This window comes from Hemicordylus capensis, chromosome 13 (assembly GCF_027244095.1).
Source record: "Hemicordylus capensis ecotype Gifberg chromosome 13, rHemCap1.1.pri, whole genome shotgun sequence".
NCBI lineage: Eukaryota > Metazoa > Chordata > Lepidosauria > Squamata > Cordylidae > Hemicordylus > Hemicordylus capensis.
In genome coordinates, this window is record NC_069669.1 from 23,164,084 (window position 1) to 23,271,911 (window position 107,828).

General features: G+C 48.2%; 3 protein-coding genes across 3 annotated transcripts; all 3 read left to right on the forward strand.

The window, feature by feature from the left end:
* Positions 1 to 316: 316 nt before the first annotated feature.
* On the forward strand, positions 317 to 77,367 carry SMG1 (SMG1 nonsense mediated mRNA decay associated PI3K related kinase). The gene is made up of 63 exons (XM_053276198.1): positions 317 to 774; positions 11,436 to 11,599; positions 12,284 to 12,439; positions 13,202 to 13,338; positions 16,397 to 16,455; positions 17,236 to 17,449; positions 19,630 to 19,755; positions 19,854 to 19,926; positions 20,066 to 20,163; positions 20,833 to 21,006; positions 22,764 to 22,988; positions 23,572 to 23,673; positions 24,282 to 24,551; positions 25,858 to 25,988; positions 26,441 to 26,602; positions 27,110 to 27,228; positions 27,866 to 27,953; positions 28,049 to 28,150; positions 28,779 to 28,919; positions 29,671 to 29,870; positions 30,178 to 30,374; positions 30,755 to 30,919; positions 31,609 to 31,763; positions 32,196 to 32,341; positions 32,512 to 32,713; positions 34,183 to 34,292; positions 34,846 to 34,993; positions 35,773 to 35,932; positions 40,718 to 40,838; positions 41,557 to 41,805; positions 42,565 to 42,849; positions 43,684 to 43,828; positions 44,599 to 44,734; positions 44,870 to 45,100; positions 45,185 to 45,362; positions 46,587 to 46,748; positions 49,091 to 49,308; positions 49,851 to 50,005; positions 50,165 to 50,387; positions 50,809 to 51,055; positions 51,535 to 51,764; positions 52,373 to 52,621; positions 56,027 to 56,165; positions 56,255 to 56,364; positions 57,441 to 57,659; positions 58,052 to 58,242; positions 59,921 to 60,093; positions 60,911 to 61,190; positions 62,578 to 62,850; positions 63,336 to 63,570; positions 64,449 to 64,672; positions 65,252 to 65,402; positions 65,486 to 65,675; positions 66,562 to 67,031; positions 68,637 to 68,774; positions 70,255 to 70,407; positions 71,261 to 71,440; positions 72,171 to 72,398; positions 72,666 to 72,877; positions 73,255 to 73,364; positions 73,835 to 74,014; positions 74,105 to 74,211; positions 74,969 to 77,367. The coding sequence occupies exons 1-63, from the start codon at positions 605 to 607 to the stop codon at positions 75,044 to 75,046; spliced, it is 11,064 nt and encodes a 3,687-aa protein (XP_053132173.1). The 5' UTR covers positions 317 to 604; the 3' UTR covers positions 75,047 to 77,367.
* A 7,121-nt stretch (positions 77,368 to 84,488) lies between these two features.
* ARL6IP1 (ADP ribosylation factor like GTPase 6 interacting protein 1) lies at positions 84,489 to 93,920 on the forward strand. The gene is made up of 6 exons (XM_053276714.1): positions 84,489 to 84,629; positions 88,897 to 89,030; positions 90,227 to 90,346; positions 91,229 to 91,346; positions 92,017 to 92,101; positions 92,952 to 93,920. The coding sequence occupies exons 1-6, from the start codon at positions 84,594 to 84,596 to the stop codon at positions 93,068 to 93,070; spliced, it is 612 nt and encodes a 203-aa protein (XP_053132689.1). The 5' UTR covers positions 84,489 to 84,593; the 3' UTR covers positions 93,071 to 93,920.
* A 2,423-nt stretch (positions 93,921 to 96,343) lies between these two features.
* Positions 96,344 to 106,193, forward strand: RPS15A (ribosomal protein S15a). The gene is made up of 5 exons (XM_053276703.1): positions 96,344 to 96,490; positions 99,317 to 99,454; positions 101,191 to 101,270; positions 105,209 to 105,294; positions 106,059 to 106,193. Exons 2-5 carry the CDS (start codon positions 99,322 to 99,324, stop codon positions 106,150 to 106,152), a joined length of 393 nt encoding a protein of 130 aa, XP_053132678.1. The 5' UTR covers positions 96,344 to 96,490; positions 99,317 to 99,321; the 3' UTR covers positions 106,153 to 106,193.
* The last annotated feature ends 1,635 nt before the right edge of the window (positions 106,194 to 107,828 follow it).

Consider the following 107,828-nt stretch of genomic DNA (forward strand, 5'->3'; position numbering starts at 1 on the left):
GGCAAAGGCGTGCCACGTCCTCTCCCGGCCCTCTGCACATGCTCGCAGGCGGCGCCTTGCTGGAGGCGCCATCCATCCTTCGGTCTGGCGTCCAGGAGGCAGGCCTGCTCGGCAGGCCCAGGAGGGGGCGGGGGAGGCCACGAGGGCGAAGGGAAAGAGAAAAGCGGCGCCGCGGGGAGACGCGTCACGCAGGCTCCGCCCTCCCCTCCCGTCATGCTCCGCGGCAGCAACAGCAGCCGCCGCCGCCGCCGCGGGGGTCCCCTCAGCCCCGCCTCGCCCGCTTTCCCGGCGTGCCACGCGCCCTGCCGCGCCTGCGCCTCCCGCTGCTGCCGCCTCGCCTCAGCCTGACGCGGAGCGGGCGGGGCTGCCTCCCTCCCGCCTCCCTCCCTGCCCTTCCGTGTGAGGAGGAGGCAGCAGCAGCCGCCGCCGCCGCCGAAGGAGCGCCGCCACCGCCCGAGGAGAGGCCCCCCCGCCTGCCGCCGCCGCGACCAGCGGAGCCCCCCCGCCCCGCCCGCCGCATCATCGCCTCCCTGTCCCGCCCCGCCCCCATCTCGCCCCCCCCCCCCGCGGCTCCCCGGCCGGCCATGCCGTCTCGGGCAAGGTAATGAGCCGCAGAGCCCCGGCTGGGTCTCGGCTGAGCGGCACCGCCTCCGCCTCCTCCTCCTCCTCCTCCGCCTTCTCCCGCCAGCACCACCACCACCACCACCAGCCCTCCTCCTCCTCCTCCTCCTCCTCCTCCTCGCACCCGCGGAGCTGGCATGACTGGCAACCCAGGTGGGCCTGGCGCCGGGGCTGCGGGGCGGGCTGGGCCTAGGCGCGGGGCGGGCGGGCGGGCGGGAGTCCGGGCCCGCAGGGGGAGAGGGCTGGCCCGGCCCGCTTCCCCGCCGGGGCAGCCACAGCGGCCGCCTCCTCCTCCGCAGGCTTGCCCGGCTTCGGCGCAGGGGGGCCTCGGCGGGGCGGGCAGCCGCCTGCCTGCCTGCCTCCCCCGCCCGCTGCGGCCTACTCCGGCGGGGGAGGACCAGGCTGGGCCCGCCATCACCGCCCCTTCCGGGGCTCCTCCGGCTGAGGCGGGGCGCGGGTGGGGGAGGCCTTCGCCCGCCCGCCCTGGGATTCCCCCGGGGGTGCGGGGCCAGTGGCGGCCCTCCTCTCTCCCTGCGAGGGCGGGCCGGGGCGGAGGCGCCCGCAGGAGCAGAAGCAGCCGCTGCTCGCTCGGGCGCCGCTTCTCCCAGGCGTGGGCCGGGGCTCGCCTGCTCCCCCCGCCGCCCCCCAGCAGGTGCCCTGCCTGCTTGCCGCTGCCCTGTTCCCTTCGGGAGGATCCGGACCGAGGAGAGCCCAGCCCAGGGGCCCGTCCCTGCTCGGCTTTCCTTCTGTGGCACTTGCCGCCCCCCCCCCCGCGCCAAGAAAAAGCGAAGTGCGGAGGTGCTGCTGCTCCTGAAGCTCGCCCTGCCCTGCTGGGGGGGGGGGAGGCCCGGCTTCCTGAGCTTGCCCCCCCTCCACTCTGCCCAGTGCGGGGAGGATAGGAAACCCGGGGCACGAGGAGGGGAGAGCACCCCACGTGGCCGCCTGGATGGCCCCGGGCCTTTCCCCACCCGAAGAGGCTTTGGTGACTGGCTGGGTGGGTCGGGACCGAGGCGCCTGCCGGGACTAGCCCTTCCTTCCCACCTGGGAGAGCCGCTGCCAGTCAGTGTGGACAGGCCTGCCTGAGCTAGGTGGGCCGGGGGTCGGACTGGGCATGGCAGCTTCCTGTGGTGCTGTCCTGATGCCGCCCTTTCCACATCCTGCGATGCTCTTATGGGCTCCTCCTGTCTCTGGCAGGTGCCTTTAGGTTCTGCCTTCCCTTGCAATACTGATGTCCCTTGGGAGTTTTTGGATTGATTTCACTTCAGCTCTTTGGGTACATTGATCCTCTAGGACGGTTTCACAGGACTTTGGAATGGCCACTTTGTTGCATAGCTGGTGACTTAACACTTTCTTTTTTCTAGAAGGACGCCTAGGTGTCTTATGTTGATGTCAAATCCCAAAGGCCTGTTAACTAGTATCAAGTTCATATTTGCATTTTTAGTGGGTAGTTAGCTGAACGAGTGAGCTTGGAAGCATGGGCTTGTGTATCTGATACTTTTGGAATGTGTAAGATGTTAAATGTTGCGTTGAATAGTCTAGTTCTTCAGGTTAGTAATGAAACATAACTGTTTTGTGGGATATTTTCCTCTTCTCTTGTTATCCTTTTTTTTGTGTACTCTTGAGTGATTAAAACAGATCTCAGTGGGTGTGAATGTGTATACTGGTCCTTTAGGTTTGTGGTGGTGCTGAAGAAATTGACATATAGTGTGTTTAGTTTCATGCCTGTGGGTGTATTAGTTTAAGATCTTCTTGTGATAAAATTCAACCTTCCGTGTTGCTCGACGGTACCTGGCATTTCCCCTCCATAGAAGCATCTTCAGTGAAGGACAAATAGTGCTTAAACTATCTGGTTTGGGACCCCGGGAATTACTTTAGGCATGCCTAAGGGCTTGGGCATGGCCATTGGAATTTGTGAGTCTGTTCTTTGAAAGGTAGATTCCTGTGTCTGACCACAATCTGCTTTGGAAAGTTCCCTCAGTTGGCATGCAGAGCCGTTGCTTAGGACAAAACTAGTTGCATGGTATGGTTTGTTTATGATCTGGTTCTTTTCTCCCTCTGTTTTTATATTCTGTGATTCGCATTTATTTATCACCAACAGCCTTTAAATTGCCTAAGTATATGGACCAAAACATATTCCTTGGGATATAACCTTTGAGACGGAAATTTAAAGTAAAGCTGCTGTGGATTGTTAAGGAACATGTTTCTCTTCTGGGACCTAACCCTAACCCAAGCAGCTGCTTTAGGCATGTCTGCCCAGTAGGATTTGGGACTTCTTTCAACAGCAGACCCCCAAATCAAATCACAAGCTATTCTTCTAAGAGTCAAACTACTTGTGATGTGAAATGCATTCTTGCATTTCTTGCACATTAAAAAAAAAAAAGCCAAGGGGGAGGAACCGTCTTCCTTCTAACAGAGATTCCCAGATGTTGTTCACTACAACTCCCAGCATTGGTTGGGGATTATGGGAGTTGTAGTCAACCATCTCTGGGAATCTCTGTTAGAGGGAACACTGGGGAAGAATCTGGATTGGGAGCACAGTGCAGGGAAGGGAGTTAGGGTTAGCGATCCTTCCCACCAAGCTGTTTTCTTGATGACACCCCCCCCACACACACACACGTGCGCTCCTGGGGCAAATTGCACATTTGGGAGAAGATTCGTGTTGGAAAATGGCATGAGGAAAGGTTAACTGGATCAGATCCCCCTCTATTGCTATTTTTTTAAATATAAAAGACATAAACGAGATGACATTTCACACCATGCCTACTGTGATCCCCAAACCCCTCCAAGCAGTGTGTCATGCAGCAGTGGGGATGGTGTTTCAGGCACGCAAGCTCAACACCACTTTGGACCTGCAGACACTAGTCATGCAATTCTTTAGATCCTGGAGATTGTTTTGAGCTTTGGCATAGGTTCCAGAAATTATCTGTGAAGCTTGGTAAAAGTTTTACTCTTTAAAGCAAGAACTGCATTTTGTTGCCCATTCCAGGAAGAATGGGCAACAGAATTGTAGTGAGATTTTACTCATATTGTTTATCAATGTGGATGATTTTCCACTTATCAATATTTTTGTCCCTTTCTGCATGTGTTAATTTAAAAAAAAATTCCATCTTAATTCTGCAACTGGATGTGAAGGTAAAAGTAAAAAGGTGTTCAGTGTTTGTGTATATTTGCATTATTCATATATACAGTAGATTACAGTGGTGCAGTCAGAGTGTCAGACTAGGATTTGAGAGATCCAGTGTATGCTTGTCTGAGTGAGTTCCTTGGAAGTAGGGTGGGATAAAACGGAAGATTCCACCCCGCCACACCAGAACCTTTAACTAACTTGACTATTTTTTTAATTAGCCTAAGTCTCTCTTTGTTACTGTTCTACTAATGGTACAGTGCTGAAGACGTACCAAATATTTGACCTCCCCTATGTTTTTGGCTGGTCAAATGATCCATGCTAGTCGAGGAAAGGCTGTTGATTGTTAATCAAGGAAGCCTTGATTAATCAAAGCAGCCTTGATCTCATTGTCTTGTCACCCCCCCTTTGCTTTCTGCACCTGTTTTGACATATTTCCTGGGCATCTGTGCGATTAGGCTTCTCTGTTTCCTTATCTTGCTTTTTGAAACAAAACTTTGCATGTTTCACTGGTGCTGTATTGTACTCATTAAGTTCCAGTTCTTTTAAACTAACAGGATATGTGGCATATTGGGCTGGTAGTGAGCAACATTGTGCCAGGTTAGCAAGCAGATTCTTCCAAGTGCGGCAGAATAGTTGAATTGGAGCAGAAAAATGAGAGGAAAGTGTTAATGAGCTTAATAGGTTTCCATAGAGAGAGCCGGTGTGGTCTAGTGGTTAAGAGTGTAGGTTGGACTAGGACCGGAGAGACCAGAGTTCAAATCCCTGTTCAGCCATGAGAGCTAATGTGGTGTAGTGGTTAGAATGCTAAACCAAAGACTAGGGAGACCTGTGTTCAAATCTCCACTTGGCCAGGAAACTTACTGGGTGATTCTGGGCCATTCACTTAATCTGCCATACGTCACAGGATTGTTGTGAGGATAAACATACGTCACAGGATTGTTGTGAGGATAAACATGTACACTGTTGTGGGCTGCTTAGAGGAAGAGTGGGATAGAAATGTAGTAAGTAAATAAGTATATTTTATGACTGTGAATTATTTCTTTGTATTCTGAAATGAATTTTTAAATTTATCACCTGTACAGTAGGCTCTGTCTCTTATAATGGATTTCTCTTCAGTGCTTCCTTGAAGGCCTTTTCATAGACCTGCAAACCTTTGGTTTTTGCATTAGTTTTGGATTTGGACTGGCACATGTGCAACCAACTAAAATACCTTAAAAAAAATTTTTTTTGGTTATTTGTGCTCAGTCTATTCTGCTTTGGTTTAGGGTGGCCATTTCAAATCAGTGGGCACACTTAATTTTGCATAGGATTGAACTGTTAGTAACATAATCTGAGAGCCTCTCTGGTCATCACACTTCCCTCTGCAGAATTGGGTGATTCTCACAGTTGCTGTCTGTGTCCTAGCTATTAGGAAACTGCTTGACAGTTGTGTGCATGTTGATTCCCTGTCTGCAGTCAATTGGACATACGCAAGATTAGGTTCCTTACTGGTCAGATTCTCTGTTCTGATGCATCCAACTTATCATCTTATGCAATTTATAGATCTTGTCAGGATAAAGGTGTGATGAATGTTTTCAAATTCTTACAAAATCTAGATTCCTATGAAATTCCTGTTCAGGTGTTGGCTTCTGTTCATATAGTGAGTGTGCAGTGTGCTAGAGATGTAAAATTTCTTGAAATGTTAAAGCGATGGAGTGGGAAACACTTTTTTTGTCATGGAAATATAGGCAATAGTTTGTTTTTATTTATTACATTTATATAAACCCACCTAATGGCTCTAGACTCCTTTAAGAACACAAATGTATTGGGCAGGATCCTAACGGATCACTTGTGAAAGCTCCTTCCAGGATGGAAGGCAGGCATTTGTGCTCCATGATGAGCACGGGGGCACAGAGCCCCATTCATTCATTCATGGAAGGCACTTCTGTCACTCGTGGTCAATTTGGGTTCCATGCACTCCATGAGTGCATGGGATCACACTACTTAGTAGGTGGTATGGAATTTCAAATAGAAGTTGGGTTAGGGTTCTTTCTAACCCTAACCCCAGTCAACATTATTCTGTGGTTTGTATTTAAAGAGCCTTACATATGGGTAGTGCTATATGAAGGATGGCACCCTGCCCCGTGGAGCTTGCTGTTTCAAGGTCTTGCATTTCTCCAGTTTAAAAGAGAAACAGTTCAGCTGATTTTGAAAACATAAAAGCAGCTTTCACATTGCAAGAGCTAGTGTGGTGTAGTGGTTACAGTCTTGGGCTGGCCCTTTGAGGCCCTGAATTCACATCCTCACTCAGCCATGAAGTTTACTTACTGGGTGACTGTGGGCCGGTCACTCAAACCCACCCCTCAGGCTGGTTATGAAGATAAAATGGGTGAGGTATGATGTGTACGGTGATATGGACTGGAAAAAATTCCAGTGCTATATATCTATGTCTAGAGAGAGAGAGGCTTTCATGGGAAACTTCGAAATGGCATTGTATCATAAATTGAGTACCATAATGAACTGATAAATAGCAGGCAAATCAGTTTCAAAGTTGTGATGTGCTTTTTTTCAGACGACAGTAACCCTCTTCTCATGTCTTGTCCATACCTAATCAAAAAGTGGAAGGGGAGCCTCTGACCTCCCTAGGTATACTGGTCCTGCTTCCCGATCTTTGTGCATGTGGGTGGGTATACAAATACTTATATGCTGCTTTTCAACCAAAGTTCCCAAAGCGGCTGACATACAGAAATTTAATTAATTAAATTATAGGGAATTATAGGCTGTATAGGAACCCTTAATGAAAGGCACGAAAGTGTGCCTGAGTGGGGAGTGTAAACCTTGTGTTTGGTCATATCTTTTTTAATCGCTTGTACATGTTTCCGTCTAGACATTGCACATTTGTCTCACTTGATAAGCAGCCTGCAGTTTCCCCACACTGAAATGCTGGTGTAGCTGTGCAAATTTGTGGTGTGTATATGCATGCATGTGTGTGCATGCGTGCACACACACATTACACATGTGTATATTCACCCACATGCTCATGGGTGCAAGTCGCTTCACGAGTATTACACCCATGCTGTGTCAGCTTCATTGGCTACTGTCCACATCTGGGCTAGATTCAAGGTGTTGGTATTGACCTTCAAGCCCTACATGGCTTGGGCCCGGGGTACCTGTCAGACTGCATTTGCCCATATGAATCTCTCAGGGCCCTCCACTCATCATCTCAGGCCCTGCTCGTGACCCCACCACTAACAGGGATCCGGTTGGCAGGAACTAGAGACAGGGCCTTTTTGGTTGTGGCCCCTCGACTTTGGAACATCCTCCCTGAAGAGCTTCACCATGCTTCGTACCTTGGTGGGTTTAAAAAAAAAATAAAAAAATCTTAAAATGCACTTTTTAAAGGAGGCTTTTTAATGCTCCATTATTGCTTGACAACTTGAATAAACTTGTTTGGCCTAGCTTTCCAAGGTTTTTAAACTGTTCTTAAATGTTTTTAACTGGTTTTAAACTGTTTTTATATTGTGTTTATTGTTTTAAATGGTGGTTTTGTTGTTATAACAACCACTAGAAATGTCAGTGACGTTTGTCTGCACAAATCTGTGTGTGTTTCTGGTGACATAAGTTAGAAAACCATCTTTTCTGTTGACTGCACCCACCATGTGAGCAAGAGAGCAGGAGAACAAAAACTGGCATGGCTCTTCCTTGGGAACACACGACTAGGTTTTTGTTATCCTATTACTTTGCTCACATGGAGTCAGCAGAAAAGATGGTTCCTTAAGCACCTTGAAACAGTGGAATTTGGCATATGTCTTTGTGGAGTAGTCACCTTCAGTAGCGCAGCGGGGAAGTGCTTGACTAACAAGCAGAAGGTTGCGGTTTGAATCCCCGCTGGTATGTTTCCCAGACTACGGGAAATACTTATATCCAGCAGCAGCGATATAGGAAGATGCTGAAAGGCATCATCTCATACTGTGTGGGAGGAGGCAATGGTCAGCCCCTCCTGTATTCTACCAAAGAAAAACCACAGGGCTTTGTGGGCGCCAGGAGTCGAAATCAACTTGACGGCACACTTGAGCGTTAACTTTGTGGAGGAACCGCCCTCTATTCCTCCTAAGCTTTTTCCGCTGCAACCAAGCACTCTCTTTGTATGGCTGAGTCCACTGCAACAGCCCTTCAAAAATGACCCAAACCCAAAACTCTAGTAGAGTGGAAAGGTTTATAGGCATGGGGTGGAGAAAAATCAACATGCTTCTAATCTTTTTATAACAAGAAAGTTTATTTTTAGAAAAATTGGTTGAATTAAAACATTACTTTTGCAACAACAAAACCCCCCAATTCAAAACTGTTATTTAGCAGAGCAGGTCAGAGAAAAATAAAAACTGGAAAAATACAGTCATTACCTGACTCAGAGTCCTCTGTGCTTTCTGTTCAGCTTCTGGCTTGCTGGGTAATCTCTTGTCCTAATTAGAGCACCGTTCTGGGGCTCAATCCAGCCCGGCTCTTTCCTTCTAGTGATTCCAGCTTGGCTGCTCACTTGCTGCTTTCCTGGACTGCCTCTCGCAGACTTCCAGACTTGCTTCCTCCTCCTGCCACCTCCAGCTCTGACTCTCTCCAGCAGACTTGACTTGACCCTGACTTCCAGGACTCTTTCCAGCAGGCAGCTTCTTCGGCAACCTCCAGCTCGGACTTGCTCCAGCACACCCTCTTGACTTCTCAGCCCTCCCTCTCAAAACACTCGCAATATATACAGTTTCTCTGGCCCATCAGTTCCTCACCCCAGCCAATCGGAACAAGCAAAAAATTCCCTCATTTAAAAAAAATAAAAGAATATCTCCCCCGCCAAAAAAACCCCCAACTGTCAAAATGCTAAACCAAATGTGAAACAAGATGAACTTTTGACTCCGCACAGAGACCAGTCAACACTCTCTACATACTTACAATGGAGAAGAGGTTTGTGCCTCCTTCCTTCAGTTTTCCTTTGCATTGCATCAGTGCTGCTGAGGTGTGGTGTTCTGAGGCTGCTTCTCTGGGCTGGTGAAGAGATGGTGCCAGTATGAACACTTGTAGAGCATTGAACCAGGATTTGGCATATCATCCAAGGAAGTCCTTTAGGTAGCCTGTGCTGGTGACATCTGTCCATCCCTGCATTATACTGTGCGATGATGTGCTTGGAGCTCTTTGTCCTCCTCTGTTCACCACTTGCTGCACTCTGGTGCCCTGTATGGCTCCAATGCGGTTCTTTTGGGTTTGTATTTTGGACTTTAGTGTAGAAACTCTTGAGGTCCTGTGGCTACTTCATTGACCTCTGTTGTGTGTCATCTGCAGCATGTTTCTCCTGAACCAACCTCTGTAATATATCAATGGGGAGGAAGGTGGTGGAAATGTTAGGTTGCACTTTAATAATTGCTTTTGGAGAGGGCTTGCAGGAGGAGGCTAATCATGAGGTGTCATACAATGAAGAAAGAATTTCCTAAAAGATGTTGGAAGTTTTTCGGTCCAACTGTGTGGTGTCTTGGACTCCCATTTAAAGTGTTTCGACTCCTGGCGCCCACAGAGCCCTGTAGTTTACTTTGGTGGAATACAGGAGGGGTTGGCCATTGCCATCTCCTGCACAGTATGAGATGATGCCTTTGAGCATCTTTCCTATATCGCTGCTGCCCGATAGAAGTGTTTCCCATATTCTGGGAAACATACCAGCAGGGATTCGTACTGGCAACCTCTGGCTTGCTAATCAAGTTATTTCCCTGCTGCGCCATTAAGTGGCTGGACTTCCATTTAGGGCTGGAAAAGTCCTAGGAACCTCCTCACTTGAACATCTGGAAATTGCAAAAATACTCAGTTTGGCAACACTTTTCTAGCTCTTTTCAGGGGTTACCATTCCATGATTTAGCATTTGCACCAGCATGCGTTGCTGTAATTCTAGTATTGGTATGGTCACATTATTGGAGCTTTTCTGAGTATATTTGAATACTATGCATGGGAGTTAGGTAATCTTGCATTTAGCTCATGCTAACCTCTTTACATGAAGATGCCCTTGAGAATTAGACAGTGATGTATGGTTAGGCTAAAATTAGTAAGAAATTCAACAATAGGATGAAATATAAAACAGCAACCCAGTAGGATAAAGATTTGACTGGATGTTTCAAATCAGTATGTGAACTTTCTCACAACTGCAGCTTCTTCCACAAATCTCTCCCCTTCCGTCTCCTTGTCTTGCTCTCATCTTAGGCTCCCATGTTCTAAGCCTCCTTTCCTAGGGCCCCCCCCCACTTTTTTTAGACATTCTGGCCATCTTTGTTTAGACCTTTTGGCCTGTCCAGCATTTCTCCAATCTGAGCAGCTCATGCAAAGGCAGACAGAGACTCTTGGTGTGAGAACAGCTCAACCGATTGGCAGCCTGGGCCCTTGGGAAGAGAGAGCGGAGCCAAAGGCCCTTCTGACTGGCCAGACGACTGAGCTACTTGCTGGCAAAGGCTTGGCTGCTGCACAGAATCGCCCTGCGTGGCAATAGAGAGAGATTTTGCAGCTGGACTAATACCGCCTCCCCCTTCCGTGGCCGTTGTCAGTGCACTTCCTGGAGCCGGGAACTTCACTACTTCTCAAGCGGGGCCCACTTGGGCAGCAGAACTTCCGTGCGAGAGCTGACCTCCGCCCAGTCCTGCGTGTGTCTTGATGCTGGGCGGCCCATTTAACAGAGGCACAGCCCTTGCTTCAGGACTTGGGGAGGAAAGCCCTGGGAAGGACTCGAGTGTAGGGGCTCAAGAGGGTGTTGTTCCCCTCAAAGGAGTCCTCTGGCACTGGGCACAGTGCAGCACTGCAGGTGGGGTCTTCGCGGAGTCTTCAGCTTTGGCTGAAGCTTCACACAGGACCACTAACCCGTTGGTCAGGGAGCCGTGCTTGGTGGGGGCTGCCCCGGGGTCTTGCCCTGAAGGATATTGCACTAGCAAGTAAGCCCCCTTGAATTTGCTGAGAATGACTTCTGAGTAAACATACTTGGGATCCTGGCCGTTTGTGTCATGGCATCATCTAGGCGTGTGTAAAATAAATCACTTCGTTTAAAGAGCATTTGGTTTTGGATATATTTTGATAGTACGCATCATGTTTGCTATTATGAGGGAAATTTTGGCACAGATGCTGAGTTTTGTTGTGTTTTTGTTGTCTAGATGGAGCCCAAAGCACTCTTAAAACCTTTAAATAGAATCTTTCTGCACACGTTTCATAGTGGCACATGCACCTTTTCAAAACCTTTGTTTTACACTCTATATTCTGAAGTGAAACCCAGATAGTTGAATTAGGATAAAAATTTGCATCCAGTCCGGTTTTGCAGTGCTCCTTCTGACATTTCTTGGACAGTGCAGGCTGCACGGGGGTAGAAGAACAAGCCATTTTTGGTTTGGTTTTTGTTACCAGGATGAACCATAGTGCAACTTGGGTCTCTGTGCGCCTTTCACGCTTTCTCTCTTCCTTTGCTCTTGAGGGGAGGAGTTCAGGAGCTTCTGCCTCCAGTTTGCAGCAAAGCACACTTGGTCATTTATGAGGCTTGGTGCCAACGGAGCTTGTTGGCAGACAGGACCTGAACATTTGCCATTGCTCTAACCGTTCAACTTTTTCCTATCTAGAGAGCAGATATTATGGGGACTTGGTGGTGGGAAGGACCAAATGTGACTAGTTTGAGGGGAGTCTCTAAAACGTGTTCCACTTTCCGCAGAACTGACAGTGCATCAGCTGACCAAGAGAATTTAAAATACTCCTCGTCCAGAGACCGGAGTGGTTCTTCCTCCTATGGATTGCAACCCTCAAATTCAGCGGTGGTGTCTCGGCATAGACATGATGATATCAGAGGCACCGCTGACATACAGAATGAAGAAAAAGGTACTTGGATGGTTTTGGTGTTTGAGGGGTGCTGACTGTTGTAAACAGATCTACTAATAGCTTAGCTCTAATGTGGCAATCCTGCAGCATGTCTCCACAGTTTTATAATACAGGTATAGTTGGGCATCCAGTCAGTGTTGAAGGCTCTGCTTTGCTTGTCTCTTTATAAAAGAGAAACTGGAAAACAAGTATGAAACGAAACATATCTATACAACTGTGATGTATTCAAGATTTTACCTGACTTGTTTTATGGTGCTGTAGTTGACAGGAAGGTATTTCATGGTCAAGAAAGCACTTCACATATGCTGCTAAATGGATCTGCTCAGTGGTTGGTGCCTGGCACGAATCTCTGTTTCGGCACTCCTGAAAGTACACAAACCAGGGTCTTATTTTTGTAAAAACATAACTATTATATATAATATAATAATATAATATAATATAATATAATATAATATAATATAATATAATATAATATAATATATACCCTGCCTCTCAGGTGCACTCGGGACGGCTCACAACAGTAAGATAGAAACAGATACAATAAAAGTAAGACAATTAACTAAATGTTTTAAAAAGTCAGATTAAAAACCACAATTATTAGGTTCAAATAATGAAGTGGAAAGTAGGAGGGCACGTGCCTAGAAGAGGAACTAATAAACATGACATGAATGCCTTTGTCTCTAGGTGGCTACAGTGTCAATGGAGGATCTGGGGAAAATACTTATGGTCGGAAGTCGTTGGGGCAAGAGCTGAGAGTTAACCATGTGACCAACTCTGATTTTACCAGTGTTCAGCATGGGAATCGTGCTTTAGTCGCAAAAGACATGAGGAAAACACAGGGTAAGAATTGTGTGGATCTGCAGATATATTACAATCCTTCTGTGATGGGAGTGATTGTATTAGTACCCAGAGACCGCAACCAAAATTGGAGCTCTGTTGTCTTCAGCAGTCTAAAAATATTTGGTAGGAAGACAAGATGGTAACAGGCGAACATCTCTTGCTGCCTCCTTCTAGTTCTCCTAGGAGAATGTGCTCTAGTCAAGAAATTGGCTTGTTTGCCCTGTTCCCTTAAGCGTAGCTCAGTGGTAGAGCATCTGCCTTGAATGCAGAAGTTCCCAGCTTCTATCCCAGCCTGAAACCTTGGAAAGCCGCTGGAAGTTAGTGCAGACAATCCTGAGCGAGGTGGACCAGTGGTCTGACTCGGTAGAAGGCAGCTCCCTGTGTAGCTTGCAAAACACCCCTTCCCTGGTATGTGTTTGCTGGTGTAGCCGTTGAGCTACTGCTTCTTTTACGAAAACAAGCAGAGCACTGGTTAAAAGAATCGATCCCTATGTGCTGCTGTGTAAGCATGCAGGAACTTTATGCAGTCTCAGAACAGCACAGTAAAAGGCTTCCACAGTAGAGAAGGGGCTGTTACAGTGGGAGCATTGGTGACAGAGACCTAGGCTGTGGTGAGGGACCCATTCTGCTGTAGGCTTCCTGTCGTAGGCCTGGCCTTCCCTTCTGTCTCCAAGTCGGCCCCTCATGTTAATGCTTGGCTCTACTTGGATTTAAACGGTATTTGAATCGAGAGATACACATGCCTTCCATCCCCATTTCTAGAGCGATCATTGTCTTACTCTGATGAGTCTCGACTGTCAAATCTTCTTCGGAGGATTACTCGGGAAGACGACAGAGACCGAAGACTGGCTACTGTAAAGCAACTGAAAGAATTCATTCAGCAACCAGAGAACAAACTGGTTAGTAACCTACATGTATGGGTCTGTGGAGGAACAGCTCTCTCTTACACCTAACCTATTTAGCACTGCCACCAAGGCTACTTTTTTTGAATGGCTGAGTCCACAGCAACATCCCTTCAATAATTACCAAAACTCCAGTAGTGTGGAAAGTATTATAGGTGTGGGGTGGGGACAGAAGCTTCTGATTTTTTTAAATAACAAAGTTTACTTTTAGGGGGAGAAATTGGTTCAATTAAATCATTACTTTTGCAGCAAAAAATCCAATTTCAAAACAGTTATTAACAGAGATCAGGTTAAGGAAAAATTTGAACTGGAAAAGCACACTCACTACCTGGCTCTATACTAGTCCTTACTCAGAGTCCTCTGTGCTTCCTTTCTTCTTAGCTTCCGGTGGGCTAGGTAGTCGCTTGTCCTAATTAGAGCACCGTTCTGGGGCTCAATCCAGCCCGGCTCTTTTCTTCTAGTGATTCCAGCTCGGCTTCTCACTGTCTGCTTTCCTGGACTCCCTCTCGCAGACTTCCAGACTCGCTTCTTCCTCCTGCCACCTCCAGCTCTGACTTGCTCCAGCAGACTCTCTTGGCTTCTCAGTCCTCCCTCTCTTGGACTCCTCCATCTCTCCAAAACTCTCAATATACATACATTTTTGTCCCAACAGTTTCTCAGCCCAGCCAGTTGGAACAAACAAATTCCTTCTATTTTCAAAACCTCTTTCCCCTCTATAAATCAGCTGTCAAAATGCTAAACCAAAAGTGAAACACGAATGAACTTTTGGCCCTGCCAGCCTTCTCCATGCACAGGGATTTGCAACCACAGAATCCTATTTACAATAATGCACTTTTGGGCATATAATACAATTTATTATTCATAATACAAGGGCTATTTACAAAAAAGTATGGAAATATTAACAATATAGGGGCTTATTTACCGAAACCCAAGAGGTCTAAGTCTTGTCCCTCCACAGGGTCTTATGTTAATAGAGTGCCACTCTAACTGTGGGACTAGCTCCTTTTGAGGGAAGACTCTTGAAGAATAGAGGAAGCCTTGCCAACCTGGCCATCAGTGGTTGAGCAATTGTTGCTTCCCATGGCCAAGTGGCTAGAGGGGGCACCCCAGGGCAGAATGTCAAAGGGGAGTGGAGAATTTCCCTTGTCTATTTCAGGCCTGGCCTGTTTGCTTCCTTTGCTGCTCTCTGACTGCCTTTCCTTTGCCCCAACAAAAGTTCCCAAAGCGGTACACAATTCACTGAATAAATAAATAAAATAACTGCCTGTCTCCAAAGGGCTCACAGTCTAAAAAAGAAACATAAGAGAGACACCAACAACAGTCACTGGAGGGATGCTGTGCTGGGGATGGAGAGGGCCAGTTGCTCTTTTCCTGCTTAAAAAAAGAGGAGAATCACTTTTAAAAGTGCCTCTTTGCTCAGTTAGCAGGGGACTACAATGGGAAATACTTGATGGTGAATTTAAAGAGATGTTATGGATGAATTCAAACAGATTTGCCGTGTAACGTAAACTGGACGGCTGTTGCATCTGGTTGCTTTAGATTTATTGATTAAGTGCCGTCAAGTTGGTGTCGACTCTTAGCGACCACAGAGAGAGATTCTCTCCAGGATGATCTGTCTTCAGCTTGGCCTTTATGGTCTCTTAGTGGTGCATTCATTGCTGTTGTGATAGAGTCCATCCACCTTGCTGCTGGTCGTCCTGTTCTTCTCTTTCCTTCCACTTTCCCCAGCTTCTCAAGGGTGCTGGGTCTTCGCATAATGTGTCTGAAGTATGATAGTTTGAGCCTGGTCATTTGTGCCTCAAGTGAAAATTCTGGATTGATTTGTTCTATGATCCATTTCTTTGTTTTCCTGGCTGTCCATGGTCTCCTCAAAAGTCTTCTCCAGCACCAAAGTTCAAAAGCGGCAATGCTTTTTCTATCTTCTTCAAAGTCCAGCTTTCACATCCATAGAGTGTCATGGGGAAAAACCATTGTCTGAACGATTCTAACCTTTGTAGGTGTAGACACGTCACGGCATCTAAATATCCTTTTCAAGGCCTTCATTGCAACCCTACCAAGTGCTAGTCTGTGGTCTGTTTCTTGACTGCTGGATCCTTGACTGTTGATGGTTGATCCTAAAAGGCAGAAGCTATCCACCACTTCAGTGTCTTCATCACTGTCAGTTCTGAGGCTGGTTGCTGTACTCGTTGTCATTAGTTTAGTCTTCTTTACGTTTAGTCATAATCCCGTTTTTTCACTGTGCTCCTTGACTTTCATTACAAGAGCTTGCAGATCATCCGCATTCTCAGCTATCAGAGTGGTGCCATCAGTGTAGAGCAGGTTATTGATGTTTCTTCCTCCAGCTTCTTCCAATCCAGCTTCTCTCAGTATATGTTCATCATATAAATTAAATAAAGGAGAAAGTATACAGCCTTGTCTTACTCCTTTGCCGATCTGGAACCAGTCTGTTTCACCATGTTCTGTCTTGACTGTGGCTTCCTGACCTGTGTATAGGTTTGAAATGTTCTGGGATGCCCATTTTCCTAAGGATATTCCACAACTTGACATGGTCGATGCAATCAAAGGCTTTTCTGTGGTCAATAAAGCACATATTGACTTCTTTCTGGTATTCTTTGGCTTTCTCAATTATCCACCGTGCATCAGCAATGATGTCTCTTGTTCCTCAGCCTTTTCTGAAACCAGCTTGAACATCCAGCATTTCCCTTTCCACGTAGGGCTCTAATCTGTGTTGGATGATCCTGAGCATTATTTTGCTAGCATGTGAAATTAAGGATATTGTGCAATGGATTTATATTAATACAAGATATAAAGACTGCAAATGGTTAAGTCTATTAGCCACTAGCATCACATTTCCATCCAAACATTCATGGATTTCACAGCTTGGAAAGGATGTGTAAATGCTCACTGTATGCAACTCAGAATGGCATGCAGCTTTGGTCACTGGAGTAGAAACACGCCGTAGCACATGCTTGTAAAATCAGCAAAGCAGTGTTAACCTTTATTATAAAGTTGGCTGAACTGAAATGGCACTCGCTGTATTTGTCTACTGTTGCAGGTGCTGGTTAAACAACTGGATAATATCTTGACTGCCATACACGATGTGCTTAATGAAAGGTAAGTTGGGCTAAGAGAAATGGAGGCTCTAAGCAGGTCAGAAGGTGTGTGTGGGGGGGTGAGTGTGTGGAGTTGCCAAACTGCTGGGAAAGGTCTCGCAAACAGGAAGCTGAGACCAGCATTCTGGTTGCCAGAGGGAGCAGAAAGTGCTGTTTGGGCAGAGAGGAAGCAGTTAACAGAAAAGATGTGAGCAGCAGGCTAGCACAAGTTGATCATTTGGGGAACTGAAGTGTGCTGAGGACACTCAGCCATCCTCTGTCCCTCCAAACAATTGCTGCAGATTGGCTTGACTTTGGAGTAGGGATGTGCACGAACCAGTTTGGCAGTCTCTTCACAGACTGCTGAACCGGTTCCAGAGATGGGCATTTGAACCGGTTTGGAGGTGGGGAGGGGGCCGCGTTCCCCCCGCTGGCGCTGCTGTCATAATTGCTCCACTTCTGGTAACATGCTGTGCGGCAGGCAAGAGGGTATATAGCCAGCCTGCTCCAGCGATTTTGACAGCAGCACCAGCGGGGGGAAGGCAGCAGGGGAGGTGAGGACACCCTCCCTGTGCCTTCAAGCAACCCTCACGGGAGTGCACGAAACCGGCTCTGTGCACAGCTCTACCTTGGAGGGTTGCGGGGAAGGGAGGAGAATGCCTTAGAAGGCGGCTGCTCTGAGGCTCGGCTAGTCTTGAGGAACTGCTTTGGGAACCAAGCACACCCAACCGCATTCTTGGAGAAGAGTCTGATTTCCATGCCTGGAAGTTCTTAATATGACTTTGTTTTTGTATCCATGCAGTAGCAAACTGCTTCAAGAACTGAGACAGGAGGGCGCTTGCTGCCTTGGCCTTCTTTGTGCTTCTCTAAGCTATGAAGCTGAGAAGATCTTTAAATGGATTTTTAGCAAATTTGGCTCATCCACTAAAGATGAAGTTAAACTTCTTTATTTGTGTGCAACGTACAAAGCCCTGGAGACTGTGGGAGAGAAGAAAGCTTTTTCATCTGTAATGCAAGTAAGAATAAAAATTAAATTGGTGCACCAGATATTGAATGATTTCCTGAAATGTAAGCAGCCTCGCACATTATGACACTTTAAACATTAGGCATTATATATATAGCTTTCTGAAACGCACTTTATGCTATGCCTGCTTTAGCTAAGGTGTAGTGCAGGGCTGATAATTATTGTGTTGTGGTGATGGTGGTGGTTGTTGTTGTTATTACATTTATATCCCGTTCTTCCTCCAAGGAGCCCAGAGCAGTGTACTACATACTTGAGTTTTTCCTCACAACAACCCTGTGAAGTAGGTGAGGCTGAGAGAGAAGCGACTGGCCCAGAGTCACCCAGCTAGCTTCATGGCTGAATGGGGATTTGAACTCGGGTCTCCCCGGTCCTAGTCCAGCTCTCTAACCATGCACTCTAACCACTACACCACATATCAATACTAGATTCCCTGTGTGGTGACTGCGGTCTCTATGCCTGGATTCTGTGTTGTAGTTCTGTGGTCCGTCTTACATACTTTAAAACTAGAATCTCTGTGTCCCACCAGTGTGTGTTAAATTTATAAAGCAGGAGTATACGCTCGGGATCCAGTTAAGACTTCTCATCCTAGATATACACTCTTTCTTAAGAATGTAAGAAATCCCATACTTACTCAGATCAAGGCACCTAAGATGCACAAGTAATCCTACATCTGAGCAGGGCATGCTTCTCCATAACAAGACTTGAGTTCTTTTGGCAATACACACACATGTGTGAGAGATGAGTGTTGTTTGGAAAGGGTAGCAGATGAGGGGAGAAAGAGGAGAGCTGGTCTGGTGGTCGCAAGCATGACTTGTCCCCTTAGCTAAGCAGGGTCCACCCTGGCTGCATAGGAATGGGAGACTAGAAGTGTGAGCACTGCAAGAGATTCCCCTTCTTAGGGGATGGAGCCGCTCTGGGAAGAGCATCTAGCTTCCAAATTCCCTCCCTGGCAGCATCTCCAAGATAGGGCTGGGAGAGACTCCTGCCTGCAGCCTTGGAGAAGCCGCTGCCAGTCTGTGAAGACAATACTGAGTTAGATAGACCAATGGGCTGACTCAGTTTATGGCGGCTTCCTATGTTCCTATGAGGGTGGCGTCATGGACAGGAACACTCCAACAGTGGAGGCTGAGTGCTAGTACTGGAATAAAATGAAGGCCAAGTGGACAAGCTTCATAAAGCAGGGCTGCACAGTACAACTCCCATCATCCCTGACTATTGGCCACTGGCTAGGGATGATGGGAGTTGTAGTCCAACAGCAGCTGCAAGGCCGAGGTTGTGCAGCCCTGATATAAAAAGAAGGGGTAAGTTGGTAGATAGTGGCAACTTGCTTTGTTTTGGTGGGTCTGTGATAGTTTAGAAACAGTGCCTGTACTGTTCACCTCAGGAGGCCTCAGAAGACTTTCCATGCATGTAAATAAAGTATGTGCCTGCAGTCTATCACACATAGTTGCTGAGGAGGTTGCATAGGAAGCTGCCTTCTACTGAGTCAGACCCTTGGTCCATCTAGCTCAGTATTGTCTACACAGACTGGCAGCGGCTTCTCCCAGGTTGCAGGCAGAAATCTCACTCAGCCCTACCTTGGAGATGCTGCCGCCAGGGTGGGAACTTGGGACCTTCTGCATGCAAATGTTCTTCCCAGAGCTGCCCCATCCCCTAAGGGCATATTAGTGCTCACTCGTGCAGTCTCCCATTCAAATGCCAGCTAGGGTGGTTCTTGCTTAGCAGAGAGGGACCATTCATTCTTGCTACCAGAAGTCTAGCTCTCCTCCCCTCCTTTGGTTCTTTGTTGAGCATCAAAACAGTTCTGGCAGGAGCAGCCTTTTATTTCTCAGCAAGCGTCTGGAAAGTTGTAAATGTAAAACTTTATTTCGGTTGTAGACGAGCAATACAACAATATTAAAATAATAATGATAATAACAATAATAAGATGATAATATAAAATCAGACTACATTTATACGCATTTGGCATATTATATAACAATATTTGGCCACGATATGAATAACATCCGGATTAGGATTAGTGAGCAAATAGTTTAAATAGAAATCTGGAAAGTTATTGCTTTGACAATGTATTTAATTAGTCATTCTTGTACTCTGAGCATGTGTAAATAGCTTTTTGAAAAAGCTGAATAATTTTTGGTGGGTGTCTCTTTTCCCCCATTCTCCTTAAAGCTTGTAATGACGAGCCTGCAGTCCATTCTAGAAAATGTGGACACACCAGAATTGCTGTGTAAATGTGTCAAATGCATCCTCCTCGTGTCCCGATGTTACCCTCACATTTTCAGCACTAACTTTAGGGTAAGAACTTCCATTATTCTTCTTATATAATTATAGGCCCATCATGTTTTGCAGGCGGATTGATTTTTTTCTTTTTTTCTTTTGTATTTCTTTCCAAGGACACGGTTGACATATTAGTTGGGTGGCATATTGATCACACTCAGAAACCTTCCCTGACACAGCAGGTGTCTGGTAAGTCTCTAAAAAAAATTAGTTGCATGCAATTATACGTGTTCTAGTTTTTCTTTCTGAATCTGCAATGTTTAAATTTCACCTATGATTTATGAGATAAATTTACAAGATTTCCTTATTGGGTTGACATGTACTACAGGATGGTTACAGAGCCTGGAACCGTTTTGGGTAGCTGACCTTGCATTTTCCACCACACTCTTGGGTCAGTTCCTAGAAGATATGGAAGCATATGCTGAGGTACGAGCACCTCTTGTTTTCAAGTATTCCAAAAGCAGCTGGAAATTGTCTTGTCAGATATTGAATCTCCTCTCGTATATATGTAAACTGTTTTGGCAACTTTGTGGAAAAGGTGTCTATACATATGACTACTAGTATGTTGGTCTGTGACCGTAATAAAGATTGAATGATTGGACTACTAGTAGTAGTAGACTTGTAGTACAGATGTCCACTAACCTGATACTTGCTGTGTTTCTAACCATCTTGTCTACTAGACACTGACATAGCTTTTTGAAAGCATGGTGGAAAGTGAAGCTGATTTTTAGGAGCCTAAGGCAGGGCTGCCCAATTCCTGCAGATGTTGGACTAGAATGCCCACCCTTCCTGGCTCTTGGCCGCTGCAGCAGCTGGGGATGGTGGGTGCTCGAGTCCAAAAAGACCTGGAGGGCAAAGTTGGGCAGCCCAGGCCGAAGGCAAGCTAGCGTCTCCCAACGTGCTGGGAAGGAGCTTATGCAAGTTGAAAGAACAGCCCACAGATTGACATGGAGAAGTCCTGCACTATCATGTTAAAATGCAACTATAGTGAAGTACAAATTGAAATGAAGAATTTTTCATTAAAAGCAAACTAACATGCCAAACTGCAAAGGCCTGTGTGTGGATTTGTACCGAAGAATATGCTTCTTTCCATAGGACCTCAGCCATGTGGCTTCTGGAGAATCCGTGGATGAAGATATCCCCCCTCCTTCGGTCTCGCTGCCCAAACTGGCAGCTCTCCTCCGGGTTTTCAGTACGGTTGTGAGGAGTATTGGCGAACGATTCAGTCCCATTCGAGGGCCACCCATAACTGAAGCCTATGTCACTGATGTAAGAGTTGCCTATTTTGTGCTGCTTGCCAGTTTGGTTGATAAATCAGTGGAAACTTAATAGAAGCCTTGTAGTAACAGTGAGTCCAAGACTTGACAGGAGGCTGGTATGTTTGTTGCTATGTTATGCTTTGTTTGGTAATGAAACCTCATTGCTGTTCCAGCTTCCTAATGATTAATGCATTGTCTGCTTGCTTCGATTAGAATGAGATGTAATGGAGCACTTTTGGTTTGTCTGAGCGTCTCTCAAGCAGCAAGTTAGGTGAAAACCGAAGCACGTCCGCACCACAGAGCAGGCCTCGGGGGACTGTGTGAAGTCCTCAGATGATGGCCAATGTTCTACACAGCAGAGTGTTGGCATGAAGGAGGCGGCTTGCGGTGTGCAGAGCAGCCCCTATGGCCTGGCACGGTCGGGCAACTGTGGAAGGACTTCTGACAGCTTCTGGGCGGTTGTGCAGCACCCCTTCTGGGAGGAGCCAGGGGATCGATGCTGCCCAGCTGTCTGGAACTGGTTTGAGGTGGTTCCACAGCTGTCCTTTCATGCAGTACCATTGGGGGTCCCTTTCATGTTGTGCAGCAGGCCCGGTGGGTCCCGGATGCTGACGTTCTGCTGCACGGACTGTCAGCCCTTGATTCTTATTGCGGGCGTAGGAAGCTGCCTTCGACTGAGTCCGTCTCTTGGTCCACCTGGCTCAGTATTGTCTACACTCACTGGCAGAGGCGCTCCAAGGTTTCATGCAGGGCACTTTCCCAGCCCTACCTGGAGATGCTGCCAGGGGCTGAACCGGGACCCTTCTGCATGCCAAGATGCTCTTCCACTGAGCTACAGTCCCAACCCCTAAGGAGAATATCTTGCAGTGCTCGTGTGTAGCCTCCCATCCAAGTTTAGCAAAGGGGACAATTCATGCTTGCCACCACAAGGCCAGCTCTCCTCCACAAGACAGCCCGCCTTGAGACATATGTGTTATGCATATGCACTAAATAAATAAGAAAAACCACTGGGCTCCTCTGTTCAAATAAGAATAGTACCGACACACAGTGCCACGAAAGTGATAGTTTCAAGGGCCATTGATTCAAACAAAAGTAAGCATGTGCTTAAATCTTTCCCACTCAAATAAAATGGGATCTAGAACAGCTCAACTTGGGCTGGATTATACCCTGTATGTGCTCTGCACTTGTGCTTCCAGAATTTGAACCCTTTCCCCAGTTGACATATACTGACCCTTTAGATCAGTGTTCTTCATTGCAAGGCCCGGGGCAGCCCCCATATTGGGCCTGTGTGAAGCTTTGGCCCAAGTGGAGTCCTCTGCACGCCCCCCCCCCCGGCACCATGGGGAGACGGCCATTCTCCCTGTGCAGTGCGGCGCTGGTCCCAGCCCCAAGGGCAGGAGCTCCTGTGAGGGAGGCGGAGCCCTCCTGGCACCAGCACCACCTTGGAGGGCGTGCCTGTCGGGCTGGGCAGTGTCGCCCCTGGCAGCGCCTTCCCCCTAGAGCTCTGAAGCGAGGGCTGCGTCTCCCCCAGAGGGCCCTCCCAGCCCTGAGGAAGGTGCCGTACTCTGTGGAGCTCAGCCCAGGGAGAAATGGCTCTCGTGTGGAAGTCGCCCCTGCTTGGAAAATAGGGGAAACTGTTGCTTCATGTAGTTGTCACCGTAGTAGAGTGTTTAAGGTTGAGCGAGTGTGATCGGGGCACCTTTACATGGGTGAACTTGGGAAAAGGCAGCCATGCTGCTGACTCTCTCGCTTTCTCCTTGGTTCCAGGTTCTGTACAGAGTCATGCGATGTGTCACAGCCGCTAATCAAGTCTTCTTTTCTGAGGCTGTCTTGACGGCTGCCAACGAGTGTGTCGGTGTCTTGCTGGGCAGTCTGGATCCTAGCATGACCATCCACTGTGACATGGTCATCACCTATGGATTAGATCAACTGGAGAATTGTCAGACTTGTGGTACTGATTATATCATCTCGGTGTTGAACTTATTAATGCTGGTACATACAACCCTCCTCATATCTGGATTTACTGATAAATCACAGGTTTATGCGCTCATTTTAAAGACCTGAGTGTAGAGCTTACTTGAGAAGGGTGGGCTTGGGAGGCCTGGGATAATAGCCTAGCTGTGCTTTGGGGGAGGGCTTTATTTTGAGCAAAGCGCTGTGTTCCAGTTCCAGATCCAGTTCCCCTCCTATAAAACCACCGACCTCATGAAGTTGTTTTGGGGGAAATCGAAGCTTGAATAGCATTTTAAGGATAGAAAGAATGTTGTTCTGACCTTCTGATAATGGGATCTGTTTTTATATAACTTCTGAAAAATAGTTGAAATTTTCATGCCAAAAAGTAAATAGGACTTGTACTGAAAAGCGTCTTGCTAAAAAGCTGTGATGGTGGTAGCTCTCATGTCCATTGCCCTTGTGTGGTTCTCTGCTCAGGCTCAATAGCCTGCTTCTTAATGTTTCTAGACTGCCAGTAAGTCAAGCAGAACTCCTTCGTTGCTGTGGGTTAAAATTTAGCTTAAGGGGGCAGCTATGTTTTTAAAAAAAGAAAAGATTTGATGTGTGTTTGTTTTTTGTCTAGATTGTTGAACAAATAAATACAAAGCTCCCATCATCATTTATAGAGAAATTGTTTATACCAGCGTCTAAGTTGCTTATACTCCGCTACCACAAGGAAAAAGAGGCAAGTAGTAAGTGGTTAAGCAGTGGCTTTGATGCCCTTCTTAGAGCATGCATATGTTAATGTTAGCCTCCCCAGTTTTTTGGGGGGGTGGGGGTGGGGGACTTCTCATGCCTCTTAGATTGGCCAGTTCCTCATGATTTGCGGCTATGAATTTTACCCAGGAGATGGGACTCTGCAGATTAGCAGCTTTCCCAGAATGCCCTGGGAAGTGGCTGCTCTCCCATTCCAGTCCCTTCTAAGAACATCAGGAAAGCCAGGAATCTGAAGACTATCCAGGCTAGTCACCATTCGGTTGATAGACCAGTCCTCCATGGATTTGTCTAATCCTGTTTTAAAACTGTCTAGATAGGGGGCCATTACCTCATCTGGCAGCAGCCAGTTCCATAGTTTAACTAAACAGGTTGTGTAAAGAGGTACATCCTTTTGTCTGTCCTGAATCTCCCAGCATTTAGCCCCAATGCATGACCCTGGGTTCTTATATTATGAGAGGGAGAAAAACTTCTCTCTAACCACTTGATCCATACCATGCACGATGGACTATTAAAATTGTGTAGCAACTTTGAACCAGTTCCTACCTGAGTGATGTGTTGACTGTTTCTGCTTTCCAGGTGGTTTCAGCAGCGCAGGCTGTTTACCAAGCAGTCCTGAGCTTGAAGAACATTCCTGTCTTAGAAACTGCCTACAAGTTGATTCTTGGAGAGATGGCCTGTGCCTTGAACAGTCTTCTTTGCAGTCTGCAGCTTCCGGAGACTTGTTCTGAAATTCAACATGATGCTTTCAAGAACCATACTTTCAATGTGGCTAACGCAAAGTTTGTTGTTATATTTGACCTTAGTGCTCTGACTACCATTGGAAATGCAAAGAACTCATTGATTGGAGTGAGTATCTCTGCAACTTACATTTGGGTGTCTCTCATAGTTTCCCCTGTTCAGAAGATTAAAAAAACAAACCTTGATTGTGTTTTTGAAAACATGTAGGCAGTTGTCACATCATACATATTTTCACTGGTGCAGCCGTCTGCAAGGACTGCTGTGCACATTTTGTGCAGAAAACTTTTCTGAATTGGTACACTTCAGTAATGAACTCAAATTATCGCAATTTGACTCGAAAAATAATGGCCAGCATCCTCAGTAACCATGCAGAGACAATGCTTGCAAACCACCCCTACAGCATCTAGTAATCCTCTGTGAGTAGCAGGAGGGTGATTTTTCACTGATCTCCTTGCAGGCAAACTACTTCCGCGGGGTTTAGTAATCCAGAGTTGTGCTTTGATCATGGGAGTAGATTTTTGCCAATCTCTCCCTCCCCTGGAAGTACTCTTTAACTCACAAATATATGTCCCTGAGGGTTGTGCAGCCATCAGGGACATATTTCTGGGGGAGAGGGCGAGTGGCAAAAATCTCCCCCCATGATCAGGGCATGACTCTGGGTTACTAAACTCTGCAGAGGCAGTTTGCATGCACTGTCCTTCTGTGGATCTCTGTAGGGATCCATGTTCACTCACAGCTGGGGTTTTCTGCACCTACGCAGAAAGCCATGGAAGAATCTTTAGCTCCATTTAGGTGTATGCTGGCCCTTTAAGGTGTAGTGATCTCGGAGCCTTGAAAGGGTGCCTATAGTACTAGCAGTAGAGTACCTCCCTTTCCAGTTCCTTCTCGTCCACTGCTTGCCCTGCCTTGGGAGGAAGCTGCAGATGTTGGCCAATACCTTAAATTTGACTGACATGCAGACTTGATTTAAGGCAGAGTAAGTTATTTCAGTTTCTTGTTGGGTCCCTCTTGTGGATAGAGTTTGTGTTCTCCTTCTTATATTAAGGCAGAGGGGAGACTGCCCAGTTGCATTGCTGTCTGTTTGCATATGAACTCTCCTCTCTCTGGCTGGTTGTTGGGTGCCCTTTTGTAGGTGGTGGTGGTGCTGCTGGTGGTGCTGCTGTGTGTAGCAATTGCAGGAAAAACAGAAAAGCGGCGTGGAAGCGCTGTTCCAAACGAGTCCCTTGCCCCACCCCTGTCTTTGCATCCCACTTTGTAGGAATTGTCACATTAGTGGCTAAGATTGGGACAACTCTTTTCTGGTCTCTGCATTTGGTGGCAGTAGTGGGAAGTCACAATATTTTTCTAATGTAATGCGGAGAGGACTGATAGCAACATAATTGGCACATATGTTTGCTCTTAATTGCTTTGGCAGATGTGGGCTCTGTCTCCAACGGTGTTTGCATTGCTGAGCAAGAATTTGATGGTGGCACACGGTGACATTGCCGTTCACTTTCCTGCAGTCCAGTATGCAGTGCTCTACACTCTCTATTCACATTGCACCAGGTACGAAGGCATTCATTCCCCAGTGCTTGGCTTGACGGGGTAGGGGCCTGTGGCTTACATCATTGGGGGAAATGCACCTTTTACGTGGGGTGGGGGGCACTGAGTGAAATAACACGGCAGGATGTGGTGTTGCCTCTCCATCCACAATCCTAGGAAACATAGGAGATGGTGGGCATCTGTGTCTTCTGGCTCCCTTGTGTTAGGGATGTGTGGATTTCTGAGTGCGCCTCTCCCATATGGCTTCTGTCTTGGGCGTGTATTTTCTTGTCCCTGGTACTTGATTTTCTCAGAGGTCCTGGGCTCTTGTCTGCCGCTGGGTTTAGTAGTTTAAAGCCCTTGTGGGGTGTGTGAGGTTGCTGCCAAATACATCCTCTCCCCCGCCCCCCGGTTGTGTGTTGTGTATGGTCATCTTTATGGCCTGATTAAAGATAGATTTTTAAATTGCTCTCCAGGCATGACCACTTCATATCCAGCAGCCTCAGTTCCTCTTCTCCTTCCTTGTTTGATGGGGCTGTCATTAGCACAGTAACCACAGCTACCAAGAAGCATTTCTCTATCATGCTAAATCTCCTAGGGCTTCTGCTTAAGAAGGACAACCTTACCCATGATACCAGGTAACGAGTGTTTGCTTCCTGTCAAAGGATGATGTGTGCCTGGGAGAAGGATCAGTACTAACTTACAATATATTTACATATGGCAGCTTTACAGTTTTACAGATTTATGTTGCTCATAAAATTCTGTGGCATTAGTTGTCTCACAGGGAGGCAGCATGTAAACATAGTTTGTGTTTATGTAATTCCAAAGCAGTTCCAGAACAGCCCGTCCAATCTAGACCATTCAGGCCATGCAGCTCAGTCCTGCATGTGTTTACTTAGGACCAAGCCTTTTGCTTCTGTGTTCAGTGGGGCTTACTCTGCAGTAAATGTGCATTGAATTGCAGCCTTAATTCGTACACACCACACAGACTACTGGTAGTTTCCTACATCTATGTGTGTGTCTTTTGCTTTACTGGATAAAGTGGTCAGACTCTTGGATATTTCTAATGTCATGTCAAATTTTTTCTGCTATACATTAACTTTGAAGGTTGGGCAACATGTATAACTTAAATTATACATTTCTAGGAAACTACTAATGACCTGGGCTTTAGAAGTGGCTGTCCTAATGAAAAAATCTGAGACATATGCACCACTGTTCTCTCTCCCATCTTTTCACAAGTTCTGCAAAGGACTTCTAGCAAACAGTAAGAGACTTCTTGTTCTTATTTTTTAGTATTGAGATATATAAATCTCCTTCCTATCCAGTTACCATACTTGTCTTAAGGGACACTTTAACCACACCCATAACCGCTCCTCCTTCCAGCTCAACCTCAGAGTCCATTTCCACATGAAAACAAATGTCCTTGTATGAAGTGGTTCAAATAGTAGATTCGGCTTTTTAAAGGTCTTCATCCACCACCATCATTGCTGCTGCCACAACCACCCCCTTTTTTCCTGCTGCATGACAAATTGCTTTTGAAACTTCCCTCCATTTGAGGGAACTGATTGCGATATGTTACACAAGCTACTTGCATGACTTGAGAAGCTCTTTGCATAGTTTGTCCTTTCATTATTTTAACAATCTGCATCATGAGCTTGCTTTTACATTGGTTTACCATTTCAAACTGAGGTGCTGTGAATGGCGTAAGCTGCTAATAGGGTCTGCACTGTGGTGTGCATGTGGTGTTTCTGGTGAACAGAAGGGTAGAGGGGAGGAAGTGGAGTGCAATCTCTGGTCTTTAAGGAAGAGAACCCTCAATATTAGAAGCCCTTAAGTAACAGCATCTCTGCTACATGATTCTGGTGGAGAAATAACACTGTTGTCTCTTTGTCCATGTGCAGCTCTTCTAGAGGATGTTAATATATGTCTTCAGGCATGCAGTAGCCTCCATGCTTTGTCACCTTCTCTGCCAGATGACCTGTTGCAGAGGTACTTGGTTAGCTTGGTCTGTTTCCAAAGCAAAAACCATGTTCAGGCTCTTTATGTGCGGCTTATGTGTTCTTGTTTTTTCTTTGGCCACACAGATGCGTTGATGTATGCCGTGTGCAGCTAGTCCACAGTGGTGCTCGTATACGACAAGCTTTTGGAAAACTCTTAAAGTCTGTCCCTCTAGATGTAGTGCTAAGGTAAGGAGCTGCAGTATATTTGGATTAGTAAAGCAAATGTTGGGATGAAGGATAACGCAGGAAAAGCAGAGGAGTGGATGATGGGAGGCAGAAAAATAGTAGAGGGTTAAATGGCTTCTTTTGCTGAAAAAAGCCCAAGTGATCCCTGGTCCTAGTGCCTGCACACTACCTGTGGAGTGGGGGAATTGATGGCTCCTCCATCCCCTTTTGGCTCTGCGTCACACATTCTGCCCTGCTCTCTCCTGCCGGTAAGCTCTATTCAGCTGGTGGATAAGATGACATCAGAAAAAATGGTATATTTTGTTAGCAAAAGCACACCTCAGTTTAGTTCTGTGTAGTGTATTCTGTGTGTTGCTACTTGTTCAGAGTCCTTTGTGTCCTGAATGAAGTAAGGTTTTTTTATCCCAGAAGATGAGCTCCTCCTTCAGGTCACAAAGAAGAGACTTCTTACCTCTGAGTGTCTGCATTTGAAGCGTGTCAGGTGTCACAGCTGTACACTGGAGTTATTTGTGAATAATGTGCCTCCTTCAGCACCTGTTGAGGTTCATTTTCTCATTTTGGGGGGCGGAAAAGGACACACCAAAAGTCTCAAAGTAACGGAGAAAAATTCATGTATTTTGGTTTGCAGTAACAACCACCACACAGAAATACAAGAAATCTCGTTGGCTATCAGAGGTCATATGAGCAAAGCACCAAGCAATACCTTTCACCCACAAGACTTTTCCGATATAATCAGTTTCATCTTGTATGGGAGCTCCCACAGAACAGGGTAAGGACTTAAGAGTTAAGTAGCAGTGTGCTAGAAATTGTTGTGCTTTGTACAGTGTGTGCAAAGATGACTATTATGGAGTCCGTTGCTGAGACTTACTTAAGGGAGTGTCATTTAGTTACTGCTTGCAGTACATTGACTTGGTGCACAGTCTGCAGTGTATTTATTGGGGGACTGCTAATGGAGGTAGTGCTTTTCATTAAAGCGTAACTGACGTTACTTTCTTCTGCAGCTTTTAGTTTGCTTTAAACTTGAATCAATGTAAGCACACTTAAATGCCTTGCCCTTGGGTATAGTGAAGAAGGCAGCTTTGTATGTTAGGGTATTGTATACATTCACTTTTGAAACATGCCGACCCTTTTCTCTCTCTCTCTCAAAAGCTGCTTTTCAGTCCCTGTACTCATGAGCACGTATAATCAGTGATAAGAAAACAGTAACAAATTGGTTAAATTTTTCAAACCAGAAGAAACATAGCATCTTTTAATGACCCTTCTTTTGGAGGCAGTAAAGAATTTGGTTCTTGCTCTGTTTTATGTATCCATTGCAGGTAGTGATTAAGTTTCTCGCAGTGTGGTGATGATCCTCCCTAAGTTCTGAGAAGGCAGACTTTGTGGTGTAGATAAGATTATTGCACACTTTACATAGATGCTGCTTAAAAATCTTCCCCTTGTTCTCAGTGAAATGTATCACTCCAATATACATCTATATTGTCTGCTGTATAGCAGTCTTGATATCTGATTTTCCCCTCCAGGAAAGAGAGCTGGTTAGAAAGGTTATTTTACAGTTGCCAAAGACTGGATAAACGTGACCAATCAAGTATTCCCCGCAATTTATTGAAAACGGAAGCTGTTCTTTGGCAGTGGGCCGTCTGGGAGGCAGCACAATTTACTGTCTTGTCGAAGTTAAGGACACCACTAGGCAGAGCTCAGGATACATTCCAGACAATTGAAGGTAACCTTAGATGTATTTTTGAAAGGGGGTTTCTCTTTAAAAATCTATTAAAAATAAAATCATGGTGTAAAACTCCCCCCCCCCTTTGCTGTGTGTGTTAAACGGTGAAAATGCACATTGATAGCAATATTTATTTTTTATTAAATATAGTATTGTAATTATGGTTCATTAGTGCTGAATGGACATTGTGAATAGAGAATGGGTGCATTTGTTATGATGCAAGTTAAAAGGATCAGTGCCCGTATCTTGAAATTCTTGTTGGAACTTTGCTTTAAGGTGTTTAAATGTTCCAAATGTATGTCTGTAGGCATCATTAGGAGCCTTGCAGCCCACACACTGAACCCAGATCAAGATGTCAGCCAGTGGACGACAGCAGACAACGATGAAGGGCACAGTAGCAACCAGCTTCGGCTGGTTTTGCTTCTTCAGTACTTGGAGAACTTGGAGAAACTGATGTACAATGCTTATGAGGGATGTGCGAATGCACTCACATCTCCACCCAAGGTTGGTCCACCACAAGAATCACAGTAGCTAGAAGTATTTTAAATGGTTTTGTTTTTTAATTGTTTTTATATTGTTTTATATTTATATTGTGTGTTTATGTCTTTTTAAAGTTGTTGTACACCGCCCCAGAGCCTTTGGATGGGGCAGTTTATAAATGTAAGAAAGAAAGAAAGAAAGAAAGAAAGGCAAAGTACATTGACCATACAAAACAGAACTGACAGCAGAAAACGCAGTACTTGATACATAAGCTCAGAGGGCCTCAGATGCCCTCTGAAAATAAAATAGTCTTCCTCCTGTTAAGCTAGTAGCTTTGGTTTGCTGAAAAATTAAGAGTCAACACCAAGAACCTCCTGTTCTTCTTTTCTTCCTCAACTACCTAGGTTATCAGGATGTTTTTCTATACTAATCGACAGACTTGTCAGGATTGGTTAACTCGAATTAGGCTTTCCATCATGCGGGTTGGATTGTTGGCTGGACAGCCGGCTGTGACGGTCAGGCATGGCTTTGATTTGCTGACAGAAATGAAGACCAATAATGTGTCTCAGGTAGTACACTTCTGTGACTGAACCCTGTGAAAATGTTTGTTTCTGAGTAAACTTAATGGCCCACATGCAGAGGAGAATTATTGAAAATAGTCGCAATGAAACTAGGCATTGCCTCCTAACTTATTCTTTTAATTTCAGTGGGAGGACCTAGAGTAGTTTTCCTCATCATTAGCCAGTGAATATATTTTCCTTATCTCTTCCCGGCTTGTGTCCATTGTGAGGAAATGGCCGAGAATGGGGATCTTGTGCATTCTGAGGACTTAGTTGCTGTGGCTGTGTCGGTTCTGAAGAAACGGAATTGTCATTCTTCCCCAGTGAAGTGGGGCATTGTGAGATGGGCTACTCCTCATTTGCTCCAGAGGTTGGGCCCTGTCAGTCATTGCAGCCATTTGACTTCCTGTAGAAGGAGGCCCTGTATAGATTCAGAACTCCGTAAAGCCAAGAGCAGAGCCCATGCAAAGTGAGAGGAATGGCCCAATCTGGATAGTGAGTGCCTGCCCCAGGCTCATGTGGGGCTTGTAGTATCAGCTGTTGGGGTGGGGATGTGGTGGCTGCATTTCAGGAATGTTTGCTGAAAGCCTTGCTGAGCAGGGACAAATGTTGGCATGTCAAAGGATTATGTGGGTTGCAGTCGTCTGGTTTTACTCTAGGCTGAGAACTGAAGTCTCCGATTTTCCTTCCACATTCAGGGAAATGAGTTAGAAGTAACCATCATGATGGTGGTCGAAGCCCTCTGTGAGCTTCATTGTCCCGAAGCAATCCAAGGAATAGCTGTCTGGTCGTCTTCTGTAGTTGGAAGGAGTCTGACCTGGATTAATTCTGTAGCTCTGCAGGCAGAAGGACGGTACGTTGGCCATGCTTGGGCTTTCTCTTAGAAGAAATGTTTGTTCTCGTGAAATGGAATGCAAGTGTGGGTATTTTGCATGGTCTCTATGCAGTCCCACAATTGGTTTTGGCGCCTGCCCAGAGCATCTGCGAAGCTTCCTAGAGATCCTGTCCCTCTCCTCACGTTTTCTCAGAGCACGTCAGAAGCATAGAAACCAGCTGATGGTGCTCCTGTGTAATCACCCATCCAAATGCAAACCTGCTTAGCAAAGGGGAGAACTCACGTTGGCAACCACAAGAGTAGCTCTGCTCATGTTCATCTATCAGTCGTCTCTCTCCCCCCCCCCCCGACTTTCTGGCTTGGAAAGAGATGGAGAAGAGTGCACCTTTTAGCTCTTCCATTTGCTGGGGTGAAAGGCATTGCTAACCACTGACCCTTCAATCATTTAAGGTTTGAAAAAGCAGCTGTCGAATACCAGGAGCATCTTTGTGCCATGACTGGAGTCGATTGTTGTGTCACAGGTTTTGATAAATCTGTTCTCAAGCTGGCCAATTCCAACAGTGGTAACAACGCCAGCCCCAAGCACTCTCTGAATGGTGAGTATTCCTCCAGATAGGCTGGCTTGATTGGACCTCAGATGGCGAGCCGTGCGGCCCCTGCTCCAGATTGGGGGGGGGGGTGCGTGCCAGTGTGGTTGGCCTAGGAGCCGGGAGAGCCACTCTGAAGTTTGCTGGCGGTGCTGATGCTTTGGAACCTTGTTTCCCAGGGGATGCGCGGAAAACAGTCCTGGCGAAGCCCAGCGACTCGTCGCCTGAAGTTGTCAACTACTTGGGCAACAAAGCTTGCGAGTGCTACACCTCCATTGCTGATTGGTCGGCGGTGCAGGAATGGCAGAATGCGGTCCATGACCTGAAGAAAAATGCCAGCAGTGCCCTGGTCAGTCTGAAAGCAGACTTTAACTACATAAAGTAAGCATCGTTGACTTCTACAGTAGACCTTTCAGCCTGCCAGTTGCTCCTGAAGCAGAATCAAAGGGAAGCAAGGAAGGCAGACACACAGAGCTGGGATGAAAATGGGCCACAGTTCTGTTGAGCACCCAGCAGTTTGGCCATCCAAGGGCAGGAAGCCCCAATTAGCCCAAGTGCTGCTGGGCCGAATCTTGCGGGAGTGATGGTATCAGGAAGATGCTGCTGAAGGTTGGGCGTTGCTGCTCTTGGCCAGCCCCGGGGTGTTGCTGCTTTCCCCTCTCCTGGTTGCAAGACCCCCAAGAGATGCCTTTCAAAGAGGCGGTGCTCTTAGCCTGGGCATGGGGAGAGCAACCGCCTTGATCCATCGCCAGCACAGCAGCCTCCCTCCCGTGGCCGTGCCCGCTGTCTGCCTTGTCTTTCTTTTTAGATTGTGAGCCCTTTGGGGACAGGGAGCCATCTTTATTTATTTTTCTATGTAAACTGCTTTGGGAACTTTGGTTGAGGAGTGAGATATACATATTTGTAGTAGTAGTAGTGTTTGGCCCCTGAGGTCTCCTGGAGCAGGGATTCTCAGCGTTGGGTCCCCAGATGTTATTGGACTTCAACTCCCATCATCCCCAACTAAAGGCCACTGGGGCTAGGAATTATGGGGGTTGAAATCCAATAACATCTGGGGACCCAATGTTGAGAATCCCTGTCCTGGAGGATCACAGGCCCAGAGTCTCTGCCAAATGCAAAGTACCTGTACCATTCTGGGTTCTTCCTAGTGTGGGAGGGCCTCCGTTGTATGGGTTGTCCTTGCTGCGTACTCCAACCAGACAGGGCCTGTTAAAAGGAGAAGTCTTCCCATGATCCCTGGCGGTGGGCCACTCCCCATTCTGGTCCTGTCTTGCCCCACAGAGCACAGTTTCCCTTCCCACTCCTTGGGTCTGAGTCAATTTCTAAGGCTGTTTTTAAATAGGGTAGTTCTTACAACTACCCTAAAATGTGTCCCTGGACCTCTATGGTTAGCCCCAGCTTCTGTTGCTTTGTAGCAGTAACGTGGGGTAGAGAGGGTGATGGAGTGGTGCTTCAGCTGGGTCTGGCTGGCTGCATTGCTCACTTGCCGTTGGGAGTTGGTTGGTCCTGCTGTTAGGGGCCACCAAACTCTGCTTCCTGGCCCTGCCTGGGTACCAGAATTTTTAAAATTCAAAGCTGGCAATCCTCCCATAAGACAGACATCTAGTCCCATGAAACACATGCACTTTGGGGGACCTTTCTCTTAGCAGTTGATAGAGCTATTCCTTCTGGAATGATGCTAAAATTGCAATATTGGGCTGTGCAAACTCTCACTGTACAAATGCATATTTACATCTTGCCAAAAAGGCTTTAGTCAAAGTTGCAGACAAGTTACGTTTCTTTGGCTGCTTCTGGTTTTGATTTACGTGGCCATCAAAATAAGAAATGCTGAATTTAAAACTTTGTTGCAGATCTCTAAGCAACTTTGGATCTGGAGAACTCACAGCATGCACAGAGCAACTAGAATTGCTTCCAGGTGAAGACATCAATCTTCTAATTGGAGGATCCAAAGAAAAAATAGGTATATCTTTAAAGCTCTGCTAGATCATGAATATTCTCCAGTTCAGTGGACCTTATTTTATTTAACAAATTTATGTACTGCTCCAAACCTATCTGGGCAGTTTACAATAAAAACAAAACAAATTAAAACAAAATAAAATTTAACACCATGTTTAAACTGTTTAAAACTATTTGAAAACTATAGATCTCATTAAAAGCCTGGATGAACAAATGTGTCTTAACTGCCTTTTTAAAAGCTGCCAGAGATGGGGAGGCTCTTATTTCATCAGGGAGCGCACGCCAAAGCCTTGGGGCAGTAACAGAGAAGGCCTGTCCCTGAGTAGCCACCAGATGAGCTGGTGGCAACTGCAAACAAACTTCTGTTGATGGATCTCAGTGGGCAGTGGGGGTCATAATGGAGAAGACGTTCTCTTAAATACCCTTCACCTTGAGTCTTTTTTCCTTCTTCAAATGTTCATGCTTGAATATTGGTGTTTCCTGCTGGGGGGGAAAGAGCAACAAGAAAAAGAATGGATGTTGACAAACACTGTTCTGTTGATATGTTAACCTTTTAGATATGAAGAAGCTTCTCCCGAACATGCTATCTCCTGATCCGAGAGAACTTCAGAAAGCAATTGAGGTTCAGTTATTGAGAAGTTCAGTGTGTCTGTCAACAGCGATTAACCAAGCGGAACAGGATCAAAAATGGCAGCCCATTACAGAGTGAGTTCTTCATACTCATGCAGCAGTTGGAACTTAGATGTGAATGCAGGAGCTGGCAGGATGCTAGGGGCCACTGCTGAAGGTCAGCGGTCTCTCCCTCACCCCCGCGTCTTCCCCCAAAGAGCCAGGTGACTGGGACAGCCATGCACCAAAGCTTTGGCCCGGAATGCAAGGGGATTTCCCCAGTCACCTTCCTAGCCACACGCCAAGTGGGCGAGCCGCACAGAAGCACCTGTTTGACTTCAGTGAGTCAGTCTGCCGGAATCACTGGCATAATTCTTTAAATGGTGTGTAAATAGCTGTGTAATGAACTTAAAGGTGTTGAACTGTTTCCCTGGCTCCTCTTGTTCTGAGAGCTCAAATGAACAGCAATCTTTGTAGAGATGATGATGATGATGATGATTGATTTATTCGATTTCTATACTGCCCTTCCAAAAATGGCTCAGGGCAGTTTACATAGAGAAATAAATAAATAAATAAATAAGATGGCTCCCTGTCCACAAAGGGCTCACAATCTAAAAAAGAAACACGAGATAGACCCCAGCAACAGTCGCTGGAGGGATGCTGTGCTGGGGGTGGATGGGGCCAGTTGCTCTCCCCCTGCTAAATAAAGAGAATCACTGCTTCAAAAAGGTGCCTCTTTGCCCAGTTAGCAGGGGATGTGTGCTTTTAGTAAGTGTTCCATGGGATGGCATAGTGGATTGGTACTTAGCTGTCGGTGTGTGACTAAAGCATAACCACGTGAATCATTCTCATCTCCTGTAACCCTTGTGTTTCAGAAACCTTGTAAAATACCTAAAGCAGACATCCCGGATTGCGATTGGACCTTTAAGACTGGCCACTCTGACGGTCTCTCAGTCTTTGCCAGTCCTGAGTACTCTGCAGCTGTACTGTTCCTCTGCTCTGGAAAATACCGTGTCAAACAGGCTCTCCTCCGAGGTATTTTTGTGTTCTCTACCAAAGCCTTTTGCAAGGTTGCCCATTGACACATGCCAACACATATTCACATGAGGCTTTCTCTGGCATGTGATGGAAATGGACAAATGGTGGTCAAGGTCTCTATCTGCTACGGACTCTTAAACGGCTGCTTGAGAGTGGTTGTATGGTGAGGTGAGGCCCAGACCCTCAGCACGGTCTCCCTGTAGGTGTGAAGGCAGGAGGCAAAGCGTTGCCCAGGGCAGCCTAGGCATCCCTCCTTCTGAATATCTTTGCTTGTAGTCTTTGAGCTAACCTTTATAACTGCTTTGCATAATTCTTGTGGAGGATGATGATGCAGATTATTATAGCGTGAGAATTCAGTAACAGTATCGGTGTTTGTTCAAAAGAGAGCCAGCATGGTGTAGTGGTTAGAGTGCTGGACTAGGACCGGGGAGACTCGAGTTCAAATCCCCATTCAGCCATGAGACTTGCTGGGTGACTCTGGGCCAGTCACAGGGTTGTTGTGAGGAGAAACTTAAGTATGTAGAACACCACTCTGGGCTCCTTGGAGGAAGAGCAGGATATAAAATGTAAAATAAAAAAAAATGGTCATGCCAAGACATGAAAAGCTCTAAACAGATTATTAGAAGCAAAAAACTGGTCATTAACAGACTTTTCTATCCTGCTTCTTGCTGCTTTTACTATGGCCAAGATGTCAAGGAGACAGTTTTGGGAGTCTCGAGGGGCTCTAGACGACTTGTTCTCTGATGCTGGAGGCGTCTCACGTGTGGCTTACGCGCCCCCATGTGACTCTTGAAAGGCAGGACTATGCTAATCAGGCCGAGCTTTTTACGGATGGGAGGAGCCACCCCCCCCATTCTTCTAGCCCTGTGAGGCGGCTCCGAGGCGGCTCTGGTTCTTCCTCCACTTTCTTTGTCAACTTCCTTGTCTGTCTCTTCTCTTTCCCTCCCTGCACCTCCACCCTCTGCCTCCGCCTCCTTTGGGGAGCCCACCGAGGGGTTTCCTTGTGCGCAGCCATCGCCAGTCAGCGGTTGGGTGGCTTTCCAGAGCAAGCAGAGCCTCCAGCCACTGCTAGGGAGGGCGGGGAAGTGGCCCAGGCACCAACTGCTTTGCTGCTTCCTGACAGTTTCCCCCGCATGCCCATCGAAGCCTCGCGGGGTGTGTGGAAGGCCGAATGGGATTGATCCTGCCGGCAATGGCGTCCTCTGGCCAGAAGGCCCCAAAGAGAACAACACAATGGCAAAGATGGGGGTGACTGCAGAGGGAAAAGGCAAAGGCTCAGCAGCCTCCAAACAAACCGTAGTTCCTCGCACAGTGGTGACCAGAAGCTCAGCTACAGGGGTGCCTGCTGACCCGGTGAGCTCGGCCCAAGTTGGGCCTACTGAATCTTCTACCCCCTCCTGCCCCCAGTCCTTCGAGGTCATCCAGTCTGACCCAAAACGTTCCCACAAGCCAGGCTTTAGTGCAGTTACCGGGGGACATGCCACTTACCTGGGGTTCATGGTTCAAGGACTTGTTGGCAAGTTCCTTTTGAGAGATATGATCAACTAAAATCGCAAAAGAGAAACCAAACCAAATGGACATCCTCTTCCAGTGCGGCGGCTTCCACTTCTGAGGCTCCGGCCCATAAAAAAAGCAAAGAAAACACATGAAGTCTAAAAAGGGGGGATCTAGACAGAGAACAGAGTGTGCTCTCATCTGAACTCTGAACAAGGCTCCCCCAGCCCCTGGATCCCAACTCCTAGAGGGACAGGCCCTTGCCAGCCAGTGTGCTCTCTAATCTTTTCCCTCATCTGTGTGCGGAATGAGTTTTGTTCTGGGCAGGAGTATCAAGGCAGTGTGTGCGCACCATGTGCATTCAGAATGAAGCCTTCCTGATTCAACCTGAGCAAGATCTAAAATGAACTGAGCGGACATCAGAAAACGTGTGAGCGCAGGCATGTGTGCACGCCTTAGAGAGAACACTGTTGCCTGCTGAACCTCCGTAGAGGCCTCCACAAGGACCTCCAGTCAACCTCATACCTATTATTCCTCTAGAAGACGACCCCGTGGCGCCTGCCACCCTGGGCCTACCTGCTGACCCACTGGGAGGCTGGGATCCAGAACAGCCAAGTTCTGAAGGCAAATGGTCTGACAGCCGGGAAGCTGAACCTTCAGAGGCACCTCTGAGACTTGTTCAGGCCATAGATTTGCCACCCTTCATGACCCAAACAGTGGCAAATAGATATTAACCTCCCCTCTCCCAAGAGGCACAACCAGCTAGTAAAAGTGCTGCTCTGGTGTTCCCAGGTTCGAGACCTAATAGCATATCCCTTCTGTTCCCCAAACAGTTCATGGAAGCGGCAAAGAGCAAATGGACTGTGTCCACTCTGTCAAAAAGGGCGAATGTGGTGGCAAATAAGCTTTAAGCTTTCCGAGCCAAATCAAGGGTGTGCTTGCCACTATAGAGGCTGCTGCAGATGCCCTCATTGACAGTGCAGTTTCTAGCCACTGTCCCCGATACTGCCTGAGTTCCCCAGACTGTTCCACAAGCAGTCTCAGCAGCCTCAAGGTTGCCATTACAATGACATCATCGGTGCTCTGTTCCGAAATGTTCCTGAGGTGCAGCCTGGGGTCGTCTTCATCCAGAGGAACCTGCACTGTAAAGAAACAACTCAGCTCACCGCCTCACTTCTCCCGCAGCTCGCTGGCATTCCTAATCAAGACAGACAGCCTACCTGACCAGCTCTGAGCTTGAGGAAAGTAAAATAGGCACTGCACGAGAGCTTGTAGAGGCTGAAGATCCTGTCCACAACTTTCCGCCACACTTTGATGAGCCCCTCCGTAGGCCCAGGGCACATATTATGGGTTCACATGTAAACAAGAATAAGAAAATCCTTATCTTCTAAAAACAAAAATAATGATCAGCATTCGTCTGGTCTGGATTCTGAGGACCCAAACATGTAGAAACCTAGTCCTACGGCTCCTGATAAGCGTAAGATCATAATGACACCCGTGACTGATTTAGAGGCTGACCTGAGAGGTAGCCAGATGGGGAAGAGGGAGGAAACCAAGACCCTGACATGGTACCATATAAGGATGAGAGTGACTGGTCTGAAGAGGAGGATCCAGAACCTGGAAAAGTCTCCCAACATCTTTTTATCTTAGAGGACTTTAACACATTCGCTCAGTTATGACAAGGGTTATAACTGAGAGGATGTGCAAGCAAGATGTGCTGGTGGTGGTTGGAGACTGGAATGCCAACGTTGGAAATGGTAAGCAGGAAAACACAGTCGGACTGTATATGGCCTAGGAAACAGAAATGAAGCAGCAGAACGACTCATTTGTTTCTGCCAAGCCAATGATCTCTTCATTCTTCGGACAACCAAAGCAGCGCCTGTACACATGGACATCACCAGATGGAGTACACCGAAATAAAATTGATTACATTATTAGTGCAAGGAGGTGGAAGAGCTCGGCTATAACAGCAAAAACGTGGCCGGGGGCTGATTGTGGAACAGATCACGAACTGCTCATGTGCCAGTTCCAAGTCAAGCTAAAGTGGAAAAGCAAAGCTTTCCAGTTTCCACGATATGATCTTGAGAATGTACCCACCATTTTCAAGGAGAACATCAGGAACCGCTTTGAAGTTCCAAACCTCATTGATAGGAAACCAGAGGAACTGTGGAATGAAATCGAAGAAGTTGTTAGGACGAATGTGAAAAGAGACTGCCAGAGACCAAGAAACAGAAGAAAGCAAAATGGATGTCAGAACAGATAGTGGAAATTGCCAAGAAAAAGAGAGAAGTCAAAGTCAAGAAAGATAAAGGCACCAGGAAGGAATGTAATAGGAAATTTCAGAAAGCTGTTAGAAGAGACAAGGAGCAGTACTACAATGACATCTGTAAAGACCTTGAAGATGGAAATAGACATGGAAAAACAAGGAAGGTTTTCCAAAAGATTTCTGAACTCAGAGGGAGGTTCCAACCTCAAATTAAGGGATGCCAAAGGACAGATAGTAACTGATTCAGAGAAGTACACTCGGCCCTGGGTTGCCACCAAACGAGCCGGTGGCATCCGTAACAGGTGACAGGGTTTATGACCAAGGAGGTGCTCTCTCAAATAGCCTGGACCTAAGCCATTAAGGGCTTTATAGGTAATAACCAGCACTTTGTATTTCACCTGGAAACATTTTGGCAGCCAGTGCAGTTCTTTTAAAACCAGTGGTTTATATGGTCCCTTCGTGTTGTCCCAGAGACCAGTCTGGCTGCTGCATTCTGTATCAGTTGTAGTTTCCGAACTATGTACAAAGGCAGCCCCATGTAGAGCGCATTACAGTACTCAAGCCTGGAGGTTGCCAGCATATGTACCACTGTTTTAAGGTCATTCACCTCTAGAAATTGCCACCAGCTTGTTTGGTGACAACCTAGGACCGGGCTTTCTCTGTGGCTGCCCCAGGGCTTTGGAATATGCTCCCTGCTGAAATAAGAGTTTCTCCTTCACTGTTTGTTTTCAGGAAGAACCTCTTCTGAACTTCAAGATTCTCCTGTTCTTGCAGGCTTTTAACAACAATAACGTTGGTCAGGGTACCTGTTTGTAACTCAGCCTGGAAGAACTGGGGCGGGGCTCCCCCCCCCAGGCTCTTGTAGGCATCTGTTTCTTTTAGCTGATTAACATAGTCCTGCTTAGGAGCATGGGAGGAGCATAACTCCTAGAGCTGTCCTTGACTCCAGCAGCCAGAAGAAGCCTTCATGGTAAGGGAACCAATGCACCATTCCAAGCACTCAGATCCTGTGCTTTTTCCAGGATTGCCTCATCCCTCTCTTCAGTGAAGCATTGCGTTCATGCAAGCAACACGATGTGAGACCCTGGATGCATGCCCTCCGATACACCATGTATCAGAATCATTTGCTGGAGAAACTTAAAGGTATGTCTATTAAAAGAGAAGCATCTGTCCTTTATAGGTTTAACAAATAATTGACTTCCATTAGTGTTTGCTTATGTTGATATCTACTTTAGCTTGTCTGCTTATGTCAGTTCTCTTGGGAGGATATAAACTCATTTGTTGCCCAGATGTTGTTCAGAAGAAAAGCCTCCTCTTAATCTAATTTTCCGCCTTTAAAAAATTCCATCGGATAAGAAAGGTTGGAAGGACATATTTTATCAGAATCTAATACTTTTAGATCAGCAAAATATTTCAGGATATTGTTTTACTTAAATAGGAAAGGATCCATATATGTAGACTCGGTCCAGGAGTCTCTGATTGTAAAATATGGTTGAAGTGGGCACAGGGCACACGTGTGCCTAAGCCTCTGAGGGGGCGGGGGGGGGAGCTTGCTGGGTGGGAAGCAGCCTGCTCTTCTCCTCCTCCACGCCCCGCCAGCCTCTCCTCAGAAGCAGTGGGGGGGGGGGCCCTCTTGCCGTTTTGTCCCAGTATCTTACAGCACTCGCATGTGGTCACCCATCCAAATGCAGACCAAGGCAGATGCTGCTTAGCAAAGGGGACAGCTCATGCTTGCTACCACGCAAGGCCAGCTCTCCTCCTTAGTAACCTCATACAATTATATGTGTATGCCATTGTTCAAAAGGAATGTGTATAGCTTGCCACAAGTGACTTGCTTTAAAAAAGCTTGTGTACTTTTCAGAGCAAAGTGTTCCGGTGAGAAGCCATTTAATGGAACTGGGTCTGACTGCTGCAAAATTTGCACGCAAGCGTGGGAATGTTGCGCTGGCGACACGCCTGCTTGCTCAGTGCAGTGAAGTTCAGCTCGGGAAAACGACTACTGCCCAAGATCTAGTCCAGCACTTTAAGAAGCTGTCCACACCCATTCAGATGGATGAAAAGTGGGGTCCTGAGCTGGAAATTGAAAAAACCAAATTGTTATACACAGCAGGTAAGTGTCATTTTGAATTCCTGAGGCTTCTAGAACAGCTCTCCCTCCTCCCGGGGGCCCCTTCATGGTTATCTGAGAAACCTCTTTGAAATTCAGACATGCTTCGCCTTTGGTGTAGCTTTTGGGACCAAAGAATTAAACCTCTCTGTGTTGGACTAATTTCTTTTTAAAAGTTCACATACATGCGAAGGTTCTAAAGTGTGGAGGCTTGGACCCAGATGAAAACACTAGGGGAAGCATGCCCAAGAGCTGTGTGTACCAAGAAGCATTGCTTTTTAAAAAAAAACACACCACAGTTGGCTTTCCTGCCATGTCATAAGATACTTTCAAACTCCCCTCAGTTTTAAACATGGCATATGCCATGGCGGCATCTGGACTGCTGTTGAGACATGCAAGCCCATTATCTTTGCGATGCACCGATCTAGTACTCTGATTCTTTGGCCTTGCGCTTCATAATTAACTCTCCAAGTATGATTTTTTTGGAACATAAGAAGCCTCCTTATCCCCAGTCAGAGTGCTGGTCCGACTAGCTCAGTAGGGTCTACTTGGAGCAGCAGCAGCTTCTTCAGAGTTCCAGGCAGGAGTTTTCCCCAGTCCTACTTGGGGATTGAACCCAGGACCCTCTGCACGCAAAGCAGGTGCTCTGCCATGGAGCTTTGTCCCTACCCAAGTGACGGTAGTGGACTCGGGAAGGGAGCATTCTTGACAGACACTGAAATGGAAGTTCTCCAATACTAAAACGTCGTCACTGTTTTCCAGGCCAGTCTACCCATGCAATGGAAATGTTGAGTTCCTGTGCCTTATGCTTCTGCAAATCTGCCAAAGCCGAATATGCTGTAGCCAAGTCCATTCTCACACTAGCCAAATGGATCCAAGCTGAATGGAAAGAGATTTCAGGGCAGCTGAAGCAAGTCTACAGAGCACGGCAGCAACAAAATCTAACTGGCCTTTCCACATTATCTAAAAACATCTATACTTTGATTGACTTGCCCTCTGTTAATACCGGTGAGGAGGACTATCCCAGGATTGAAAGTGAATCCACAGGTAAAGATCCCGTTGGCATATGCGGTTGATCGTTTTCCCTTGCAGATCAGTATGAGGAAAAATTAATCCCACAAAAGATAGTTGATATTGTACAACAATATTACTGATATAATGTGTGTCATGTGGAAATATGGTTTGAGTTTGAGGAAATTTCCCAGGCAACTGTGATCTTACTCCTAATGATAGAAAAGCCTTGACCATTGGAGAGAGAGTGTGGCCACCTACCTGCCCCTAGCGGGATAGGCCAATTGATGCCTAATAGGGGCTGCAAACACTATTCAAACTGTTGGGCCGTTAGTTTAGTCCAGGAAGTGCTAAATTGAATTGCAGACGTACTTCGGGGTAGGATGGCAAAAGCTGGAGAAGTCCCTGCATGGCACTCAAGGGTTACTTAAGGATGCTTTAAGAGGAACTGGTCAACTTTTAATCGCGTTACAAAACCATGATGGGGGGAGTGATGGAATGTTGTGGAGAAGACAGATACTCACTTGAAACTGGTTGCAATTAGACTGAAGTACTGCTTCACTTATCGCACATCTTGTGGCACCAAATTCCATACATTACGATGACCATTAGCTGAGACTGCTTTAAATGGTGTTAAGACAAATCCATGGAAGTGGGGGTGGAGGAAAGCATAAGGGGGGGTTCTCATGCAATCGAGGAGGATTGCACATTAAGATGTCCACATTGTTTATAGCATAGCATTATTTTCCTGATAAAAGTAACAAAACTACTCCTTAAATGGTGTTTAGTCACTTCAGGCAGATCTCATGCCAAGCCTAGGGCAATCCTACCCTGGAAGTAATCAGTTCATGTTAAATTCTGCCGCTGCAGTAAACATTGGAGTTGGAGAGCCAGACTTCATCCTGGGGCAGCTCTACCGCCTGTCTTCAGCACAAGCGCCCGAAGTTGCCAAGTCATGGGCTTCGCTTGCTAGCTGGGCTTACCGATGGGGCCGAAAAGTGGTTGACAATGCCAGGTAAATCTTCCTTTGAGTGCACTTGGTTTTTAGAAGGAGCTTACAACAGACGACTTGCAGATGACAGCTCTGTGCACTGTCCCCCTTCACCTCTGAGCCTCTGCAATGCTGGCGAACAAGATTTGGGGGTTCGCTGAGGTCTGAATTTCCTACTGCCTAAAATCATTTTTTAAATGCCCGTTGCCCATTAGGCAGATGCATATTAGGGTGCAATCCTAGAACCTCCTTGTCTAAGGAGGGAGAACCCATCCCTGAGTACATTGCTTTCTGATTGTGGCCAGGTCCCTAATGTATATTGGCAAAGTACTATGGTTTCTTCTCTGTGGGTGTTGCACTTTCCCCATATATTCTCCAAGTGTATTTTGTATACCATAGAAAATTGCCTTAACGTACAATAAGATAGACTATAGCCAACATCCAAAGATTTTATTCTTGCTTTAGCTGAAGTAGTGTTTAAGAACTGTTGTGCCTTTCGAAGTGATATTTTTGACAAGTAAAAGGAGTTGCGAGGGGATTTTCTGTTGGCTCAGAAAACAGTAGACTTGCATTGGGGGCATGTAGAGGAACTGCTCCCTTGAGCTTTGCAGAAGGTTAGTTGGCAGTAACCCCATGTCCACTGAGGGCTGTGCCATCCTGAAGCTTTTCTTTTCAGTTGTTAGGTTTTTTGCGGAGGAGGTACCTTTCAGGGTTAAAACTCTATTCAGTGTGGCAAAGATATGTTAGCATCATGCCTATTGCTTTAGAAGGTGATACAGTGTGTAATATTACAGCCAAGGAGGTGTCCGTCTACTACCAAGAGAGAAATCTGAAGTTCAAAACTTGCTTCCTGAAAATATTACAGAAGAAGACAGAGAGAAAATCTATGGCATTCTTGGACAGGCAGTGTGCCGACCAGCTGGGATTCAGGTTAGTATAGATACAGGTTGCATTTCCTGTTAATGTTATGCTTGATAATATTGACTGAGGTTTCATCTATTTATCTGCTTTGTCAGTTTGAAAGCTACAGAGGAAAATGGGGTACCGTTTTTTGTTTTGTTCTAGGACGAAGACATGACCCTTCAGATTGCCGAGAGCGAAGATAATGAAGAAGATGATATGGTTGATGTCATCTGGCGCCAGTTGTTGACCAGCTGTCCCTGGCTTTCAGACCTTGATGAAAATTCAACGGAGGGGCTCATCAAAGTGTGGCGGAAAGTTGTGGACAGGATCTTCAGCCTCTACAAGCTCTCGTGCAGTGCCTATTTTACTTTCCTCAAGCTCAATGCTGGTCAGGTAGGCGGTCTGTCTTGATTAGGAATGCCAGCGAGCTGCGGGAGAAGTGAGGCGGTGAGCTGAGTTGGTTTTTTTACGGCGCAGGTTCCTCTGGATGAAGACGACCCCAGGCTGCACCTCAGGAACATTTCGGAACAGAGCACCGATGATGTCATTGTAATGGCAACCTTGAGGCTGCTGAGACTGCTTGTGAAACATGCTGGAGAACTCAGGCAGTATCTGGAACATGGGCTAGAAACCACCCCAACAGCTCCGTGGCGAGGTATGGAAGTCCTCGGCAGTCTGTTGTTCCTGTTTCTTCTCACACACCCAGCCCTAAACTTGCATGCAGTTGAAGAGAAATAAAACACATTTCACTAAAGAGCAGTTAAGAAGCCTTGGTTGTCTTGCTGTTGTTGAACTACGACTCCCATCATCCCCAGCCCAAATAAATGGTGTTGGAGGTTGTAGGCAACAGCAGCTGAACAGCCAGAGTTCCCTGCCCTGCTGTGGAGGCTAGGATCCAAAGAACCATGGACTTTGGTTCCACATCAGGGGTTTTTTGGTAATCGGAACCCATTTCCTGCTCTTTGTTGGTTTTGATGTATATGTCTGTGCAGAGCCTTGAATCCCAGCTGTATGAATTTGTCCTACCTGTTACTTAAGAAAACCAAAGAGAAGTGTAGGTTGGAGGAGGACTCGTCAGTAGCTCTTGGCTTGCGTTTCCAATGCATTGTGGGCAGTCGGTATGTGGAGACTTGGCCAGAATGCTCAGCTGGCTCTTACTGTAAGATTTCAAGTCTAATCATGGATTGTATTTCTATACTGCCCCATCTGTCAGCTTTGGGCAGTTCACAATAAAACAATCGAAAGCCAAAACCCCATGAACAGTTTAAAACAATTTTTAAAACCCTGGAAGCAGAGCTAGTTACATTGACCTAGATTCAAAGAGCTCCCTGAGTGGGCAGTTTGTGGGTTCCCCCTTTCCAGCTGCAGCCCCCAACGCCAAGTAGCACATCATTTTAGAGCAGGGCTGCTCAGCTTGGGCCCTCCTGCTGATGTTGGCCTACAATTCCCATCATCCCTAGCTATGGGCCACTGTGGCTGGGGTTTATGGGTATTGTAGTCCAGAAACAGCTGGGGGGGGCCCTGAGTGGAGCAGGCCTGTCCCAGAGGGTTCCTTGAAGAGCAGCTTATGTGGGAGGAAGGGAAGCCCCACAGCTTTAGTGGAACATATCCTGTAGTTCTTCACTCGTTCCAAACCAGTGAATTTGTAGTAGAATCCTTGGGTGGTGAATATGTGGGCATCTTGGCCCTTGAGGGGTGGAAAAATAAGTTCTGGTATTCTATCAAGTACTAACCTTTAGTGCTTGACAGCATTAGTTAAACTGCAATGTTCTGTTGATATATTCTACATAAGTTTTCAAACATAACAATGACAGTTGTGTTCTGTGGTTGCAATGGATACACGTAATTCTGTGCACCGTCAACTTTTCTCTTCCTAAAGGTATTATTCCTCAGCTCTTTTCACGCCTCAATCACCCCGAAGTGTATGTTCGCCAGAGCATTTGTAACCTCCTCTGCCGAGTTGCCCAGGATTCTCCTCATCTAATACTGTACCCGGCCATTGTGGGCACCATTTCCCTTAGTAGCGAATCTCAAGCTTCAGGTATGGTTTGAAAGACACCTGGAGGTGTGGCTTGCTCTTCATTGATGATCGGTTCATTCATAGTGATGTACCTCTTTTGCTGCTCAATGCTGCACCTTGCATAGAGCAATTAAGGACTGGGCTGGTTCAGACATGGTGTGGGTCCGTGGCTACAGGCGAGCTCCGTGCAGTGCCCCTGAATCTCGGAAGCCCGTGCTCTCCGCTCCTGTGCAAGCGTGAGCATCTCCTTCTGATCCAGGTGAAAATGAACCATGATCAGTGGTGATGTCCCAGCCAGCCAATCTCCGCTTGTTTTAGTTTGAAATAAACTGCAAACTGTAACTCACTTCAGACCTTAGGGATAGGTTTCCCTAATGACCTCTGCAGGCAGTTTCATGTAGCAGTTGAGCAGTGCGGGGGACAAAATGTTCAGGAACCCCAAGATGTAATTGCTGTGGGGCCGGACCCCAGCCCCCCCCCCCAGCACTGCCTTCCTGAAACTCCCTGCTAGGTAGGAGCAGAGCTGTAGACTGCAGTGCTCAACAGGGCATGTGTCCCTGCTGTCTCTCTTCCCCAAGTGCAGCTCATCCACTGCCATTTCTGTCCACAACTGGGCCGGAAGCCAGGGGCCCAGGAAATCCGTTCCACCCTGAAATGCCTGGTGCTCACTACTTGGCGTTGTCAGTTGAAAGGATGCATCTGTGGTCAGAGAACGTTACCATATATACCTTTTACTAGAATATAGGAAGCTGCCTTCTACTGAGTCAGACCCTCAGTCTGTCTGGCTCGGTGTCGTCTACACTGACCGGCCGCGACTCTTCCAGGCTCGGGGTCCCTCCCAGCCCGACCTGGAGATGCTGCCAGGGATTGAACTGGAGACCGTCCGCATGCGGAGCAGGGTGCTTGTCCACCCTAAGGCAGGGATGAGTCTCGTTCTGGGCAGTGAGCACGCACCCTCTGCTTTCAGAGGGGGGCCTTCCTGATTCTACCCGCGCGGGATCTGCAATGAACTAGGAGGAAACGTGTGAGCGTTTGTGCTTGCCTTAGAGGGAACACTTGGGCAGACGCTGCTTAGCAAAGCAAGGAGCCCTGCTGCTGCTTGTGGGTGCTTCTGCCTCTGCTGCGCCTTCCACATCCGTAACAGCGGCGCTCCCCCTTGCACTGTGCCGGCATGCGCTGGTGTCATGTGGGAGCAGCTGGGGGAGAATGCCGCTGGCACGCGCTGATCACTGGGCGGAGTGCTGGGGTTCAGGGCAAGGAGCAGCTCTGGACCTGCTCTCCTCCATGTTAAAGGGGATGTGTATTCCCTCTGTTTTAAAGGGAGGTGCTGGGGTTTGGAGTGCGAATCGCGTTTCGTGCACAGCCCTCCTTGATATTCTCTGTTCAGAACTGGGTGGAGTTATCCTGCCCAGGCCTATTTAAGCTTTCGGAGTTAATTTGCATAGTCCTGCCTCTGGAGCAGCGGAGGAAAGATAACCCACAAGCTCTCCTCTTATCCAGCAGCAGAAAGAAGCCTTCACGGCAAGTAACCAGGGCTCCTATTCATGCTCACTACCGCAAGACCCTCTCCCCTCCCGCACTGGGGTGTCCTGGCTGAGATCCAACAGAAAGGCACTGCTGCTTGTGCAAGGGGACGTCCCCATTCGGAGTCTCTTCCCTCTCCTGGCTGCTGCCCTCCATGCCCCACCCTGTGCCATTTTGGAGAGCACCCCAGAGCTCAGCAGCAGTTTTCCAGAGAGTGCAGCAGGTGGGAAGCTCTCTCCTGCCAATGGGACTCCTCTAGTGGCTGGTTAGAGCCAAGCCATTGAGAAACGAGTTGCAGGAAATGTTACGTCAGGATGAAATATCACTGTGAAACAGATTGTGACATACTTGCCTTCAAGCTGTTAGTTGAGTGTCGTTAAGCATTGCATTTTCCTGTGTCTCATATTTTTTAAAATGTAGAATTACTAGTAGCTGCTGCTGAGCTGCTTAAACCAAGGATGGGCACTTCACTGATGCCTGCATGGCCATGCCTGGATTTAGCTTCCATAGATAAAACCAGCTTCACAAATCTGAGGCTCCCAGACCCCATATTCGGCATAACTCACCAGTCTGTGCCATACAGGAGGAGGTCACTGGTGTGGCCTGCAGAAATGTGCGCCATTTTGAGAGTTGCATCCTCCCTCCATGAGCACACAGTGCCGTTCTTTGAACAACGTGATGATTTCTCAGTTCCTAGGTCTTGTACTTAAGGGCAAACGGTTGTCATTCTGATCAAGGTGACGGTGGCTTAGCAGCATCTGGGAGGCCTTTGGAAGGTGGGCTAATTGAAGTAAATATCTCTCTTCTCCCCACCCCCCGCCCCGCCCCCCCCAACCCAGGAAGCAAATTCCCCTCTGCAATCCCAACCTTCTTGGGCAACATTCAAGGTGAAGAACTATTGGGTGGTGAGTGTGATGGAGGCAGCCCTCCGGCTTCTCAAGAGAGCATCAAAGATGAGCCCAAGATGGGCTTAAATGAAGACCAGGCGATGATGCAAGACTGCTACAGCAAAATTGTAGAGAAGTTGTCGACTGCAAATCCAACCATGGTCTTGCAGGTATGAATTGATTTGCAGCTCCCTCTGTTTTGGCTTGTAGTCAAAGACCACTCAGGCAAGGTCTTCATGTAGTGTTAAATGTTTCATAGAAATGGCAAATTCTGTTTTTATATTGTCATTCCTAATTTGACTTGACTCATGTTTAATCCTTTATAGAAAACACAACACATACTTATGGCTTTACTATATACTGTACACGGAACTTTCCTATTTCTTCAGAGTTTTTTAATGAATGATGTTTCAGATGAGCCATATCAACAAGCATGCATTAAGCCAAAGAAACAAAAACCATTTCTACTGTTCTATTTTAGGAGTATCCTTAATTTTCCATTTTGGAAGCGTAAGGCGTTCAGCCAGAATTAACCGTCGCCCTTTGCCTCTAGATAAATTCCAGTCAAGGGTACATGGGGTAAACCTCCTGGGCAGGAGGAAATCTGTTTGACTTCTTCTGAAGAGCTGCTGCTTGCAGCATTCAAAGCGGCGGCTGCTGTACAGTTAAAAGAAATGGCACCATGAGTATTGTTTTGTGGGTGTCGCTTCAGGTCCAGATGCTTGTCGCAGAGCTCCGCAGAGTGACGGTCCTCTGGGATGAGCTTTGGCTGGGAGTCCTCTTGCAGCAACACATGTATGTCCTTAGACGGATTCAGCAGCTGGAAGACGAAGTGAAGAGAGTCCAGAACAACAACACTCTACGCAAGTAAGTTTTCCTGAGCAGTGACACAGCGGGAGAACTGCAGAGGGCTTGTGGTGGAATGCTGGCCGTAGTCTGCCTTGCGCCCTGTTGTAGCCAGACTGGTGCTGAGCATGCCATCGTTCCTAAAATGTGAGTGGTGACCTGCTCTCTCTGGTTTTTTAGAGAGGAAAAAATAGCCATCATGCGTGAAAAGCACACGGCCCTAATGAAGCCCATCGTGTTTGCTCTGGAGCACGTGTGGAGCATCACTGCAGCTCCTGCCGAAACGCCCCATGAGAAGTGGTTTCAGGACAGTTACGGAGATGCCATTGAAAGTGCCTTGGAGAAACTGAAGAACCCATCCAACCCTGCAAAGCCGGGAAGCAGCTGGATCCCTTTCAAAGAGGTAGCTCCCTTATTGGCATCGCTCAGTGGCAGAGCGTCCGCTTGGTATGCAGAAGGTCCCCGGTTCAGGATCTCCAGGTGGGGCCGGGCGAGACTCCTGCCTGAACGTCCAGCTTCCTTTGCAGTGTGTCAGGTTGCCCTTCTCATACCAATGTGTCATCAGTCAGGGTAGGCCTGATGTAGCCTTGACTACGCTTCTCAGTTGAAACTCCAGCAGTGTGAGTCTGTGGCTTATCTCCTAAGCCTATTGCCAGGATCCGGGGGGGGGGGGGGATCTCCTCCTCCTCCTCCCTAAAAGTGAACCTAAGTGAGTTGTCTTCTAATATAGCTTCTGTTAATTACTGTAAAACTAGTCTGCTGACAGAGTGGAACCACAGCAGGGGTTGGGACCTCAACTACTTAAACCTTCTGTTCCGAAACAGGTGATGCTCAACCTCCAGCAGAGAGCTCAGAAGCGGGCCAGTTACATTCTGCGCCTCGAGGAAATCAGCCCCTGGCTGGCTGCCATGACCAACACGGAAATAGCTCTCCCGGGAGAAGTGTCTGCCAGGGACACCGTCACCATCCACAGCGTGGGGAGCACCATCACAATCCTGCCAACGAAAACCAAACCGAAAAAGCTCCTTTTCCTAGGCTCAGATGGGAAGAACTACCCATACCTCTTCAAAGGTAAGAGCATCACCGCTTGGTGGGCTGCAAAGAGACATTCCCATCCTTGTCTGGGGTTAGCTTGTATTCGGGAAGAGAGCTGGTCTTGTGGCAGCCAGCATGAATGGCCTCCTCTGCTAAACAGGGTCTGCCTTGGTTTGCATTTGGATGGGTGACTACATGTGAGCGCTGTGAGATGTTAGGGGATGAGGCCATAGCTCAGTGGGAGAGGATCTGCTTGCCTGCAGAAGGTCCAAGGATCAATCCCTGGACAGGGCCGCTCTGGGTTGGGCTGGGAACGGAGTCTACGGAGTCTCCTGCCCAAAACCTCAGAGAGCTGCTGCCAGCAGTAAGCCATACTGAGCTAGATGGACCCAGGGTCTGACTCGGTATGAAGAAGGCAGCATCTTGTGTTCTTCGCTGATCCCATCCGGACCTTTGAAAGAGAGGGAGTAGGAGGTTGCTGAGTTAAACACAAGCCTCTCTCCTCTTCCATGTAGGGCTAGAAGATCTCCACCTGGATGAACGGATCATGCAGTTCTTATCCATTGTGAACACCATGTTTGCCACCATCAATCGCCAAGAGACGCCTCGTTTCCACGCCAGGCATTACTCTGTTACGCCCCTGGGGACAAGATCAGGCCTGATTCAGTGGGTAGATGGAGCCACTCCTTTATTTGGCCTTTATAAGAGGTGGCAGCAGAGAGAAGCTGCTTTACAAACACAAAAGGTAATGACCGATAGTTACTTGGCAGTTGCAACTGTGTGTCATTCCACAATCGAGGTCTCTAAAGCTTTTAATGGCAGAATCCTGACCCAAATTAAAAATATGTTTTGAAAGCTGATGCCCAGGCCAGGGAGTTACAGCGCTCGGCTGCAGTCCTAGAAGTTGTGGAGGGATCGTAGTGGTGGTGTGTGGTGCTATGGCTGCTTCAGCTGCAGAGCTGTGAGCTGGTGAATGTCCCGGGTGCCTGCTCTAAAGCAGAGAAACTGGAGCACCATTACACCTTCTAGAAGACCAGGCGGCTTCGTACTGTGACTTGTGGCTTCATTGGAAACTGCCCGAGTTCTTTGGGCGTGTACTTCCTCTTTTCTCAACAGCAGGAGAGAGTCTTCTCCCCCCCCCCCCCCAAACCACTAGTTGTCTTCCTGGAAGCACCTAGTTGGCTGTTACAGGAAACAAAATGCTGGGCTAGATAGACTTTTGATCTGATCCAGCGGGGGTCTTCCCATAGCTTGGATTTATTTTCCTGCTGTAACTCCAGTCTGAGCCACGTTAGACTAGTTACCTGTCTTTAGGTGAACTATACAAACGGGACTAATGGACTGTGTTTTTAGGCCCAAGATTCCTACCAGACTCTTCAAAATCCTGGGATTGTACCTAGACCCAGTGAACTGTATTACAGCAAAATTGGACCGGCTTTGAAAACAGTTGGTCTCAGCCTGGATGTGTCCCGTCGAGACTGGCCCCTAAATGTAATGAAGACCGTTTTGGAAGAGTTAATGGAATCGACGCCACCCAATCTTCTTGCTAAAGAACTTTGGTCGTCCTGTACGACACCCGACGAATGGTGGAGAGTCACACAGGTAGGTGGGGACCCCCTCCCCCCCTCTTCCTCCTGTAGGCCGTGTGTTGGGTGAATGCCCTCTGGATGAATTGTGTGGCCCACAAGCCACTGGTGGCTTCCATCAGGCTTAAGGGCAGCCTGTTGACAGCAGCTGCAGAAATGGAAGGTGTACCAAAGCAGCATAGTTTTGAGGAAGGCGCTACTGCGGGTGAGTCATGCTTAGTCTGTGCGAGAAGACTCCATGCAGGAGAGCTCTGAATTGCAGGGGGGAATAAAGGCAGCAGGAGACAGAGGCCGAGGGAAGGGAGTCGGTGGGAAAGAGGAGGGCTGGGGCGGCTGAGCAGGGGCATTTAAGAAGCCCACAGAACATCTCGGGCTTCATAATCTGGGTCGGCACTACGTGAGTTAAATATATAACCAGTTCTAAGAATAATCTTTTTTTAAATTAACACAGTTAGAGCCCAGGCCCCGGTTGTGTTCACGTGGTGATTGTGCATAGGTAAAGAATTGGGCTGGGAGGGATAGATAATAGGCTTCAATGGGGAGAAAGGGGATGGGTGCTCAGTCTTGGCTTCTTGAAGAGGTACTACTACTACTACTACTACTACTACTTCTACTACTACTACTTCTTCATCTCTACCTCAATAATAATAATAATAATAATAATAAAAAAGATATTGTATACCACTTTTCAAGTTCTCAAAGTGGTTTACATAGCGGAAGGGAAGAGGATTCCCTGCCACCAAGAGGCTCAGAGCCTAAAAAGAAACACCAAGGAGACCCCAGCAAGAGCCTCTGGGAGGGTTGCCATGCTGGTCCAAAGAGGGGCAGAAGCTCCCCCCTGCTAAAGATGAAAGAGCCACCACTTTCAAAGGGGCCTGGTTGTTTTAACAAGCAGAATTGTACAAGCAGAGAAGTCACTCTGTGAGATTATGTCCATGAGGAGTAGTAATCATTGTGTTCACTTACATTTTAGAAGTTTTCACATTGAAGTTTTTTTGCCAATGTGACTTCCACTTAAAGCATCGTGAAGTTCATTATAGTAAAGTATCTCCTTCCAATGTGGATGCACTCTTGCCTTCCAGTTCTAAAATTCTATTTTTTTAAATTAAGATTTTATTAATTTCTAATACAAAGAATACAAAAGGCAAGGAAAAAAATTAAAAATCGAATCAAAAAGATAAAAGGCATCTCTAAACTTCTGTATACTGTGGTAAAGTACAGTTGATAAAATACTAATTTACTGTCTATACCATAAGAATGTATCCTGTAATAGCAATCATATTTAGGACTGGTTTATGTATTCTTTCAAATATCAAACCAGTTTTCAACCAACAGACATTAAATAATTGCTTCAATGCAGCTTTTCTTTAATTAGTACAACTTAAAGGGGGGGGGAGAAAAGGAAGAAAAAGAAGGAATCTTAAAAAACTGGAATCTTAAAAAACTATAATCTTAGAAAAGATTAACATAAAAAGATAAAATTATGTTTCATTAAAAGGTGCATAACCAAGAGACTGTCAGAAACACTCAGAAATCAACTACAGTATAGACCAAAAACTGAAAAATAAACTTTGTCAATCAGCCAATCCAATAGTCAGAGCCTTCTATAAACTCGAGAAAAGGAAAATCATACAACCAGAACTTATTTTGAATCTAAAAACAAGAATAATCACCTTCTTCTAAATACACAAAAGAGTGGGTGCCAAAAGGTCAGTGCCCATCTGTGTTTGATTCTGTTAGAGAGAAATTCAGCTGTAAACAGTATTGAACATATATTCTTTGCCACTTGTAATCCAGCCATGTCTTCTTTTCCAAAATCTAGTACATAAACTTGAATGTTTATGCGGAGAGGTGTTACATTGTTCAGATCGCATTTCCTTGGCCAAAACTGTCTGGGTGTAAGTCCCTAAATCAGTCTGAGACACCTCCTGATCTAAAGATATCTTTGCACTCAACCTACCTCTTTGCAGATAAATCTTGTTAAGCTCCTCCACAGCTATTTGAAAAAAATGATTGTAAGACATCGTTTTACAAACTTAATAATCTCTAGCCAAAAGTAGTATTTTACAAAAGTTTCTTCTTTAAATAGCCGTCTGCAAGAGAGACACAAGCTGAAATGGCTACTCCTTATTCCCTACTTTGTTTGACTAAGATTTTTATCACAGGGAATACAAGGTTATGCTCATGTATGGCCTTCAGGAAACTACCCCTAAAAAAACTTCTTTGGATTAATATGAATGATATGCCCAAAAGAAAAGATAACATCAAATTGTCTGTTACAGGGAAAACAAAAGTCCAGACACATCCATTAAAATCTGGTAGTTACCAATAAGAACAATCCCACACAGAAAGAAATAACTCATTTGATTCAAACTTAAATGTTTACAACAACAACAAAAAATTGTCCCGGCTGGGACAATAAAAACTTTCTCTGTTTGCTTTGTCTTTTTATAAACCACAGTCTGTAATTGTTCTGCCTAAAGATAAGGAGAAAAAGTTCTCACAACCAAGAAGCTGGGCAAAATTCTTATTCCCTAGTTTGTTTAACTGAGATTTTTGTCACAGGGAATAAAATGTTCAATTCTTATAAGGCCCTCAAAGAACTACCTTTTAACAACAACAACAACAACAAAAAGCCAAAAACGAATTCCCTAGTAATGAAAACGTCAAATATTTACACACCAGGATAATCTTTGACAACTATACTAAAATAGCATAGTTCAATGCATATAAGGCTTTTTAGGAATAAAAGTCCAGATTAATACACATCCATTAAATCTAGTAATTAACAATGAAAACAATCCTTTGCAGAGAAAGAACTCAGTGGGTTTAGACTAAAATGTTTACAAAACAAACAAACTGTCCCAGCAAAGGGAATTATAGCTTTCTCTGATTGCTTTATCTTTTTGTGAGTCACAGTCTACAGCTGTTCTACCAGAAGATAAGGAGGAAAAGTTCTCACAACAAAGAGTCCAAAGCTGGCTCTTAAAATTCTAATTGGGATTTCTAAATGGTCTTCACTTACTTTGTAACATTTTGTAACCATAAAGAACATTCATTCTGAAATGTCTCTCTGAAAGGCCGTCTTGTTGCTATTTTACCACTAGGTGGCAGCCTTCTGTCTCTTGAGGCTGGGGCGGGTCAGAAGTACAGACCCGCCTTCTGCTTCCTCCTGCCCATTTACGGGTCAGACCAGGGTAGGGTCCGGAAAGGGTCCAGGCTCCTGGCGGCTGTCTCCCCCCCCCTCGCACCCCCCCCCCCCAGCTGCAGTTGTTATTACTGTGGCTGTGGGAGGATGTGGGTGTTGGTGCTCAGTGCATGTGCGGATCCATGATCTTGAAGCGGTTTTTAAGCTTAGAATACGTTTCTCTACTTGGGGGAAATAAACCGGTCCATAACTTCAAACTTTTTTTATTCAAAGTCTTACGCAAGATCCACGGCAGTTATGTCCATGGTTGGCTACATAATCGGTCTTGGAGACAGACATCTGGATAACGTTCTTATTGATATGACTACCGGAGAGGTGGTTCACATCGATTATAATGTTTGCTTTGAAAAAGGTATATAAAAAAAAGTAGATTGAGCATTTATATGAATTAAAATGAATACGGTTGGATACTCTATTGGAGCTGAGTTGTTCCTTTTACAGGGAAAAGTCTCCGAGTACCAGAGAAGGTTCCCTTCAGGATGACACAGAATATTGAAACGGCATTTGGAGTGACAGGAGTAGAAGGAGTTTTCAGGCTTTCTTGTGAGCAGGTAGGCTATCGCAGGGGTTCCCAGCCTTTTTATCACAAGTGTGTCTCTTCTGTTGGACCCCTTCAGCGTGGACGCCCCATAGGGTGTGTATGTGCACACAAATCTGAATGTTAGTTATGAGACAGGTGACTCCAGTCACTGGCTTACATCCAGACTAGGTTACTCATGAAATAGTGGACTTGACCTGTTAACTTCAGTGGGAGTACTCAGTGCTAATTGTCTGAAGCCTGTCAGTCAGGCTGAGGGAGAAGAGGATGTGGAGCCTCGGCACATAACTAACCAACCAATCAGGAGCAGAGGAGGAGGATCTTCACCCGCCCCTTCTGCAGCGGACACATTGGCGATCCTCAGATGGGGAACAAAAAGCGCGGCTGCAGTGAGGGGAGGCAGGAGGGTGCTCCTCGGAGGGTGCCCCCTGGGAGCCCCTCCGATACCCTTAGGGGTACTAGTACCCCCTGCTGGGAATCCCAGGGCTAGTTGTGTAAAAGACTTTGATCCCCGTGAATCTACTTTCCCCTGACTTGCCGTCAGTCTCTAGTGGTCCAGACTCTAGTGGTTCCATCAGGTGGAAGGCAGGTTTTTTCAGAGGAGAGGCCTGTCTGGAGACACTTCCCCCTTGGGCTCAAGAGCCGCTCCTCTCCTTGCCTCAGCCGTGCGTGAGCAGGCCCAGTGAAGAAGAGCAATCAGGGCTCTTGGCCTGGGGGAAGATACGTCGACCTCATCAACAACCCCTTTGCTTGGAGAAAGAAGGCCAGGTTTGGGGAGGGGAAAACTCAGCACAGTGGTCAGAGTGGTGGTGATGAATGTGGGAAGTCAACGTTTCAATCCCGTTCTCCTGGGTAGATCATTGAATGGCCTTAGGTGGGCCAAAATCTTGGTCTCAGCTGTGTCACGAAATGGTTCGGCTACAAAAGTCAGGAAACGAATGTAGTTTTCAGAAAATCCACTCCTGTAATGTGTTCAGAGCCCCCAGAGGCTGTGCAAGACAGTCAAGGGGAAATGCTGCAAATGTGGAGTTGGGCTTGACCCTACAAATGCACAGCGTAAACCCAGCCCTTCATATATACTGGAAACAGGTTCTGCATATTATGCGCCGTGGAAGAGAGACCCTGCTGACGTTGCTTGAAGCTTTTGTTTATGACCCGCTTGTGGACTGGACTGCAGGGGGCGAAGCTGGCTTTGCTGGAGCCGTGTATGGCGGAGGAGGGCAGCAGGCCGAGAGCAAGCAAAGCAAGAGAGAGATGGAGAGGGACGTCACACGCAGCCTCTTCTCTTCCCGGGTCGCTGAAATCAAGGTGCGTCCAGTCGCCGCAGAGGAGTCCCCTGTTATTGCCTGAGCAATGTTTTCATGGTTCTTAGGACAGTTTTGTGGGCGGGTTTTTGTTTTTTTAAGAAATTGTGTTTTATCCCAAGTCTCTTTTGAGCTTGCTTCTCAGTTTTTGAAGGTGTTCATTGTATTTATTCTGTTAGTGTATTGGCTTCATGTGGAAGGCCTCTTGTATCTTACTGGTCAATAGACCACAGTCATGGAGAACAGTGTTAACTGACATGTGACACCCTTGATCAGCCAAAGTATGAGTTGGCATTAAAGTCTTCCAAAGATGGGTTCAGGAAACAGAAGGCAAATGTTCTTCTATTCCTTCAACACTTGGTCTCATCCATTTACAGCCTTTTATGTCTGCTGCAGGTGAACTGGTTTAAGAACAGAGATGAAATGTTGGCTGTTCTTCCTAAACTGGATGGTAGCTTAGCAGAATACTTAAATTTGCAAGAGCAGTTGACAGATGTTGAGAAATTGCAAGGCAAACTATTGGAAGAGATTGACTATCTGGATGGAGCAGAAGTGGGGGACCACCCAACGCACACGCTGCAGCACAGGTATGGGCGCTTTTCCTGCATGAGGCCTTGGCTGGAGGCTGTTGAAGTTGCCTACAGAGGTCAGCCCCCCCCCCCAATGAGGGCAGAGTTCTTCATGGCAGGGCTCAGGAGCCAGCAGTGGCTCCCATTGGCCCCATTGTGGCTCCCTGATTCATGGCTTATTTGGCCTGTCCAATAAGCTTCAGCCAAGGGCACATACTCCACCCAGCTCCATGCCCACCACACAGGGCTGTGCTTTCCCCAGCGCTGGCGGGGCTCCTTTTAAGGGACCTGGAACCCTCTTGAGCCCCAGGGCCATCTTGGAAAGTATGCCCAAAGTACTGGGCAGGGTAGCCTTTCCCAGTACTTCCCCCATAGATCACGGGAGTGGGGACTCTAGGAAGGACTTGACTTCTCAGCAGTCTGTGTGTGCCTTGTAAGATGGTGCTGGGGCTTGTTAGGGCTCTGTTTCTCTTTGTCCCCCCGGCCCCCATACTGGGGAGAGCAGATAAGTTGCCATGGTCAGCACAGTGGGAAAAGACTCTCGCACTGGAAGGTGGTGGTGGTGGTGGTGGTGGTGGTTTGCCAGATTGGCCCCTGCTTGAAAAATAGTGAAAGTCACTGAGTGAGGCTCAGTGGTCCCTCTCCTTCTTTGCATCTCTGTGCGAAATGAGTTTTGTTCTGGGCGGCAGGATCAAGGCAGGGTGTGCGCACCGCGTGCATTCAGAGGGGGGCCTTCCCAACTCAACCTGAGCGGACATCAGAAAACTTGTGAGCGCGCGGACGTGCGCACGCCTTAGAGGGGACATTGGTGAGGGTGTCGCTCCTGGTCCTTCACCACAAATGCAGTACGATTGGAAACTCTGGCCTGCACTGGGCAGGGGTTGGTTGCCTGATGAGGAGAAAAGAGCAGTCTCTCCTCTGGAGGAGTCGTCCCTTGCCAGCCACGGTTTTAAGTATCCGCGGTGGGGGAATTGTGACCGGTCCCGTCAACGGCGACCTGAGTAGCCAAGCTTTGGTGAGATTTTTTCGTGATTTGGGGTTTCCCCCCGTAATTGGGGGGGGTTCTGAGGTTCAGTCCGTTCATTCCTCTTGCTGACCCAGCCAGCTTCTCACGATTTAAAGTGCCTTTGAGTGATTTTGCTGGGTTCAAAATTTTCCAGAGGTTCAATTTGCTCACTGCTCTTGCTTATTTTTGGTGATTTTAAAGGGATCCTGGGTGACTTTTGGCCAAAAAAAATTGTATTTTCTCTTTGATTTTTCAGTCTTTTTGTGACTGCAGTTCCCCTAACCCCCTGATTCCCATTGATTTCAGTTGCTTGCCAGCTGTGAATTTGCCAACGGCGAGGTTTTCCTGAATGGATGGGCAAGGGATGGCTGCACTGTGTACCTCCAGGCTTCTCAGACTTTGGTCTGCAGATGTTGTTGGATTGCACCCCTGGCCTCCCCTCTCCCCAGTGGCCTTGAACTGGGGTGCTGGGACTGCCGTGCAGCCATGTCGGGGGCCTTGCTGGGTCCTCCTCCATGTCCGTGCCAAGAAGCGGCTATTGCTTGCGACAAGCTGGGTTTCCATAGCGACCCTCTGTGCTGAACGCCTCATGTGGAAGCATCCTGTAGCCTGCTGTGTGTAGCAAATGTCTTTTAAGTCACTGATGATGTTTGTAACTGGATGTGTGTGTGTTGCTTGCTTTTTACTCAGGTATTCTGAACACACTCAGCTCCAGACACAGCAGAGGGCTGTACAGGAAGCAATCCAGGTGAAACTGAATGAATTTGAGCAGTGGATATCCCATTACCAAGCGGCTTTCAATAATCTGGAAGCAACTCAGCTTGCAAGTCTGCTCCAGGAAATTAGCACCCAAATGGATCTTGGTATGAAGCTGATCAGGTGGTCCGTGCCCCCCCCCCCCCGCCCTTGGGCTTGCTATGAGGCAGAGTGAGGAGGCACAGGGACACAGGAAGCCGCCTTCCACGGAGTCCGACTGCTGGTCCATCGAGCGCAGGAGTTCCTACGCTGACTGGCAGTGGCTCTCGAAGGGGCTGGGCATTGAACCGGGGGCCTCCTGCCTGCAAAGCAGAGGCTCCTCCTCTGAGCTAGGGCTCCACCCCTTGAGGAGAATTTCCCACAGCAGACAGGCAGCACTCGCATGCAGTCACCCATCCAAACACAAACAGAAGTAAACCCTGCTTAGCAAATGGGATAATTCATACTTGCTACTGCAAGACCAGCTTGGTGCCCCTGATGAAGGGCCAATAAAAAGTTGCCCATGGTTGGTTACTGAATGGTCTGGTTTCTCTCTTGCAATCATGTGGGTTGCATCATTTGGACTTTCAGCCTTGGGTGCCTTTTGGCCACTGCAGTGCATAATTCAGAAATGTGGAATCACTGACCGGGGCGGCAAGGGAGTATGCTGTCGCCCCGCGCAGCGATTTTGAGCACAGTGCCGGCGGGGTGTGTGGGGAGTACCCCCCTTGCTGCCGCCGAACCAGCTGTCTGCCAGTTTGTGCACGTCCCTAGTAGAGACCTCAGTGTTGTGATATGGGAGAGCCGGAAGCTCCGCCTGCCTTAGTGACTGGTGCTGGTGGAACACAGGGAAGGTTGCCTTGTTCTGCTTAGCAGCTGAGGCGTGCCTGAATGGCTTCTGCCTGTGGGTTCGAATATGTCTCTTCTTGTTGCTTCCTGTTGAAGGTCCTCCGAGTTATGTGCCTGCAACGGCCTTCCTTCAAAATGCTGGCCAGGCACACCTGATCAGCCAGTGTGAGCAGCTGGAGGGAGAGGTGGGGGCTTTTCTCCAGCAGAGGCGGTCGGTCCTGCGTGGATGCCTTGAGCAGCTGCACAACTATGCCACGGTGGCGCTCCAGTACCCCAAGACAGTGTTCCAGAAGCACCGTGTGGAGCAGTGGAAGGCCTGGATGGAAGAGCTCATGGGCAATATGACCATCGACCGCTGCCAAGAGCTTTACCGGAAGTAAGTTGTCTGTTTGCTCCCGAAGCGGGAGGATTACATCCTTGGAAAGGCTTCAGTAGTGGATAAAATGAAGTCTTGTAATAAAAAAGACTGTCTCCAAATGTGGTTCATTGTTGGTGTCATTTATATGTCAGTTCTTGTACATAATTAATTATATTTGTGAATATATAACATTTTTTAAAAAGCGAAACTAATCAAGGAAGTAAAATATCAGAGATTCTTTCTAAACTGGCTGTTCTAATATGTAGTGTTTCAGAAAAACATTCATACCTTTGCAAATGTTCCTTCTAAACCTAACAAAATGCACAAGTTTTTGTTGTAAATAGCATGTCCCAAACTCTTTCCAGTGCTCAGTAAGAAATGTTTAAAGCACTTCTGAATTTATTATGTCGGGTCTGAATGCAATTTATTCCTTAATTGTAGCATTCATATCTCTTGATTTGCTGGGGTACTCTCTCAGAAGAAGACCATCGGGTTAGAGGGCTAGGCATGCATGGACAATGTTAGGCGTTGACTAGGCCTCTGTATTGTGGACAATGTGTGAAGCAACATTTGCATGCCTAGGTGGTCATCTTTTCCGTGTCGCATCTAGTGAAATCCACTCTTCTCACATCACGAGTCTCTCTCTTCCTCCTCCCCCTGCGCTCCACTTTCATTGGTTGTCAGCTGCAGGGCAGGGAAGCTTTTTCACATCTCATGAGTTTCATTAGGCAATACAGAGGAGAACTAGACACAGGGTTGCCCTCTTCAGTGGCAGCCATATGGCGGCTCTAATGCCTAGTTCTGATCATAGAGGTGGGAATACAGAAGGGATGGGGTTGTTTCAGAAGAGAGTTGAGAAGGGGAGTATGAATTGGGGCTACTTGCAGTTGTGCTTGTGTGTTCTTCATTGGAGCAAAAAGGAACAGAGTGGAAGGGATAATGTTTTTGTTTCACTCCTTAAAATGAGTCCTAGTAAGAACTAAGCTGCCTGCTTTCCTTTCACTATAAGCTTGAGAATTACCTCACAAATTAGCCCACTTCTGCCTCAAATGTTCACATGTCCGCCATCTTGAATTGGGGTGGATGACAGCACAAACTACGCCATTGAGGTGTGTCTACGGCTGTAGCAAACTTGGCTCATATTGGTCCAGGCATTGCAAAGTGGCCAGGAGGGGGGGTGCGTGGGGTGGACACACACACACACACACCGAGTGTCGGGTGATCTCATAAGCTTACTTAAGGAATAGATAGGCTAAAAATGTTCCGTAAAAGGTTAAGGATGACTGAAAGGGTGAAAGAAGAGAAACTGGAAGGGAGTATTCAAATACTGCAAGCCATTCTGAATCTGTGAGCTAGAACAGGATGCACCTCTTGAGTTGATGTGTGTAATTGTATTATGTTTCAGGTATGAAATTCAGTATGCTCCTCAGCCCCCTCCAGCGGTGTGTCAGTTCATAACGACTACAGAGATGACTTTGCAGCGATATGCCACCGATATAAATAGCAGGCTTATCCGGCAAGTAGAGCGTTTAAAGCAAGAAGCAGTCACGGTTCCAGTGTGTGAGGAGCAGTTGAAAGAAATTGAGCGTTGCATTAAGGTCTTCCTTCACGAAAATGGCGAAGAGGGTTCCCTGAGCCTTGCAAGCGTGATCATCTCTGCTCTGTGTACCCTCACCAGGTGAGAGGCTTGTGAGGTGCAGCATCCATGGTGAATGCCTTTTCTCCCCCACCCTTCCTAAAGAGGACAGTTTCATTTCCTACATGGGTACTTTTCTGGTTGCCTTAGTTGCTAATGTGCTGTACATAACAATCCTCACTACAGGGATTGCAAAATCTCCAGCTCCAGGGAGCAGCCATGGTGCCTAGTCTTCAGATATTGCAAGGCAAAGTTGCTGGATAAAGATGTCTGTCCTCGGCAGCCCTGTTCCTGTGCAGAATCTCTTACTGCCAAAGGGGATAAAGAGAAGCCCATCATGTCCCGTCCCCCCCGCCACAACGTCCCTAAGCCCAATAATCCTGCCACGTGCCCCCCGGCTGGCTCCTAGATCCCCCGAAAGAGGGGTCCAGGCCTGCCTTGCTGTGCTATGTCTGAGCCTTACTGGAGGTGGGGAGTTGAGCGGCACCAGGTGGGGTGTTTACCGACCAACTGGCTGCTTCGTTTAGGCGCAATCTGATGATGGAAGGTGCTGCGTCGAGTGCTGGAGAGCAGCTGGTCGACCTGACCTCGCGAGACGGAGCCTGGTTCTTGGAGGAGCTCTGCAGCATGAGCGGGAACGTCACGTGCCTGGTGCAGCTCCTGAAGCAGTGCCATCTGGTCCCACAGGACCTGGATATTCCCAACCCAGTCGAAGCCTCCGAAGCCATTCACCTGGCTAACGGCGTCTACATCTCGCTTCAGGTGAAAGATGCCTGCTGTTTGTTTGTTTCAGGTTGGAAAAGTGGGTGTTAGTTGCATACAAACAGAAAGGATGCACCCACAAAACGTTTTAGCTCTCCTTATGCAATTTGGTGGCATGGAGAATACATCCCAAGAGGGATTCTGAGGATGTAATGTTGCTCAGCACGGGCCTGTGGATGTGCTTTGAGAATATTCTTTTGTCGACAGACTCCTTTTAAACACACACACACGTGTAATCTCTTGAAGTGGAATGTTCTATTTTGTGTGCTGGCAGTTGGCGGGTGGGCACCGCTCCTATGGGTCTTGGCTTTCCAGAGGCTTCCAAAGGTGTGGCTGCACAGAGGATGTGAGAGAGAACAGCTGACATGGCAGCCCGAAGTGTCTGAGGAAGCCGTTCCAAGATACTCTTCTTGGTTTTAGAAGTCCATGCCATTCATTTATTCTTGTGGGCCTGGCGCCCAACTAGGTGGAGGCAGCCCATCTTTGTGGACATCCCTTTGTTCATGAGGGTCTGGCTGTTGCCAGGAAGTCATCCCATGAAAATGTGGGTAACTCTTTGACAGCTCAGAACAGTGTAGATGACCTTCCACCTCATTTCCAAAGACATCTCCTTGGAATAAGCCACTTGAAATGCCATGTGAGCTGGCAACTTTCTGGCATTCAGTTCTGTAGCAGTTAAGGCGCTTAACTAGACTTGGCAACTAGCGTTGGCAACTCTTACATCATGCTAAATAACACTATTCCTACTTTTGATAAAAACAGGCATTTGAAGCAGTGGATTTTTTTTTTACTCCTTAGCAACCTGCAGCCTGTTAGTTTCTGCAAAACCTATGGCCTTATTCAGTAGCTTGATGCTTATATCTTCTTTCTTCTGACAGGAATTGAATTCAAATTTCCGCCAGATCATTTTCCCAGAAGCACTTAGGTGTTTAATGAAAGGAGAATATACCTTAGAAAGCATGCTTAATGAACTGGATAGCCTGATTGAACAAACTACCGATGTTCCTTTGCAAACCCTGGTTGAATCTCTTCAAGCTTACCTAAGAAATTCAGCCATGGGGCTTGAAGAAGAAACCCACACTCATTACATTGATGTTGCAAGGTAAAAACCAACATGTGTTTCTCATCTTCAGCTTGGGTTTGTTCCCATCTCCATGTATTCATCATTACATAATGCTCACTTAAGAAATGAAGGAGGCATTTCTACTGATGGGAGCCCAGAAAGTGGGAATTCTAGGAGCTTCTGAGCTATCCATTCAGTATGTTAAGGTTCATGCTTGAGCTGCTTCTGAACGTGTTCTGCCAGTGGACTCCCAAGAATCCCAGAAGGCATTCCGGAATCATTGGGGTAGCACCTAGATCAGTAGGGCGGGGGGAAGAGTGGCCGTTGAGCACTAGAGCAAGACGGCAGCCTGGGGTGTCGCTTCCTGGCGCCCTGAGAGAGTGGTGCTTGTCACTTGCTGCAGCTGCAGCATGGTTGCTGAGTGAGGACATTGCCCCCAGAGACATGCGGATGTGTGCAGAATTTAAGGGAAAACCATGCAGTGGATGGCTTTATGCCTCTTTTCAATCCAGTGACAAACCTCCTACTTCTGCATGTTTTTAATTCTTCAAAAGCCAGATAGTTTCAACAACCATAAAAAAAACCATATCCTCCTGCTCTTGTTCCTCCCTCCTCTAGGATGCTTCATGCCCAGTATGGTGAACTGATTCAGCCAAGAAATGGTTCCGTGGATGAAACACCCAAAATGTCAGCAGGCCAGATGTTGTTGGTGGCCTTTGATGGGATGTTTGCCCAAGTGGAGACAGCCTTTGGCTTGTTGGTTGACAAGGTACAGGCCTCTTCCAGTGGCACTTCTAGAAGTCGCACGTGTGCCCAGGAAACGGACTAACCGTTTGCTCAAATCTCACGCAGCTCAACAAGATGGAGATACCTGTTGCTTGGCGCAAGATTGACATCATCAGGGAAGCCCGTAGCACCCAAGCCAACTTTTTTGATGACAACAACCATCGGCAAGTTCTAGAAGAGATTTTCTTCTTGAAAAGGCTGCAGACAATCAAGGAGTTCTTCAGACTCTGCGGTACCTTTTCGAAAACACTTTCAGGTAAATGCATCACAAGAAGTCACTCAGTCTTTACCATTCTATCTTGATCAAGATTGTAATCCATCTTGACCCTTTGAATAAAATGCACATAATTTCTCTGCTGCCTGGAGCCGAGGACGTCTCTGAGTGGGTTATCCTTCCCATGTTCTCCCAGACGGGACTAATTGAAAGTTGTTACAAGCCTTAAAAGCCCAGGCAGGATAACCCCACCCAGTTCTTTTAGTCCTGCTGTTCTCCTAGGCAGATGTTTCTAACAGCTCTTCTTAGCTCCGTTTATTCTTCATATTTATTCTGCAACCTACCCCAGTTCACTGCTTATTTCAGTCTTTAGCTTGCTTCACTCTTGAGTCTTTCTACGGTTTTTCTAACAACAACAACAAATTCCTAAAGTTTTTTTCTCTGTCTCCTCCCTGAATTTTGTTCTGTGCCTCTGGAGCGGCAACAGGCTGTTAGGCACTCCCCAAGGGACTGGACAGAGTGGGATTCCCGCACTCAGCTAGAGTGCCGGGTTAGGGTTAGGGTTAGACCCTAACCCTAACCCTCCCACGGCGGTGCCATTAACAGCCACGCCGTGTGCTCAGGATGAAATGGAGGACGCCGCTCAGGGGTCTTCTCAGCCCAGAGACACACAGCTGGTAGCCCCCACAAAGCTGTTGAAATGGGGGATGCCACACAGTGTCAGGAATTGCCTGGTCCCCTTCCTTTATGCAAGATGTCGTTGTAATGGGAAAACAGGAGGCTGGACTAAACCAGCAGGGATGTTCTTAACTAGACTGTCATTACCTGGACTGCCAGGTTTGAGCTGCAAGCCGTATTGCTGATTAACAGGGGTGGGGAGATAGAAGTGAATGAAATGTGTGCTAGCTCTGTGTACTCTGTTTCCAAGGCATAAGTTCTCTGGAAGAGCAAAACCCTGTGAATGGCCCTGTGCAGATGGTCAATGTGAAAACCTTGTATCGGAATTCTTGCTTCAGCGAAGACCAGATGGCCAAACCAATCAAAGCCTTCACAGCCGACTTTGTCCGGCAACTTTTAATTGGCCTTCCCAATCAAGCGCTGGGACTGACTCTGTGTAGCTTCATTAGTGCTCTGGGTGTAGATATAATCGCTCAAGTAGAGGCAAAGGATTTTGGGGCTGAAAGCAAAGTGTCTGTGGACGACTTGTGTAAGAAAGCCGTGGAGCACAATATCCAGATGGGCAGGTTTTCTCAGCTGGTCATGAACAGAGCAACCGTGTTGGCCAGCTCCTACGATACTGCCTGGAAGAAGCACGACCTGGTGCGGAGACTTGAGACCAGCATTTCTTCCTATAAGACGAGTCTCCAAAGAGTGCAGCTGCACATGGCTATGTTTCAGGTAAGGCTTTCCGGCCCGCTTATCTTTTGGGCAGCTGAGAGCAGGAGCAGCAGCAACCACCACCACCACATAATAAACGATTGTGGCTGCTGGAGAATAGGAGAGCTGATCTGGGAAGTGACAGTCTGGCTGTCCTGGCTGAGACCTTTCCTTCTGCAACTCAGATGTGTTGGGGGATATTGCTTGACCAGTGCTGCTTTGCGGGGCTCAGGTGGTGGCTGTGGCCGGGAGGGCCTTGGCACAGCTTCGGCTCGTGGGCCAACTGCAGCCTTCTGAGAAGGCGCATAGAAGGCTGCCTTACACAGTCAGACTTTGGTCCATCTAGCTCAGTAGTGTCAACACTGACTGGCAGCGGCTCTCCAAGGTTTCAGGCAGGAGTCTCTGTTCCCAGCCCTACCGGGAGACACTGCCAGGAAGTGAGCCTGGGACCTTCTGCAGGCCGAGCAAAGAGCTGTGGCTGCATCCCCAGCCCCAAAGCAGACCTGGCCATGCTTTGGTGATGTCACTGCAATGTCCTGTGCATGGGGCTGCCTTTGAGAAGTGCCCCCAAATGCAACTGCTACAAAGCCCTGCTGCCAGGCTGCTGTTGGGACCTCTTGGGTGGCTGTGCAGTCTCCAGTGACTTCCTCTTGGTGTTAGGATTCTGTCCAAGTGGCTGCTTGTTGATTCCCTCGGGTCTAAGCTGTTTGGGACTTCAAAGTGATCTCAAGGGCTCCACTGAGGGTCAGTCGGCCAATGTGGAGGACAGAGCCTCCCCTCTCCAAGCTCCTGCTCCTGGGAGGTTTCCGTCTCTCTCCCAATCTTTAGAAGGCTTCCAAAGATCTGTTTTTTGGGAGATGAGGTTCTCGTATGGTGTCGTCTTGGTGGAGGTTGTGTGTACCAGCAAAGGAGAGCCTGCCTCTGCATGAGGCAGGCTCTTCTACTGCTGAACAGCTTTTGCCCTCAGGAGGCATTTCCCCATGCCTCACCTGAATCGGCTTCCTTTGCCATTTCACCCACCCCGGTTTGAGTCCTGCCCTCAGGAGCAACAGAGTCCCCTCCCTCTCCCCCCCCTCCTCATGACAGCCCTTCAGATATATGAAGATGGCTCTCGTCTCTCCCCTTAGTTCTCTCTTCACTGGGTTAAACATACTTGGCTTCTTCAACCCTTCCTTATACGGCTTGGATTCCAGACCCCTTGCAATCTTCACTGCCCTCCTCTGATCCTTTCCCAGTTTATGAATGTCCGTAAAATGTGTGCTGCCCACAACTGGACACAGTATTCCAAGTGAGGTCTGACCAGCACTGAGCAGAATAGAACCATTTCTTCTCCGGATGTGGCACTACACTCTGTTGACGGAGCCAACAGCCACATTTGCTTTTTTAGGAGGCATGTTGGCAGAGTGTGGAAACCACTAATTAATGATTTCAGAGTAGTTTGTCCAACAGGTCAATAATTAAGTAGTCCTATTAAAAAAATGAAACTTGTGAACAGCTCCAAGGGAATAAGATAGAACACACTAAAGACTGATTCAAAGAGACTCAGTCCCTAATGCACAGAACCGTGCATGCTGCTCATGTCTCAGCCTAAAATGTCTCTCCCCGCACTCTGCTTTCCCCCCAAAGTGGCAGCACGAAGATCTCCTCATCAGTCGCCCACAAGCCATGACAGTCACTCCTCCGCCTCGCTCTGCAATTTTAGCCAGTATGAAAAAGAAACTTCACACCCTTGGCCAGATTGAAGCTTCGATTGCAGCAGTTCAGGTAAATTGCTTTACTCTCCCATGATTATTGAGGGAAGCGTCTACCAGGAGCACAGCTGCTGCATGAATATGTATGCTCTTGAGAGATTTCAGTTACCAGCTGATAGATGCAGCAGCAGCAGTAGTGGGGTGGCAGGAATGTTACTGAATTGCTTTTTAAACTTTTTGAAGTGTTTATATGTGTGTGCTGCTGTAATATAACCTGTTTGAGATAATGCAGATCTCATACCTTTAGTGAAAAAGGTGATGCATCATTCTGGCCAGGATCCAGTCAATTTTGTTCATCGGCCATCGTGTGTACAGAGTCACAGTTTCTCAAATGCCACAAGCAAATGAGTGAGCTGAAAAGCAAATTCAGTAGGAAACACCAGAACATACTCATTGGGGAACTAAAGCGTTCCCAAGGAATTACCAGTCTTTGGTTTTTCGTAATGGCTCTCTGCACTGCCACTGCATACGAAGCAACTTTTATCAGAGATCCATTCAGTGTTATTGCCTAACAAGTAACACATGTTGTCATGCAAGGCACAAGAGAACCTCAGTGCAACGTTTCTGAGGAGAACTGCACAAAGGCTAGTGTGGTTATACATACCTTTAGGTATTTCAGTTTCCCAGAAGCAAAGCCATTAGTTCATTGGAATAATCTTCCTACCTCCTACTGAATTTTATTTTATTTTATTCAATTCAACCTATTCGTATTCTGCCCAAAACTCTCATCTGGGCGGTAACACAATCATAGGAGATGTTTAGAGTTTTGTGTTCAGGTTTAAATACTATTCTGATATATATTTAGTAGCTTTATTATCAAATTTTGCAAAACCTGAGTCCAGAGAGCACACACCGTATGCAGAAAATCCCCAGAGACTCATTAGTGGCATCATCTTGGATGACCCCAAGGAAGAGCCCTCCATGCCTGCAGCAGTGTGTCCAGTTCGGCACATCCTGTCTTTCGACATACAAAGAGAGTCTCAGCCCACAATTTATCACCCTGCGCTGTATCCCAGACCTGATAATTTCAAGCTCAGTTGTCTGTCTGGAGATGCATGTGGCAAGAGCACCATGCAGCAGTGCCACTCAGTACCTGACCTGTGTTGAAATAAATGTTTTCAATTCTCGCTTTGGACAAGCTCCAGATTTTGCACATCTTTGTGGTCCCCGATAGCAGCCTTCTAGCTCAGCTGGGGGAAACGCTTGGAGGAGTTTGTATGTGGTGATTCTGTCCCTCCAGTTGATGGCCGTGGTCCTGCATCCCAACGCAAGCCACAGCCTGGCACCATTTTGAAAGGGCCACTCTGTGCCCCCTTGTGTTGCTCCTATAGTGGAGTACATGAAAGGCTTTCCCTACTGGTTGCCAGAATCCAGTTTAATGTCCAACTGTAGATGTGGACCCCTGCCCTTAATCATGGTATTGTATCTGCAGTGGCCCCAACTCTCAATAAAAACATGACTTGCTATTTTTAATTGCCCTCTGGCTATCTCAGGAAAAGCTGGCGGCACTTGAAGCTAGTATTGAGCAGCGTTTGAAATGGGCCGGAGGAGCCAATCCCGCCCTGGCGCCCGTCCTGCAAGATTTCGATGCCACCATAGCGGAGAGGAGAAACCTTGTCCTTAAAGAAGGTCAAAGAGCCAGCCAGGTACTGTGGGCAGCTGGGTGAGGGTGAGGTCGCTCTCAGTCGCATCTTTAGCCAGGGGTTCTCAAACCTGGCCCCCCAGATATTGGTGGGTGGCAGCAGTGGCCAGAGTGCCTTCTTCCTCCATTTGGAGGAGTGGATCCAAGGATGGGTTGCTCCTCTCAGCTGATCAGAGGCGGGGCCAATCAGAAGACGGCACACTGAGCCAGTGGGAGGGACCAGCCCCTCCAGGTTCCCGGCTTCGCCCTGTCTCGCTCACAGCAGGAGCTGTTTTCCCTTTGTGCTCCGATGGGTGCTGTTAAGCTTTATTGGCCCAGAGCGTCTCTTTGCTTCTCTGTCATGAAGCCTACTGAGCTCATGTCTAGTTACGGTTGCCACCGGCTGGTCTGGTGGCGCCTCGAGGCCGAGCCTCCTCTGTGACTTGGGGTGGTGCCCCTGGTCACCTGCAGAGCCACTTCTCAGTCTCTGGCTGCTTGGAAAGAGAGTCCTGAAGGCACACCTGTCTTCTCAGGCTCTCTGCTAACATTTAAAAAACCATTTTGATTGTCTTATTTAATTACAGTTTAACTAAGTTGTCATTTTAACGGGGGCGGGGGGTGGGTGGGTTGCTAGGGGTTAAGTGGCTGCACCCTGCCTGGAGGTTCCCACGTCAGGCAGTTTATAAATAAGACAAACAGAATAAATCCAGGGGAGCAAGTTTGAGACACCCTGGCTTAAGTCCTGCTCCTGAGGAGAAAATGTCCAGGATTGCCACAAGATGCTGTGGCAGCCTTCAAGTGCATTTGTGATTCATCTTCCTCTAAAGAAGCTTTTCTCCCCTTGTATGAGTTCCTTCTCCCCTTGCCCTGTCTTGCAGGTGACATTCCTGTGTAGCAACATCATTCATTTTGAAAGCCTACGTACCAGAACAGCGGAAGCCTTAAACTTAGATGCCGCCTTGTTTGAACTGGTCAAACGCTGCCAACAGATGTGTTCGTTTGCATCGCAGTTCAACAGCTCAGTTTCCGAACTCGAGCTTTGTTTACTTCACCGAGTGGTAAGTGCTTTAAACCAACACCACTAGGAAGAGGAGTTGGGGGATGTCCCCAAAGATCCAGCTGAGTTGCCGGCCGGAGGGAGGGCAGGCCGGCCGGAGGTGCTGCGGTGGGTGGGGTCACCGGGCCCAGGCTCCTCGGAGGCTGCCTTATCCTGAGCCAGACCCCCCTGGTCCCTCTCGCTCCGGATTGTCTGCATTGACCGGTGGCAGCGGCTCTCCCAGCTTCCAGGCAGAGGCCCTTCTCGGCCCTCCCTGGAGATGCTGCTGCCGCCAGGGGTTGGGCCTGGGACCTCCTGCATGCCAAGCCAAGCCAGGGGCTCTTGCACTGAGCTGTGGCCCCATCCCCTTAGGACGGGGTAGGCAACCTTGGCTCTCCCAGTTGCTGCTGCACTACAACTCCCATCATCTCCAGGGACAACAACTGGGGATGATGGGAGCTGTAGTTCAGCCACAGTTGGAGAGCCAAGGGTGCCTATCCCTGCCATAAGGAGACTGTCTTATGGTGCTTATTGGAATCTGGGCAGAGTGGAAGAGGAGGCTTGTGTGAGGAGGGCATGCTCCCCGAGCAAGAGCTGGCTGCTTGCCCTAACTCACCTCAGGGGCCGCCATATGCGTGAACGCGATCCTTGCAGCATGCGGCGCTGCTCAGCTGGCTGGGGAAACTGGGCTGGCCTGGTTTGTAAATGAGTTCAGTCCCTTGACCTGTGTTTGGGATCTGCTTCCACCTTAGGGCACCAATCTTGAGCATCCCATCGGCAGCTCCGAATGGCTTCTCTCTGCTCACAAGCAACTGACGCAGGACATTTCCACCCAGAGAACGGTGCAGACAGAGAGGGAGCAGCAAATTGAGTCTGTGTGTGAAACCATTCAGAATCTGGTTGATTGTATTAAAACTGTGCTCACTGGCCACAACAGACAACTTGGGGATGTCAAGCATCTGCTGAAAGCCATGGCGAAGGTAATGGAAGTAGGATACATTTGCATGGGAACAGAAGGTGTAGCCTTTGGATGTGGGCGGTGCATTTGAATTATCCCCAGGACGAACTCCGGACTCTTCCCAAGTGTTCTAGGTCCATGGAACCTAGACAGGTCGTCCTTGGGTTCTCAGGCACCCAGAGCACAAGCCCTGGTCTTAGGAAGGGGAGTTGCCTTGGCTAGCAATGTCGTTCTATGCTAGGCTGCCTAGCCCTCTGACAAGCCTTAATTCATGTTTACTTGATTACAGGATGAAGAAACCGCTCTGGCAGATGGTGAAGATGTTCCCTATGAGAACAGTGTTAGACAGTTCTTGGGTGAATATAAATTATGGCAAGACAATATTCAAACAGTTCTGTTTACCTTAGTTCAGGCTATGGGTCAGGTCCGCAGTCAGGAACACACTGAGATGCTGCAGGAAATTACTTCCACCTTGAAAGAACTGAGAACCCAGACTCAAAGGTGAGCAGGCATTATCTTTGTTCCTGGTCCTTTTGTAAAGTTGATAAAAGCAAAGATGCAACAGCCTCTAATGGCGATATTCTATTATTGGAGGCATAGAAACGTGACAATCCCCTAGTATCCAAGTATTCAGCATCTTATGCGGATAAGTATTTGAACCCATAGGAATCCTACCCACACAACTTTGGGATAATTTGATTATGGGGAAATTGACTGTGCTTTGGATACAGATGTGTGGTAAAAGTGTCTGCAAGTGTCTTCTGTCCTCCTCAAAAAACGGAACATAATCCACATGTAGATTTTTCTATCTGGTTTGGTTTGTCCAGCTATAAGATGTATCTAAATGAATTTTTACGGTTTTCTTTGATTTTTCGTAGTGTCTACAATAATCTAGTGAGTTTTGCGTCACCGTTAGTCACGGATACACCAAATGAATGCTCGAGCCCAACAGCTGCTGCTGCTGCATGTCAGCCGACGTTTGCTGCAGGTAATGCAGGGAGCCGGTTGAATCTCTGAGAGCTGGACTGCAGATGCAGATTCAGAAGTGGGGAGGGTTCCACTGGGGCAGCCCCCTCATGAATGGTCTTACCCTTCCTGCAGTGGTTGCAGATAGTCTTGGTTTGGAAATACTTTTGAGAAGCACATTTGGAAATACTGAAACCTCCCTCAGTTCAATTTACATCATAGGATTCCGTCATTTATCACCAAGAGAGTGTGAGATTCGCGTTTAAAATTTACCTTAGAAAACCAAAAAAAACCCCAACCCTGAGTATTCCTGTTTGATATATCATCAAGTATCATTTTGCTAAATATGTATGACCTATGTTTTTATTTTTTAAAACTTTGAATATGAATTACATGCTTCCATTCTCCTCCTTGATTATAAATTTCAATTTGCTTTTATGGCATTCTAATGTACAGTGATTAATGTACACTGATTACGTTCTATTTTGATAGCGGTCCGTAGTAATACGGGGCAGAAGACGCAGCCGGAGGTCATGTCGCAGAATACAAGGAAGCTCATCCAGAAGACACTTGCACCGTCGGCAGACACCCCTCCGGGCACGATCGCAGGAGCCGGCAAGAGTGTGGTCTCTAGCCCCAAGAAGGCCATCAGGGACCCTAAAACAGGGAAAGGTAACTTATGGGGTGACATTAACCAGAATATCCCACTTTATAAGGAGCAACACAGCCAACAGATGTTCATCTATATCTTTTTCTTTTAAGCTGTGCAAGAACGGAATTCGTATGCTGTAAGTGTGTGGAAACGTGTCAAAGCCAAGTTAGAGGGCCGGGACTTAGATCCCAACCGGAGAATGTCCGTTGCTGAACAGGTAATTCCAGCAGCAAACTCACTTCCTTGTGTCCTGCCCAAGGAAACATTCCTTCAGGTTATGCTGTTTCAGTCTGAGGAGATGAAATACATTCTAAAATGGCTGGAGAGTTTAGTGGGGAGCTTTTTGGGGAAAGGACTTGCAAACATCTTGTTTACTGAAAGCCTCTCCTCTGTGTGTGGTTCAAAGGACCCTGTTGCCGCCTTGGCATATGTCACTGGAAGATACTTGGAAGCCAGCTCATATATCTGGCCTATACATGGTCGTCAAATGAAACACCTAATATGGCAGTTCACAGAATTGTCAGTTGGGTAGGACAAGCTGTGCACACTAATAGTTTTCGATGGTGTGCTAGTGAAAAGGTAGGCGGAGCGGGGAGTGAGGTGGGAGCCGGGCAGGACGGCTTTTCCTCCTGCCTCATTAAAATGCCGGGTATGAAAGCGGCGCAGGGCAATGCCCTCCTACAGGGCACCACAGATGACCTTAGTTTTGCTAGCATCTCCCCAAGCTGGGTAGGGCGCTTCTCCCACCCTTGAGGTCATCCTTTGGCTTGGAGGAGTCATAGGATTCTCCCCCTCCCTTCTCCAGTCCTTGCTGTGGAGCTTGTAAATGTGGACAGGAGTGGATCTTGGTCTTCTTAAACGGTTGCTAATAAAAGCTCTCGCAAGAAATGTGGCATAGAGGCTGCCTGAGGAAACGTCACAGACGTTCAGCTCTGTGCCCAAGCACTAATGTCTCTTCAATTGCCATTTCATAGGTGGACTATGTGATTAAGGAAGCCACTAATCTAGATAACTTGGCTCAGCTGTATGAAGGTTGGACAGCCTGGGTATGAAGAGGAGCAAGCAGGTCAGTCTGGTTCAGTGAGGTCAGACATCCAGCAGAATCCACTCTGCCTCAGGCATCCACAGCAGCACCACAGTCGGTGGTGATGCATTTCTGGGGCTTAATGTGAGGAAACCTCGGCCATCTCGGTGCACTGGGGAAGTGAGTCCTGCAGAGTAGCTGCACTCAGGGATACGCTAAACACAATGGCCTGGAGTCCCCTCCCCGGGGTCCAGGGTGGAAGCTCACCGCCTGAACAACACGGCTGTCTTTCTGCTCCAGAAGAACTGCATACGTGTCGGGAGGGGGGGATAGCTGCAGGAAGAAATGGGGAATGCTACAGACCGCAGAGTGATTTGGAACCCAGTTCCACCTGACCCTGTGAACAATCCGGGAAATACCGAAAACGGAAAAGGGGGCCGTGAAGAAATCACAGCAAAGGAAGATTTGAGAGATTGAATTACTCTTGTTGCGTGGCAACAGTGCTGGTTGAGCTGACCAGTTAGTGCAGAAATGCTGCACAAGATGAACTTCAGAGATGGACTGAAATGCCAAGAGCGCTGCACATCAGTGATGTCCTATGTCGGAAGAACTTCTGAGAAGAGAGAAGCTTTTTGGGTTTTTGTTTTTTGTTTTTTTCTAATTTGGAAATTCTTTCCTACTCCTGACTAACTGTAGCTTAGGTGTATTTCCAGTCCGTGTGGATTTTTTTAAAAAATTTTGATCCTTATGTTCAGTCAGGTTAATCTCTCTCTTTTTGGGGTGTGGGTGGGACGCAAACCATATTTCCAAAAGCACAGAAAATGCTGAATATTTAAAATGACTTATCTTTGAGTTGGGTGGTCAAATGCAAATTGTTTGTGTTAAAAGTCATTTTTGCAACTCTATCATGTACAGTTCCCCAGATTCACTGTGCATTTCAAAGTAATGAATCTAACAGGCATTTATTTTCATCTGCTTGCAGTGTACACTTCTTTTGTAATTCACAGTTTTCCCTCCAAAGCTCATTCTGCTGTGATTGCTGTAGTTTCTTTTGTAAACATAAGTACTCCAATGTAATCTTTACCTTTTTAAAATAAAAACACAAACACAGGATAGAATATCAAAGTAGAGTTTTACATTGTTGATGACAGAAAATCAATAAAGTGAAGTTCTAGTGGAGGTAGTTTTATGCTGTTTAATTCACTTTTTTGATTTACACTTGTATAGCTTTTCAGTTCAATTGCGGAATTAAAGATAGACATACCAAGCTAAAATGAGCTTATTTTTCTTCAAGTACAGTTGTATAAAGATCTGTGTGGAGTTGCTTTTTTCCATATGACTTCCAATCTGTTCAATACATTCATAGTAAATTTCTCACTAAGTTTTCCTAAACCTACCTTGCACTTTTTGACAGAGTGTAAGAGAAGTTGCTATTAAAGCGGCACTTTAAAACCAGTCTGTTCCCATATGTCTTTATCTCTTCCCTGCTAATTAAAGTTTTTTCAACATATGAGCTTGCCCTAGGAAAGAACATGCTATTTCCTGACTCCTACATAATACAATTATCACTTCTTTGGGGTGATCTTCGGATGAATACTGCTTGAATCCAACTTTTCAGATTGGACTTGTGGAGCTGACAGCCTCCGCTCCCTGCCAAATGTACGTGTGAACTTAACACATTTGCCATGAAAGCCATTGAAGGAGGGGACACATGAGGATTCCCATCCTATCCTCCTGGTGTCTTCAGAGGATTTAAACATTTTCCAGTGGTGGTTTCTAAGTAATGCAGCCTATATTTCTGAGAGGTCTTGGTAAGGTGCAGCAAAAGGAACCGGATGCCATTATTCCAGTCTTTACAGTGTGGAGAAACTTTGGCTTCCTCCGGTGAACTGATGCGAAGGAGACTTGATTGATGCTCTTCTCAGCCTAGTCCACCGGCTCTCCTCTCGTTTTTCAGAGCTGGCCTTGATGGGTCGTGCATGTTGCCTACCTATTGACTGATGCTTCTGAGGCCATGGCTTTCCAGTGCTCCTGAATCCTTTGCCATATATTGTAAGAGTGAAAGAGAGAGGGGTTTGTTTTGTGGGGGAGGAGAGAGAAAACAGCAGCGAAGGCAACATTCACAATTCAGTTAGTGTGCTTTTCTTTTCCTTCCTGTATGAAACATCCTGGATGAGCACTCCCGGGAGGATGAGATGTTATGTTTTGATTGCTTGGGAGCAGGGACAGGCTGTTGTGCCTGTGATTCATGTACTATTATACAACGTCTATCCAGAAATGAAATGTGTATGGAGATGGGGTCTTTACTGCATAATGTAATAAAGCTTAAAAATCAACTTGTATTCTCAATTCCTTGTATGGCATTCATTTATTTCCCTGCAACAAGGTTCAGAGTGGTGCTTGATCTTACTTGGGAGTGTGTAATAATTTGTGGTCTCTGTGCCAGCCATGTGTGCAACTCCTACATTCGTGAAAGATGAGTGGTAACCTCTTGCACAGAAAATAGAGTTGAGGGCTACAGCTCGGACAGCCGTTGGTCATGCATATGGCACACAGTGCCAAGTCCTAGGGGCCTTTCTCCAAGCTCCTCCTGAAGCAGTATTCAGAAGCTGGATTTTTTTCAGGGTAGAAAGGTCTCACTTTCTTGCTTCCTGACACTTTGGGATCCATTTAAACAAAGGCTCCTTGGGAACATGTTAGAGCGTGCGGGCTATGCTGTCTACTACCCATTCTTTTACCTTTTGAGAGTTTGGCCCTGATCCAAACAGGGATAGCAAACAGGACGTAGGAGTTTTGCAGGAGTTTAGCGGGAAGTGTGTGGAGGAGCCTGGAACAAGCCCCTGCGATCACAAGGAGCCTGGTGGAGAAGAGAACGGAAGTACATATCCCTCCCTCGTTTCCCTCATATTCTTGGGAAAGGCTGTTTGGACAGTTAAATAGCTGACCATTACAGCTGAGACCTATCCTAATAAACTATCTAATAAGCGGACAATAAGCTCCCTAAATACTGTAAACAGCCAACCAAAACAGTATGAAGATAGAAGGTCAGCAGGGGAAGGGGCACTTCCCAGTGTATTGCACAGAGTGCCACATGTATGACTATTTGCCCCATGGGCAGAAGTCATGGGTGTGTGCTCGGTGCAAGGAGCTCCTGGCTCTCAGGGAACAAATCCGTTCCCTCGAGACCAAGGTGGTGGATCTGGAGAAGCTCAGAGAGGCATGTGGACGAGACCTTCAGGGATGTGATAGAGGCATCCCACTCCAGGGCTGGTAGCTCCTCTGCTGTCAGGGAGAATGAAGGTCTTGGGCAAGGAGGACATCGGTCTGAGGAAGAGGGAAATGCTCCTTTAGAAGGGACCCCTTCCGTGGATGATGAGCCCATATCCTCTCGCACGGGGGATACTCCTTGTAGTTGGTGATTCGATCATTAGAGGGATAGAGAGATGGGTTTGTGACCCGCGAGTTGACCGCACGGTGACTTGCCTGCCTGGTGCAAAGGTTGCAGACATTACGCAGCGTCTAGACAGGCTCCTAGGCAGTGCTGGGGAGCAGACAGCTGTCGTGGTGCACGTCGGCACCAATGATGTGGGGAAATGCAGCCGGGAGGTCCTGGAAGCCAAATTTAGGCTGATAGGTAGCATTTTGAAGTCCAGGACCCCCAAGGTAGCATTCTCAGTAATGCTACCTGTTCCACGCGCAAGTACAGTGAGACGGGCAGAGCTGAGGGGTTTCAATGCGTGGATGAGACGTTGGTGCCGGGAGGAGGGGTTTAGATTTGTTAGGCACTGGGACACATTTTGGGGCAAGCAAGGCCTGTACAAAAGGGACGGGCTGCACTTGAACCAAGATGGAACCAGACTGCTGGCACTTAAAATCAAAAAGGTTGCAGAGCAGCTTTTAAAATGACACCTGGGGAGCAGCCGATGGGACCTGGGCAGTATCCCGTTTGGCAAAAGCCATCCTTTAAAGTGTGAGGCTGCAAAGAATTCAGATAAAACAGAAGGGGACAGAGCAGAACCGCACAAAGAGCAGACGGGAGCCTGTGCCAGCAGGTCAAAAAGTCAAAAGAATAGCATACATCAGGGGAGAGATTCAGCATATAGGTGCTTATATGCCAATGCCAGAAGCCTCTGAGCCAAGATGGGTGAGCTGGAGTGCTTGGTTGCTAATGCAGAAATAGATATAGTGGGCATAACAGAAACCTGGTGGAACACTGAGAACCGGTGGGACACTGTTATCCCTGGGTATAAACTCTATAGAAAGGACAGGAAGGGGCGCCTTGGAGGAGGGGTAGCACTGTATGTTAAAGAAGGGATAGAATCTAACAAGCTAGAAAACCTAGGTGGACTGGAGTCCTCCACAGAAACCCTGTGGGTGACTATACAAGGCCGGAAAGGGAACGTGCTACTGGGGACGTGCTATCGCCCTCCGGATCATAATGCCGACAGTGACTGGGAGTTGCAGGAGGAAATCAGGGAGGCGTCAAGGAGAGGCAGGGCTGTAATTATGGGTGATTTCAATTACCCATACATAGACAGGGTAAATTCACATTCAAGTCAGGACAAAGAGATCAAATTTCTAGATACGCTAAATGACTGTGCCCTAGAAGAGTTGGTCATGGAACCGACCAGAGAGAAGGCGACCTCGGATCTAATTCTGAGTGACACCCAGGACCTGGTGCGTGATATCAGTGCCATCGACCCTTTAGGGAACAGTGACCACAGTGCCATCAAATTCAGCATACATGTGGGGAGAGAATCACCAAGGATGTCTAACACAGACATTTTGAATTTCAGAAGAGGAAACCTCTCCAAAATGAGGAGTATGGTGAAAAGAAAGCTGAGGGGGGAAATCAGGCGAGTCACTTCGCTCCAGAGTGCATGGAGTTTACTCAAAACCACAATACTAGAAGCCCAGTTAGATTGTATACCCAAAAGGAGGAAAGGTTCCACTAAGTCCAGGAGGATGCCAGCATGGCTAACGGGTACTGTCAAGGAAGCCATAAAAGGGAAGAAGACTTCCTTCCGAAATTGGAAGGCCTGTCCAAACGAAGAGAACAGAAAGGAACACAAACTCTGGCAAAAGAAATGCAAGGTGACAATAAGGGAGGCAAAAAGAGAGTTTGAGGAACATTTAGCCAAAAGTATCAAGGTGAATAACAAAAACTTTAAGTACATCAGAAGCAGGAAACCTGCCAGGGAGGCAGTTGGACCATTAGACAATGAGGGAGTGAAAGGGATTATTAAGGAGGATATGGAGGTTGCAGAGAAGCTGAATGAGTTCTTTGCATCTGTCTTCACGGCAGAGGATAGTGAGCATATACCTGTTCCTGAACCAGGCTTTTTAGGGATGGAGGGCAGAGAGCTGAGTCAGATAGAAGTGACAAGGGATGATGTTCTAAACTGTCTGGAAAAACTGAAAGCTAACAAATCACCAGGGCCGGATGGCATCCATCCAAGAGTCCTCAAAGAACTCAAATGTGAAATTGCTGATCTCCTTGCTAAAATATTTAACTTATCCCTGCATTCGGGTTCTGTACCAGAGGACTGGAGAGTAGCAAATGTAACACCAATTTTCAAGAAGGGATCCAGGGGCGATCCGGGAAATTACAGGCCGGTTAGCCTAACGTCCGTTCCAGGCAAATTGATGGAAAGCATCCTCAAGGATAAAATTGTAAAGCACCTAGAAGAACAGGCCCTGCTGGGAGTGAGCCAGCATGGCTTCTGCAAAGGTAAATCTTGCCTCACCAACCTTTTGGACTTCTTGGAGAGTGTCAGCGAGTGTGTGGATCAAGGTGATCCAGTTGACATAGTCTATCTGGACTTCCAAAAAGCTTTTGACAAAGTTCCTCATCAAAGACTCCTGAGGAAACTTAGCGGTCATGGGATAAGGGGACAAGTACATGTGTGCATTGCTAACTGGTTGAAAGATAGGAAACAGAGGGTAGGTATCAATGGAGAGTTTTCAGAATGGAGGGAAGTAAGAAGTGGGGTCCCCCAGGGATCTGTACTGGGACCGGTGCTTTTTAATTTATTCATAAATGATCTAGGAGCAGGGGTAAGCAGCGATGTGGCCAAATATGCAGATGATACCAAACTCTTCTGGGTTAGATGCAGTTCAATGTTAGCAAGTGTAAAGTGATGCACATTGGGACAAAAAAACCCAACTTCAAGTATATGCTGATGGGATCTGAGCTGTCGGTGACTGACCAGGAGAGGGATCTTGGGGTCGTGGTGGTCAGCTTGTTGAAAGTGTTGACTCAATGTGCGGCAGCTGTGAAAAAGGCCAATTCCATGCTAGGGATCATTAGAAAGGGGATTGGAAATAAAACGGCTAACATTATAATGCCCTTATACAAAACTATGGTGCGACCACACTTGGAGTACTGCGTACAATTCTGGTCACCACATCTTAAAAAGGACATTGTTGAACTGGAGAAGGTACAGAAGAGGGCAACCAAGATGATCAGGGGCCTAGAGCACCTTTCTTACGAGGCAAGACTACAACACCTGGGGCTTTTTAGTTTAGAAAAAAGACGACTGCGGGGTGACATGATAGAGGTCTATAAAATCATGCATGGCATGGAGAAAGTGGAGAGAGAGAGATTCTTTTCCCTCTCACACAACACTAGAACCAGGGGTCACTCCATGAAATTGATTGCCAGGAGGTCTAGGACCAACAAACGGAAGTGCTTTTTCACACAACGCGTGATCCACTTGTGGAACTCTCTGCCACAGGATGTGGTGACGGCCAACAACCTGGATGGCTTTAAGAGGGGTTTGGATGACTTCATGGAGGAGAGGTCTATCAATGGCTACTAGTCAGAGGGCTGTGGGCCACCTCCAGTCTCAAAAGGCAGGATGCCTCTGAGAACCAGTTGCAGGGGAGTAATGGCAGGAGAGAGGGCACGCCCTCAACTCCTGCTTGTGGCTTCCAGTGGCATCTGGTGGGCCACTGTGCGAAACAGGATGCTGGACTAGAAGGGCCTCCTTGGGCCTGATCCAGCAGGGCTGTGCTTATGTTCTTATCCTACAGTGGCAGTCGTCTTCCACCAACTGTCTGAACAGTGAGGTCCAGGAACTGTGTGAGCCCTTGCTCTGCCCGTCTCCCCGCATGGTGGCTTTGAAGGATCAGGAATGAGCGGCAGGTTCACATGGCCCTGCCTCTTCATGCCCAGAGCCACGTTCAGTGAAAGTTCCTTACGGCGCCACCTTCTGTCATGATGTCCACTTCGGCAAACTGGTTTGTGCTAAGCAGTGGACAAAAAGTGAAATGGCACCTGAAGGGGGATGGGCGGGAGGGATGGGCACAAATCCTCAGCCCCCCTTGCCCGGATCCTTGCAAAGCGGTGCGCAGTGGCCCTGGGCTCTTGCTAACTCGGGGAGTCCCCACAGGCAGGGTGGGGTGTATTTCAAGTCTGTATTTTTAGCTTAATATTTTAATTGTGTCTTGTTTGCAATCTTGTTTTTAAATTTTGCTGTGTAAACCGCCTTGGGATTGTTTTAATGAGAGGCGGTATAAAAATTTAACAATAAAATAAATAAATATACACCCAGCTGGTGTAGTTGGAGATAAGCCTAATTTGGGTGTGTGTGTGTGGGGGGGGTGGCATTCAAAACATCCCCCCCTTCAAGCAGGGGCTCTTCCAGACGAGCGCAGGTGCTGCTCCGTGCCAGAGGCCCGTCCTTGACCCAAGGGGGAGCCAGCGGCCCCATCTCCCAGGGGCTGCCGCCGATGCCTCCCCCTCAAGCAGAAGCGTGGCCGCAGCAGCTGGGGAGGAGGTCCGGCTCCGCGGCCGGGCAGCACCGGCTCCGCCGCAGGGGGAAGGTGCCGGGCGCGGCCTCTGGGGCTGTTGGCCACGAGAGCAGCGCGGGGGCCGGCCTCCTCCGGCGGCAGCTCTGGGCATGAACCCCGCAGCTGTGGCAGCCATGGGAGTTATTATTATTATTTTATTATTACATTTCTATCCCGCTCTTCCTCCAAGGAGCCCACAGCAGTGTACTGCATACTTGAGTTTCTCTTTCACAACAACCCTGTGAAGTAGGTTAGGCTGAGAGAGAAGTGACTGGCCCAGAGTCACCCAGCTGGTATCATGAGGCTGAATAGGGATTTGAACTCGGGTCTCCCCGGTCCTAGTCCAGCACTCTCACCACTACACCACGCTGGCTTGAGTTCCCCCAAGGTCGTCCTCTCAGCCTTCCGGTCACCGGGCGGGAGGTGGCGGAGGAGGCTGGGCCCGAGTCCTGCCCCTGCTTTTGGCAACAGGAAGCCCCGATGAACGGCGGTGGGGGCGGCGGCTCTAGAAGGGGTTTCCTCCTCCTCCTCCTCCTCCTGTGTCAGCCGGAGCGGGAGCCTGGCGCCTCCGGGCGGCCTAAATTCCTTCCAGCGGCTTGTTGTGCCTTCTCCTCCCGCATCATGAAACGTTTTCTGCCCCTGCCTGTCCAGGTTACTAAACACCTGCGCGGTGAGTAACCACACACCTAACAGCTGAACCTGTGCTCCTCACCTGCTCATAGGGGGACGTGGCAGTTGCAGCTAGCAAAGCTGCAGAGTGGATTAGGCCTGGGCAGGCTCCCGCAGCATGAAACACTTGCAGGCCCTGCCCAGATTACAAACACCTGCTCCCTAAGCACCATTTTTTTAATGTTTTAAAGATAATAAATGACATTGTTCAGAAAACACCTTTCAAAAATCTGAAACAAAATTTTTATCAACGTTGTATGATTTTTAATTTTATAACCAAACCGTTATAATGCATTAAAGATAATAAATGACATTGTTCAGAAAAATACCTTTCAAACATCTGAAACATAATTTTTTAACAATGTTGTACAATTCTTAATCTGATAACCAAACTTTTAAAACAAAGAAAAATTCAAACATCTAAAATATAGTTTTTAACAATCTCTAAAATCATTTTTTTCAAAGATGCATTACATTTCTCAAAAAGGCCAAGACACAACATTTCATACATTATTTGTAAACATGTAATTTTTAACAATGTTGTATAATGTTTAATTTGATAACCCCGTTTCTTACTATCGCTAACATCATTTTTTAAAAAGATGCACGGGCAAAGAGAGTGCCAGTGGCTACAAACAGGGAGACTGCGCATGAGCACCGACAGGGAAGTTTATCAGGAAAGAGGAGGAGGAGGAGGAAGTACTGAAATCTGATAAAGGGAGAAGAACACACCGGCCTGCCAGAAAACCCGGCAGTGCACCACTCGCTGATGGATCTGGCCACGTGAGACTACGCCTGATTTCTCCTGGGGCTCCATGGACGCTCGCCAATCTCAGTCGACTTCCAGGGAAGCGCCCCCTGCTGCCGCCGCCGCCGCCGCCTCCGAAATGTATAATCAACTGAGATTTCTTGTCGGCGGGGCTAACACTCCTCCTTCCCCAGGCCGCTGTTCCCCCATGAAAGCCCGGCAGTGGCCACAGCCCGTCCCTCCGGCCTTCGTGCGGCTCTAGGGCCTCCTCCTCGAGGCGGGCGGGGGGCGGGGCCTGGAGGGGCGGGGCGGGGCGCGCGCGGGGCTGCGGAAGCGGCGGCGTCGGTTGGGCCTCCCACACAAAATGGCGGAGGGCGACAACAGGAGCAGCAACCTGCTGGTGGGTGAGAGCAGCGCGCCCCCCCCGGAGGGAGGAGTCGGCCTCGGGGCCGGGGGGGGGACCCGCTGGCCGGTCTCTGTCGGGGGCGCCTCCTCGTCTCCTTCCACTCCCCCCCTCGGTCTCCACTGCCCCCCCTTTTCACTCCCACTCACCCCCCAGGCGGGGCCCCCTCCCTCCCCCTTTCCGGCCGGGGCGGGCTGCGGAGGAGGGGGGAGGGGGAGGGGGAGGGGGAGGGGAAGCGCCCGCCTCAGCCTCCCCCTCAGACCAGCAGCAGCCAGGCCGGGGGAGGGGGGGCGGGATTCCGGGGGCTGCCGGCCAGGCTCCCCTCCTACCAGCCTGCGGGGTGGGGTGGGGGGCCCGTCCCTCCCCTCCCTCCTGCCCCGCCACCCTCGTGGCCGCCCCTGGGGCCGCCCGTCACGCGCTCAGCCCCGGCGGCAGCTCTTGGCTCGGCTGCTCCCCTCGGAGGAGTCGGCGCCGTCTCCGCCCCTGAGCTGTGCTCGGCCCGCGGATGGGGCTGACTACAAGCCCCAGCAGCCCCCGCTCCAGTGGCCTTTGGCTCGGGGCGATGCTGGGCGCGGCTGGCAGCCCCATCCGGCAGGCCCTGCTCGAGGGAGCCCTGCGCGGCGGGGCTAGTGGCAACCCGCAGGCCCAGCCCCCGGTGCTCCCCGCCCGTCCGGTTGTGGGCCTGGCTCCAGCCTTCCCAGCCGCACTTGGCTCTTCCGTGCCCGGCCTGGCCGGCTGTGAGTCAAGGAGCCCGGCCTGCCCTTCGAGGGGTTCCTGGTGGGTGTCCGGCTGGAAAGTAGCAGTGCCCTCCCTCCCCCCTCCCTCTCCCAGGGGCCCCCCCCCGGCCTCTCCCTCCCCTCAGGAGCGCCATCCCTCCTCCTCTCCGCATTGCCTCCACTTCCTCCCCCCCCCCCCCGCAATCTCAGCCCCCCATGCAGAACTAGGCTCAGAAGGTCCCCGGAAGGGGGCGGGGGTGCTTGCAGCCTCCAGGTAGCTCCTGCAGGCACACCTTTCACACCACTTGAAAATGCCACCCTGGATTTGGCCACACACGGAGCCCACTAGTCTCCTTTCTTCTCACAAATATGCACACGCAGTACACAAGGCTTGCTCTTATCAAATTTATTTCTCCCTTTCTCGCAATATTTCTAGGATATTGCAGCCCATGTCCTTGTTCCCAATATCTTGGATATTGCAGCACATGTTCCTCCCATGTGCACTGCTTTTAAAAAATCATGTATTTCTACACAGCTTTTCTAAATAGCTTAAAATAAAAATTTAAAAATACTTATTTGCTTCTGTACGACTTCACTAAAAACAGTCTTGCACAAAGAGCCTTGTGTAAGGACAAATAGCATAGAAAGACAAGGAACTGGTTTCTCTGCAGATGAAACCCTTCACTGATCATATGGCACGTGGCATGATCTCTCCCTGCAAATGCACTTGGCTTTCTTATCCTGCCCCGCGCCACCTACCCTTACTGCTGGGTGGTGTGCCCAAGAATGCTTAGCCCAGAGGCCTTTGGATTTTGCTTAGGTAGCCTTTTCCTGCCCGCCCAGCAGAACTCTGCATTGTCGTCTTGCTCTTGCGCGTCAGAGCCGCCTGGCCTGCTTGCCTGTCGTGCTATCATGGGCTGGGGTTGCCAGAGGGCTTTTGTTTAGGCCGTCAAATGAGCTGCAGAGCTGCAGAGGCAGGCAGAGTAAGAGAGCTGGGAGAAGCAGCACTTTGACAATCGCTATATGTCTTCTTCTGAGGTAGGAGCAGAGGCCTACCCCAGCGTATCTGTGCTGCTAGCTGCTCGGTTTCTCATCAGATCTACTCCCTGTGCGTCCCAGTGGATGAGCGGCCACTCCCGGAATGGGGTTGGGGGCAATTCCAAGGGTAATGGAATCAGGCACTTCACAACCTTTTCCATCACTGCAGCCATAACTGAATTTTCTAATCGATGTTAGGTATGCTCACTGGCAGCAGAACATCTCCTGCTAGAAGGCCATATTTTTACAAAACTCGTAAATATTATTGATGGTGTCTGAGATGTGCAAAATATGTTTGTAGCAGAATCAGAATTTTTGTATGCTGCTTCTGATGCCATTACCAACGTGTTTTACACTTTTCAGAAATGGTCTATAATTTTTAAGGGTTTTATAAAAATATACAGCCTTCAAGTAGGAGATGTTCTCTTGTCAGTGGGCATATATAATATCAGCTTAAACAATAGCTTCTGGCTACAGTCATTGAAAAAGTGGAAACATGCTTGATTCCAATTCCCTTGGAACTCCCCCCCCCCCTTAATATCCTGGCCTTCCTCTAAGCAGAGCAGCATACATGGGGATTACCATATTTTATCCTTACAACCCTGTGAGGTGAGGCAGGGTCTGTGATTGGCCCAAGATCAACCACTGAGCTTCATGACTGAGTAGGGACTTGAACATAGGTAGGACTCAAGTAGTATATCCTCTTCCATTCTGGTTTATAATGAAACTTTCTTCTCTAACTTACTGTGTTGTCTTTACGCTTTGTTATGGCAGGGGTTCTCAAACTTGGCTCCCCGAATATTGGTGGTCATTGGGTCCCCAGATGTTGGCTGGCCATTGGGGCTGGGGATGATGGCAGTTGTAGTGCACCAACATCTGGTGTGCTATGATGTCCCAGATAATAGTTCACCAGATCCAAGTTTGAGAACCTCTGTGATCTTTGAGGTGATCCATGTTTCCTCACAACTTGGGTTCTGCTCCTGCACGATAACCCTACTACTATGCTGACAAATATTTATATACTGCTTTTCAACAAAATTTCCCTAAGCGGCTTACACAGAGAAATATAAATAAATAAATAAAACCCTGCAGAAGAACTCCAAGCTCCACGAGGCGCTCTTCAGCTCTGCTGAATTGCGTGTGTGGTGCGGCCATTATTTTTGGCAGGAGAGCACCTTTCTTCTCAGCTCGTTCTCGACCGCCGCACTGCTTGCATCATGAAGGATTTGCTTCATCTCGTCCAAGTACCTGTGATAAAAAAGATTTCCTTTTGATTCTTTGGCTTGACTACGGATGGTTTTGCAGCTCCTTTTCTGGATTTCGTTTCCGCTTTGTTCCTCTTGGTGATTTTCTGGTTTTGATAACGGTCTGTTTTTTGGTTCCCCCCTTCGTCTCACCCTTCTGTGTTGGCCTAATGGACATTAGAAAAACCTTTTAAAAGTGTGCCTCTTGTAGTTGTACTCTGCTGCCCTCTGACAGACACGACGAATGCTTAATTTGCCTAGGAGAGGGACATAATATGAAGGCCTGCCAAAATTTGTTTAGCCTTTTTGAGGCAAAAAAGGAGCAGAGAACTTCATCTTTGAGCAGTGCTCTACGAAAGCACTCTCAGACCCCCGACTCCGATGCCAAAAATCTCCATTCTAACTGACATCAATGGCATTGATGTTAGCTGACAGCCGCCCCCTTGGGATCAAGACTGACTTTGGGGGGTTCCAGTTCCTCTGCATCTTGAGCTCCTTCTAGCAAAGAACAAGAAGACACAGCCTTTAACAAGTTGGAGACAGTGGACAAGGATGCCCAACATCAATGCCTTAAGAAATACAAGTGGAAGTGGTCCCACTTTCCAGGCTCATTGAGTCCCAAATACTGCCACACATTGACAGCCAAACCATTGACATTGGTCACGCTGAGGCAGATGATGGCGTCAACACTGAGGCTACCTCCTCATACTCCCTTGCCTTTGACCTCACAGGAAGAATATCGTAGAGTTCAGCCTTCAACATTGACTGAACCACTGATGTCAGCATTGACGCTGAAAATTCACACCGACACCAACATTGATTACAGCTGTGTCTCTTTTTACAAAATGATTGACTCTGACATTGACAGCAACCTGCCTGATGCTGTTGTCTGTCGTACCAAAATTTGTCGAAATTTGAGGAGGCAAACCTGGGAAAACCTTGCTTCCACACACTCATTTCTACCAAGATTTTCCTCTTACTGTCAAAAATTGGGAGCACACACAGTGCTCTGGTAGAACACAGTTTTTGATTGTGTGAATGACCTCAGTACAGCAGAACCACTTGTGCAGATGCAGAATCAAGAGATGATCGCATCTGAAAATCGGTGTGACGGTAGTGTATATCAGTGTAAATCAGTGTATGAGCATAATAAGATTTCCTCCTCTGCTGAAAAAGATCCTGCATGCTTCTGAAGTGTGTATTGTGCAAACAGGTTTTGCTTGTGGCAAGTACTAGGAGTTTTTATGTTAATGTCTCTGTTCACAGGCTGCAGAGACAGCTGGCTTGGAAGAGCAGTTGCAAGGATGGGGAGAGGTGATTCTGGTGACTGACAAGATCCTTCGCTGGGAAAAGCCATGGTTTCCACCTGCGATGATCAGCGTTGTCTCCTTTGTTTTTCTGTAAGTTATCGGAGGGTCTTCCTCAGCTAGCAGCTGCTCTTCAGGATGTACTTTGCATTCTGGCTCCAAGGCAGGGATCCACAAATCTGGACTTGTTACACCAGCCAGCCATTATTTGTGGGGGCCACCCTGAATCTCCTCGCCGAGATCCTTCTCTGGCATACGAGCAGAGGGCTTTGGGGAGAAGCAGGTCTTCTGCCATTTGCCCTGGGATTTGGAGATGGTGAGCCACGGGGGAGCCCCCTCCTTCTGTGGCTCAGGAGGGATTCCTGCTGTTGCTTGCCTCTTCAGAAATGGCAGTGGACAGGTGTGGTGCTGGGTGGTGCTGGGTGTCCTGCTTGCCGGAGGGCTGGGGGGACTCGCCAGTGGCAAGCTGATTTGTAGATCCTTGTTCCAAGGGACAGGCTGTAGGTACAGTGACATGCGATTGTATGATGTACTATAGTACAACACTGCCGTAGAAATCAGTGGTATGTTCAAATGTTGTGTGCTGTTCCCGGCCATCTGGTTTCAAGAAAGGATCTCACAATTGGAAGGTTGTAAACCAGCAACAGAAACCATTGGGAATGAATCTCCCCCTCCGCACCGGCCGCAGTGATATATCACCTGGAAAAACTGGAACTGGGTGCAAATCCCCCAGAGCCCCTTTGGAAAGAGTAAGAGTTTAGAGGAGAGAGGACTGAAGTGGCTCGGCCAGTAGGCTGTCCTAGATTGCTCTTAATGAGCGGACCCTGCAAGGGATGGAGCTGCTGTGTCTCCCCAGTCCTCAAGGCCGGGCTTGACAATCGCCAGGGAGCCCTGGTGCCTGGGCTTGGAATCAGAGGTAGAGTTTGTGTGTACAGTCTGAGTCCAGGCAGCCTTGTTTCTGTTCGAAGTCAGTTCCTGGCAAAAGGAAGAGGAGCCGAGTCAGCCTCTTCTCTCACAATATCTGTCGCGAAGCCCAGTAATTTGGTCACATGCCTGGTGTCTGGCTCCTAGATTGTGAGGCTGGCTGGCATGTGGTTCCAAAGAAAATGTGCCCAGACCTTCCTAAGAGAAGCATTCTTGCTCAGGACTCCAGCCGGCCTGGAAAAGGATCCTGGTGGTGTTTGGGTTCCTTAGAAGAAAGACCGTTTGGGGGCGGGAAGTGGGGAAAGAGACCATCTGAATGGCTAGTTGGAGCCATCGAGGTAACTGTCCTTTTCTTCTCGCCACAGGATGATCTACTACTTGGACCCCTCAGTTCTTTCAGGAGTTTCTTGTTTTGTCATGTTGCTTTGTTTGGCTGACTACCTTGTACCTGCCCTTGCCCCTCGGATCTTTGGCTCCAGTAAATGGTATGTTACTTGAGGACTAGGAAAAATGGTGCTGCATTGGGGGTACAGACTTCGAACTGGTGCAGACACATGGAAGGAATAAAGAGGCAGCTGTCCCAAAATGTAGTCAGCTCAAGAACCTCTGTGCCCAAAGGAGTGGTTTGCTGGCTACTGACTGCTGCAGCTTGGGAAAACCCCTTGTGACATGCTGTGTTGGTCTAACTGATGTTTTGATGTGTGAGCTTTCGAGGGTTATAACCCACTTCCTCAGACCTCAGGGTGCCACTACTTAAGAAGAGAAGTTCAGGGGGGCATTTGGAACATGAAATAGCAGAACAAGAACTCACAGTAAAGTCTGATGGTGCCAGTCTCTCTCTGAATAGAGAGTATGGGCTTTAGCACATTATAGAGACACCTAGTTGGTACTCTCTCTCCTTTGCTATCTGTAAAACCATTTAAATGTCTTGCCACCATCTGTGGTAACTGACAATCCTTGCTTTCACCGTACATCTGAAGAAGTGGGTTATGCTTCAAGAAAGCTCTTGTATTAAAACATGTTAGTACCACCTTATTCTTTCTTTTTGTTAAAAACAGTTATTCAGTTGCCAGCCCTAGCTTAATACAACTCGGGATTACAGCTCATGATGAATTATTAATGACTGGTAATTCAGAAGATGTAAGCAAACCACAATTAATATTTATTAAATTTTGCATTACTGTGATCAAGTGAATTTTCCATAAGTTGCTGCAGGCGCAGAGAATAAGGAACACACCGTATGTATATGAGTGAGACATACAAATAGATATAAGTGAACTTTTGAAGGTATAGAACATGAAGTATGGTGCTTCAGCTGAAGTGACATTATTATGGTATCGTTGTTTAAAATACTTCTCTCTTTAAAGGACAACGGAGCAGCAGCAACGATTCCATGAAATCTGTAGCATTCTGGTAAAAACTCGACGCAGGATTGTTGGTTGGTGGAAACGCCTCTTTACCTTTAAGGAGGAAAAGCCTAAAATGGTAACTTGGATGCTTCTCTGAAGATGATTCTTGGGGCCTTGTTACAGCTTTGAAGTTGCTTCATAATGTGTGTCAATACACCATTCTGCTTTGTGGCTTAAAAGAAAGGCTTTCAATTGCAGAGAATGACACTTTTTCCAAAGGAGCATCTTGCTTGCATTTAAATGTTAGTCTAGTTAAGAGTTGGGGGCTTCATAGGTACCCCACCATTGTGAAAGACACAGATTTTAGTGCGTATGCCCACCATCTGAGGATCAGTCTTCTACTAGGCTGTGATCCTATTAATACTTACTGGAAAACACATTCCAGTGAAGTGAGTGATGTATACTATACCAAGTAAATTTGGCATGTTAATCAACCATATATAATGGGCCCGCAGTGTTCCCTCTAATTTTTTTCATGTGTGCAGAATGAGTTTTGTTCTGGGTTGCAGTATCAAAGCAGTGTGTGCACATCATGTGCATTCAGAGGGGGGCCTTCCTGATTCAGCCTGAGCAGGATCTAAAATGAACTGAGCGGGCATCCAAAAATGTGTGAACGCATGCACATGGGCACGCCTTAGGGGAAACACTGGGCCTGTGCTTAGGGTAGTAATTTGTTTTCCTTTACCTTCAAAATCATTTTTTGTTTGTTTTCTGGTACGATGCTAACAATCTGATCTCTCTCCTAGTACTTCATGACAATGCTGTGTTCATTAGCTGTGATCGCTTGGATCGGGCAGCAGGTCCATAACCTCTTCCTCACCTATCTAATTGGTAAGTATTTTGCAAGGTGACCTCAAACATGAATATACTGTTGTGTGTTTTTCCTCCAGTAGGGAAAGATGCAGCATTTGTGGTTGAGAAGTGTAGAAAGAAACTGACAGCCGTGTAAGAACAAGCCGCCTTTGTCACTGCCCCCCCCCCACTCCCTCGGAGGTGTGGTGAGCACCTTCCTTGCCCATCTTTGAGTGGAAATGAAAGACATTCCTGTTTACCTGCATGCGTTTAAATATGGCCTGACTCCTTGCAGGTGGATGTCTTGATTTTGGTCTTATGATGTGTCACAAGTATGGACCCACCCACAACAGCATGTTGCAGGATTTCCCTGGTGTGCATGTGTCAGCTCAAGGTGGAAGTTTCCCCCTCGGAAGCAGAAGGGGTTGTGATTGTCTTGAAGGAGTGTTCTTTAAGCTGAGAATTTCCCTGCTCTTTTTGTCTAAGCCTTCCTTTCCTCCCCTCCGTCGCCCTTGAGTTCCATCAGCTCTGCTCACCTCTTTGTCTGGCAAGTGCCTTCTGAGTGCATGAACATACTGCATGGTTTGGGGCTATGTGTGTTTTGTCCCCATATCTGTGGGTTACCCTGAGTCTGCCGGTACCTTCCTCTCAGCCACAGGTGTTTGGGTAATGTGTCCATAAGGATTATAACATTTCCAGTTCTTTCAGAAATAGATTTCATGATTGCTGCTCATGTTGTTTTAATCTATTGTGTTAGTTACTTTGAATTACTTTTGGAAGAATAAAGCAAAACATAAATATTTTAGAATAGAAGAATTAACTCTTAAATAACATGCCCATAGTACTTTGTTGACTTTTGTGGGTGGTTTTTTCCCCCCCTTTCCCATAGTGAGCTGCTTCTTGTTGTTTCCTGGATTAAACAAACATGGAATAATTTCAAAATATGCTGGAATGGCAAAAAGGGAAGTCAACAAGCTCCTCAAGCAGAAGGAGAAGAAAAATGAATGAACCTTTGCTTGCTAATTCGCACCATGGTAAAATTTGTGTTCTGGGAACAATTCATAGAATTATTGTGTGTTTAATAGTATAGAAGTGCTTATTGCATTTTAACTTTACACTGGGCCCCCTCCTTCTGCTGTTTTAAATAGAAACTGTGTAGTGCCTCAGTCACACACTAATACAATTTGCTAAACATCGACAGTCATTCTTTGTGGCTAGCAACCTCCTAGTGTGATGAGGTTGCTGATTAGCGTGTGATGTTGGTAAACTTTATATTGGTGTGAAGATGTCCTTTGTTACTGTTTTTGGTGGAAAGACTGTTCTCCATTCCTGTTAAGCATTTTGAAGATCCACTTGGGAGTATCTAGACTGACTTACTGATCTCCTGCAGATTAAGTTGAAGAACTTCTTCCAGAATTGTGGGCCACAGATCATTTGGATCAACAGAGCTCCTAAATACTTGCATTTGAGTTTTCACTAGCTCTGTAATACAACTTATTGCACTGAAACTATGGAAAATTTAAGTTTGGATGCACAGTCAGTCAATTTTCTTGCTTTTGTTATTTAAACTGTGATAGTTCTGTGTTGTGCAACATGTCTTTTAGGGTTTTTTTTAATATGGTCTGTATAAAATCATGTTGAAAATACTTGATGCATTTGTCTCAAGTCTCTGGAGTTATTTTTGTGTTTTCTTAATGCTATTTTGTTACGACCACTTCACTTTTTATTAAGTAAAGCATCTGTAGCCTGCTAAAATAAGCCCCTTAAATTTGTGTTTAAAAGACAATTTCAGTCTTAATTGTAAACAGATAAGCAGTGTTAACGGCAGATTGAAAATATAGACTTGAGAAACCTTGAAGATTTGTTTCTTTATTCCTTCTTGGCAAAGGTGCAGCAGGAAATGTGGAGCTTGTGCTACTTACATAGCAGCCCTGACTCAATCTAAGCCACTGTCACAGTTTGTTACACTTACCTACTAAATACTGTGATATGTGGTGTGTGTTAAGAAGCAGGGAGTGGGGGTGGGGCAGTTCAGAGGTCAGTAAAAGCCCTTAAACTGGTTTCATGCACATCCCTGTATTATGCAGATTAGTTTGCAAACCTACATACGCAAATTAACTGATGGACTGTCCAGTTGACTTTTATCTGTTCTGGTTATCTATCAACAAGAGTTGGAGGGTCTTTTTACTTGACTATTTCATGCAACATTAAACACACATACTGTATATCCAACATTTTCTAACATACAAGTTCAGTTCTTAACCATGTCTAAATAGCTGTGTGCAGTGCTGTCATGAATTCCTTCCCAACTGCAGACTACCTCCCCACTCCGTTTTCCAACGCTCAAATATGGTATTTATTGGTGAAGATGTCCAGTCAAAGTTCATGTTGAGCAGCACTGGGTGCCTTTTCATCACCACTGCTTTCTACTCTTGACCCTACAAAACTGGCTCTAGAGATGAAGGCTGGTCACCTGGTCACCATTTACATCCTGAGATCAGCACATAAAATATAACACCAAAATAACTAATTTTGATTTAGTATACTGGTATAGTATAGACCATCTCTGTACTATATATACTATATCCTATACTGTACTATACCATCTCTATAGAAGATAAATGAAGACCACACTAAGTTTGACTTACTAATAGCAGCAGTAGAACAAAAAACACACTGAAGTCTTCAATTAAGGTTGCACTCCTATACACCCTTGGGAGAAAGCCTGATTGAAACCAATGTTGGCATGCATGGAATTGCACAATAAAGCTAAAAACCTTACAATTTACAAAACAGGCAGTGATTTATATCAAAATGCAAGCTATCTTCTCAGCTAGGGATCAGTGGTCCCTCTAATTTATTTCATCTCTGTGCGGAATGAGTTTTGTTCTGGGCGGCAGTATCCAGGCATTGTGTGTGCACCATGTGTGTTCCTAGTGGGGCCTTCCTGATTCAACTTGAGCGGGATTGAAAATGAACTGAGTGGACATCCAAAAACGTGTGAGCATGTGCATGTGCCTGTGCCTTAGGGAGAACAGTGCTGGGGATCTCCTGTAGGGGAACGGCGGAGGGTGGGGGTGGGGACCAAGGCCAGAGTCCTCTGCCTTCTCTCCCAGCCAGCCTCCTGCCTTTCTCACTGAGCTTCACCTTGTTTGCACATTTTGCTCCATTTCTCAGCTTCTACAAGGGCTAGAGTGTCGTTTTTAAAAAAGGGGCATGCCTTTATACACACACACACACACATATGAAAGTTGGGAATCTGGGCTAGCAAATGGGCTAAACAGGCACTTGGTAATGTGCAAAATCCCCAGAATTTGGGGAAGACTCACAAGTCGCTGCTGGAAGCCATCCAGGAGGCTGCAATAGCCTGATATGGGGAAAACATTCAGGAAAAACCTGCAGGAACAGCTGCAATCAGAAGCAGCAAGTAACGCTGCTCCCAAAGAGTGTCCATGGAATAGCCTCCCTAGTGAGGTTTGCCTGGCTTCATCATTTTGCTCTTTTAAATGCCAGGTAAAGACCTTTTTGTTCACCCAGGCCTTTTAAATTGGGTTTTTCAGTTTTGGTCTGCATTATTATTTTTAATGCTGCTCTGTATTGCATTTTGTATTTTATTTTCACTTTTTTTTTTGGTCTGTTATGGTTTATCGTGTTATGTGTTTTCATGGATGGGCCTCCTCGAGGGGCCTGATCCAGCAGGGTTCTTCTTCTGTTCTTATGTATTAATCCTCTGTTGTGAGCTGCCCAGACAACAGTTTGTTACGGGGCAGATAACATAAAGTTTGTTTTTTAATTATTGTGGTAGCCCTCGCCTCCTTTCCCGGAAGCATCTCAGTCGCTATGGTTACCACGGCCGAAAGGCTCCCTGGGGGTCTAGCCACCGGAAGTTTATAGCGAGGCGCTTTCTTCTCGGCGCCTCCATTTAAGCCATAGAGACAGAAATAGGCTAGAGTGAGCGCAACCTGCTTTTGGAGCTGCGCTCTCAAGTGATCTCTTTAGAAAAGGAAGGACGTTCAGCAAGGCAGCTGGAGAGCTGCCCAAAGAAATTAGTGGGGGAAACCAGGGCCTCGTGAGCCATCCCTGCCACGTACCGGGCGCAGGTGTGCTTGAATCCTGGCTTCCTTTCTAGGGGCGGTTCTCCCTTCTGCTCTTCCAGAGACCAGCCCACGTCAGCCGCTCAGAGAGGGAATGAGGCGGCCGTACAAATAACGGAAGCAAATCAACGGGGCTTCTCCCACCGTGGTCCCGGAGCCGACCCATCCGGGCAGTGGGACGGGCTCCTCTGGCGCCTCCCTGCGCGTCGTCTTCCCGCTCTAGCCAGCTGCAAGTCTCGCGCGAGTCATACTCGCGCTTCCCAGCACGGCGCCGACTTCCCATAACCCCCCGCGCGCCCGCCCCTCTTCCTTTTTCCGCCATCTTGCTGCACTGGTGAGTCGCGGCGAGGGCCGCTCCCGGGCAGGATCCGCCACCCATCGCCGCCATCCCGCTGCCGCGGCCCGCGCGCTCCGCCGTCCCCGGGAGCTGGGACTGCGCCCGCCCCGCCCGGCCCGCTCGGAGAGCGCTGCGTGCCTCCTGCCCCGCGTGGGGGCCGCTCAAGCCGCTGCGGGGTAGCCGGGCGGGAGCAAGGAAGGATGGACGCCGGGAGGGCCTCGGCCGGGGCTGCGCGGCCTCGGCCCTCCGGCAGCTGCTGGGCCGCCCCTGGCCTCGCCCCTGGCCGCTGGGGCGGGCGGGCTGGGCCTCTGCGAGCCCCCCTCGGGCCCAGTGCGGGAAGGCCGGGCTGTTGGCCGGGCTGCTGCAGGTGGCGGTCGGTTCCGTAGGCTCCTGTTCTTCGAGGCTTGGCACTTTCCGGCCGCTGAGCCTCCCAGAGGCGGGTAGCGATCCCCGGAGACGCCCGGCCAGCCCTGGCGGTTGGCTCTGCCCGGGGGGGAGAGGAGATGGCGGCGGGAGTGCGCGCTCTTGCTCCAGCTGCAAAGGGCCCCGGGCAGCTTCCAGGCTAGTCTGGCCGAAGCATTCAGGCCGAAGAGGGGGCGGCGCCCTCCCCCCTCCCGCCCCGGCGCACGTGATTGGCGACCTCCAGACCAGCCGTCCTGGGTGCGGGTCCCCGTTCCCGGAGGGCCCCCTTTGCCGGCAGAGAGCCGTTGTCTCGGCTTGCCTGTATGGAGGGACTCCGGGAGGAGAGCTGGGCAGGTCTGGTGGGAGCCGGCCTGACTGGGCCCCTGAGCTAAGCAGGCGTGGGAGGCTAGAAGGGTGAGCAGCCCTGCAAGAGATTCCCCCTCTTAGGGGATGGAGGCGCCGCTCTGGGAAGAGCCTCGAGGCTGGCAGCATCGCCAAGGTAGGACTGAGAGAGGCTCCTGCCTGCAACTCTGGAGAAGCCGCTGCCAGTCTGTGCAGACACGACTGAGCTAGGTGGACCAAGGGCCTGGCTCCGTACATGGCCGCTGCCGATGTTCCTATGAACTTGTGTTGAAAAGCGGAGTGTGAATATGATGTCCGTGTTTGGTACAGAGCCGCTTCCGGTGTTGTGCCGTTTGCTCTGGAATGCAGAGATGGTGAGCAAGGGGGATCCCTGCTCTCCCTTGCCTGCTCCGAGGTGGCGGTGGCAACGAGGCCTCTGGGGAGGGCCCCTGGCTGGCTTGGAGGAGGAGGGTCTGGGTCACTCCCTGGAGGAGAGGCCTGTCCGCGGCTGCTAGTCGGAGGGCTGTGGGCCTCCTCCAGCCTCCCAGGCAGGAAGCCTCCGGATCCCAGGGGCAGGGGAGGCCGCATGCCCTCGACTGGCTCCTGCCTGTGGGCTGCTTCCCAGCGGCATCTGCTGGGCCACTGTGGGCAACAGGATCCTTCGGGGGCCGGATCCAGCAGGGCTGCTCTTAGGAGATCCAGGTGGTGCGGGGCGTCCTGCTGGCTGGCAGCGGGGCTTGCGGAAGCCTCTGTGGTCCTGACAAGGGCCCATGTCGCGCTCAGGGTGAAAGGCTGCGGAGTGCGTGAGAGTGAGGGTTTCAGGCTCTCTTGTGTTTTGCAAGTGACACGTTGCTGCCCGTGCATGTGGGTGTTTCCGATTGGACGTGGGGTGTTCTTTAGACCCCTTGAGTTCTTGAAATTGAAACTGGGTTTAAATTTGTAAATGTGGTTTGATGTTTTTTCTTGAACAATTTGTAGAAAAAGAACCTAGCTCAAAGATACCATGTTAACCATGACTTCTGGCTGTATTCTGTGCACATCTGAACAGCAGTCAATGGGGGTGAGAGTAGCAGACCTGATCCACCCTTCCCTGCTGGTTGTGTCCACGCAGCAGCATGCGCACACACAGTCAAGCCCTCTCCCCCACCCCAAGTGCAAAGACATTAGGCCCATTCACAAGTTATCCTCAACACTCGTCTGGTGTGTGTACAGTGTACACAGGTATAGTCATTCACACGTTCTGTGGAACGCAGGTCCAGAGCGTACTTCCTCTCAGTGCCGTGCATTTAAACGGCCTGTATCCAGGTTCACTTTTGACATGAACGCGGCAGCTGTCATTCACACAAACAGGTGTGCAGACATCTGCACACCCCAACAACATCATGTCTGGCTCTGGCCGAGGAAGGCTCACGGGTGGAGGGAGAGTCGTCTGGGTATGAATGGAAGGGGTGGGGAAGGGAAGAGGACGGATTCATGCAGTCCTGAGGAAACCTTTTCCAAGCGTGTCCGCCTCCATGGGAGCAGGGAAGAAGCGCCGGCCATAAGAGAGACCCCCCCGCCCCCACCTGGGGAGATGTGGAGGAAGTCCTTCCCTTGTGAGTCAAGACCGGCAGGCATGCAAAATGCAAACAGGGCAACCACGAAATGCAAGGCCTGGTTGCCCAAATGAAACGGCATTGTGAGATGTGTGTGCCTATTACAGCCTGTACCTCTCTTCTAAAAAATGAAACTTAAATCCATCTCGGAATATCTGTTAAGGTGATATTAGGCAATAAGAATGTACTTTTTTCAAAAATGAGGATTAAATAGAATTTTCCTGACCCATGATTTAAGTTGTGATTTAAATCATTAAAATTGAGTCCTTCTGTGAAACGACTTAAAATGATGTAAATTGAGTTAAGTTAAATCAATCCTGCTTTTGTCGTGCATAACATTGATTCCCTGACTCCCCAAGTCTGCATTCATCATTTTTATGGTGGTGTCTCTTTTGCTTAGCATTCGGGTGAGCTTGGGTTTAGAGATCTCTGGCACCTATCAGGAGCTTGGCCTTGAACTGAAGCATATCTTCTATCCCTACAGGCACCATGGTGCGCATGAATGTTCTGGCAGATGCTCTGAAAAGCATCAACAATGCAGAGAAACGTGGGAAGCGCCAAGTTCTCATTAGACCGTGCTCCAAAGTAATTGTCCGGTTCTTAACTGTGATGATGAAGCATGGTAAGTTCACAAAACATGTGTGAAGTCTGGAAGGGGTGCAGATGCCATGGACACTCATGCTGCCTGGGGAAGGTGCTGATGGACACACCTGATGTTCAAAACTGAAATGTGGCTGTAAGTGGGAACTGGACAGAGCTGCTTGGGAATGAAAGTGGCCCTATTGGTGACTTCTGAGTAGGGGTGTGCATGGAACCGCCACACTGCGGTCCACCACTGGGGTGGGGGGTCGCTTTAAGAGCGGCGGGAGGGTTTACATACCCCTCCCACCGCTTTCCGATGTGGCGCCATAATTCGTAGTGTAATTGCCTTGCAGCGCTTTGCAGAGGAGCAGCGGGGAAGGGGCGGCAGGGAGATATCCTGCCGCCCCAATTACACTACGAATTATGGCGCCACATCGGAAAGCGGTGGGAGGGATAAGTAAACCCTCCCACCGCTCTTAAAGTGACCCCTCACCCCAGTGCCGGACCGAACCACCCAGCTCCGGACCGGTCTGGAGGCCTTTTCAATGGCCTCTGGACCGGTCCGGGCCCACCCCTAGTGGCGCAGCGGGGAAAGGCTTGACTAACAAGCAGAAGGTTGCCGGTTCGAATCTCCGCTGGTGCTATATCAGGCAGCAGCGATCTAGGAAGATGCTGAGAGGCGTCATCTCACACTGCGTGGGAGGAGGCAATGGTAGCCCCCTCCTGTATTCTGCCAAAGAAAAGCACAGGGCTCTGGGCGCCAGGGGTCGGAATCAACTTTATCTTTATTGGTGGCTGTAGGGAGCGGGGCAGGAAATGGGCTCAGGTGGAACTAGTGGTAGTCCTTGCCCCAGCTGGGGTGGCTGGTACCATCTGTTGTGACTTTTGTCAAGGTCTGCAGCCCTAGAGATGGAAAGAAGAGTCCATGGAGAGAGAGGGACAGTGTCGCCATGGTTTCCTCTGAGCACAGGTGGCTGCCTTCTGCAACCTAACGCTTGGGGGGTTCCGGGTTCCCTGGGCTTCTCATAAAGGGGCTAAAACATAATGAAGATTCTGTATGTCAGAGAACTGAGAACTATAAAGTCTTGCTCTGTATTCCATCTTGCAGAAATGAGCTTTGGAGGCCACTGTGTGCATAGTCTCCTGGTGTGGCGCGTGGCCGCCTTCCTTAGCTTACAACAAAGGAAGTCATCACCCCTAGCAGACTATTGGCCGCTGGGGATGATGGGAATTGTAGTCCAGCAACAGCTGGAGGACCAAAGTTGTGCAGCCCCTTTGACTGCCACTGGTAGGTGGCATTGGATAGCTTCCTGAAGTCCCTAAGAAGCTGCTGCTGGTTTTCTTAGACCTAGAGAGGCGGCTTTAGTCTTTGAGCAAGAAAACCCTTCTTTTCAGAACTATTGAAACGAGGCCGGGATACTTCATCTCTTTCCCAGGAGACTGTAGGAATTGCTGCCCAGTCTGTGGGGAGCAGCGGGGACTAGGCTGAGGCCACACGGCCCCGCTCCCGTGGTGGATCTTTCCACTCCAATTTTGTGTGGGCTTTGCTTAGGGCCACGGAGGCCCGGGTTCAAGTATTATCCGCTATGCTGCACTGGCTCTGGTATCCCAGCGTCCTTGAGACAGTGCTTTGTGATCTAGAGTAAAGCTGTACTTGGGTGGAAAGAGTTTAAATAATCTGGTTTTAAATAGGGTGTGATATTTCCGTCTCCGTTGGGCTTTATTTTGAACAGTGCAGAGGCCTGAATGTCCTAAGTGGTGGTCTTTAATTTACAGGCTATATAGGCGAGTTTGAGATCATTGATGACCATCGAGCTGGGAAGATCGTTGTCAACCTCACAGGCAGACTCAACAAGGTAGGATCTGTTTAATCTGCCAAACTCTCCTGATCAGATTGCTGGGAGCTGCATGGGGAGGGGGGTCCTTCTGGGTTCTGCTGAGACTCGGGGGCATGGTTTTAGGCTGGCTCTGGGCCCAGAAGGTGGGGCTGGGCAGCGGCTGAGTGACTCCTGGGCCCTTGGCCTAGAGAGTTGCCCAGGATGCTGTCTTGATCCCTGTGCTGCCTGGCGTGTCTGTGAAACTGCTGGGGGAAGTCGGGGTGTGTGTGTGGGGGTGGCACCCCATTCCCAGGAGGCCATGGGGACTCCTGCCCTGACCGCTGTCTGGAGGCTGGGGTGGGCTGCTAGGCGGAGGCCCCACCCCTGGGGGGGGGTCTGCACTTGCTCTCGGTTTGATAGGAGCAGAGTTCAAGGGGCTGGTGACTCCCCTGGCCTCAGTCAGACAGCATGTCTCCGCCCAGAGACAAAAGCTTGGGGCAGGGAACAAATCAGATGGGTGGGTGGATGGATGGATGTTGTGCCTGAGTTCAGCTGCCTGCACACCCCGCTGTGGTGTTAATTTTATTTCTTTGTTTTATTTAAAATTTTCGTATATACTGCCTCTTCCAAAGACTCTAGGCAGTGAACAACAATAGCAAGGACAATTAATTTAGAAATAAATAAGATGGTGATGATTAAAGGGTAACTGCCTGGCGAAAGAGGTGGGTCTTAAGAAGGGCCTTAAAAGCAGCCAGGGAGGGGGCTGAACGAACTGGGGGGGGGGTAGAGAGAGTGTTCCAAAGAAGAGGGGCGGCCACAGAGAAGGTCCCGCTATGGGCCCAGGCACCATGCACGGCACCAGGGCCCGGGACACGGAGGAGGGCCGGCTGAGAAGGCCTCACAGGCCAAGAGAGGCGACCCTGGAGAGAGACAGGTGCTAAGCCCAGAAGGGTTTTGTAGGTGAGAACCAGCACTTGGAAGAGGCAGCCAGTGCAGCGACCGTGAAAGAGGAGACACTTGTCAGTCTCTGGCCACCGTGTTTGTGTGAATGGCTGGACCTTCCTGCACGCTGAAGGTGACCAGAGCCTAGATCCCTCAGGGGCAGCGAGGCAGTCGACAGTGGGCTTCCGCTCAGCGCAGCATGTGGGAAACCGCCTCCGTACAGATCTGTCCGCCGTCTGTGCCAGTGTTGAAGGTGCTGTGTGGATGGGGCTCCTTTGAAGCCCGGAGCCGGGCTCTTCAGGGTCTGTTGCTGGGGCCTCCCGGCAGGGCTGTCCACCTCTAGGAAGACTGCAAAGGCCAGGGCTCCATGGATTGTGGCCGGCCATACTAGAGAGCCAGGCAGTGTCCCCCTCTCATTTTTCCCCACCTGTGTGTGGAATGAGTTCTGTTCTGGCAGGATCAGGGCAGTGTATGTGCATTCAGAGTGGGGCCTTCTAGATTCAGCCTGAGCGGGATCGGAAATCAACTGAACGGATGTCCAAAAGCATGCGAGGGTGTGCCTTAGAGGGAACCCTTGGCTTCACTGGGGCTGGCTTCTTCCCCATAGCCTGCGAGAGGAAAGGGCTGCTTTGGCATTTGGTACTGAGGCAGATTTAGTCCTGTGTGACGTGCCCAGTTGAAAAGAAGCGCTCAAAGTGGTCAATCCAGTCAAAAAAGTGACTGCCTGAAGTTTAGCACATTGACTAAAAGGTCCGTTTGCCTGTGGCTTCAGAACGCTGGGGGCCAGCCCCCTTTCAGAATCCACCTTGGCAAGTTTGGAAAGTGCCCAAGGGGCAGGGAGGAGGGAAGGTGGCTGGCAGCCGCCCCTTCTCTCCTTCTGCTGCGGGTCACTAATAATTGCTTTCGGAATATTTGAACCAGCAACTAATGGCTTTCATTTATAGTCATCAACTTTAATCTAATCATTAATGTGCTGAACATCTACCTGGGCCCCCGCAGACCAAGTCCTGGTTGGCTCTGCACGCACACGGCATTTGAGTGACTGGCAGCGACTCCTCCAGGGTTGCTGCCCGGCACCGGACCTGGGACCTTCTGCAGGCAAGCTGCACAGCCCCCTCCCTGCCGGGATACTGGCCGCTCGACTAGAGAAACCGCTAGGGGGCTGGATGGCCACCGTGGGAGGCCCAAGTGGTTGTGGGTGGCTCTGTGGGCTTCTCCGGCTTCCCTGCCTCGCAGCTGGAAGGCTTCTTGAGTCTTGGCTCTTTGGTCTGGAGAGGTCAGAATCGTCTGAGAGTGGCTTAAGGCTCACTCGAATACAGTTTCCAAACTCTGAGATGGCTCGCCTTTCCACGTGTAGTCAGTTTATGGAGCGTCGTCTTTCCCCCCTCTCCAGCTCAGAAATGGGATATTGTTAGACACGTGAAAGGGCACACAAATCACAAACAAACCAAGTATAGCATTCTATACCAGATAATATTCCAAATTCTGGACACTTTTTCCTTGAACTGGTCAGATGCCGGTTGCTGTATCGATTTATTTGGGAAGAATCCAGATTGCAGGGTGGGTAGCGAAATCAAGGGACTCTCATGAAGCTTTGACTTCCTCAGGCGGGGGGCGGTCAGTGTTCCTTGGCACAGGGATGCCCAGATGGTGTTGACCATTACTCCCATCATCCCCAGCCAAAGGCCACAGCAATGGGGGATGCTGGGAGTTGTAGTTGGCGCCATCTGGGGGTCCCAGCGACAGGGAACACGGAGGCAGGGGGAGGGGGAGGAGGAGGAGGAGGAGGAGGTAGCACCACACCTCTGTTCTGGGACGTGCACTTGTGGGCGGGGGGCTGCCTCACTGCAGCCCCAGCCGAAATTGCCGCTCCGCTCCAGCCGACAAGCAGGCCGCTTGACGTCTTCACGGGTCCTGTAGCCGGAGGTCAGCTAACTAGACATCGCATTCCAGAGCCATTTTTATCGAAGATCTGTGTCTGGGGAGGGAACTTTGTTGAGAGGGTTGCTAATTTGCTGTTGGGCTGCGCTCACCAATGCAGCTGTGGTCGCTCTGAATCGGTGGCCTCTGGACTGTGGCCAGTGAGTCCCTGGGAGGCAGGTTGGGGCTTCTTGGTGAGAAGCATTGGGAGGCAAGATGCCAGGAGACCTCTTTTCCTTGCGTTGCTGGGCCTGTTTTGTAATGTACCTCCTGGCCACTCTGGCCCTCTTGCGGATGTCGGACTGCAACTCCCATGGTCCCTGACTGTTGGCCACTGTGACTGGGGATGATGGGAGATGTAGTCCGAGAACAGCCGGCTTTGTGTGCAGCCCCGCTCTCCCTGGTAGTTGGCTGATCTACTAGCTCCCTACCGTGCAAGTTCGTGACCAGCAGCTTCTGGCACTACTTTGCTTTTGCATGGAAATGAAGCCCTTTGCAGCGGGGACTCTTGCTGTGTTTCGGGTTGGTTCTGCTTTGGCAAAACACCTCCCGTGTGAGGGCCCTTTCCCACCGTGCTGACCTCTGCACAGTACTGCACATTTCTCAGGACTGGGAGGGCCCTTTAAGAGAGACAGAGGAGCTCTCGGTAGTGCAGTAATAATAAAGGAATTGGGGCCATCTTAAATTCAGAATCTTTACAGATATAATCTGTATTTAATCTTTTTTTTGGGGGGGTGTATCTTAAATTCAGAGTCCTCTTCTATTAGGATAAATATGGTATGTCTGACAAGCCATCAGTTTTCGTTATTTCTAGGACAGAATTAAACTGATTCATGAGTTGGTCAGTCTGGGCATCTGAATCCACGACCATTTCTTGGGCTAAAAATGTCTGCTTGCTCTGTAGCTTATCTGATGAAAAGATGCTTGCTCACCCAAACCATGCCCCGAGTTAACTGGGCAGCAGGTGCTTCAAAGTGCTGATAGGAATTGTAGCTGGCAAGCACCTTGAAGGCCGGCCTTCTTCTCTCGTGCCCAGGTGGGCATGCCTCTTAAGCCGGCGCTCTGACAGCCGTGTGGATCGTCCTCTGAGTATGCTCCTCTGCTTTGTTTGACAGTGTGGTGTGATCAGTCCCAGATTTGATGTCCAGCTAAAGGATTTGGAAAAGTGGCAGAATAACCTGCTGCCCTCACGTCAGTTCGGGTGAGTGTGTGTGGCAGGAATCCGGTTGCTGAAGCTGGTGAGGAGGAGGAGGGCTGCTGAAGAGCAGTGGTCCCCCCCACTGCTGGTCGACGGAGTCGGCCCCTTGGCCCATCCAGCTCAGGCTTGTCTGCGCTGACTGGCAGCGGCTCTCCCAGGAGTCTCGGTTCCCAGCTCTACCTGGAGATGCTGCTGCCGCCGCCGCCGCCAGGGAGTGAACCTGGGACCTTTTGTGTGCATTGCTACTTCTGTGCTGCTTCGTAACACAAAAGGCTGCTCTTGCCTACTAGCCTCCCAAAGCAAGCAGCCGAGAAGTGCGCTTGTGAAGGAGGAGCTGGGTGCCATCCGGCACCATCAGCCAGCCTGGCAGCACTTCCGGGTGTGGCGGAATGGGCACGGGTTCTGCCTTCCGGATAGCAACTTGTGTAATTGGCACACTTCAAATGTGCACTGTTGTGCATTTGCTTGTAAATGTTGCCAGTAAATTTCGACACATCCGGCTCTTCCTTCGAGGAGCTCAGAGTGGCGTGCATGGTGGTTGATCTTTCCAGCAAGCCGTGAGGTAGAGAAGCAACTGGCTTAGAGTCATTCAGTAAGGTTTATGGCTGAATGGGGATTTGAACCCGAGTCTCCCTGGTTCTAGTCCACACTAACCACTACATCATGCAGGCTCTTGTATCACTAATTAAGAAATGCTTCTTTCTGAACGTGCAAATAGGACAGAACTCTTCGGCAAATCCTCACAGGTATTTCCCTCTCTCTGCTAGGTACATAGTGCTGACAACTTCCGCTGGCATCATGGACCATGAAGAAGCTCGGCGAAAACACACAGGAGGCAAAATCCTGGGGTTCTTTTTCTAAACTTGTAAAAAACAGACATCATAATAAATTCTTCAAATGGACTGTTTGCAGCTGGTGTTTTAAAGAGGGAGTCCCTGTTTTGTGGGTGCTCAGCAAGTGTGCTTCCTCTTGGGCACGTCAAGACCTGGTTAAGAGTCCACTTCACATAGAATATCCTCACGGCACAGAGCTTGGACTGCCTGCACTGCTGTGCAGCCGGCAGATATGCAGCAGCACAGAGGCACAGCTGTGGCTTCGTTGCTCTGGACTGCAGTTGTCCAGGGGCAGGGCCCGGAGGAGGGAGGCTTGCGCCCCTGTGTCACGTCCACACCGGGCAACTCTCTCTCTCCTTCCTGCTCTCCCACAACATCCGTTGGTCTCGAGGACTCCGGCACCCCCCCCCCTCCAAGGCGGCCTGTGCGGCATCAAGGCTGGGCCTGGCTCTGGCCCACGGAGAGGCACATCCTGCTCAGCAGCAGCTCCAGTGCAGGGGGCTGCTTGAGGCCAGAGGAGGCGCAGGGCAGGCAGGTGGGGGAGCCAGCGGCCTCTGCTGCTTGAGCCCCCCTCTTCCGCTCAGTGCCCTCCTCCTCCTCCACGGAGAGCCATCCTCCCTGGGAAGTGCCGGGCCGTGCCCTCCTCTGCCTGCATGTTTGGGGCATGCCTGAAAAGGGCAGCTTGAGGCGTGGCCTTTGTGGCCGGCACGGGCTCCAGCTGCCCCCGCAACCCACATCGCCGTTGGATCTGGGGCATTTGAGCCATGCACGCCTGTTCAGGTTGAAGTTCCGTTAACAGGATTTTGATCCATTCATGTGGAAGGGATAGTTCACCTAGTATTCCGCTCAAAACGTTAAGTCCTTCTGATTGACCTCCAGCAGTGAGGAAGGCATTGGGCAGCTGTTCCACAGGATGCCCCAAGACCTCTGTTTATCCTGCTAGAGCTCCATTTGATCTTGTCACCATCTAAGCGCATAGAAGCAGAGCAGCTTCAACCCCCAGCTGGGACTGACAGATCCTGTCCGGGACCCAGAACACACACAACACAATCCCTTTTATGCCCTCTGCGGTGGGATGGGTTCCCCCAACACTGGACTGGCAGTGCCACACAGCATGTACACATGACTCACGTTTAGCTGTTTTCCTGTTTGCCCTTTTTCAAGCAACTGTCAGCAACCTTTTAACAAGCACCCCATTTAAGCATTTATAGCATCAGCCCTGATTCAAACATCTGTAAGGGCACTCTTGAGAACGAGGCCTGCTATCAGAGTTTATACCATAAACAAAATGGAATCAATCTGATTCCAAAATCAGGTATACCAAAATAATGCAAAAGAACAAGGAGAACTATAATATGTTCCTAGATTTAAAAATAATAATAATAATAATAAAATATATATATATACACACACACACACACATACACAAGAAATAGAAGAATGAGTATTTCAACAATAAAGATTAATAATGCTTCATAAGAATGCTTAAAACTTAAGTATGTTTTTTTAAAATATTAAAAGTCCTCAGACATGCTGGTGAGATAATTAGTTCCAATATCATAAAAAGTCCTCAGACATGTCTAAACCATGGCTCTAGGCGAGGTCAAGTCCTTATGAAGTCATCTGCGTTTCAGCCCTTTGGTCTTGTTCTCACGAGGACAATCAGACTCCTAATCCAAATGAATTTTCAGTCTTAATGTCTTC

Coding starts and splice junctions, on each gene's coding strand:
- SMG1 (XM_053276198.1), top strand. CDS start 605: ATGAGCCGCAGAGCCCCGGCTGGGTCTCGGCTGAGCGGCACCGCCTCC. Junction 13,339..16,396: donor AGCAACCAGAGAACAAACTG/GTTAGTAACCTA, acceptor CTACTGTTGCAG/GTGCTGGTTAAACAACTGGA. Junction 34,293..34,845: donor AGGATCCAAAGAAAAAATAG/GTATATCTTTAA, acceptor TTAACCTTTTAG/ATATGAAGAAGCTTCTCCCG.
- ARL6IP1 (XM_053276714.1), top strand. CDS start 84,594: ATGGCGGAGGGCGACAACAGGAGCAGCAACCTGCTG. Junction 84,630..88,896: donor ACAGGAGCAGCAACCTGCTG/GTGGGTGAGAGC, acceptor CTCTGTTCACAG/GCTGCAGAGACAGCTGGCTT. Junction 89,031..90,226: donor GTTGTCTCCTTTGTTTTTCT/GTAAGTTATCGG, acceptor TTCTCGCCACAG/GATGATCTACTACTTGGACC.
- RPS15A (XM_053276703.1), top strand. CDS start 99,322: ATGGTGCGCATGAATGTTCTGGCAGATGCTCTGAAAAGCATCAACAAT. Junction 99,455..101,190: donor AACTGTGATGATGAAGCATG/GTAAGTTCACAA, acceptor TTTAATTTACAG/GCTATATAGGCGAGTTTGAG. Junction 105,295..106,058: donor CTGCCCTCACGTCAGTTCGG/GTGAGTGTGTGT, acceptor TCTCTCTGCTAG/GTACATAGTGCTGACAACTT.